Source organism: Pecten maximus, chromosome 5 (assembly GCF_902652985.1).
Source record: "Pecten maximus chromosome 5, xPecMax1.1, whole genome shotgun sequence".
NCBI lineage: Eukaryota > Metazoa > Mollusca > Bivalvia > Pectinida > Pectinidae > Pecten > Pecten maximus.
Genome location: NC_047019.1, coordinates 22580624 through 22722290, shown reverse-complemented (window position 1 = coordinate 22722290; position 141667 = coordinate 22580624). Strand labels below are relative to the sequence as shown.

The 141667-nt window shown below is 33.4% G+C and overlaps 8 protein-coding genes, 2 long non-coding RNA genes and 1 other non-coding gene across 14 annotated transcripts; 7 read left to right on the top strand and 4 right to left on the bottom strand.

Moving 5' to 3' along the window:
• The first annotated feature begins 10244 nt into the window (after positions 1-10244).
• On the top strand, positions 10245-12255 carry LOC117327539. The gene is made up of 3 exons (XM_033884589.1): positions 10245-10425; positions 10745-10979; positions 11144-12255. The coding sequence occupies exons 1-3, from the start codon at positions 10339-10341 to the stop codon at positions 11374-11376; spliced, it is 555 nt and encodes a 184-aa protein (XP_033740480.1). The 5' UTR covers positions 10245-10338; the 3' UTR covers positions 11377-12255.
• Positions 12256-21401: 9146 nt separating this feature from the next.
• LOC117328557 lies at positions 21402-22799 on the bottom strand. The gene is made up of 3 exons (XR_004532980.1): positions 22689-22799; positions 22211-22563; positions 21402-22042 (listed from the first exon to the last, which is right to left on the bottom strand). It is a non-coding gene; the product is annotated as an uncharacterized LOC117328557 (long non-coding RNA).
• Positions 22800-30445: 7646 nt separating this feature from the next.
• LOC117328556 lies at positions 30446-32031 on the bottom strand. Its single transcript, XR_004532979.1, has 3 exons — positions 31913-32031; positions 31365-31724; positions 30446-31192 (listed from the first exon to the last, which is right to left on the bottom strand). It is a non-coding gene; the product is annotated as an uncharacterized LOC117328556 (long non-coding RNA).
• A 10709-nt stretch (positions 32032-42740) lies between these two features.
• On the top strand, positions 42741-43293 carry LOC117326681. Its single transcript, XM_033883405.1, has 2 exons — positions 42741-42850; positions 42989-43293. Exons 1-2 carry the CDS (start codon positions 42770-42772, stop codon positions 43217-43219), a joined length of 312 nt encoding a protein of 103 aa, XP_033739296.1. The 5' UTR covers positions 42741-42769; the 3' UTR covers positions 43220-43293.
• A 4980-nt stretch (positions 43294-48273) lies between these two features.
• On the top strand, positions 48274-49261 carry LOC117327537. The gene is made up of 3 exons (XM_033884587.1): positions 48274-48412; positions 48701-48929; positions 49101-49261. Exons 1-3 carry the CDS (start codon positions 48332-48334, stop codon positions 49181-49183), a joined length of 393 nt encoding a protein of 130 aa, XP_033740478.1. The 5' UTR covers positions 48274-48331; the 3' UTR covers positions 49184-49261.
• A 6066-nt stretch (positions 49262-55327) lies between these two features.
• Positions 55328-56995, top strand: LOC117327536. Its single transcript, XM_033884586.1, has 3 exons — positions 55328-55558; positions 55807-56035; positions 56242-56995. Exons 1-3 carry the CDS (start codon positions 55478-55480, stop codon positions 56322-56324), a joined length of 393 nt encoding a protein of 130 aa, XP_033740477.1. The 5' UTR covers positions 55328-55477; the 3' UTR covers positions 56325-56995.
• A 10338-nt stretch (positions 56996-67333) lies between these two features.
• LOC117327535 lies at positions 67334-69110 on the top strand. The gene is made up of 3 exons (XM_033884585.1): positions 67334-67519; positions 67668-67923; positions 68135-69110. Exons 1-3 carry the CDS (start codon positions 67445-67447, stop codon positions 68365-68367), a joined length of 564 nt encoding a protein of 187 aa, XP_033740476.1. The 5' UTR covers positions 67334-67444; the 3' UTR covers positions 68368-69110.
• Positions 69111-81887: 12777 nt separating this feature from the next.
• Trnac-gca lies at positions 81888-81959 on the top strand. The gene has a single exon. It is a non-coding gene; the product is annotated as a tRNA-Cys (tRNA).
• A 3283-nt stretch (positions 81960-85242) lies between these two features.
• On the bottom strand, positions 85243-91218 carry LOC117327534 (U1 small nuclear ribonucleoprotein A-like). The gene is made up of 7 exons (XM_033884584.1): positions 91097-91218; positions 89712-89780; positions 89378-89550; positions 88763-88896; positions 88369-88436; positions 86710-86842; positions 85243-86259 (listed from the first exon to the last, which is right to left on the bottom strand). The coding sequence occupies exons 2-7, from the start codon at positions 89773-89775 to the stop codon at positions 86100-86102; spliced, it is 732 nt and encodes a 243-aa protein (XP_033740475.1). The 5' UTR covers positions 89776-89780; positions 91097-91218; the 3' UTR covers positions 85243-86099.
• Positions 91219-93638: 2420 nt separating this feature from the next.
• Positions 93639-104147, top strand: LOC117327533. Of its 4 annotated transcripts, none has more exons than XM_033884581.1 (2): positions 93639-93769; positions 102884-104147. In XM_033884581.1, the coding sequence occupies exon 2, from the start codon at positions 102961-102963 to the stop codon at positions 103945-103947; it is 987 nt and encodes a 328-aa protein (XP_033740472.1). In that variant the 5' UTR covers positions 93639-93769; positions 102884-102960; the 3' UTR covers positions 103948-104147. The 4 variants fall into 4 exon arrangements, with proteins under 4 accessions (XP_033740472.1, XP_033740474.1, XP_033740473.1 ...); XM_033884583.1 differs by lacking the exon at positions 93639-93769 and adding an exon at positions 98615-99025; XM_033884582.1 differs by lacking the exon at positions 93639-93769 and adding an exon at positions 98615-99076.
• A 301-nt stretch (positions 104148-104448) lies between these two features.
• Positions 104449-120054, bottom strand: LOC117327532 (43 kDa receptor-associated protein of the synapse-like). The gene is made up of 6 exons (XM_033884579.1): positions 118884-120054; positions 111189-111287; positions 109974-110096; positions 107146-107199; positions 105951-106150; positions 104449-105830 (listed from the first exon to the last, which is right to left on the bottom strand). The coding sequence occupies exons 1-6, from the start codon at positions 119655-119657 to the stop codon at positions 105725-105727; spliced, it is 1356 nt and encodes a 451-aa protein (XP_033740470.1). The 5' UTR covers positions 119658-120054; the 3' UTR covers positions 104449-105724.
• Between the last annotated feature and the right edge of the window lie 21613 nt (positions 120055-141667).

Below are 141667 nucleotides of genomic sequence, written 5' to 3'. Positions count from 1 at the left end.
ATTTTAGTGACGACATATAGCAGTTTACAATTTTTGTTTCTCATAAATGGCCCTCGAAATTTGCAATGTTGAAATTGACATTATTTACCTATTGATTTACTGCACGTTTTGATTCCAAACTTTGTTGACAACTATTGCCCATTTCATCTACAGTATTCACTTTATACTGAGATTGCATTTTTTTCGAAAGTATAATTGAACGCTCATTTAACACTAAATAATTAAAAACCTATCGGAATGGATTTGTCTGTATTTTTGCAAACACAGAATCCCTGGTTGAATATGAGGTATGCGTAGATGTAGATGATTGAGGCTCTTGATTTGATGTTGAAAAGTAAGCTTTGTTTTGTTTATATTTTGAGGCTTTGTTCATTGAAGTTTTTACTTCAATATTAACAGTTAACAAATTAATTGATAAGGTGCCTTATTTTAGGCCCTATTATATGATAGGAGCTGTTTTATAACATTGTCATACTTTCTTTTGTCTTAACGCATGTGGCAAATAAAGTGAGATTTTTTTTTCAAAAAAAGCAGAAGCATTGAAATATTGGATATTGATACCGTGCAAGGACGAGGAGGACTTTTATTATCCAAGCTTCAAAATTCTTACACTTAAATTCAAATTAAGGTATTGAAGACATATGTTAATTTTGTTAAGATATATTTGCTTTTGTCCCTTGTAAAGAATCTAATTATATAAAGGTGTTAAGCGGTTAAATGACGTCAGCTGCGAACTTCGACTTACTTTTTATTTAATTGCTCATAATTATCTTAATGTCATCAGTGGCAAGAGCAGAAAAGGTTCACAAATCCATTTGGTATGACATTTGTGTATGACTGATTCTATTATGATTAAGTACTTACTTTAACATGTTCTGTACCTGTATCAAGGTCGCACGAAATACATACGCAAGTAGATCCGGGTGGGTAACACTTTCCTCAGTACACTAGTCAAGGTAGACTTGTATTAGGGAAATCATGTACCTGAAATAGATCCTATCGGAAACAGCTGTAACGCTCTTATAATTTGTTTACATATTAGTTATTTATTACATCCGTATTTAAATGAATGTTTATACTATTTATATATATTTGACATCCGTTTGGAGTAAACTTAAGGTAAATCATGAAATGTTATCCGTAATGGCTGTATAGAGCTGGACAGACTCGACATTGTGTAATTTTATGTTCATATGTCAACACTGAAATTGGCATCACTGATATTTACAGCTAAGTAAACCGTATATGTATCGTTTATACTAAAATACAATACCATGGAGCAGGTACAACTGTAGATAACTTTACACTGGTCTAGGTACATAAGTATGATGTCACTGTGGATAATAGCCAATGGTTTAATAGTTTTCAGTTTAAGAAAACTGATATTAAAATAGATTTTCAACTCAAAATAAGGATGACAAAAGCAAATGGAGGTGGCACAATCTGGTTCAATTCATAACATAACGTTATATCACGCTGCAGACATATGCACAAATATAACATGGTCGATTTCTCAGGATAGCATGCTGATTGTATGATAAAAAGAGAATCTTACATAAGTGGTTATGTAAAATGGGATCAATCAAATTCGTTCAAAAAATTTACATGTCAATAGTCTTCGACTTAACATGGCCACACATGGAAGATTTCGTTTATCACGTAACTCAAAATTATAAGAATACAAGTGAATACATTCAAATTAGTTTCTATACAAGACAGGCCAATTTTGAATTGGACGGTATGTTTTTCACTACAGAGATAACCATGTTGTAATTGTGACGCTACAACAGTGTTGTTTCATATGTGTCGTGTGATATCTTTGACATAGCCTGTATCATGGTAAAACAAACCTGTTGTACATTTGGTCTTGCCTCTTCATTTTAAAACAATAACAGTTTTGAATTGAATTATTAAATGTATAACATATGAAAATAATAAAGTTTTACCGAAGTACCAAAACAACCGTTGCCCTACTAATGTAGTATCTGTCAACTTTATATACTTTAAACTTTTCAAATAGGGAAATGGGAAATTCTGATGAAGTACTGATGGAATAGAAACAAAAAATAACTTTTCTTACTAACTGTTGAAAATGATAAAGTAAACAAAGTCATTTGGCGAATTTCATACTCTTTTATCAAACAAAACGAGAAAAGATATATATAGATTCACACATTGGCAGAAATCGATCATATGCTCATACAACACGATATCGTAGTTGAGTAAATAATCAACCATAAAATTAAATTTTAAATACCATATCTGATATCACGTGTTTACATTTGTTCTAGACCTGAATGAATCTTGTTTTTAAGGTTTGGTCAGTTCTATAGTCTGTTTCTTTACAGGGTGTGTCAACTAACGACAAGATCTGCGATTACTCCACATCAATACCTAATCAATATAGAGGCTTGGTCTTGTCTGTCCTGTTAAAAACATATTAGATTCGTCTGGGCTGATAAGGGTAAGTCCTACTTATCCTGGTATAATCATTCCTATTGCCGTCATGTCGATAACTTACGTAATTTCCGGGCACTTCATATTGATTCTGTGTAAATCTCCTCATACAACTATATATAAAACTGCTTTGAGCCTTTTTCATTCATTATTTTTTTTGTAGTTCTCATTACCTTTTCACCGTCATATCACGTGCCGAACGTTCATGTGATATACTGCTGTCATACATGTACATGAGCGTCGTCCGTATGATATATGATATACCCCGATATTTCCAGGTCGGGAATTTTATCTTTTTACTGACTGAAAAGAACAAATTACAAACACATATATTAACTCATTCATGAATGCAATAAAAGATATTTTGTTATGTTACAATCAGCAAAAGTACAACATACAATTGTGACTGGGAATGGGTATTGTAAAGTTGATACTTAACATTAGTTAAATAATAATGAGGTACCATTCTAATGCCTTTATACCTTTTAACAATTACAATGAATGCTATCATCATTTGCTCTGGTTTGAAATATCATGGACCCTACCAACGACTTGATCAAGTATGATGTCATTTCAACATAACAATTCAGCTTGAGGCTGATCTTATAGGAAAACAATTGCCAAGTGATTTCAAATCTCAGTATATTTACTGCCTTGTTCTCTATGTAATTGTCCATTATGTCCATAACCCTGAACAAGAAGTATGAGAAAAGCAAACATTCTATAGGTATGGTAGATACGGAAGTCTTGTGTTTAGGCATACCATATCGTAATCCATAACACTACCGATGATAGTCTGGTGATGATCTGGTTGTCATGTTAGCTCGTTATGAGGAACTGTTGATTACATTGCACTATGTTTGTTTACTTGTTCCCGTACTGGATGACCCTCTTTACCATGTTTGTTGTCTGGCGGCGGTATTACCGAACCTATATGCTAATTTACAACATATCTATAAGAGTGTGTGTACTGGCTTGGTTCAGGGTTTGGTTTACAATGAGCGACGTTGTACTCCACTCGCACATTAAACCACAGGCCCATATTCTAGTGGAAGGTACCAAACTAGACTTTCACCGAGTCTACATGTCTGAGTGGTAACTGAATTTGTAATTGAGGCTGTAAATGCTATATATTTTAATCATATTTACTTCACTTCTAACTCTGATTAAATAATTTCCTCTTCTAGACTTCCAGTTACCATGTTGGGCGTTACCTCGTCGTATAAAGTTGATAAAACTAAAAGGGAATACTTTCGGACTTTCTCTTCTGTATAACATGGGAGAGGAATGAAAAAAATAATTATAATGTCCTTTTTTTGTATGTTATGTAACTGAGCAAATAGTGCGCCTGGCCATTTACACAGTTTGGTAGCAGAGGCTTATACTTCCATCTTCTTTTTTTTATTAAGTCCCTGTCAGAATTAATTTCACTGATAACGCTATGTTTAAGCTATGGGAAATCTGGATATGGTGTTATTGATCTTAGTAATTAAAGTTTTAATCTACACATGAGGTGGCTTATCATCCATCATTATTACCTTTATTTCTATATGTATTGAGCAATGAATATTACCATGCAATTAAGTCCATGTGCGGTTAAGAGTGATATTTTGGTAACTAATTGAGAATAAATCAGCTTTATTTAATAAAAATAGGACGTTCAAACACGCAATCATTATATGTCAATAGGAACAAAACATGACAGGTTTACATTGCCGATCGATTATTTAAAACTAATAATATGCAGCACAAATGGAATTAATAACACTTTATTTCAGTTTGCATAATGCCAAATCAGTTGTAAATTGCATGCTGTTGTTGATATAATTGAAAATATATGCAGATTTTTTCCCCAACGTCCTGCCGACAACTAGCGTCATTTTAGTACAAGTGAATATTATCATAATTTGTATGCGTTGTCAAATACATTAATGGTCAAGATATTTTTAAACTCTTCAGAAAGTACTTTTTAAAAATATATTTTGTCAAAAACTGTTGAAAAGTACACCTTTATAACTTCGAGGATATAAAAGGTTCTTCACATTTAACACGGGGCCTGGTAGTACTCCAATATCAAAATTGAGACACGAAAGAATGTGTAAAATAAAGATGTTCATATATAATAATGATCTATGGATACACCCATACTAGCATTAAAGTCCCATATATTGAAAAGGCTGTTTACTAGTGAAAAACAAAATTTGATAAAGATAAACATCTATTTGATATAATTTAGCTATCATTCTGTCAATGCTAATGAGACGAGCCGTTATTCATATACTACAACTACTGTGAATCAAAACACCTGCTGATCAATATATGTTTTATAAAAGGGACATCGGTCACCGAGAGGTGAAGTGACAAATGACCCCTTACTTCAATAGGTAAACAAATGGATACACATACAGATAAACACTTTTAATCCAGGATATGTAAAACTAGGCTTAAACGGTATTAACCCGAGATATAGAATCAGATAGAACAGGGAAATAAATATAAAACAGGCAGCTGTAAATTCAAATGACAACAGAAGAATAATATAAAAAGAGTAAATTACATCATAAGTATTATAGTGATAAGAGCTAACCTGCCAAGAGCACCTTATTTGGGTCCAGATTTCGTTAGAAGGAAGAGTACTAGAGTAGAGGGTGCGGGTGTCAATGAATGACGGTACTTACTTACATAATGCGTTCTTCGCTTCCTGTTTGGTTTTATGGTATCGACTATGAGGTATATTAGTCTCTCGGTCATTCAAATTACTCAATATCTACAACGGGTAACCAAGCATGTTTATGTCAGTAAAAACAGTTAAAAATCAGGATGAGTTTAGAACCTTAAAACCTTAAATATTATAGTATGTTGTGTTAGCTTTACGCTTATTGAAAAGCATCTAGTTATACAGTCACTAGACCCATACTTCCATAAAGAAAAAAAAGTAAAAGGCCATAGCCGCATCGAACCAACTAAAAGTACGGACCAGGTAGGACAACAATAAAGTGGGTATTAAACCAAATACATAATCAATATCTGATGCCAATGTTGCATTTGATGTAGACTGTCTACCTTTCTAATCCGCCTTCGACTTCGAATAAGCATTTCTATGTTTTGTTGTTTCAGTATTTCCTTTATTTTGTACTTTTGGGTGTTAGTATGTCATTCCACATTGGTGGGTAAAACATTGAACAAGAAAGCAATGCAAAGAAATGATACGATGTAAAGATGAAATAAAAGGCATAATGGATACCTTAATAATCCAGTAAGATTATGCTGCTTGCGTCATCATATTTCCTATGAAAGACAAGAACACAGTTTATTACTGTAAGATTATCCCGTTACCAACGATCGTCTGACTTTTTGTATGTTACGATATGTACTCAATGGTTTCGGAACAGTTATCGTTTTAAATGCCAATACTGTCACTATTAAATCATAGCAGTAATGAGTACTTATGAAAATGATCAAATCGAATTAAATGAAACGAAACTTATAACTACACATGAGTAAAGCTCGTATCGACATATTTGAATAACTACCCCGTAATGTGATTACTAACTAGATGAGTACTTATTGCTCCACATTATAAATGGCGTTTAACGCATATTTATTTTATAGATTGAATTAACATTATGTAAACAGGTGGATGGGATGTATTTTCGCACGAACTGGTGTTTGGAAATCCTAATTATATTCAACTAACATTTTATATACGTCATATTTATGCTCATTTCAACATGGGAAGTTAAAAGCTAATGCTATTTTTCTCGTTAAGTTATTATTGTTATCCTAGGTCATGCGTGTGATATATGTACATTTCCATATACGTTAATGTAACACGGAGAGTATCGTAACACATGTTGATGTCTCCTACTGTTTACAATGACAGCGGTGTATATCATTTATAAAGAGTACATTTTAAATCAAAACAACTTGTTTCTAATGTTGTTATGTTAGTGATACATATATGTGATTTATTAACTTTTTTTTTTGTAATTAAGACATTTTTTTAATGTTATTTCTCGGAAATAATTTATTTACTGTTGACAATGTATAGGAACAAAAACATCAACATTTGTCCGTATCATACATTCTCGAACAAAGTTAGTATTCGATGTTACAAAAATATTAACAAGCAAACCATCAAGCCTTCAGCTTAGAAATATTGTATAGCGAATTATCATCGAGACATTTTTATTTTCGGGCTTATCGCACTATATCCGATTCGAGACATGATTACAAGCATGAGTTAATTAAGGTTGACATGTGATATAGACATACATAAGTTCTTTTAATATCGTAACCCAGTAAAATGTTCATAACGGGTAGTTTCGAACGGAACAATAGTGTAGCAAGATAATTACGTCATTTAGTCATGTTTGTGTCATAATAAGCCTGAACACACCAATGCTTGACCACATCACATTGCAATGCAGTGAAACATATTTTCTTGATAGTAGCAAAATAAGTGTACGCAAATACACGGTAACAGTACAGCAACTTTCAGATTGATATGATGACAGAAAGTAGGATTATTTGAAAAAAAAATCATTCAACCAGATATATGACTGAGAGACACAATATTCGATGTCATATGGTCTGGGGATTCTACTTCTAAAATCATTCTAAATCATTGGAAATCATGCATTAGTCTCTAATCCTTGTGAGGACACATGTTTGTTTTGCCCCACGTGGTGACGCAATGGTATGAGGAGAGAATCAGCACACGTATGTGGATTATAATACCGGCCATCTGAGATATTGTTTAATACTTTGGCTAGATAAATCATATTCCATAAAACGCATGTGGCCCTCCATGTGAGTGTGGGGATATAAGGTTTCCTCACACCTAGCTTGAAACGTGTGATTTAACCATTGTCAAGAAAATCTATATCATTAATGTGAACAAGTTCGTCTCACCTTTGTATAGGGACACTCAGTGCTCACTTTGTCTTTGATAGCAGTGAATCTCTCCTATAGCTTTTAATATTACCCGTGAGGAGAAATCACTTGATTTGTCCTATTATATGTCAGCAAACAGAGAATACCGTGTTCTTGTTTTAAAATGACATAGTCTATCCTCTCATTTATAAAAAAAAATGTTTGATGAGATTTCTTCCAGAGTAATAAACTCACCTAAGCCCGTTATTACAACCAAGTGCAGCTAATAAATGAACATATCTTTCAAAAATGAAACACCCGATGCCATAATTGAAAAAAAAATTGAACATGATTTACAAATGTACGAGAATTAGGTATCATATTTTTAAAAAGAAAACAACTACATACATAATTGTATAATGACAGGAAATGGGCACTAATTCCCGACCCCAATGCATAATAGATACATGTATACATTGATTGTGTACAGGGAATTATTATCGACAGTCTCTCTACACGTTACAGATGTAAAATAACATAAAAGACAGAATTGATCCTGGTCAATGCCATAATTTATTTGAAAATGATCTGCGTCGATACATTTTAATCCCTTTTGTTTATTGTCGAATTAAACAAGTAAATGCTCCTGAAACCACAGCCGGAAGTTGGTTCCGGTGATAGTATTTTTCTTTCCTTATCATGATTCCATGTCAATGTATATGACGCAAACACATGTCATATAGACCATAAGAAAGGAAGGTAATTATCTTCTGAAGAAAAAGGTTTTTTTAACTGAACAGTCAAAGGCTTTGGTTTATATTAGTGTGGTTGTATAATGCGACCTAGTGTAGGTCGGCTTTATGAGTTAATTAATCACTTTGAATAATTACCATTTCAAGATGTTCCCTAGGATGTGCCTCGTGTTGCATGTGACTAAATATCGTGAACAGTATGCTAATTACGGGAATACATTAATATGTTTTATATACGTGATGTAATAATACAGATGTATTACTGAATCCCCCGCATTAGCAAGCCGTCACGTGTATTGGACCTGGAATAAACGCCATTATCCGGAAATCCCAGATTTTTTATTTAATATTTTTTCATTTGTTTTACGTAATGCATATATTAATTAATAAATATTCACATATTTTATTGGACGTAGTATATAAATAATACACGTTTTACCGAAAATGTTTATACGAAACCATGCTGAGAAATCACGAAAAACGTGCTTCAGCTTGCATTATATCATTTCCTGAATACATGTTCACATTTGATACATTCAAACCTAATGTACTCTTTTCCAAAGCACGTATTATCGTTACAATAGTTGAACCTTACGTATATAGGATATGACTACACACAATATCTGGTATCAGATGCATGTTAGGAGTATCTTTAGAAATGGTTTTAGAAATATATAGGGAAAACTCTGTATAATGAATGTCAAACGTGCATCAGAAAGCTGTTTTGCCCTTTGATAATACTACAGTGTTGTTGGTGGTCACACGATTAGGCACCCAGAAAGGATAACCATAATGTAAGAATATAAATGAAAGGTACACTACCCAATAACTGAAGTAAATCTAAATATAACATAAAAAGACGAATGTATATACTGAAACCGATGACACAGACATTTAAAGTTTTTCAAAATATGGAAATTTCAAGATATCGTCGTTCTTATTAATGTTGATGAGTAATCGATGTTTCCGCCTAGCTAAACTAACCGCTCTGTATATTCATTGTTATGTACAAGCATGGTAATAAAATATGCATTCGATACCCTTTTAGACTATATGAAAAGCATATCACAAACAGTCAAATTAATTATATTCATTGCAATTGATCAGCTACCGCCAAAGGCAGCTTAGACAAATATTGAAAACGTATGCAAATAAAACCATAATCGGAAGACCAAAGAGAATAAAACCATAATCGGAAGACCAAAGAGAATAAAACCATAATCGGAAGACCAAAGAGAATCAATAAGATATTAGAATAATCGCAAAAGAAAAACAAATGTTCCAGATTTTGATTTTCTATTAATGTCAAGTTAATGCAAAATGTCAATCAATTGACAAGATAATATGCATATGCATTGTCTCATTTTTTTGCGTATTTAAACACTATAACACCAAGGCATCGCAGAGACAATGTTTTTCTTATATACGATCAATTATAAGACATTCAATTGATTAATTTATGGAGTACAGGCACTTTTCCCTTTTCAGACTTGTTTTGGTCGATTGCAACACATTTGAACCCTATTAAGACTGGCGAGTCCTCGGAGGAGGAATTGTATTGGGTATTTTTATTTTTATACATTATCATCCATATACGGTATCCCCATTATAAATTTAATGTTTAAATCTGGTACTTGTTTGAGTGTCTAGTTCAATTGTTTCAAAATCTTCGAACACAGCCAGTTTTTGCTATAACATCGAAATAATGTATCCATCAATATGTTATAAGCTGAGGAGTTAGGGTGATTTTTATTTTCATATTTAATATGGAACATACCGGACATTTTTTATGCACAGTAGGAAAAATAATGTGGGCCAAATCCAGAAACAACTATAAAAAAATATCCGATTCGCAATGACACGAATAAATAGTCTTTGTAGGGAGTCAACATCTCAAACGCACAAAGTTCAAGGACCAAATAACCTGTGATAGGTGCTAGACCACAGCGAAGCCCAATTCGTACCGCCAAACTCCCTTTATTTTGTCACCCCCTGTATAAGACAGAATATATAACGGGACATGTATGAGAGAGAGCCTAACCCCAGCAGACAGCTTACCTGTTGTTACCTGGTACAAGTGTATTGTAGCTCACATAGTCGGATCACCAGGTGCTTTGTGAGGTGTTAACGTCCTGTGGTATATATAGGAGAGAAAGCACCAGGTATATCATCAGTTATAAGCGCGACACTTTACAGGTAACACGGACCTTATAATAGGTGTCATAGAGAGGGAAGGCAAACCTACAGGATTACAATGGAAACTTTAATGACATCACCTCCAGCCAGTAATACTGCTACTGATAGAATTAACACAGCGTTAGCAACACTCAGGAGTGAAATGGTATTTTTCATTTTCATTTATTATGTATTTAAAATAATTTTGTAATTTATAAAATTTTGAAATACACTTAACATCTTTATTAATGAAGAAGAAAATGGTTAATTTTAGTGTATGTCTATTTAATCCCTTTTAGTTTACATGTTGGAAGGAATACTTTTATTATTATTTGTTTTACATTCATAAATTCTAATAAAATACGTTCATTATACTCTTCATATTCATAGAACATGGTTTCAGATGAAAAGTTATCATTTTTTACTATTTAATTAATTGTTAAATTGTCTTGATACATTTTATATTAAATTTATCATCGTTCCAGGCTGACCTTCGTCAACAAGATGTGATGTTAATGAAACAGCTCATACACATCAACGACACAATCCAGAGTCTATCTAAGCGACGACCAAGTTCCCATAGACCACTGAAAAAGAAATTATCATTTGTTAATGGACGGAGAGAATTTGTTAACAGTGATGAATCGATTCCAGAAAATACCTCACACATCCAGCAAAAACGAATGACGTGGAGTTTCGGCGGATCCTTCGGTAGTATCGGTGAGTATAGAGATATAGATACTATACTTTAACTGTCGTTTGTTTTACAAAACTAACTAAAACGTTTTTAATCATAATAGCCTATATTGGAATATGTCGCACACACACTCACACACACAAACGAATATATAAATCTGACCGATACTTTGATTTTTTGTTTTTAGATTCATCCAGTTCGACCGAAGACATGGGATTTATGGATTCAGATAGTGATGATAGTCTTTATAGCACAGAGCAAAACCTCAGCGACTCTTTAACCTCTGTAACGTCGAGATCCTTGTTCATTGCAAAAATTCCAGAAACGGATGATCAATCATATGAAGAAATTTTCAGAAGAAATATCAAATTATGGAAATTTTCTAAGTCAGAAAGCTTTGAACATTCAGTTGTATCTTGAACATTGATGGAATCGATTGGATACCTTTCGTCGTGTTATGGAACATTAACATGTAATATATGAGCCTGACGCCAAAATCATGCTCAGACTTTAGTCCCGATGTTTACCACTTCTGTATTCAGGACTAACCCTGCAGCTTGAATTGTTCATGTTATTAAAATAGTGCAACAAGGATTTCACATCGTCTCCTGGATTCTCAAAATGACAGACTAAAGGAATCACAGAGCTTTATCCTCTGAAAAACCCGTTTACGTCACAGCAGATCCGTCTGAGGAGGTGTCTCCCACAGAACGTACAGCAATATCATATTTCCGCAATAACTGTCCAATACAGCTATCCTCAGTGTTGGTATTAGTACGGACAAATGGGAAGAATTTAGTGTGTTTTCTGAGTGATAGACGGTTACAAATGAACGTACATTGCATGTAAGAAACAGGAATAAGACTGTACACTAGACGTGATCTATCATATTATACGGTGCTAAGAGTCAATGGCAGCAATTGTCAACTTACTCTAAAACGTCAAACAAGTCTATACCATTATTGCTCATTGTTGCTATCAAGAGTGGGAGTGTGCGTAAGATAGACGGGAACGTGACGCCCCATAAGTAGTGTAGGTTTAATGTTGATCCATACAGTCATGCTGTTTATGTTAGAAAGTAAAACAAATGTTTGACGTCTATTATCGATCTGACGATAAGTATGAATGGATGGGATTTTCTGTTTGCTAAGCATTATTTTGTCGACAATTTGTTATCGTATGAATGTGTTTATACCATCAGAAGAATGTACTTGATTGTATATCCCTGGACGTATTTGAATGTTTAGAATGTGTTATCATACCGAATGAGATCAGAGCAAATAAAAAAGCCTAAACCAATTTCAAATATTTTTTATTATTGATTAATTCTATAAACAATATGGTCATGATAAATTGTACAACAAACAGCAATGTCAGATATCTAACATTTCTGACAGAGACTGTGCACTGGAAGTAAAGCATGGTTAATATTGTCGAGACACGGGCTTATCTATGGAAAGTAATTCGATTTCTCACTATGAAATGTTATCAGTCATTTTTGGAATAAAACATATACAATAGAATACAATGAATATTTGAATTCGGAATACACCAGTGAAGAATACACAAAGGTTAAATACATAATTTTATGTAAAGTTAGCTATTGTAAAGAATTGCATGTAAACGTTTCTTCAATAACTTACCTGTAACATAAAACAGAAACAAAAGCAAAGGAGTGTACAAACGACACATAATGGCAAGTTATACATATATTTATATTCTATTATCAAAAACCGAACTTTCAGAATATCAAACGTGCAAAATAAGCAATATAAATCTGTGAGGTACATTTCACTGAACTTAATAAGAACGACGAAAGAAAAAAATACGTGTACAGATAGACTTTTGAGACATTTTCATTCTGATAGGAAATCGATCAATAATCATTCACCAAATTGTTTATAGGTAGGTCTGTTAGTGACAGTACGTCCATGTTACGTAATAACACTTTGTACTTAAGGAGTGGCCAATGTTTGTTTTGCGTCCTCGCAACAGTTAAAGACATTACGAAGGTAGTGTCTAAAACTAAACACTCATATCATGGTGATACATTTAAAATCGGAACGCCCGCCCCGTCACAGGTATATACAACCAAGGTGATATAAATGAGTCTGAAGTGTTGCATTTAATAAAAGACGCTAAGTTTCGTATTTTTTGCGCTTGAAAGAATCAGACGCATTATTCATTATTCTTCAGGATATCGCATCATAGTTGGTTCAAGGACATTGTTTACAATATTCCAGAGTATCTTCATAAATTATTTGACCATGATCAACGCCATCAAATAAAACTATGCTTTGACTTTTAATTGAGCAAGTTTTGATATTTGTCGATGCTTGCTTGATACATAGAAAATAAAACTTATATTATAAGATAGGTGTTCAAACAAGATGTTATATATGAATTCGAATTTTAAATCCGTCTCAATACAAACTTTTATAACATAAAGCCATTATAAATCGGGACGATTCGAGAATTTAACACAATCACAATAGACAAATGCGTGATCACACCGAGGACATTACAACAAGATGTAACCAACCGATAAGAATACAGTTTGGTCTGAAAAGCCACATTTAGATGTAACGTACGCGTGGAGGTTCACACAAGGACATCCGGGTGATTCAATGACGCGATATCAATTGATAGAGAACAGCTAGACACGGTAGATGTAATCTAGTTCTGGGTAGTTAGATATTCTTTTTAAAATGACACTCGGGACACTTTACTGAACAAGATAGATTATTTGTGTTTTGACCTTTTAAACAGGAAACAGTAATAAAAACAGCATAAGTTATAGTAGAACGTATGTTTTGGAATTTTCTTAGACAGAACTCGTGGAGTATTTAAATAATTCCACGACCAGGCGTAACATCTCTACTAAGGAATAGTGCTCTATTAGTCGCGAGGCAGATCTTATTTTAGTTACACTTTTCCAACCAAATGAGTTTCACCTGTTAAATGCCTAGTGTTCGCCTCCCTGTTATATGCTAACTGTAAAGCTGATCTTCAAAACAAATTGTAACCAATATCTATCCCGATGAATAAGTATGCACATTGGCTCCAAGCTGATCTATCAGCCATGATAATATAATCTTCACCGATACAAATTACGATCAAAACTTAGCACTGATATTGACGTTGATGGGAGGGTGTGCATGGTGCACATGTTATGTAGAACAAGACATCAACTCATGGAAAATCATCCCATGCGTGAAATATATATGTATATTGAATTATAACATTAACAAGAGAAGAAAATAATAAAAACACGATCACATGTTTGTTTCGTTTTCCCATAAAACAAGACAAAAGCAGTAGAGGATACTTATCTATGAAAAAGTAAATTCCAACGGTAAGTTTAAACGCATAAAATGTCACTAAAACACTTAAATAATTTCTCACTCACCTGATCAACTGATACACATGACACTTATGACGTCAATCATGATTACGTCTCTGTAAAAATGCCTAATATAACATTTATGTACCTAACTTTTAACGGTTTTAGATGTTTATCTGGTGGTTGTACCAGGCAGTACAAACGTTATATTAAATCACATTTCCGATTACGTTAAATATATCTGCAAAAAAAAGAAAGGGGAATAAATTGTATATGTTTTTAAAAACCTAAGACATAATCATGTTGAAAACTGTAAAATGAAATTAAGAAGCGATAATTGTATTTTTGGTTGATTTTTAATTGATTAAAGTATATCGAGGATATGTATTAACACATAGTTTACAAGACAAGTGCAAAAACAATTCTGATCGGAACAAAAAGGTTTGATCAAAAAAAAAAAAAAAAAAAAATACTTATGTATCCGCGATAGAAGGGACAACTTTAAGAATTGACTACTGAATACATGGAAACCCTGTTTTTTAATGTACTACGTAATCGGAAATGGGATTTAATGTACAATGTTGTATGTAAAACCTAGACTAGTCGGTAAATACCCGTCTCATAATGTACGAGTCTTATCAGTGATAAGAACAAATACATCGTGTCATCAGCATTAAAAAAGGAGCTGGATGTTTATTGATGTTGTATTTATATCTGTTTGCTATCTCCTTAGTTTCCTTTGTTCATTATCAAGTGATATTTGTTTTTCGGTTTCCTGCTTATCAATGATGTGTTTTCCGATGAGTCATATAAACTTGTCGCGAGAACGTCTTGCTATCGTCTATATACAATCACCGAATACAATAAACCCCGGTCCTGCGTGGTTTTCCCCTGTAACATGTCAATTGTTGTTGCTGTGTAATGGAGTTAACGTCAATGCCTTTTCACTGCAGAAGCCACATTCATGATAACATAGTGTATGCTATTGTGCAGTAAACCTTTATAGCCTTGTAAAATATGTCCATGCAATGTTAAAATAACTTCCATTCCGTAATGACAGGTTTCTTTGTAAATTATGGTATTTATTCAAGGACGGTCTCAATTCGTTTATACCCTGACAGATGGCAATACATATTGAGCATGTCGCTGCAGGAGAGAATTTAGTTTAATTTATCAATTTATCATTTATTTACAGCCATTAACTACAAAAGATATGCCTGAAATCGATTACACTTGCAATAAAAATCCATTAAGGCTGCAACTTAATTTTTAACTTTTAATCATGATACAGTTCAATGCAGCAAGATTTCTGTTGATCATTTGATTCATTTGGCAATGTATCTAAGTAAACATTTAATGTGTTTCTATATTATATAAAAATCCGATAAATGAATAAATCAGTTTGCATAATATGTTAATTCCTTCCCACTAATGATTTGACTGAAAGCAACTCCAAAACATTATTTATTTGGTAATTTATTTGACTTTGATTTAGAAGGGCTCATTAAAAAAATAATAAAGACGCCAAACTCCGATCTATTGTGTCTGAATTTAATACAAGTTTCATGTATTATTATCAAAAAGGTTTATTACACATAAGTATAACACATACCTTTGAGCACTCTACCAATTAACATCTTGATTCAAATCAATGTTTATTTAGCAAGTTTATAAGATTTTTTTTACCGTGGAATTCCTTTAGAATTTCCATTTTGAATCATCATGGTGAGCCACCCAACAAATATGATGCAAATATAAATATAAAGTGAATAATATATAAAAAGTCAATAGTCAGAATTTCAATAAATGTGCCTTGCATTCATTATCACGTCAATGATGTACGCACAATTTATAATAGCATAGGGATGACATCCAGTAGGGAAATCACTGTGAAAAATGACACTTTTACAGAAATAAATCTTAATTATTAGTATCGAGGGATTTTGATAAAGTTACTTTTATCTTTTTCCTTGGAAAGAAAATTAAATATATTTTTATACATCTGATTCAGACATCGTCAAGAGATACCCACGGGCTTACTATATCTTACCGATATAATGCATTTGAATGATATGATATCTAGCCTTGTCTGTTCACATCGTTTTATTGTTCTTTAGCTGCTTGCAAAGGCCGTTCATATAAATAAAATGCATTTAAACATTGTCGCATTCGGCAGTGTATTTGCACAATAGACTTATCTGCATATCAAGCAGACTTATTTACATATCGATATATATTATGTCGACGGATTTATTTGGTTATATATAATAACGAGTTGAAACACTCAACTTGTGTCCTGTGCATTCTGGCAGGTTATATAACTTGAACGTGACAGGATAATAAGATAAGGTGTTTCTACTGTCGTATGTTGGTTTTACCAAACTTTTCTTGTCCTCGTTACACAATGCACACTTAAATGTTCACGGTCCTTAGATTTTTTTTTTTTAAATAAATATACTCCTACGCTACTACGATATTCATTTTCGGTTTTAAAAGGCAAACGATAAAGTCAATACAATACAAACATGATGATTAGAACTTGTCAATAACCCAACATCATTGTTATTCGATACATATTGATAAAAGATTTTGATAAAGGTACCATTATTCAGGAGCATAAGAGTACGTGTGTACTTATGGTGGGACAGGTGTGTTGATCAATTTACGGCGCCTATACAGACATATCCCGAAATGTACACAACAAGGTGGAATTGTTTGTGCACCCGTCCCACGGTCGACATCACCAGTCAGCTTACCCCCAGTCACGCTTGGTGTGTGATGGTTTACAATTGATGTAAACAGTAAACAAAGCTGGATACCAACAAGGGAACAACATTAATGATATGGTATCACATGCTAAAGTGTGATTATCACTGATAGCTGCTGGGAGGTCTTCAGAGTCTGAAATAATAAAAAAGACGCCAGTGTGAGGGATAAGTTAATGGGATATTTTATGGACTTCACGAATTTAATAATCATTTTTGATAACGAGTAGTCGTTCATAAATGTATTGCTTATCTACTTGATAGCTGTTTTTTCTGTTGTTGTTGTTGTTTCAATGAAATAAAAAAAAAAAACGCTATCAAATAGATAAGCAATACATTAATGAACGACTACTCGTTATCAATGATTGATTTTTAAATTCGTTAAGAGTGACGTTTCTATTTATTTACTTCTTAAAGTATATATATCATAATCAACTTAAAAATACCATGTTCAATTTCTCATTCAATAGTAGAATGCCGAAGAGTAAAAACAACTGTAAAGGGACATAACTCTTACAAAATACCTGGCTGCAAACGAATGACATGTGAATCATGTAAACAGATATATCATGATTAGTTCAGATAGATAAATTATTCTGAGCCTGAAACATGTTTTGGATATTCTATTCTAAGCAATTATTTACACAAATAAATAATGTCTGATATTTAACTGATAAAACAATTTTAACAGGCTTAAAAGAAGAAGAAGAAAAAACAACAACAAAAAACAATGGGATATGTTTAATTCGACAATGCTATCAATACTAATCTATATTACAATACCATCATACACATATTCATAATGTAATTGGATCCAACCATTTGATCAGGACAACATGACATCGATTGAAACGTCATATATGTTGTAACGATGATAAGTATAATCCAATATTATTAAAGTATATGTGTGTTTGTTGTCGTCGTCTTCGACGACGCAGTTGGTGGTGTTTACTAATCACTAAAAGAAAATATAACACATTTCTCTTTTTTTTTAATTTTTTATTATGTAAATAACATGTGTAAAATAAAAATAAAATATATAAAATATTTAAAAACACGAGTGACATTATTGTTTATTTAAAACATCACAGCTTACATTTGGATATATTCACATTAGTTCCCACTTGTGATAAAAATGTTTTATTCTCGATTCAATCGAACGTCTGAAGACACATTAGTATTCAGTATAAACTACAAGTACATTCTGCTCATCATTACTAGGCAACGTATTACAATAACGTTTCTTCATTTAACCCATACATATAGACTCCATAAATAAGAGACAGTTGCGCTTATTTAGGACATGGCAGTATCTGACAGACATAACGTATAAGTCAAATGACAGAAACACAATTTTCATTTCAGTCTCCTCATCACACCTTCAGACGGATATATTCTACAGATTGCCAATCGTTCCATGCAACTTTCAAGAAGGTCACAAAAAACATTTTTGAAAATAAAATATAAAATGTATGTGCTCTTTAGCTGTAGTGTTCAATAGAAATAAGTAATATACACACCCTTACATAAATAGTGAAAAGAAGACGCGTTATTGGGCATGTTTAAATCTGAAACATTGTTAAATCATATGTTTGTCGAGCTTACAAAACCATCGTCAAGTCCAATTTGGTCAGCTCGAAGGGTAAGTACTTCATAGGCTGCCTTCGCTATCAGTCTCCACATAACTTGTATCTTCTTTAAAAGGGGATTCATCTGAAAAGACACTGACTGTATTTTAAGGCTGAGTGTGAATTTAGTACTTATAGGAAAGTAATAAAAGTTGAGGCAAAGGAAAACTGATTCTATCAAACTGTTTACCTTCCTCACTGTATTCATTCTTCTGGTATTGATTCATTCATATCGATGAATTTTCGTCGCCGTGCTTTAACCACAAATGCCCCTTTCTTCAGCGATCTACTAGAAGTTTGCCTTCGTTTAGACAGTATTTTGATGTTGTCGTTGATACATATAAGTTGATTCATCAACTGTCCGTCCTGTTTTCTTAGGTCAAGCTAGAAATATAATAAAAGTAAATGTTAGGTTTTATGTTTAATGGTTGAGTTATTTTAAGATGAAGTATATAAGAAAATGAAATAGATCTAATATTAAATATTTTAGTGATACCGTTGTTATCTTTGAGAATACTTACCATTTCACTCCGTAATGTAGCAAAAGCATCATTTATTCTTTCAACCGAGGTACTCATAATTGAAGATGATATCGTCAAAGAATCCATTGTACATATAATTAACGCTTCAAATGAAGGTTTGTTGAAAAAGCTCAATTGTCAGGTGTCAGTTATACAAATGACAAGACTGATGTTTTGATTCGTTTATGTACCCACCGTCGCTCCCACGTGGTCCATTATGACACTTGTGGGTGGAGAAAAACCAATTACAAATACCTAGAAACAAAACAACTGTTAAAGGAACTATGTATCACCAGAAAGAGATTGTTTACATCTGATATAGATAACAATTGTTTGATCAGTGCTATATATTATTCCGACTTTGACCTAAGGTCATCATTAAACATTGCCGTAATGCAGCTTGCAATGTTCCGTAGGCGGATATAGCATAACATGCCAAAACTGTCTTAAATATGTAAGCAAATGAAAACACTGGTCAATGACGTCATTAATCAACCAATGAAAAAGAGTCTTATATGAGCCTCCGGTTGCACCTGCTTAGTATATACGCCTTAATTCAAGGCTTGTTTTGAAATACATAAACATTCTCAAACATTACTGGTTGGCTATCTTAATGGCCACGTTAATAAGAGAAGTTGCATTGAAAGAAGACTAGAAAACAATTAAACAAGATCTCGTCGACAGGACGGATTGTGTTGCCAACTGGATTTTTAAAATCTTTACCGTACACGTTATTTCCACTCAAACATTTTTTTTTCACAATAATGTTTGCCTTCACTGTTTATATCTCGTACGATTAAGGAAAACCCACACAGGCAGCACACATTTGTTAAACTATAAGTTTGTTGAAGTGTTTTCGGTGAGCAGGAGTGGGCAAAGCAATATTGTTTACCGTTGCTATCGACAGGAATACCTCGGGAATGTTACGTCAGTATTTATACTTATGAAGGATGCAATCAAGCGGAAAATTCCATAAGCGGCGCGCTGAATGGCTGAGCTAAAAGGTCATGCTGAGATGACCTCTAACGGGGTATTGTTAGATTTTGTATTGCAGTGTAACGTAAAGTATCATAGAGGAGCGGAAATTACAAGTCTAATTTTAATTAGATTGGTAACAACCTGTATATTAAGCATAGTTTTTATGTAAATATTCAAATATAGAATCCTTAAAGTAGTCCTACTGATGGGAATGCCAAGATGGAAATGGTCTTACAAACGGTAAATCTATACTGCTTTCCTCAGAACGAGTTATTGTCAAAGTCCACAGCCACGCATTACTAATAAACATGCTGGTTATAGGGTCGCCATCTTGTTTTCTTTCTTTCTTTCTTTTTCTTTCTTTCTTAAAAATCTTTGGAAGTATTTCTCTATTTGGTATATTTGTTTTTAACGCGACAGAACCTTATGAAGAAACTATAAGTATTTCATTTTAAATTTTGAACAACTGCAGGCGTAAAATGTGTGGCTGTTGATAACTTCATTTTCGCTTTCTGCTCTGTCTGTGAGCTAATGTTAAATGCATTTTAATATCGTTTGCTAACGACGTGATATATTTCCCCATTTCTGTTTACCGAAATATACATACGCACAAATATATTGTTAAAAGTTACCCACTTCAATATGACAAACTCATATAAAGGTACGAAAGCTTACAAATACAGCTTCGAGTCTTTTTGAGCTTTAAAAAGTTACTAATGCGTCTACATATATACCTTATCCAAACTATTTCTTTTTCATAAAAAGTAGTACTGTTACAATGTCAACGAATTCATATACCGTAATATTATTTTGTGTGTTGATGTACTGATAATTGTTCCAGCATTTTTTGTATCATTCTACCACTCTAAAGGTCTTCCTTTTAAAAGAAGGGGTCTTCTTTGATCTAAATCTTTGTCATCGCGGTTCTTTATTTACAATATATGGCTCTCTATGTCGGCCTGGTATTTCATCAACTGATAAAATAGGTTTATCTTCTTTAGACCTGAGCCATTGTTACAAAAATCGGTACCACGAACGTCTACTACTGTATATCTTTGTTGGGATATACACACAAACAGAAACAATAACGCATATTATGTAGTCCAGTTTGAACGATATCGTGAATAAGTTTTGGATGTACTTAATGTAACTATGACCTATTCACTTCATAAGACAATGGATCAAGTAATACAAATAAAACACATTATAGTAATAGTATGATATTTTATTATCATTACCCTTTCAAAAGAATTGCAACATGTCCTATTGCACATTGAATTTTCACCCATACATAGGATGATTTTCAAATCAGTTTTTAATCAAGATGAAAACTAATATCACATTATACCGTCATTAATGGTTGATGTATTGCACGCATTCGAAGAACACATGATGAGTGTCTGGCAAATTTGGGTGAAAGTTTGTTAAGTGTTTGATTTGTATACACTGTCTTTTTGCCATTCCGACACTATACCCGCGTACAATATACCAGGAGTCACTATTATAGCTACCTCATATCAATATCAAATCCTTTCCGCGCACATTTCTAACGTCACTTTTGCACTATCCAATTGCATTCATTCAAAGTAAAGTCTTCTCTTCCTTTATAACCGATTGTTGGAGGTTGTGAATAAAGTTTTTAAATGAAGACCTGATACACAATGAACACAATGGTTTGAGTCCAGAAAGTGTTTTGATAGTCTCGGAAACACAGGATTCTGTGATGTTTCTTTGTCTTGTGTGTGTCCATGTTTTCAGCAACACAAAACCAAAAGTGCAATGCTCAAATAACGTAGACACCATTACATCGTCACTGACTTCGAATTAAGGATTGAGCGAATTTGTAGGAATCTGAAACATTAAACACATACGAACATTACACATGTGAATTTTCGAATAATATATAATTCAACTCAACGCAAAAATAGTATCATAATATAGTGAGAACAATCTAGATAACCAAGCATTATCTTAAAAGAATCTTATCATGTTTTACTTCATTTAATTTCAACTATTTACCTTAAGTTGGGGTCATTTTGTTTCTGTCTACATGACAGTAGTGATTCCTCTATCTAGAGTGCAGAATCAATCTGATAGATTCATTTGAAATGCTGTTCCTCTATCCCATTTTCCTATTACAAGTCATTGTCGTTACTAGAAATGCTGGCGTCGCTATCGGAATCTGCAGAATTAGAATCCTCCTCTGGAATGGATTCATTCAGATTGACGAATTTCCGTCTTCCTTTAACCGAAGAAATTTTCTTTTTCATCGGTCTCCCTGGATTCGTTCTCCGTTTAGCCAGTGTCTTGATATTATCGTTGATACAAATGAGCTGATTCATCAACTGGACATCTTGTTGTCGGAGGTCAAGCTGAAAAGACAAACATACATTATATTCAATATTACCTACTAGAATACATATATCAGGAGCATCAATTTGATTACTTCAATAATTTACAGATATCATGTATGTATATATATATATGTTATATTTACCATTTCACTCCTCAGAGTTGCCAGCGCATTGTTAATCCGATCTGTTGTATTTCCCGTCATTAGAGATTCCATTTTACTTGGTGTATCGTAATAAATGTAGTCAAAGTTTACATTAATATCATGCACCGGCAGTATCAGAACTAATCTAATTCCTGTCTTGAATCCTTTATATACCCCTCTACATATTTCTACGTGGGGAAGCTATATGTTTGTGTGGGGTTAAAGACAGATAACAACACCTGGCGAACATGCTGTGGTACCACCAGGGAGGTATCGGTTACACCTGTCTCACAGGTTACCTGTATATCAAGTAAACGCAATAAAGGTATAATGTTACATGCTAATTGATTAGATGGTGTTTGATAAATTCTGAGAGATCCAAAAGGGGCGTGGGGTTCTACCACATGGCATATTCCTGTAGTTTTATCAGTTGAAATTTAAAACCAAAACAATGGTTTGAACCAGACGTCTGGAAGCCGTTTCACACCTCTATACACAATCTTTGTTTTTTTTTTATCTCGCTTTTGTTATCTACTCAGTAAAGATTAACCCCACGACAAAGATCATGAACTGCAAAATGTATTTTCATCCTTGACAGTCAAATAGTTCAGATTCCTACCTATGCATGAAACATGACAATAGCTAGATAGTGTCCTTAGAAGAACATTTAATGCGTTTACATTTCCCTGCTCACCCCATTTAAAGCTTTCTTCATTAGATATATTTGTAGAATTAAATACAAGCAGGCCGAAAGTGCATATGTATATCATTTGAAGATATTTAAGCCGATGGAAATCGAACACAGTATGCATTATCGATAATAAAGTATAATTTCGTCTGTTTCGTCTTGAATCCGTAATAAATGTATATGTAGATTTACATAAAAAGGGAAATGTGATCACGAACCCAAAAGATCTCTGATTTTATTTCTGATAACAAATAACTAATATCTTATTGACCTAACGAGTTCTTTATTTTAGATGATATGAATTTTGATATAACAAAACATATAATGGTCATCATGACGCGAAAGGAAAATAGATATTATGCGATAGAATGAGAGTGATCTTTGGTCAGTTTTATTTAACATTTTTATGTTACTATTTTGAATGTTTTTTGGTATTATAACATTAATATTGATTCTGAATTACGTTCCTATTGAAATTATGCCATTGAAGGCAGTTAAAACGCGAACAATTAAACTATTTGTTGGAATAGTGGATGCTAAAGGGTAATTAGTTTCACCAATCTATTTATTGTTTGCAATACATCAAAAAAGATGCATTACTGTATCATTAATACATTGTATTAGTAATATCACTGAAAACTAAATCCATCCAGGCAGTCTGCAAGTTAATAGCGACATATATAGTATACAAGTGCTACAGGAACCATTGTTATTACCATGTCATAAATATATGTGTTATTTGAGCCAGCGTTCATTATTCTTAATATAGCCATCTATAGTTGCGATACTGTGATATACGGTGAAGGGGTCGGCTGTCGGCCAGAGGTACGCGTCATTATTAATCATTATACATAATAACTAATATCATAAGAAGTATCACATTTCTATGAGGAAGACACCCTGCTGAGTTAATCCTGAACAATAAAATTATTACTTTATTACTCTACTTAGACCGAAACAAGGCCAACACACAATCACTGTGTGAAATGGAAATAGATAACTGCCAAAATTGTAAGTGTAAGAAAAAAATATATGTCGATAAAACAATGTTTTCCGTCTGTTCTTATTGATAATCAATATCATTAGAAACATTGCTGGTTCTTGACATTAATAAAAACATAAACAAATGTGAAAAAAAAATAATTAAAAAACGAAATGAAAACAAAAAATCATTGGTGTAAGTCATGGTGAAGTGGCAAAGCAAATGCAAAATACATTACAAAGTTTGTATTGAGATAAATTTAGCATAACAAGAATGCAAAATAAATTGAATGATACTTAATATATTCAAAATAGCATCAGTTACAAAATCCGGAAAAAGCTATGTGATAATCTAAATATTAATGATTATTTTTAATCTTAATTCATATTTTACAAAATAGCATTCATTTTCGTCTTTCAAATTCTTCCTGATAAAGAAATGAAGCGCAAACAGATAACATGTATCCTTGACATATGACAAATGTCCTTCAGACTTGTAGTCATTACGTGAATTAAAGAAAAGTTCTATCAGAAGTCAGTTTGGATGTGATTTCCTGCAATATCGATAAGTTCAGAAAAAAATAATGAGAAAGAAATCTCACGCATTCCATTGATCAAATCTTCGTTAACAACAGAGTATTCCTGATAGAAAATACCTGATTGTATATGCATATGTACATCATGGTCCTAAGGTTACCCTCTATCACTACAGTAATGTAGGTAGGATCCTTACATTGGTTGATGAAGCATAACATGTCAAACGATAATACTATAAAAAGTACCAATAGGTAAATTAAGTCCTGTTTCTATCTAAATATCTTAATATAGAATTTATAATGTTGTCCAACTGATAGGAATCGCCAAGATGATAAATGTCGGAGTAAATGGTCGAGTAGAAAACATATGTTGGTGTTACTGCCTACAGTAAAACATTGATAACAGACACACCTGAATAGTGATCGTCTTGATATCTTAATCAGTAGAAAATCAAGAATTAAGCATTTTACATGTTATGCATGATTGAACACGAGACCACAAAAAATGGCAGTGCGAATAAATGACGAATATAAAATTATAATGATTACTTTAACTTTGAGATTTCTATAGTTGTTGAAAATCCCTCTCTCTCTCTCTCTCTCTCTCTTTTAGCTAATGGTTATTGTATTTCTATAATTGTCCTCCAGCTTCGTGATATATTTCTTTGTTTTTATTTATCGAAAATGCAAACGCATTTATATATTGTAAAAATGTTACTTTCAATATTTAGCGTTCATATATATTTACCAAAGCTGTGAATACCATTTTGTATGTTGACAGGTTACCATTAAGTCTGTATGCGTTTATCTAATGCGTAAAATGTAGCACTGTTACATTATCAACGAAATCATACACCGTAGCAATCTTTTGTGTCCTGGTATAGTAATAATTGTTCCAGTGTTTTATCATTCTATAACGAAATAGATCTTCCTCTTAAAGTACCAGGTCTCTTGTTGAATTACATCTTTGCCATCATGGTTCTTTGTTGACAATGTATGTTTGTCTACTTCGACCTAGTAATCCATCAACTGATAAGTACAAAGAATGTGTACTGTTATATATCTTTATAAAGATATTTTCACAAACAGAAATAATTATGCACAATATACAGACCAGTTTGTAGGATATCGCGTCTGACTTCCGATTGCAAAAAAATGCACTTAACATTACACAATATTGATATGTAATTTGAGTAGCTATTTCTATTCATTACATGTTTAAGACGATGCATACAGTAAAATAAATAAAGCATAGTCATATGTAAGTTTATATATATATATATATATATATTCTCGCTTTCAAAACAATTGCAACAAGCCCTACTTTACATTAAATGTGGTACCTTACATACACACTCACTCACTCACTCACTCACTCAGACATGCCAACTCATACATGTTCCATAGTACTGACATCAGTTAATATTTAAGATAACAATTCACATCATATTATTCTTCCATTTATTGTTGACATATGCACGCGTTCAAAGAACACATTATGAGTATTTTCAGATTTTAGTGAACGTACATTAAGAGAGGATATTGTTAACGATGCCATTTTCGCCATTCTGGCACTATTCACGGTACACTATACCAACGTTACTGTTATAAATACCTCAAATCAATATCATGTCCTGTATTGCAAACATACATGTAGCTTTCAAGCAAGTTTGTACTTTAAACTTATCCAATGAACATTATTCAAAGCAAAATACTATCTGCCGTTAAAACGTCTTTCGAACTGCGTATGTTTGTCAGTAACATTACTGAATCAAACGCTGCCATGGAACATAGTAAAGTTCAGGCAAGGGAATTAAGTTTCGGAATTCTCTGTAGCCAGTGAAACTGAAGGGAACTTCCTTTTACAGAAGAAGCTTTCTATTTCGTCGGTCTCCCTAGCTTCGTCCTACGTTAAGCCATCATCTTGATATTACATGTATCTTTGATTCACATTAGCTGATTCATCGACTGGACATCTTGTTGTCGGAAGTCACGCTGGAAAGACAAATATTTTATTATCATTTTCCGAAGTGTAAACATACATGTATATTATTACACATAAAGTGGCAAATTTCGAATTATCAAAATTGTAGTACTCTAATATTTTATGACACGTAATGTATATACATAACTTATATTCACCATTTCACTCCTCAGTAGTGCCAGCGCATAGTTAATCCGATCAGTTGTCGTAATTCCCGTCATTACGGCTTTCATTTTTACTTGTACTAATAAATATCAACGCTTAGACGAAGTAATCATGCAGTGTCAGAATAAGAATTAATCTAATTCGTGGTGTGAATCCTTTATATACCCGTCCATATTCCCTTCGTGGGGTAATTATACACCTGTTTGTGATAATATCAAGTAAAAACCACATGATAAACACGTTTTGGTACCACCAGGAAGGTATCGGTTACACCTGTCTCACAAGTCACCTGTCCCTCAGGTAAATGCAATGCAGGTATAACTACATTTTAATTGACTCGATGGTACTTGATAAATTCTGCTCGATCCACAAAGGGCGTGAAGGGTCTTCCGCGTGGCATATTCCTGTAGTTGTATCAATTGATATGTAAATAAAAAACAAAACATATTTGAACCTCACGTCTTAAAGCTGTTTTAACACTTCATATGCTTGACATCTATCATGTAATACACAAAATCTGTTTTCTATTTTTTTTCTTTCGCCTTTGTTATCTTTTCAATTAGGATGAACCCCACAAAAAAAAGCATCAGTTGCAGAATTAGTTTTCATCAAATACTCATATTCCTACCTTTAATGCATGGACAAATAATAATAGATACGTTTATATTGTTCCTGTTCACCCCAATCGAAGCTTTCATTATTGGATCAATTTGTAGGGTAGTTTAATCACACACGAAGGAAGGGAAAATATGTATCATTTGAAAACATGTAAGCCGATGAAAATCAAGCACGGTAGGTATTTACAATACCACAAATGCTACAGCATCATTTCAAGTACCCAAATGAACCCTGATTTTTTACTATTATAACAAGAGCAATATTTTATTGACATCATTTTTTTTTCTAAAGGGATGTTATGGATTTTGATAAAACAAAAATATATAATGGTCACGATTACGCGGATGGGAAAAACGTGTTATGCGATATCATGAGTGTGATCACTTCGTTCGTTTTATCTAACTTTGTTGAAGTAATTAATTTGAATGTTGTTGTAATTACTCACAGGAATATTGATTCTGAGTTACGTTCCTACTGAAAACATTTTATTGATAGTAATTATACTGTTGATGAATGCGGTCAACTTTTCCTCTGTATCAATAATAAATGCATATCTATGTCATCAATACTTTGTATTAACTATATCATTGAAAACAGCCCTGACAGTCTGCAAAACCAACAGAGACACCATACGCCACACACTCACCTTGCACGTTCCATTTGCATAGATGTTATGATCTATGTGCATATATAAACTGGTTAGAAACAATATTTGTGTATCTGATCTTAATATTGTTCTTTTAATGGCAGACATAAAACGGACCGAACCATTATGACATTGAACACGTAACTATATATACTTTTATTCATTGCTTGTTGCAGAACTGCTGAAGTAAGATCACTTCTTAACTAGCGTTATTTATATACTCAAAATATATTTTTGGATTACTTGAATTACATTAGAACTTTGACGATATCAAAATCTTCACGTAGTATGTTAATATGTGTGTTATTTGATCCCGGGGTTCTTTACTTTTAATATAGCCATCTAAGATTGCGATACTTTAGTATACGACAAAGAGGTCGGCTGTCAGCCAGAGGAATGCGTCATTATCAACCAATATGCTTAATAATTAATATTTTTAGAAGTATCATATTTCTACATGGAAGACACCCCGCTGAGTTAATTCAATTGAATAAGATTATTACGTGTTTGCATTGATAATTAGACCGAAACAATGTCAATATCGACGTTACTCAATCATTGTTTTTCATCTGGTCTGTTATACGTGATTGATATTAATTGTAATTTGAATAATCAAAATAGGAAGGAAAAAAAATAGCCATAACAGGAGGAAATAGATATAGGATCAGTAATCACAGGTTTCTTTCAATAATACCAAAACAGTCAAAATAGCATAAGTAAGAAACTCCGGAAAAAATATATGTCGATGATTGTCAAAATAACATTTACTTTTTTTACAGGAAAAGTGTGCAATAGAGCGAAATTCTCCCTGATAACATGAGACACAAACAGATAATATTTACATATGATTAATATCATTCAGGCTGCAAAAATCAAAGAAGATTTCTACTTGGCGTCAGTTGGGATGTGATTTTGATTTTCTACCATAACGAGTAATTAAAAAATGTGAGATGAAAACCTTACGCATAACGTTGCTCAAATGTTCATTTACAAAAGAGTATTCCTAATGAATCATACCTGATCATATCTGTAGTTCAATTGACCTAAGGTCACCTATTCATATTGCGATATTGCAGGTCGGAACGTGATGTTGTTGAATTATAACATGCCAAAACGGCATGAAGCTAGTACGCAAAAGTTAAGTCTTGTTTCTATGTAAATATCTTAAAATAACATTCGTTTTATAGTCCTACTCATAGGAATTGCCAAGATGAGTAAAATGTTGGAATAAATGGTCGAGTAGAAAATGCATGTTGGTGTTACTGCCTACAAAAAACCCATTACTAATAGTGGTCGCTTTGTGGTGTTGTAATCAGTTGAAAATCAAGAATTAAACTGTTTGCATGATAAGCATATTGAAACAAGATAACACAACTGACTCTATGGAATTATTGTGATTTCTATGGCTGCCGTTTTTCGTTTTCTACTTTTCCTGTCAGCTTATTGTTATGCCATTGTTATAATCAAATCTCAAAGTTATAACATGTAATTGATTGTTTTTATTTATCTCGAGTATATGCCCTTCAATATATCGTAAAAGATACCTTCAATATTTAAAGTTCACATGTTAATACCAAATCCGTGAAATACCGTTTTGTGTGGTTCAAATGTTAACAGTTTACCAATACGACCGCGTCCATATCACTTTTGCGTATATAGTAGCACTGTTACATTACTAACAAATTCATATACCGTAACATTTGTGTGTGTGCTGAAATAGCTATAATTGAATGAGTTATTTTATTATTCTATAACTTTTTAGATCTTCCTAAAGTACAAGGTCAGTTTTGAACTACCTCTGTACCATCATTTTTTGTTGGCAATATATGTTTGTCTACTTCGACTTAGTATTCCATGAACTGATAAAATAGTTTGTAACATTTTGAAACCTAAACTATTATCACAACTATCAGTACCACTAGCCTGTGTGGTGCTGTATGTTCGTATATATAAACATAAACTGTACTTTTATATGCAAAATGTACAGTAGTACACATACCAGTTTGCATGATATTATTCTGGATCCTGATAGAAATATTTCACTGAACTTTAAATGCTTCTTTATTTAACTATGACCTACTCACTACATGTACAAAAGACGATGCATGAAGTAAATCAAATATCACTCATCAGTAATTAGTAAGTTTTTATTTTCCAGATTTTAAAATAATTGCAACATTTCCTATTGCACATGGAATTTACAACTATATATACACAGACATTCAGACATACTCATTCAGTCGGACATTCACACTCAGTCTGACATACTTAAGTCTGACATACACACTCATACATATAATAACTCATGCATTTGTCATAATATTGACATCAATTAACATTCAAGGTAAAACCTCACATTATATCATACTTCTGTTTATGGTTGATATATTGCACCCGTTGAACACATAATAACACTCTGGCAAAATAAGTGACAGAGCGTTAAGGAACAAAGTTGTATATGCGGCTTGTTTTGCCATTCCGACGCTATTCCCTAGTAAAATATCAATGTCACTGATACATCTTCTTCAAATTAGTACCAGATACTCTTAAGCACACATATAGGAATCTTTTTAGGAAGTTTGGAAACTCTTAAATTATCCAATAAGCACCATTCAAAGGAAAGTCTGTTTTTTCATTAAAACGTCTTTCGGATTGTGTTATTGTGCCAGTTAAGTTTCGAAATAAAAACATGCTGCTGATCAAAGTATCTGGGTCCAGAAAGTGTTTTGAGCGTCACTGAATCACGCGATTTCGTAATTTCCTTATGTCACATACGTGTTCAAGTTCTCAGCAAAAAAACACCCTATGGTACGTGCTCGAACAGACACCTTTACATCGTCATGGGTTAGTCTCCGTAGTGGGCAGATCAGTAAAACTTGGGGCTATCTGAAAAGACAAATACATTCGAACATTACGTATGTGAACATTTGAATGTTATATGATTATCTACTCGATACAGAAAAACAATTTCTATATATTCTGAAATCAATCTAAACAACCGAGCGTTATTTAATAACCATTTAGTCATTTTTTTCGGAATGTTATTTTAAATATTTACCTTAAATTGCTAAACTTTTGTTTCTGTCTACATGGCGGTAGTGATCCCTCTTTCTAGAGTGCAGAATCAATATTCCAGTTGATGGATTCATTTGAAATGCTGTTCCTCTATCCCAGTTTCCTATTACAAGTCATTGTCGTTACTAGAAATGCTGGCGTCGCTATCGGAATCTGCAGAGCTAGAATCCTCCTCTGGAATGGATTCGTTCAGATTGACGAATTTCCGTCTTCCTTTAACCAAAGAAACTTTCTTTCTCATTGGTCTCCCTTGGTTCGTCCTCCGTTTAACCAGCGTCTTGATATTATCATTGATACATATGAGTTGATTCATTAACTGGACATCTTGTTGTCGGAGGTCAAGCTGGAAAGATAAACATGTATTATTATCAAAAATTTTCAACTAGAAAACATATTTTATAGGAGGTCATGTAGGTACCTTTTAAATCATATTAGATTAGTTTGGATCATTAAAATGCTTGACAATTTCTAATTTATGCATATAGATATATATATATATATATATATACAAAATGTAGACATTATATTTACCATTTCGCTCCTCAATGTTGCCAGCGCATTGTTAATCCTATCTGTTGGCGTATTTCCGGTTATAACGGCTTCCATTTCTACTTGATTTAGTGTAATTATGTTGTCAATATCCAGACAGAGTATCGTACAGTATCAGTATAAGAACTAATCATATTCCTGTCTTGAATCCCTTATATACCCTCTACATATTCCTACGTGGGGAAGCTATACGTTTGTGTGGGGTTAATGACAGGTAACAGCACCTGGTGAACACGCTGTGGTACCACCAGGGAGGTATCGGTTACACCTGTCTCACAGGTTACCTGTATATCAAGTAAACGCAATACAGGTGTAATGTTACATGCTAATTGACTAGATGGTGTTTGATAAATTTTGTGCGATCGGAAAAGGGGCGTGGAGGTTCTCCCGTGTGGCAAATTCTTGAAGCCGTTGAAATATAAAACCAAGCAAATGTTTGTACCACACGTCTGGGAGCTGTTTTCACACCTCCTATTCTTGACATCAATCCTATAATACACACAATGTGATTTGTAAACCCGCCTTTGTTATCGATGTGGTTAATATTAACACCACGAGGAACATTATTTGAAAAATCAGTTTTCATCCGTGACATTTAATTAGCTCAAATACCTACCTTTATTGCATGTACAATTGACAATATTTGGCCATCACAGTATAACTTGTAAATAGGTTTGAATTCTACCTGCTTACCCCACCTTAGCTTTTATTATTAGATACACGTATATCGAAGGAATGATTGAATGACACTCGTAAGAAACATATATATATAATTTTAAGTAAAAGAAATAGATGACAATCAAAGACATTATGTACGATGGCCGACAGCGGCCGCCAAATACCAACAACAGAGTAATAGGTTTGTGTACATGTACATTTTCTACACGTACAGTACAACTACTCAATATTGCAAAATGCGTACATGTACATTTTGCAACTTGTCATGTACAGTACAACTACTCAATATTGCATAATGCGTGCATGTACATTTTGCAACTTGTCATGTACAGTACAACTACTCAATATTGCATAATGCGTACATGTACATTTTGCAACTTGTCATGTACAGTACAACTACCTAATATCCATTAACATTCCTAACATTCGAATCCAACATTCCACGATTTGACGGTATGAAATTGAGGTTACTTGGTGTAGGAGGATACGTGTTACATAGGGTAGAGCACGTGGTGACAAACTTATATTCCGAATGCCTTTTAGTCCGAAGACTCAATAGTTCGAAGACCCAACAGTCCAAAGGCTCGATAGTCCGAAGGCCCGCTAGTCCGTAATAGGTAAATATACTAATACACGTTGTGCAGTAATGTTGATATTTAGTTTTATATTAGCATTACTCAAAATTTTTACTAAATCTTTTTTTAACCCTATTGTGAAAAATAAGAAATTAAAGGTAAAGACAGATTCAAAATCAAATGGTTCAAAAGAAACTTTCACAGATAAAGATTTGGAGCGAAAAAATCAACAGAAATAAACAATGAAAGAACATGCGTGGCATGCACAGAAAAAGTTCTTGGAGCGTAAACACAAATATTTTGAGCTTTTTACAGTTCTCGGACTTGATAGATTTCTACATACCTAACAAACTATCGTGAATCAGAAACTGAAAGAAAATGTGTATTGATGAGAGTATACGGGGAATTCCCAAAAATAATAACTGTGGCTGCCGGGCCAAGTTTCTCTGAAAATTAGTCCCTGAATGCAACGGCGGATTTTACAGTCCATACAAAATGGCGGAACACCGAAAGCGTGGACCTGGGAAAACGCAGACAGATTTCTGCCAAAAGTGAGTGGAATCGGCAAAACCCGAGTACTTCCTTAGAAAAGGAAATGATTCGTTGGAACTTAGCGAGAAAAGAAAAAGGGAATAGACTCGAATTCCAATTTTGCCGGACGTCTATTGGATTGCTGATTAGCTTTTGAACATTGTCAACTTTACCGGTCACATGGTTCACGTATGCTCGACATGTAAACAACGACCATGTATGTAGTTTATGTTCAGAACACGTTGGTAAAGCCTCGTTCTCGGCTCCGTGACAAATCTCGCGATAAATATAAATGCGGAGAACGTGAGTGAGCATCTTGGATTTCCACTAATACATGTGTGCAACTAGAATTTAAGGAACAACACAACATCAGCATCACTAATTAATTCACCGCATCTTAACAAAAAAATGGCCCTATAACTGACCACCATCATCAACATGTGAATACAAGGAATGACAACTCTTGGTAGACATTGAATATACAAAATCTAAAAGATGATAGAAAATGTGGTTATTTTGCTTAAATATCAATGTTCATATATTCACGAAGTGCTCATTTGGAGGTCTTTTTTTAGCAGAAAACACTAAAATTGCATTGACCAGTCCATTCAAAATGGCGTCGTATTGTGAAGCGTAACGTTGCAAGGACACGACGTCAAAGATTATGCTACTGATCCCCATGCTTTTTGGCAAAAATGTTTTGTTTTTGTTTTGTTTTTTGTTGTTTTTTTTTATATTGAATGGGAAACCATTCATACATGTACATGTATATAACCATTTATCCACATTACAATATTACATATTTTCGGACTATCGGACCTTCGGACAATTGGGCCTTATGACCGATGGGCCTTCGGATTATCGAGCCTTCGGACTGTTGTGCCTTTGGACTAAAAGGCATTCGGAATATAAGTTTGTCACCACGTGCTCTACCCTATGTAACACGTATCCTCCTACACCAAGTAACCTCAATTTCATACTGTCAAATCGTGGAATGTTGGATTCGAATGTTAGGAATATTAATGGATATTAGGTAGTTGTACTGTACATGACAAGTTGCAAAATGTACATGTACGCATTATGCAATATTGAGTAGTTGTACTGTACATGACAAGTTGCAAAATGTACATGTACGCATTTTGCAATATTAAGTAGTTGTACTGTACGTGTAGAAAATGTACATGTACACAAATCTATTACTCTGAAGTTGTTATTTGGCGGCCGCTATCTACGGAAGAGCATTAGGGCCATGAAGCAAAAAAAATAAATTCATCTTTTCGTGTTAATAACTCGAAATTTCGACTTACTAACTCGAAATTTCGAGATAATAACTCGAAATTTCGACTTAATAACTCGAAATTTCGAGATAATAACTCGAAATTTCGACTTACTAACTCGAAATTTCGACTTAGTAACTCGAAATTTCGAGATAATAACTCGAAATTTCGACTTAATAACTCGAAATTTCGACTTAATAACTCGAAATTTCGACTTAGTAACTCGAAATTTCGAGATAATAACTCGAAATTTCGACTTAATAACTCGAAATTTCGACTTACTAACTCGAAATTTCGACATAATAACTCGAAATTTCGTGATAATAACTCGAAATTTCGAGATAATAACTCGAAATTTCGACTTAATAACCAAAAGTAAAATTAGTTTGCTTTCGTGAGATCCCCCTTTAAGTGAATATGATAGATTGTGTTGAATATACTTATGATTAACATAGAAACACAAATGATGAATAAAGACACTAAATCTAGTGCATTACCGATCTCCATAACTAAAATTATTATCTCGAAATTTCGAGTTATTAAGTCGAAATTTCGAGATAATAACTCGAAATTTCGAGTTATTAAGTCGAAATTTAGTAAGTTTGCTTAATGGCCCTAATGCTCTTCCGTATATATACCACTATAACGCTAATGGAGAATGAAGCATTTTGCAAAACTAAGAGCATATTTATTATATATTCAACTGTTTATATATATATATTGCTTATTGAAGGATTACTGAATGTAAGTGACAGTAAGAAAACTTATGTTAGCTATTTTGATATACACGTTATTACATATGCTTTTATTTATAACTAGGTGAAGGACTAATGAAAGTAAGACAGCTTCATTACTAGCATTATTGCAATACATAAAAAAAACTTTCGGATTATTTCAATAACCTAAGCAATATTTTACAATATTGAGATCTACGCGGGATACATCGAAACATGTATTTGGTCCCGCGTTAATTATTCTTAATATAGCTATTTATGATTACGATACTTTAGTATACGACGAAGGGGTCGGCTGTCAGCCAGAGGTATGCGTCATTATTAACCAATATGCTTAATAATTGATATATTAAGAAGTATCACATTTCCATGTGGAAGACACCCTGCTGAGCTAATCAAGAAACGATAAATTATTCCATGTTGGTAGTGCAAATCATACCGAAACAACGTCATTACATAATCAAAGTGAAAAGCAAATCATTATACAAAATTTCGACTTTTCGATAGTAAAAAGTACAATACCGTTATAAAGCCTTGCACTCCGCCTTTTCTGATTTTACTTATGGAAGTTCATCAACAATCTATTATTCCAGATACAACCTTGAATCACTAAATTAAAAACTAAAATAATGAAGTATTGAAAACTAGATTATCGGTTTGTCAGGATGATAATTTTCCTAACCAAACTTCTTTCTTCTGGATTCGCATATGTTTTGCTCTTGGTGACACTAACTTTAATATGTAACGGGAATAAAAGTGATAAAGGCAGTCTCATAATAATCCTTCGTACATTCTTGGCATTCCAAAACTGGTTTATATGTACTTTCTCATATTAACATTTTCATCTTTTGCCTTATATTCAACTTTAGCGTAACAGGTAGTAAAAGTGGTATAGATTCAGTAAGTACAGATGTCATTAAAAACGGTTATAGTTGGTTATTTTGGATGATTGTTTTTAATGGGTTTTTTTTTTTTTTTTTTTTAATATTTCATTTTTTTCAGAAACTGCAATATCTGTAAACTCCTCCTGATAGCATAATGAAATGCCAGCAAATAAATGAACTGACACATGCTTTAAGCTAATAAAAATGTCATCAAGGCTGTAAGCAATTACATTGATAATATAGTAATTCAATTTAGCGTCAGTTTGGATGACATTTCGATTTTCCGCATCACCGAGTTGTTCCACAATGAATACTTTAATGAGTATGAAAGCTTACACATTCCGTTGGACAATGGTCCAAATAAGAATGTTCCTAATAAAACCTTATTATATATCTATCAATAGAATAATCATAGCAAATTAGTGAAGTATTGATATTGGTGGTCTGTGTGAGAGGGTACTTTACTACCGTATTCTTCGCTATGAACAATTGCTGCCAGGACCTCTGGATAGAAACGAATACTCCATGTCAGTATCCGACCCACTTAGTTATTAATTTCAGTATTCCTCACACGTATATTTCAACCCTCGTAGGAAACCTTAATATAGAATGACCAGGAATAAAAACCTTATCATTCGCCATCTACATAATTAATAAAACAATACTATAGAGGTTTTGTCACTGTTTGAAACACTGTGCCAGGTGTAAATGATATGTCCCTGGTGGTAATTGGCTAATACAACAGGTGCTTTGTGTGTTCAATACTGAACCACCCGCGGTCTTTCGTAGACCCACCTAAGGGTGGTACACAAGTATAAATAGGAGTGAAAATAGAACCTGCTCATTTCTTCTTCAAACGCTGATTAGTGTGTAACAATTAAGGGTAGCAAGAACTATTGAAAAGTAGTATCAACAAAGATTAGACATGGAATCTGTAGCATCTAACAGTACCGCCACTGAAAGGATAAATAGTGCTCTTGCTGCACTCAGAAGTGATATGGTAAGGATTATATAATGCATAAGCTTAATCACTAATTTCTTTTCCGCATTGTCTTAAATTAGCAATTTTCAACGATTATCTCTGATAATTTGTTTTTAGTTTCAAATACGAACTTTAAATAAAATCTGATTGAATGTTAATTTGTTTTATTGCAGCTTGACCTGAGACAACAAGATGTCCAGTTGATGCAGCAGCTCATTTGTATTAACGACAACATCAAGGCCCTGACCAAACGAAGACCTAACTCCGGCAGGCAACGCAAAACGAAATACTCTTCGCTCAACGGGCGACGGCAGTTTATCAATCAGAATGAATCGATTCCAGAAGAAGATTTGAGTTCTGCAGATTCCGATAGTGATGAAAGTCTCTCTGGTATAGAAAATTAATCTAACAGGACCCAAAAATAGAACCATTGGTGCGAGTACTGGAGAAGAAATATGGTTGGACACATATCGCATAGGCTAATATTGCCGGTTCTAAAACCATGCATTTTGTCTCGCTACACTGACAATCAAATGCGATCCAAATATGGACATATACTTCTGGACATTCTTTTACTATAGAAAAACATAAAATTAACAAGAAGAGATTCGAAGACATCGAATGCTTTAAAGAGAATGTGGGCATTACTTGAAATCATTGGATCTAAAATGCCCAGCATCAAACGCTTGCAGTTTCCTGTACATTCAATAGTGAAAATGACGTTTCTTTCAAAAGGACCTTTGCTCATGCCTGCCATACTTTATATTACTGTGTTCAATAGTATGAATGAATCAACTGATATGTAAGAAAGAAGTATATGCTTATACTGATGAATGTGAATGTAGACCAGTTGCGCGAAAAGCTGTCAATTTAAATGTGTGCTTTTAAGAATGAGATCATATCCTGGAAAAATTTAAGAAAAAAAAAGTTTACTGTCACCAGATTGTCGAACTTATTCTGTAGTCATGCTTGATTCAATGGTCAATGTAAATGAGTAACTCCATACCTATATTGATGTGTATCTCAACTTATTACGTGCGTTTCTGGTTGTTTACAGCTACATGGATGTTTGAGTTGTTGTTAAGTCATATACGATTAAATGGCTGATGTAATTGTGTGGCTGTATGCTTACATTGGTGTGTATGTAACATTATCACGTTGGCAGTCAGATGGATACATGTGTTCAATTGTCTGGATGTTTACTGTTAAGCGCCGATTTGAGTTAGGGAAATTGCAATATTTATTACTATGTTATAGAATTTGAAAAATAAAAATTGAATGAAATATTATTGCTCTTGTTATTAATTCTGATTGGATGAACAATGAATTTGTTCGGTGACAAAAAGCCAAGCACACTTTATCGACTGTATCATAAACAAACTAACTGTAGTGACATCAAGCGAATTCGATTGATGATTTGATCCTGTTGATTTCAAATATATCTCGGTACCTATCCTAGATGTTTGAATGTACTATCTATTTATATTTCAAATTTAGATGTTCTGCAGGTTGTATTAGAAATGCGATACGTTTTATACGTTATGACACACAAACAGATAATCAGATATGACACTGTCAGCTATTAACGAGTATGTTTGGTTATCTAATCTCAGATTCGTCCAAAAAGTATTAAGCATGTTATTTATCAGAGAAAAAACTCGCAGAATCTGTCATGTTATTCGTTGTGTTTATCATTCGTAAATTAGTTGGATCTGGTGCATACATCACATTTGATAATACGGTCATATATACACTTTCAGACAGCATTACATATAAATATACAAATAGTTTATCATTGTTAATTCTATTTAAATCAGACACGTCGATGGTTCACGTCAAAAATCTTTTAATCTATGTCTGGTATCACTAGAAAGTATACTCGCCATGTACATCTTTGCAACTTCTAGGAGGGGCCGCGGTGGCCGAGTGGTTAAGGTGTCCCGACACTTTAACACTAGCCCTCCACCTCTGGGTTACGATTTCGAAACCTACGTGGGGCAGTTGCCAGGTGCTGACCATAGGCCGGTGGGGTTTTTTTCCGGGTTCTCCGGCTTTCCTCCACCTCCAAAACCTGGCACGTCCTTAAATGACCCTGGCTGTTAATAGGACGTTAAACAAAAAGAAACAAAGAAACAAACAAACAAACAAGCAACCTCTAGGTATTTATATAAGAGCCAAACGTATTACTCTGATGAACAATGTTAAGTATGTAATCAGTGAAAATATGTGTCAATACATCGGCCTTGAATTCTTCTACTTGTAAGTATAAACTTAAAAGCGTTTGCTGTCCCAAGGTTTAAAAGAATACCACCAACGTAAAATATTATTCATCATTGCGGGGAACATATCAATTACCGTACGAATGTAATAATATAGATACGTTATCAATCACCATCTAAACAATTAATGCCCAAAAATATCTATGCCTTGGCACTGTAGAAAACATTGTGTACATGTGCCAAATGTAACCGATCTCTCCACATAGGTACTTGGCTAAACTAACAGAAGCTTTGTGTGTTTCTAAAAGAAGACACCCGCGGATTCACGTAGCTCCACGTGAGGTTGGAGGACTAGTATATATAGGAATGAATCAAGGCTTTGATCATTTCTTACTCAGACACTGACTAACTTGTTACAACAAACACGGGAATGAACATGGAATCTGTACCATCCAACAGTACCGCCACAGACAGGATAAATAGTGCGCTTGCAACACTTAAGAGTGATATGGTACGTAATAAAAAAAAAATGTATACAATTATTGATTACTAATCAATGACTATGGTATGCTCTATAAGTGAGGTATATTTCAGTCCTGTACCTTTGTGAATGATAAAAAAATCTAATAAATTGTTCACTTTTATCATTACAGCTTGACCTGAGACAACAAGATGTCCAGTTGATGCAGCAGCTTATTTGTATTAACGACAACATCAAGGCACTGACCAAACGAAGACCTAACTCCGGCAGGCAACGGAGGACTAAATACTCTTCGCTCAACGGGCGACGGAAGTTTATTAATCAGAATGAATCGATTCCAGAAGAAGATTTGAGTTCTGCAGATTCCGATAGTGATGAAAGTATCTCTGGTATAGAAAATTAATCTTATGTTAGATAACAGTTACAGATAAACTGAAGACTTAACAGACAGGACCTAAATATAGAACCATTGGTGCGAGTATTGGGGAAGAAATATTGTTGGACACATATCGCATAGGCTGATATTGCCGGTTCCATGCATTTTGTCTCGCTACACTGACAATTAAATGCGATCTAAATATGGACATATACTTTTGGACATTCTTTTACTATAGAAAAAACATAAATTTTACAAGAAGAGATTCGAAGACATCAAATGCTTTAAAGAGAATGTGGACATTACTTGAAATCAGTGGATCTAAAATGCCCAGCATCAAACGCTTAAAGTTTCCTGTACATTCAATAGTGAAAATGACGTTTCTTTAAAAGGGACATTTGCTCATGCCTGCCATACTTTATATTACTGTGTTCAATAGTATGAATGAATCAACTGATACGTAAAAAAGAAGTATATGTTTATACTGATGAGTGTGAATGTAGACCAATTGCGTGAAAAGCTGTCAATTTAAATGTGTGGTTTTAAGAAAGAGATTATATCCTTGACAATTCTAGAAAAAAATGTTTACTGTCACCAAAAGGTCGAAGTTATTCTGTAGTCATACTTGATTCAATGGTTAATGTAAATGAGTAACCCCATACTTATATTGATGTGTATTTCAACTTATTACGTTGGTAGCAAAATACATGTAGACACGTGCGTTTCTGGTTGTTTACAGCTACTGTACATGGATGTTTTAGTTGTTGTTAAGTCATATAAGATTAAATGGCTGACGTAATTGTGTGACTGTATACTATATTGGTGTGTATGTAACATTATCACGTTGGTAGTCAGATGGATAAATGTGTTCAATTGTCTGGTTTGTTTACTGTTAAGTGTCGTTTTGAGTTGGGAAACTTGCAATATTTATTATTATGTTAAAGAATTTGAAAATAAAAATTGAATGAGATATTATTGCTCGTGTTATCAATTCTGATTGGATGAACAATGAATTTGTTTGGTGACCAGAAGCCAAACACACTTTATCGATTGTATCATAAACAAACTTACTGTAATGACATCAAGCGAATTCGATTGATGATTTGATCCTGTTGATTTCAAATATATCTCGGTACCTATCCTAGATGTATGAATGTACTATCTATTTATATTTCCAATTTAAATGTTGTACAGGTTGGATTAGAAATGCGATACGTTTTATACGTTATGACACAAAAAACAGATAATCAGTTATGACACTGTCAGTTATTAACGAGTATGTTTGGTTATCTAATCTCAGATTCGTCCAAAAAGTAGCATGTAATTTATCAAAGAAAGAACTCGCAGAATCTTTCACGTTATTCATTGTGTTTATCATTCGTAAATTAGTTAGATCTGGTGCATACATCACATTTGATAATACGGTCATATATACACTTACAGACAGCATTACATATAAATATAGAAATAGTTTATCATTGTTAATTCTATTTAAATCAGAAAATGATATACTGTTTCCAGACACGTCGATGGTTCACGTCAAAAATATTTTATTCTATGTCTGGTATCACTGGGAAATATATTCACCATGTGCATCTTTGCAATCTCTAGGTATTTATAAAGAGCAAAACGTATTACTCTGATGGACAACGTTAAGTATGTAATCAGTGAAAATATGTGTCAATACATCGGCCTTGAATTCTTCTCCTTGTAAGTATAAAACTTAAAAGCACTTGCTGTCACAAGGTTTAAAAGCATACCACCAACGTAAACATATTATTTATCATTGCGGGGAACATATCAATTACCATAAGAATGAAATAATATAGATAGGTTATCTATCACCATCTAAACAATTAATGCCCAAAAATATCTATGCCTTGGCACTGTAGAAAACATTGTGTACATGTGCCAAATGTAACCGATCTCTCCACATAGGTACTTGGCTAAACTAACAGAAGCTTTGTGTGTTTCTAAAAGAAGACACCCGCGGATTCACGTAGCTTCACGTGAGGTTGGAGGACTAGTATATATAGGAATGAATCAAGGCTTTGATCATTTTTTACTCAGACACTGACTAACTTGTTACAACAAACACAGGAATGAACATGGAATCTGTACCATCCAACAGTACCGCCACAGACAGGATAAATAGTGCGCTTGCAACACTTAAGAGTGATATGGTAAGTAATAAAAAACTGTATACAATTATTGATTACTATCAATGACTATGTTATGCTCTATAAGTGAGGTATATTTCAGTCCTGTACCTTTTTGAATGATCAAAAAATCTAATAAATTGTTCACTTTTATCATTACAGCTTGACCTGAGACAACAAGATGTCCAGTTGATGCAGCAGCTTATTTGTATTAACGACAACATCAAGGCACTGACCAAACGAAGACCTAATTCAGGCAGACAACGCATAACGAAACAATCCTTGCTCAACGGGCGACGGAAGTTTATTAATCAGAATGAATCGATTCCAGAAGAAGATTCTAGTTCTGCAGATTCGGACAGTGACGAAAGTTTGTCTGGTATTGAAAATTAATCCATACAGTGTTTACAAAACTGTTTCCGAGTTATTGAACTTTAAACAAATAGGAAAACTTGTGCTAAAAACAAGCAATGATGACGATAAGAAACATTATTAGATCTTATTCCATGTATCAACAACGTCAATCCTACAACGTTCCTTTTTATACTGCGGAGCCAGATGAACTGAACTGTGATCTAAATTTGGACAGACATTTTTGTCAATCTATAGATACGTGTGAAGAAACCCGAGTTTATACGAAGATATTCAAAGACTTCATATGTCAATCCAATAATAAGGACATTGCTTTACTTTCGTTAATCCAAAGAGAACGTGTATACTGATTCGTACCCTGATACTTAACTCAAGAAGGAAAAACAAAGTTTTAACAATTCTTTCATTGATTAGCTCAAAACTGCCATTTTGTATTAATGTGTTCAAATAATATGAATATATGCATGTGGTTTTCGAATATTAGTGTAACTCGAAATTAAAAGAAAATTTGAAGGTTGTAAATGAGGCATTAATATATCCCATGTTGACGAGTGTGTTGGTATTCCACATAAGACAAATTAGGCAGATCAAGTGTCTGTTTTGAAAATATGAGTTTGAGTCTAGACAAGCGATTGAATAAATGATCGTATGTCAGTGAGTTGTTGTAAGCCTAGCTTTTTGCATATGTAAATTTATGAATGTTCAATTTTTCTCGAGAGAGAGAGAGAGAGAGAGAGAGAGAGAGAGAGAATTTGGGAAGTTGCAATATGTTTTACAACGTTATATATTGAAATAAACAAAAGTGATCAGAATATTGTTGTTTTTGTTTTCTATTGATGACGAATGTTCATTGAATTGTTCTCGGTTCATACATTAAGCAGAATTCATCAATTCGATAAGAAACAATTTAAAGGAGGCAACAGCAAAAATGTCGTTTCTCTATTTGTCATGCAAAATTAAAAGGTATCTATCCTTATTGTACGTGTGATGCAAAACTTCGTCACAGTTAATCTGCTTAAGATCAACAACTTAAAAATCTGGTTCTTTTTTAAAGGTAGTTAGGTTGAAAGAAAAAAAGACCAGCGAATTGGGACACATATATGAAAATGTTCATGTGATACAGTCTTTTCCCTATATGTCCTTAGTGCGCCAAATATACTAATATAATGCTTCAACAAAAGACAGTTTCAAAACTGTTCACGGTTTGGTCTGTGTTTAAAGGATTAAGACGGAACATGTTTTTGATATAATAACTATATACCCTGAACAGTAAAGTAAAATACCAGATAGACAACCTACTGACCATTCATTTTGCAGGTAAAACCATGTCGTATTTATACTTCAAAAACGTTGTCAAAATAGAACTTGTAATATGATATAGTTTGCTTCATTTTGTTGGTTTACATTCATGTATATATGAATTGAATCTATGAATATATGTATATTAAAAACAAGTTGTTGACAATATTGATCAAAAGCCTAACTTATTGTATGTTGGTATATTGACCCTGCATATTCTGCAGGTGAATACAGAAATGTTGCCGGTACTTCCCCTAAACACGTATTGTGAACGTATACTGCGTGGGGAGCATATCATTTACTGTAGGAATGCATTAATTGTGACCTTATCAAACACCATCCAAACAATTAAGCACCAAATACATGCTCTGTGGCTATATGTTATATAGTCAAAATGTAATTGATATACTTGGCTTCTACGATAGGTGTTCTGTGTGTTAAAATGCTACACCACCCGTGGATTTTTCGTAGCCAAACGTAATGGTGGAGTTGGCATATAAAGAAAAGAGAAAATATATCTGATCATTTTATTCACAGACATTGACCAGGTTGTTACAAAACCGTCTAGAATTCACCAGCCATGGCATCCGAACGAATGATATCAAGCACTACCGCAGCTGAAAGGATAAATGGTGCTCTTGCTACACTCAGGAGTGATATGGTAAATTTCATCTAATTCATACGCTTAACGATATGTTATTGTATATATTATGTACCATCTACGTGGTCTACTAAAATAGCATAACCAATGTTGTTCAACTGTAATATAACGTTCACTTTTATCATTGCAGCTTGACCTGGGACAACAAGATGCCCAGTTGATGCAGCAGCTTATTTGTATCAACGACAACATCAAGACAATGACAAAACGAAAACCTAACTCCGGCAGATAAGATTTTCCACACAGGCTATTTTACCCATGTCAATTGTCGTTTTCCCAAAAAGAGCGTATGTGTTTTATGAAATTTGAAATCAGATCAAAAGGTATGGGATTGAGTTACTAAAAGCTTGCATTGATGTAAATGTGAAATAATAAATGAATAGAGATGTGTATGATCCTATGTCCAGTTGACATGAATGTGTATTGTTAACGCATGTGTATTGAGTGCGGTGATTGGGATAGTTGCAATATTTATTACCATGTTAAGGATATCATTAAAATAAAGAAAAATGTTACCAGAAAAACGTTAATGTTCTTGTTTTCTATTTGCTATGGATATCTCTTGAATTGTTTGTAAATCAGCATGTTTCATCAAACACATCATAGATATTAAGTGAAACGGCACCAATTACATCGGATCAACTAAAATCAAAGTATCTCTTCATGGTTACCATCCTCTCTGTCTGCGTATCGAGCTTTGCATTACATACTTAAAAGAGTATTACAGTTTAACTTTAACCACAATGGTGTCAAAATAAAACAAAATAGTCAAGATATTGTTAGATACAATACATTACATATTGTTTTGTATTTGAATTTGTCTAATAACAGTATCCTGTCAGTGGTTGCCTTGTTTGATAACATAGATGCATACTCAATGTTTTTTGGCTGATCAATCTTATAAACACTCTTTTGTAATAAATGAGCAGGCTTTTGTTTTCATTCCTATTTATTACAACCCTCTATCCATAAGCAAGCCTGCGTAAAATACGATATTGTATGATCCACATGCCTAAGTAGAGAGATCAGTTACATCTGGCACATTGACAATATATGGCTATTGTTTATGTATACATTGTTAGGATAGTGTTTGACTAGGTATCTACATTTGTTCATGAAATGTGTGCTTTAAATATGTCAAGAATCCATATATCGATTTAAGTATCGAAACTGCTACACACTATCTTACATTCTTAAACATTTCTGTTTTGTATTGAAGTATAAATATATGTTATCCTAGACAAATAAATAAACCAAAGGACAGCGGAATTAGACATCATCATCGTATGGTTAAGATGATTTCAATGTGAATTTCGCGTATATTTTGTTAAGTTTCCACAAAATCCGGTACACTAGATAAATACACGTACTGGATATTACGAAAAGGTTAAACATATTGAATAAAATTCCATCTTAAATTACCAACGGGATAAACACAATAACATTTAATACTTCTAACATTTTTAGGTACAATAGTATATTTACATTTCTAGGACGAATGAGTGATATAATATGCCACAAATGATATTGTAGTTGACATGTGATGATTTTTATTCAATTGGCGTTCTTAACATTAATTATTATCTATGATGTGTTGCAGGGTATATTTAGATATATGAGTAAATGTTTCTAAAATTCCAATAAAAATAAAGACACTGAATTTGGGACCATGTACGCCATCCTATACCATTTCAACAGTGTAACACACACATATACACATACATGTATACATGTATATCCTTGCTGAACTGCAAAGGAATATGCTTAAGATTGACATACAACGGGGGGGAAAATCAACAACATCATGCAGAATCATTTCAAAATTTTCAACATATCCCTTACAAATAATATCATGAAATGTGTCAATTGTTGAACAAAAATCTAGGCTAAGCAACTTGGCCTAGCTATGGTGAAACCTGACTTATGTACATAGTAGTTTACCCCCAGCTTGTACCATTGCGATAGAACAGTTTAACTTGTCAAAGGTGGAAATGTTATAGTGGTACAGGGTGTGTGAGCCGATCTAAATAACGTTGATATTTTAGCGGTATTGGTTTCGATAAGGTAACGGTATATCTAGCTACAAAATACATTGATTATACACAACGTTTATAAGGTCACGTACGAAATGCTTTTACACAAAGACTCAGGCTTGTATCTGTCCGCCATACAAAACGTATGAAATATGCGACTCTTTTTCTCTTTACCATAATGGGTCGTGTGTTAGCCAAAATGAAATTATTTACTTTGTAAACACAATTGATTTTAAGATGAAATCGGAAATAGTCCTGCCGCAAAAAGACTATCTTTCGTGCTATATTACTTATACATATCTACTCAAATCCCGAGCTGCATTGTTAAAAGCCGGGTACATAGTATATATGGTCCGCATAATTCCCTAACTAAAAAGCTACTGTATATTTATATAAACCTCAAAATACAGTCGCACGAAGGTAGAACCAAATATCCTTTCATCGCCATTCAGTTTTTTGTTTTTTGTTATTTTTGTTTTGTTTTTATTTTTTTAACACAATATCAATACTAATTTGAATTCATTGAACGTATCCAGTAGAATGTTAATGCAAAGATATCTCTAATATGTATACGGATGAACACAATTTCAATGGATTAACTAACGGAAAGAAAGAATAAATACAAGAAACAATACCCAAGCGATATTCAGAAAATGTGCTAATAATAGAAGCCTATTGAACTCAGCTGATTTCAAACAAATATTTCTGAAACATCAGGACTTTCTATCTCTAAGTAAGTTTGTGATCTTAAAAATGTCAAAAAGCAATATATGTATGTAGTATCAATTTGCTTGACATCTGCCACACCTCATATCAAGAAAATGTCATTCCTGTTCTCAGTCCAGGTATTCCTGTTGCCTGTTTGCTATGCGGGAGAACATATGTAGTAAAATGTCTGAAGTATGAGAACCATATCAAACACCATCTACGGAATATAATCCCGCACCCGATTAGCAGCTACACCGACACACACAAGGTGTAACCGATCGGTCTCCAGTGGCATAGGATCACGTGGTCAGTCCGTCAGTTACCCGTGACAAAGGGGTAGTATATAAAGACTTAATAACGCTAGCCATATCACTTCTCGCCTAGACACTAAATACACGGAACAACTTGTTCTATAACACTAAACTAATCACCATGGAATCCGCCCAGACAACTTCCAACACCGCCGCATCCGACAGGATAAACAGCGCTCTAGCAACTCTCAGGAGTGAAATGGTACGTAAGGCGTCTTATTTGTACAGCTAGATTACATTGATTTTATTTTTTTAATTAGCAATAAAGGTTTGTTCAAAAAAGTTTCTATCATAAGTAAACTATATTCTGATATACAATAATCGCTATATGTTTATCAATACGCTTACTGATATTCATGATTTTCGATATTGAAATATCTATTTAAAAGGTTTTACATGGCATGATATTCTTATTTCTATAGCCCAAAATAGTATTAACATACTATGACTTTTCATCAATAGTTAAACAGTATTGTTTTGATAATTACAGCTAGATCTTAGACAACAAGATGTGCAGTTGATGAAACAGTTACTGTCAATCAATGACAACATCAAAACGCTGTCCAAACGGAAACGAAGCTCTAGTACACCATTAAGAAAGAAACTCGCCCTGATCAACGGCCGAATGACATTCGTGAATATTGACGAGCCCATCTCTAACAGACAAACTCAAAGCTTTATGTCCAGAGGTAGAACCGGATCTCTCTCTAGCATTGAAGGTAATTATGTTTTTATTTCAAATGATGAAATAGCAATAGAAATCTTCCAAAATATGCACCAAAAATCACATGTAAATATAATGTAAAAATAATACGATTTTTTTTTCGAATTCCAATTATTGCTATCAGTTGCGAATTTAACTAATTGTACATTAATTAATATTGTTTCAGATACATCCAGCTCCACGGAAGACTTGAGTTCAATTGATTCTGACAGTGACGAGAGCTTATGTGGAACCATACATAGCCATTAGGAGGGAATCGTGCTTTAATCCGTATCCAAGATCAGGAAACACGAATTGATACTGACCGAAATAACAACAACAAAAACTTAAAACGTATGAAAGCTACAAAGAAATATTAATGTGTTAGATGATGTTGAAATTACGATAAATATGGAGGAGATGGACTAAGCTTCAACGTATTAACGAACAATCCATGATGTGACGTGATGAATGACCTATGTCTCTATTGAAAAAAGAGATAGTTGAACTCTGCCAAATGACTGTGTTCCACAAGTGTTTATGAACATTCCGAACAAGACAAATGAGTATATATTTATATATTCCGCTAATAACAATTGACGAAGGGCCTTGCCCATAGAAAACATGACGCAAAGGTATATGAAGAGATGATTTATAATTGCAATAAGTTTTACATGATTTATTTTAAATTTCAGACTATCGATTAGCCGCAATCGATTATGGATTTAATATACACAGTATGAATGAGTTTAATTGTACATATCACGACACAGGTGTGTAGATTCGCACGAAGGTTGAAAAGTATGTGAGTGTGTAATGTATTGAATCATTATATTATTGTTATTGACAACAGTCGAACTGACTGGCGTAAAGCTGTTAATTATTTTTTAAATGTTATTGGGATAATAAAAATAAATCTCAACTAAGACAAGGATTTTATTATTTTTGCAACAAGTTGTAGTGTTTTACCGATCATATATTCAAGCCATAAAGTTCTCTGGTGCTTAAAGCTTTGCATTAAAGTATGACTGTGCCTATTGCGTTTTCTGTACATTTGTGTATTATAAATGTATATATATTTCTATTAATTAGGGGGATTATCTGACCAAATGTCATTATCCGATAAATTTTAATCGTGCGAAAAAATGTGAAGTTACAGTATATGGAAAAACTTAATTTACAAAGTTATGTAATCCTCAGTGACGAGCTCTTAAACCTGAATTATTCACTACTATATATATATGGAGTTGATTATCAACACTGCAGAAGAAATATTGTAAATTGTTCGATTAAAATCATCGGATACAACATAAGAAATGATACACTATTAAGTAATTTAATTCAACGCAATACGCAATATCGAATACTCGAGTGTTATAGTGTTTTTAATCTCTTGATTGTATGCATATTCAGATTGACAACCATTTCACAAGATTGTTTAACATCTGGGTTATAGATGTGCAAGGCAACGTAAAAACCTGCATTGCATACTAAACAGAGAATTCATAATTAATAGGATTAATAACAAACGTATCGTATATTGCAGGTGAAAGATGACGCATTATTCCCGGTTTTATTGGATTAGAAGACTTATTGTATTTCCTGTTGGTTTAATAAATCCAAATTATTAACTTGTTTTATTTCATATTACGTTTACATGTATGGTTTAATTGAATTATACAAAACTGCTTGCAAGCTACTCTTTGTCTTAATAGAACTCAAAAATGTTGGTGGTTCTAACAGCATTCGTTAAGTAAACTACATGGAAGCAAGTGTTATAAAGATTATATTCGAATGTTTTAAGCAATTGTAACTCAGTATACAATGATATAAGCGTACAGGTACTTTGATCACAATGAGAAAAAATGCTGACAATGATCTGTTTTACCTATTAAGGTTATCTGATGCTGTTAAGTATGTTCACATGAGAGATGAACATCACGGGGTCTGTTTTGGAACAATGGACTTATGTCTCTATTATCCGAGAGACAATGTTCGATGACAACCGATGATCCAACACTTGTGTCAGATAGTAATCGGCATGCGTAGCTTTGTGTATAAAAAGGAACAAAGTATGCGGATATTTAAAAACAAGACAATCTCAACAAATATAGAGATATTTCAATAGTTGTTTTTTCTCGTCTTCAAACTCGTGCGTTTATTCGCGAACGTATTCAACCATTACATACATAATGGTGATACAAAATACAATCTATCAATTATGTTATACAATTTGAAAAATCCCTGTATTAGCAAACACTGATGATAAGAATGTGTCATTTGTATATATATACCTTATAATATGAAATTCGATAATTATTGATGAGCTTTCTATAAAATTTTCGCTTAAAGCAAATACTAGATATCGATATAAATAAATATCTTTACCGCATGAAATAGGTACAGGTATGTAAAGAATATTCAAATGTTTACATCTATGATGTAATATTTGAAGCATTTTATTGAATAACTCTCTCTAGGTAAATATATACAATGTGATGATGACACGCTAGACATTGTAATCACACATTGTAATAGAGCATTGTTCGTCCTATCATAAGTTCTATGAAAAGAAATTTTATCATTGTATTCCAGCATGTCCTTGATGGCTTATTATAATCCTAATATTTTCATAAATAGTCATTTACATTATGATCAATATATATAAATGTATATATCTATAATTCAAAGAGCAATCAAAAGCAAATTGCTACTTAACACTTATGTAGGTGTGCGATAAAGTGGATTTAACTGGGATAATCACTTATTAAAATCAATATTTAGGTGTTTATTTAAATCTTTATGGTCTACCAGCAGTGTTTTTGTACACATAAGCAGTAACAGTAAGTAAAAAACTATACACGTTTCAAATTATATGTATAGCAGTGATTCATGTGGTATAACGGTGTTTGATATGGGATAATGTCGAAACATACGTTTTATAACGAATTGGCATGTGCTGCATGGGTAGTTTAAAGAACTAATTCCAAATACATAACATGGTGTTGAAATATAAGATTTGAGTGAGCACTTTTGATTTTTTACTAATGTTTTGATAAAGAAAGTAAGTTTTATCATTTTGTCCACGTAAATCGAAAATTATTGTTCACAAAAGATTTTAGATAAAGTGAAAGTTTAAGTATTATTTCAAATGTATGAATACAATAAATATTGATCAGCATAAGTTGTCAAACATTTGAGAAAAGCTAAATCAAACAACCTACAATGCACTACCTTTAAATCTTTTGCCTCAGTTTTTACCAAATTATCAACTACAATTTTGAACCCGCACCGTAAAGTACACAGTAGCATTGGTGTTGACAGACGAACGACTGTGAACTAACGTAATCAAACTATGCCGATCAAAACGTGTACTTTAATAACAATAAAGATCAATAATAACAATGTTCTTCAGTACCTACAAGGATTATCTGATGTTGATAGTAATGTTCAGTAAGATGTACAGCACTGACTTGATTGAGAACAATTGCCCCACGTCTTCTTTGTTCAGCTGTCTTTGTGTGATGACAAGTTATGATCCAACACTTTATTTAACACAAACAGTATACAAATGTAAAGTACAAAGTATACTGTGGATTTAAGGTAAAGCAACGTAAATACAATTGTGTTATTTAGAGATATGTATTTCAATTCGATGTGGAATCTCACGTACCTCATCACAACATATAAAATATTTGATATTGTTTAATTTCGAATAAATAGAATACCTCTAATAGACAAGCAGACAGGTGGTATATACAAATATGTACATACGCTACAAAACTCCTTTGCTTTCTGTTTTGATGATACAATTTTTTAATCAATCATTTTATATTTTCAACTTTTAAGTAAATAGTATTTTATCTCAGTTTAATTATGCTATATTATTGCAATTGCAGTCACTTCCAATAGTCATAAAGCTTGATATTAAAACTTAATTATCAATAATTATTCTACGAATCTTTGATAGAGATGAGAGAAGATAATACTCAAACAATCTGTCAGCATGAAATATGAATTTTAGAGAAAGAGAGATGTATATTACATTATACAATAATAAAAGGCGTTCCAGATGTGTAAGTGATGCATATGAATTGCTCTTTACTATCGCTCTAAAGTGAGGAGAAAATAGTGCAAACTCATTCCTGTCAAATGAAACATAATGTTGTTCGGTCCATTATAACGTGCTTAATAGGAAAGTTTTTGTCATTTTACTAATTTCGTATAGAAAAATTCGCCTTATGAGCAATTCAGATAAAAATAATCGGCATATCTTATATACATGTCAATGCAACCTTGAAAAATATCAATGTGTCATTCGATGGAATTTCCATACAATACTTTTAAGGGCGGCAGCTACACAAAAAGTGACACACAACATGCAACTCGTGATTAATAAATAACTAATATTCCCTCATGACAGCATTTACTATCAATATTGATGATGCATCGTTTTTCTATTTGTTATAATCATCCATCACTCATGATGACAATTTATTATTTATAACAAGCTTTATTGCATTTTTGCCAGTGAAATATAGAAATTTATTAGACTAATAAAACTTATATTTTCACTGCAGTGATGAGCAGTGAAAAAGAAAAAGATTGTCAGTAAAATCATAATTTTGTAGTGAAAATATATTTGGCATAAAATATAAGTTTCCATTTTTTTACCACTCAGAGCGGGCCCTTTGGATTCACTCGTTGGAAACTTGCGTTTTCAGGGAAGCGGAGATAAATAGACATGTTTTAGATTTGTGTATTTCTGACAAAACACTCACTTGACGTTAGCTTTTCATGCACAGATTCTTCGATAACAGCATAAACGCTTACATTGCGTTGATCAGTCCTTTCAAAATGGCGCCGTCAAGTTGAGGTGGAGTAACGTCACAAAGAGATGACGTCATTACAGATTCCCGCAATTTTTGACACTAGTAATTTTTCGATGTTTTTAATTTTGTTTTTGAGTATATGCAATGCAATAAAAAGAAAATTGAATGGTTTCCCATTAAATATAACATATATTTCACTCGTATGAAATATATGTTATATTAAACGGGAAACCATTCAATATCCTCTATTTATCATCGAGTTATCTACATTGTAACTCATGGCATTTGTATATATGCATTGATAATTACCGGCTTCGGTTTGTAATTTTCATATAAAAGAATTAAAAAATATTCCTTTACTTATAGAATTAAGTTTCATTTATTGATGTTGATCTAAGGAATTAAGTACGATAAACACTGATGGAATTCCTAAAGTTTCATTTTTTTTCTTTTTTATTTATGAAACACAATTTCATCTCAGATTTATTCCAGGATATGTTATGCTATGTAAATCTAACAAAACTTACGCATTCATTCAGATGTATCACCGTCTAAGGGTACATATACAAGAATTTTGACACAGGGATGTGCTCGACTCTTGTACTTTAAAACACAATTACATTCAATTTGAACATCGTAGAAGTTATCGTGTTTATTGCAGATAAGCTTAAGTGTATTGTGATGTATGTACTATTACTTATCAACAGAGTTCTATCTATACAACTTTGTTAAACAATGGTACACTATACACACGAACGTCTTCGTTCTACAAAATAAATACATAGATTTCATTCTAACGGAACATTGTGACGATTTGACTTTTTGTCTTCTCATATGAATTGGTATTATATAGTGCGTGGTGGTGTGAAACAGTCAGGGCTTGTTAAGTACATTACATATTCACACCGAAAAAGATAAAGATACCAGTACATGTATATTCAATATACTTACTGTAATCCTACAAACCTCACACATTTCCTTTGTATAAAATATAAATGTTCACTAAAACTACCAAAGAAAAATATTCTTATGATCTCTGCACTAAAACTCGATATCCCCCCCTCCCTTTTCATGTCTGCTTTTTCATGGTTACGAATATCGTATTAATACGAATATCATAAGATATCCGAAGCGACACTTCTAAAGAGTTGCAAAGCAGATGTGTCAACTGTCCGTATCGAGTAGTGCAATTTCGAATTTTCATTATGAGAAATGAATTATTAAACTCGAATTTAGGTTAATGATCATTATAATGCAAATAGTTTTTTTCGTTATTATTACTTTTGTGAAAAGTCTTTTCGTTCTGAAAAATGTATATCTTTGAGACTTTAAATAGGAGTTTCTGCTTCATTAATGAAACTACTAAAAAACGTACATTGTCAAACGTCGATAGGAGGGCGGTTTAATCTCATATGCCTCATACCTCGCTAGATTTGTATGTGGTAGAACCAGCGGTTTATAGTAAATATATCAAACACCATCTCATGGCCTGAATTTGAATCACTTAACACATGCCTTATACGTCATACGGGTAAATGATATCTCTCCGGTGGCGTGTGTCCTCGGTCCAGGTGCTCTGTGGTTTGGTATTCATTCGTCCGCAGTGATTCTACTACCCCATACAGACACGAGGAGCTGGTATATAAATGAATGACAATCCCAGTCTGATCAGTTCTCGCCTAGACATCACAGAATACGAATCAGATAGTTTTCAAACAGTCAGGATATTATCATGGAATCTGCACAGACAGCCTTTAACATCGCCACTACCGACAGAATCACCAGCGCTCTTGCAACACTCAGAAGCGAAATGGTAATTATTTTTTTTCATATATTCATGAAATAAAAGTATTTTATTTGTAGTTGCATCATTAAAATGTTTCTAATTCTTTGTCTTCAGCATAAAATAATGACTGATGTCTACAGCAAAATATTTGTTTGAAATGTTAACAGGGGATGGGGAGTAAATATAGTCAAGTTGTATATTAAGCATGCGATTATGGACGAGAGATCGTGATCAGAATGTACTCAATTATCATTTCAATATTTTATCAATTGAAGCTTGACCTGAGACAACAAGATGTCCAGTTGATGAAGCAGCTTATGAACATTAACAACAACATCCAAACACTGACCAAACGGCACAAGAATTCTGAAAAACCTCTCAGGAAGAAACTGGCTCTGGTCAACGGGCGCATGAGTTTTGTGAATATTGATGAGTCCATCTCCAAACGAAAGAATCAGTTTAGCATATCTAGACACCTCAGTGGATCCTTCTCCAGCATTGAAGGTAATTTGTGTAACTGTTTATTAAGAGTTATATCAATTTACTTAAAATATTATCATCTAGAATGACATATCTACTCCATAAACGCATCAATCAAATTAACTTATAAATATGTGACAAAATTGAATACATGTTGATTGATTATTTCTTGATCAAATACAAATACACTATGGTATCAATAATTATTTTTGCTATTGTTAATTTTGCAGGATCATCAAGCTCAACAGAGGATTTGAGTTCGCTGGACTCCGACAGTGATGACAGTTTGTTTGGAAATACGCATAACCATTGATAATGGCTCTTATCAAAGATTGGACCCACAACACCAATGCTCGAAAATGGAACAACGTGTAACACTGAACTTATTTGTTCCCAAAATGTATAGATGTGTCTACCGGAATGAACAGGATGAAGTCAAATTATTCAACACAGACATCTTCTGTGAAGCTTCCTGCGATATACAATCTACACAATGAACAATTCGCAGTTCATCTTGTAACAAAAGATGCTATGTAAATTATGATTGTCCAAAAACTGCCTGGTGAGGACAACATTTTGCCGAACTCTGCCAAAAGTTTACTTGTGTTCCATGGTGAATATATGTGCATGAATGCGCTCTCAGAGAAAATGACATTATATTATCATATTCATTTAGTTGATACCAAGTTGAAGACAAGTGTTGGCGTTAGCAAACACGGTACATGAGGGTAGCGAAACAGGGAATGTACGTTTTGACATTCGATTTCACATTGTTGACGCTAAAGATGATACATAGTGTATGAATACATTAACTATTGTGAATCTGACATATGTGGTAAAACACATGGGAATGGTTAAGTATATTAATGTATACATATTGGACTTTTTATATGTACTTGTTATAGACAACAGTCCTCGCGACTGAAAGAATATTGTTACTTGTTATATTTGTTACGAAGATAATAAAAGATACTGAAAAATGTATATTTTCCTTTTCTGATATATGAAATAGAGCTAACAATGACTTTTTAAAACTAGTTTGGATCAGAATGGACTTTCCTTTCTCCTTGACCACACACTGTAAATCCTGAGGAAGTATTCGTCCTCGTAACCTTTATTCACTAAGTAGCCATTTACACTTATAGTAAATCATTTAAGTGTAAATTAACCAATAGAAAATTCAACTAGACATGCATACACATGTCTGCTTCTAATTTGGTTTAAATTCTAAGGGCAAAATTGAATTAAGGGTTTGACTTAAACATCTGCATCTAATAAGACAATTTGACTAAGTAAGAAACAAGCTGAATGGCAATTGTGCTAATGAGACTGCAGAGAAACGTTAAATATTGCCTTGATAATTCACGGTAAAATATATCCATGCTCTCATAAATATAATCAAAATTTGACTGTTATCTGATACAATATGAAATGACAATATGAAATTACGATATATATACATGTATCTACATGCACATTTGCATAATGTTCATCTCAATTATAAATACTATTCCAATCCATATATGATTGATATCTGATAATAATCTAATATTTATACGATATACATCCATGGACTTAGTATCCACACTAAGCCTTAATGATGATTTTAATACACAGTATATTAAACGCATAGTAGCTACGATATTTCTTCATCAAAACATTGTCTGTTTTAACATAACTTTATAATATTTAATGAAAAAACGTATAAAACTTTCTTTTGTCCTGCATACCACGCGATAATTATGAGATTTGTATGGTTAAAATCGGAAGGTAATTATAATAATATGTTGGTGGAAAACAACTATTACTATCTTATTAATTACGATTATAACAGTGAAAAAAACACAAATGTTCACTTAATTGATTTGGTTCGTATCCATGATATATATTTTTTTTTCACGTGAATAACGCATGGCTTTAAAATGAAAACATTAGTTTGGCTGTAATGCAAAGCATCGCATAACAAAATAGTCATAAGAGCAAAGGGACATTTCGTATTGTAATGTATACTATCACTGTGATAGATTATATTGGCATTATTTAGCAACTTGTCTCCATAATGAAAGTCATCATTGTTCAAACTATAGTAACAAAAGATTACCGTCACTGGAGTTGAACAGTAGCAATATAACAATAGCAATCAAATTTGTCCTGAGTTAACTCTTCTGCCGCTCGATATGTTTACAGATGGTCGGTGTTCAGAGTTATTCGGAAAGTCTTTGGGTGTCCTGATAAAAGACACGATATGGTAAATATGCTGTCAATGGGCAATCAGGAGATACGCATTGACTTTTTGTAATGTATTGCATATAAAGTAGTTTTCGATCAATATGATATCATTCGACTAATAGAAGTGTGAATAAAATGTATTCGCATTGAATTAAGTAGTATATCTTGGTGACTAAGGTTAACAAAACTTTAAAACAATCCAAATTTCTGATTAACGATATCAAGTGTTGTGCAAATTATCAATGGCATTACGGACTATGAGTACTGTTCTTACATCAGAACAATAGATCACGAGTATATCGTACATGTACTTTAAACACAAAGAAATGATATCTTTTCTGCGTTTTTTTTTACAACACGATGTGTACTTCGTATTTGATGTTGATCTCTACGTCTTTTGACGGAGACAGGTTGGCTTTGCTAAAACAATGCGGAATCATTTGACGTCAACATAATCAGTCTCACGACGAAGCCTGATGACATTATCTTATTTGACACTTTGTGTGGACTATCAATCATCTCTCGCCACCCCATATGTAAAGTACACCTGGAATATTTCGAGATTAACCGAACAACGTAATGCTAGGTGTGCTTCTGGTATTTTATGAGTCCGTGAAGTTACCTGTAGCTTTTCACCGGTGTTATTGATTTACTTATTACAGAAAAATATATTGTATGTTTCAAAAATTGTATATTCATATATATATTTATTTCCAAGTTTTGCATTTTAAGTAATTATTTCCTTGTTGAAATACAGCGTACAAACATATTCTTTCAACGAAGCTGATTGATTATCAATGATTGGTCATTAATGGAATCAACTGTCAAATGCCGCAGTATATTTCAAGTATCTGAATTGACTAAATGCATTTTGTGAAAAGATTATTTGCTTTCTTGGCGGCTTTGGTAAAGGCATACGATATTTTGACGAAATTTAATTAGGTCATTTCATTGTTTTATATCAATAGCTGACCACCCCTTATAAGGAATTACACCATTTGATGATGAAGAGACTTGTTGCTTGTGAATCGATTACAGAAAAAAATATAATCACTTTTCGTCCCCATGCAATCGGGCTAATTAAAACGCACATTATATATTTCATTTTAATGGATTTTTGTATGTGTACAATTAAGGGCACACAATGATTCATTGTTAAATACACGCTTACGAAAGTGGAGGTAGCTTTTTAATCATAGATATGTCAAATTGTAAAAAAAATAGTCGGTGTATTTGGTGCAAACAATTCAATGAAACTCTCCCCTGCTGCGGTAAGCTGTCAGTCATACAGTTTTCATATGTATTACACCATTGCATGCTAACAATGACGATCATTATGCGTAGTCAGCTGTATATTATAGAAGGACATTGTGATTGATGAGTTTATATTACGCAATACGTATGTTCTGAAATAATGTTACTGTAGTACATATTTGATTTATTTTACTTTCTGAAAAGAATTGGGTTCGACAATGCTTTTTATTACAAATAATGACATCTTTACAGGAAGATCACTGACATTTTCCCGACAGGCTGCTAACTGCTGCTATTATTAATTTGGAACTAATCAACTAACAAATAGACAAAGTATTAAAACGCTTGCTGACATTTCCGGTGTTGAGTTTGGTTAAATAAAACATGCATTTCAGATTTCGGTCATGTAGTTCTTTACAACAAAGAAAACATATTTTGGAAAGTTTCGTTTTGTTCCTCTATCATAATGATCACACTGGTTACCAAATAATACAATGGACGTTTTGATTATGATTTCCGTTATTATCAATATCATGTAAATGCAAATTCTGAATTGAATTACTCCAAAATATTAAAGAATGACGTTTATAGGTTCTATTTTGAAAGTACTCTTAACATCTTAATCTTGCTTGCAGGAAAGCATGTGGTCGGTTTTGTATCTCTTTATTTAGAAAGGACATGGTAAACAAGACTATTTCATATAATTACGAAGAAAAGTAAATTTTGTTCTATTCCTCTTTAAGATGTTCTTGCTATGTAGTCCAATTAAATACAATATATTATAAAAAAATACTTCAGGTGTCGCAATATCGATCTACAGTTTCCCAGAGACTATTAAAAATGTACCTTCTTTCCCATGTATAGACTGGTGAGATAATCCTGTAATAGCAATATGTATTGTTATAAACAAAACAGGGTTTGTATGAGGTATCAACAGTGTCAATATTTACATTTGTGCATATGCTAATTTGCAAACCGCCATTAGAATACACAAAAAGTGACACATATTAATTCTCGGTTATGTAAATGTCTCGTTTGCGGATGAATTAACGATTGTATTGTACAATTGAATCAACACCTACACACACACAAAATAATTATAACCAGTGCAGGATGTGGTCAGATTTGTTTAGATATAAATGGAAATATCAACCTAATTAGGCAACAACGTCAATTAGGTTGTACAAATCATTTTTTACTATCACCATAGGCCCCGGAAAGACAAAACAACCGTATAATGCAGCTAATTTATTTCAACTTAATTGTACATTTGTATCTTACTCTCAACATGTACTGAAAATGTGCTAATATTACTAATATTGTTTGTCTTTTGTAGATAGAATATGTCTATTCTTAGCATTACTGTTGTTGCTTTATTTTGTTTGTTGTAGGAAATATTAGTTTTGTAACAGGGGGTACTAGTCTTTCTGATGAATGATATCAATAAAACAATCATGCAAGTTATTTCAAAATTTTGAGTGAGAGGTTGATATCAAAATAAAACTATATTTCAGAATCTTAGCGATATTATAATGCTTGTTAACTCTTATCTCGTGGGAAATGTATAAGCTATGTATTGCTATAAGGAACTGATATGTGCGTCATACAAAGAAGATGTGATTTGCGATAATTGGTTTTTAGCTCGAATCAGAAAGCGTTTGATTAGATTTCGAGGATTGACAGTGCCCACGGTAACACGTGTGGCTCATCCTTTACTTTTATCGGAAGGTAATAGACAGTTTTGTACATTCACATGTATAATATATTCATATATGCTGTACAACGTTCGTCATGAAACACGAACCATAGAGTTGTGTTTCATATCAACAGTAAAACATAAAAAAATCATTGCAATTTGGGGATTTTTATTCAAAGAAAATTTTAAAATGTCTCTTATCTCGTGACATATCAATTTGATTTAAATAAGCTACATATATTATTTGAGGGTTTATTTTTTATATTAATAACACGGTATTGAAAAATAAATTGAATGGCTGGTTGGTTTTAGTTTTATGTCCTATGGACACGCTAGTTGAGATATGAACAAGCCACAAAATGTTTATATGTTGTAATAAATGTCTGTTGTAATTGATAGGTAGAACGAACACTGTTCCTCTTTTTGTGTATAGTTATAATTTAGCTCATCCTATCTAGAAAAGTTAATTTATTTGATGGCTTCTGAAGAATAATGTGCAATAACGCACAATAAAATTAAATAATGCTTCATATTTCAAACCTGTTTTAATATGATAAAAAGGCATAAAACACCATGATAAATGAAAGGAACGCATTTTGACAGATATGCAATGTTGGATACTTTAAACCTGTTTCAATATGATATGATGGAATAAAAACCTTAATGAAACAATGGGAAATGCTACACTCCTTGGATGTTCCATTAGTTTTCCTAACAGCGTCAGTCTGATAACTGGATTAGCCTGCAGCGCATGTCCACACCGACCTGACCCCTATAGCTCTGATACTGATCTTGATTCTTACTTTAAATTGTTGACTTTAAACCAATACATATCGCCTTGGCCCCGGGTTAATGTGTATTCAGTGTATCAGCAGATGACCTCAACTGTCACTTTTATATATTTACATTTCAATTAGATAACTGGAAGTGTTCTCGCCTCAAGAGCTCTTTGTAGAGATTTCTTCATTTTCTCACCAGGTGAACCGTTATACGTCCGGGATTGCGGTTTTGTCGTGTGCCCTATTCCCTAGTACGTAACTACACAATATAGCACTTGAGTGGGTTATTTGTATGTTTCATGAAAGATAATATTGTTGATGTCACAAATATAACAAAGACTAGACAGAAAATACGACCGAGAAGGGGTCGTCAAGTACATCACAAATAGCCTGTTCTATCGTAAGAAAAACTGTTATATTGCATCGACTACGTCTACCGAGTATATCAATATACAGAGTTTAACAAGCCACTTAAAATATTGACAGATATATCAATTATATAATATTATGTCAAACAGCTTTGGCAATACAGCAAATAAAAGTAACATGAGCAATCGATCATTGATATGCATACTCAGTATGAATATATACATGCATTATATTCATTAAGTCACATTAATCACATCTGCCAGTCCACTTTTTCTATCCCTGTTTCCGTATCGCCATGAGATATTAACCAAGCTAATCGTTTTTAATGTCTCCAATGAACGCTTTATATCTAACTTGTTTCCGTCTCCAATAATTCTAATTGGCCTAATAAAGTGAAAATATATCTTAATATTTCCGTTTACTTCATTACGTAGAAAGTGTTTCATAGTCAACTTTTCAGTTAAAAATCTGTCTTGGGTTGTGTTATCATTTTCTAATGTAAACAGTGTATATTTACAAACAATAATAATATCATTTTGCAAAGCTACTTCGAAATGTAGCCTTTTGAAATTCCGTAGTCACCGAAAGTTTTATCGCAGAAGAAGGCCAGTGAGACATGTTGATTTTGTACACATTCAATAATTAAACTTATAGTTTAGTGCTATGCTTTTTGTTTCTAAATCATGTGGACTTGAACAAGACTATGATCACGCCATCCCTGTTTTCGTCTGTACTAGACGCATACCCGACAACGTGCGAGGTCGTCTGGTCATCACCCGAGGTGTAGGGAAAACCCAGCTAGATAATACACTGTTGATACCGAGGGCATCACGTATCTACACGCCCTCTAGTCAGAAAGGGAACATCAACGCGCATTTATACACCAAACTGATAGCAACCGGAAGTTCACTCACTAATCCAAATGTTTGCTTATTAGCCATCGAAACACCGGGGGAAGTTAGTCTGTACTTAAACAAGGCTATATTTCTGAAGTAAATTGATATGGTAAAAGTCGTCCATAGAAACGGTTGAACGCTGAAGAAATTGAAGTCTTGTTTTTGTTTTTCTAATTTTTATTTTGGAAAGTCGTGTCTTGCAATATCGATAGAAGCATTTAAAACATAATAGATAAACAGTGCTTTCTTTCCTCAAATTCTATCTAACAGATACGCTAGTTAAATATAAACTCCTCGTAGTTTAAAAGCATACTTAGCTACAATGAGTCACATCAGGGATAATAATTTGTGGGTTTTAAAACAAATTACGACTTTTTTATGTATTTATGGTGTATATTTGTCCTGTTATATTTGGAGTTCGAGTGACATTTTCCTGACCTGTCTTAAGAGCTCAGCATTACATAACAGAAATTCTACAATACAAACAAGACATATCGACAAAGGTGTATCTTGCAATACCCATCCATACCAAATAGAATCACTATCTATTTCAACACTTTTACTAATATACATTTGTCGATCACTGATTAATGTTTATTCATGCATGCGTACATAACTCGTTTTAAAACATCAGCTTCGGTGATATTATATTGGAAATCTTTATTTTTGATGATTGAGTCGATTGTTTAAACAACCCCAAGGAAAGAACTTCATCAAATATAGCTCGCCTGTAATTTGCAAACAGGAATCGGCGATCAAATCCGATATTATTATTTTAACGTATCTATTATAAAAACTGAAATCGTGACTTTTATGTCAAGATTCGTCTGCACCACTTCAGGAATCGATAAAGAGTTGATATGGCAGTACCGTTTAAATATAACACGAGTCAGTGTAGAAGTCGTACTAAGTGTTTGCCTACTCCCCAGCAGCGGGATCGTCCCGCCAGGAAGCCACACCAGTACAACAGAATACATATCCCCTAGACGGTCAAACAGTAGGATAATGCATGTCTAACTTTACACTGCCAGTATATTACATGTACCTGCTGAGTATTGTATTTCTACCTACTTGGAACAAACGACATGTCAAGTTGGTATGTTTCTTGTTAGTTTTATACCTTGAAAAATGTACAACAGACATACATGCAAAGAGTATATAAATATGATTTAAGTAACGGGTTGATCATATCCAAAATAATAAATAAGAATATACTTCTTGATAAACCAACCGCATATGGTTATCTAATGTAATAAGATATGTATCTCTGATACGAAAATACATACATTTAACTGATGTAATAAGTTCTAGAGCCAATATTAACCTCTCAACTGATTATATATGTTCCAAAGACAATATTAACGATTAGTTTAATCTATTGAAGTTATTCATCAAAATAATGTTATTCTTCCTAATATAAAATACTGAACATTTTCGGATAAATTCAAAACGCAATATTACTGGACCAGTCTCGCCGTAGTGACCAGGAACAGGTGTCAGTGTATCAAATTCGATATACCCATATTTAATAAATATATGATAAACCGCAAAATGGTATTGCTTTATAATATGGTTTTAATTAAATACATGAATGTTATAAAATCATGTTCATGTGCTTGGGTGATAAAATGATTTTTTTTAAGTTCTTGACGTTGTTTTACAATTTTCAACATGACCATATGCCACTTTTTGCAAACAGATATCCATAATAAAATCATGACAGGTAAATGCATGTAATTTATCGTTATGAAATTAATAACACGGGCTGGTATTTTAAACACATAAGAGCTTAAAATAATTTACCTAAACGATTTCAAATGGGTGCTATTGTGACACCAGTAAAATTGTTTTTCTATATAAGTTCATTAATTATCTGTATAGAGGAATGCTCTATAAAACATGGTCAGAAGAACACGTGAGCTGTACACGTCTGTAGGAGGACCATTAGTCAGTGAAATATTATACTACCAGTAGGTCGGCCGAACGCCAATTTAGTATTTTGATACTCGTTGACACAGGAATGATGTGACTATATTTGTAGTTAATTAAGGCCTAATTAGACCTAATTAGGAACACTAGAAAATCAGCATAGTTTTATATGTCAAGGTTATACCGCTAGGGTAGAGACGATATGAGATAGAAAGTCTGGGGCTAATAAAACCAAGACTTACTAGAAGCAAGGAATATTAATTTTCCCATGTACTTGTGAAAACAAAAGGTCGACATTGAAATTAAAAATCAAAAAACAAAAAGTGCAATATTCTGACCATTACCAAAGACAACCAAACATGCATTCGATAAAACACAAAATTTGAATGCGGGGACAGGGAAGTTTGTTGATTGTAATCGGAAATTCCAGTGGCATAAGTTGGCAAAATGTTCTGTTACTGGACAAAATATAAATGCATCAACATTCCAAACATAGATGCTAAGGTTGTTATCCGTGTATATCTTCACATAGGGATTTACCACATTAAAAGTACAAGTTCGTTAAGATAACATATCAACGCAGCATTGTTTTTCCTGCCTTCAGTATCACTCGATGTCAACAACAAGGCACCTGTTTGATGTATAGGAAATCTTTGTGTGACAACTTACAAACAAAGACATAACATTTTTAATAGAAATTACAAGCCGGAGCTTTAGAATTTTGGTTTAAATGAGTTAACTCCGTCACCTTCATCTTCAACATCCTGAAGAAAATGATTCATCATAAAGACATACTCTTTTCATGGAGATTTCCTATCATTAGGAAAACATAGAAAATATTACCTACTCCTTTAGTCAAAATTAATCCCAACCTTATGTGTAAATATATCTTTAGGATAATGCTGAAAAAAAAATCTCTTCATATCCCTTGCACTACACGTCTACTGCAATGGATAAGTTGTCATCCCATAATTATTACACTGAAGAAAATTAAAATACAATAGTAGAATCCATACACTTGTGTAAAGTAATACACCAATTTTACCAAATGTCATTACAGAAACATTATTTTCGATATATGTTCAATGCCTATATGCGAGTACTGTAGTTGCTCAACATCAGTTTAAATGTGTAGATTAGTGTTAACATTTATGACATTTGAATTAAGTATTTATTTTCGTTATATTGCGAATGCTATAAAATATATCAACATTAAATTGTGGTACATAGCTTTTTTTTATTACTTAAGATTCTTAACTCCATTTATTTCAATGCAATTAGTATCGCATTCATTTGTAGCGTGCAGTTCAGATAGCTATTATTTCTGACACAACAGGTAGTTAAACATTCCTTTTTATTAACATCTTAAAACCCTAGGTAAAAGTGGCGTGATGTTGTTAGTCTTATCTCCAGCCAATGATCTTAGCGGTTGACAGTTGACAGTATGACTTCTAAGCCTATAAAGTGGTTGGGTATTACTAAGAATCCTTGACCTTTTAAGATGGATTCCGTTCATTGTATTTGAAATGGTGTATTTAGTTAAAATCCTTAATGATATCAATGGTTGATACTCATGTCAAACACACTCAGATAGCAATTTGAGTGACACATAATAGGACCCCCAATGGGAAAAAAGGAATTGGCTATAAATACAATAGTTGAGTTCTTACAGTCACCAGGTTATATATATACATGTATTTGAAACAATAAGATGTAAAATGATAACTATGGCCACCAGGTTCGTTTTACGCGAAGGGGTGTAACATTGCAATAATAATCGTTTAATATACTTCATTGATGATTGTGTAAAATATATGGAAATAAAGATTTAAAACAGAAGATATAGATCACCACTACAAAGTATCCATTTGTTACCTGATGGAGTTATATATCTTACACCAACGAGGTATGAGGGGGGGGGGGGGGGGGGGGGGGGGGGACTATGCCATGCAGGAGGGGACCAATGGAATATGATGAATACCGTATCACATCTAATCTTAATGCTAAAACACACCTCCCGCACAATTACCTGACACAGACTTTACCTGTTACAGGTGTAACGGATCCCACTCCGATGGTACATATTTTCTACACCAGGTGTTTTGTAAAGAAATGTGTACTCAACCGACAAATTTATACACACACAATGGCGTTAAGGAAGCCATTCATGGTAATAGCGTATAAATAGGAGTGAAAACACCAGTTAGACTAGCTATTTTTGAGACAGCTACCTGTATACTTGGACAAGACGTTATATACTTTGGATTGCTATCAATCTACAATGGCATCTGTTATGATATCAGCATCCGGCACAGACAGAATCAATGACGCATTAGCAACTCTTAAAAGGGAAATGGTAAGTTTTAGAATCCTTGGTTACAGATATTTTAATTTATATCATCTTTTGAATATCTTAGATGCGGTGAAACAATATTTTCTTATGAAATTCATATCTATTTGAAATATATATGTATATATTAATATATTTCATTTTTACAACATAGATGGACTTGCGACAACAGGATGTGCACCTGATGAAGCAGCTAATTGGTATAAATGACACGATACAGAAACTATCTAAACAAAGACCTGGGTCATATGGTCCACTTAGGAAGAAATTCGCAATAGTAAACGGTCGACGAACATTTGTTAACAACAACGAATCAATTCCTGAAGAGCCGCCTCTTGTTCGCCAACAAAGTGTACCAAACTACTGTAATATGAACAGGAGCCAAAGTGGATCTCTCTCCAGCATTGAAGGTAAATTGTAAAACACTACTTTTATCATGATTTCAGTTTAAAATAAAGATTACATACTCGTGTTATTTCTTTATATTAATCAAATATCATATAGTAATGTAGCTTTGAAATAAAATACGAAGTTTCCTACTTCTCCATTACAATACAGATAATGTATAAAAACATATTTCACTCCAAAATACTCAATCATAAATTATTCTTCTCATTCCAGACACATCCAGTTCTATGGAAGATCTCAGCACTGCTGATTCAGATAGTGATGACAGCTTATTTGGGTCTGAGCAAAACCTCAGCGAATCGTTCTCGTCAACCACCTCCCGATCACGGTCAGTAGCGAACACCTCTGCTCACGTTACTAAGGAGTCTGACCTGGAGTACTGTTCATACGAGCAAATCCTTAGAAGGAATATCAAGCTGTGGAAGTTCTCTCGGACTCAGCATTAATATACTAGTCTATTTATTATTCTTATTTCGCAAACAATCAAACGGTCATTCAGCATGTTTTGTGCTTCTATATGTGTTCAGACGTCTCAAAATGGACAAGCAGTAAAATTTGCTATGTGAAGAAGTAGGAGTATCCAATCTCCAGTGATGAATTTTCGATATTTGTCAACTTTTTGACAAGTTGCATTGTACAAAGGCTTGAGAATGGGAAAGAGACATTTCACATCGGGTGCTATATCTACTGAACAAAAGACAATGACGCCAGAGTTTGGAAACCTTAAACCTGTTTTACATAAGGTGAAAAGAACCTGTAGGAATTGAATAATGACCAAATACATTTGTCTTTCATGAACTTATTGAATATTTGCTCAGTCTGCCTAAACTGTTATTGTGTTCTTCTATAAATTGCTATATGCTGCGCTTGAAAAAGTATGATAGAGAGTGTAAATGTAAATGAAATTGAATATCTGTGTGTATGTGTTTCTTTGTTAGGTGTGATTCTAACGACAAGACATGGTCAGTTCATGTCTTTGATAAATGTTCCACAGGCTTTACTGTATTAGTTTTTTACAAATCTAAATTATGTAGACTTTCGACCAATTAGTGGTCGATAAACTAGGTACGAATGTGTAAGTAAGCGTATGAACTACCTGACTATTATTATACATAAAATGTTCAACATGTGCATATATTCTTAAACTGAAAATAAAAACGAAACTAAAAAAAAACTGTTGTTGTCTTCGTTCAAATCACTGTTCTGTATTTATATAAGCCCGCGAAGTTACATGTAAGACTGTTTCTAACGACTCAATGGAGATAAAAGGGTTTTAAATCAATTATCATGATATTACGGATAGATAGCACGCCAACTAAATTAATCGAAAAACTAAGTTAAGAAAGGATTAAAGAATTACAAATTAATTAAAGAAACACCTGGCAATTTAGCGGTATATATGAACAATGTTCTATACACTTAAGACGATTTGTAATGTATTCTTCTGATGGCATGGGAAACTTCTGCTACAACAATGTATGTGGAATCCACCAGGGCAACATACCCACTAGTGATTTAGCCTGCAGCTTGACATATAATCATAACGGCAATACTTAACTGACACCTTCCTAGAATGATTAGTAAGCTTAATATTATTTTGAAATAAATTAACATAAACATTTTCTCATTTATAACTATTATCGTGTATTATATACGTCTAATTGATTTATGATAAATTATGCTAGGAATCTACGTCACAATGTTGAAGCAATTATAGCAAATGATATATAGACTAAGTGTATCAATATAGAAGATGATAAGAATTCTTGTAAAGCTGACAAAGCTTGTTGTAAATGGCTACTTTAGAATTATAGCTTCACTTCACTAATAATCTACCGTACATACATTGGTGGTGTGGTACTCGAGTAATCGCCTATTATACAACGATAAAAGTGGTGAGAATATACTTAACTACCCAGGTACATGGGTCCAGTTTGTTGAAACAATGACCAGTCGCAAAAAGATTTAAATCACGTCGTCTGAATCAGTCTGAGAATTTTTACATACTTACCAGGTACATTATATGAGTCAACATTTACATCGTAGGCGTGGGTATATAAAAGACTTAGCGTTATATCATTCTTACATTGTAACATACATATTTATGGGTGTTTACCTGTAAATATCCACAATAATTTGATTCATGTGGTAAGAAAGGACATGTACATGAAATAATATTTGTAAAACCTAAACAGAAGGCATGGTCAGATGTCAGACTGATTAGCCATAGAAACTGACATTTTACGGAGTAAATTGAACGGAATTGTTTCATTTCAAAAGGAAAATGAATCCTTTGTGAAAATCGCATAGTCTTTGAGTAAGAATAAATATGTGTGAAAATACACAAGGGTACAACTGGTTTATTGTACGATTGTGAGTGTGACGCATTCCATATTCTTTGTACACATTTGTTATTATCCTGACAAGTAATCTATTCAATACCACTTGACACTTTAATAGACCAGGCAAAAGAGTAAGACATTTAAATTTCATACATGTAATCCGTAAATATAACAAATGACTAATGCACCAACGTCTTTACCACCGGCAAAGTTTATAACAAAGAACAACACATAACTCCATCATACATTCCCCTTATATCCGTCATAATCTACATTGTACAATTTGTCATAATTAAAGCGATTGAAATATTTAACAGTGAACTTAATTATCTATTAATCAAAGAAAGCTTTTAACGATAATACCTTCCAATGCTCAATGCATTTCTTTTGATATTTTCTTGCTAGCATTTATACACACCTCCCATGTTAGGGCAAATGTGTTTTTCCTTACGTCACGGTTGCGTGTTTGACGCTGTAGATATGCCACCCGGAGTTTTGAATAATTAATTACTATGCATTAACACGGAATAAACGAAGCCACACACCAAGCATAATGTATATATATATATTAATTGATATTTCCACAGCTGATGCCAAGTAAATAATTAGCCTCATAAGTATAGTATTGTAGTTACATTGACCAAAAAATTCTGCACAAATATATTGAATATATGAATTTATCCTAGTTAGACTAATTATTCTTTTATTACATTTTTGTTTGTACATTCATCGGTATGTTGTGTTTTAATGCATTGTCAAGTAAAATGAAGGACTCATGAAATACAAGTACATGTATTTCAACAGGCGGTAAATATTTTCAACATGGATGCTGCATTAGCCTGCTGAATGTTCAACATTTCGTTTTCAGTAATAGTTGTTCATGTAGTTTATATTAATGTCAAAAATGAAAGGATTAAGCCGCAAAAGATTCATAGGCGAACACGTGTTTCTTACAAAAATGCAGGTGAAGCATGTACTGGGTTCGGTGGTATGGATAACACATAGTTAGCAAAGTTATTAATAATGAACTGTTAATCAAAAGTTCAACGTATGGTATAAATAAGTTAGATATGAGAATAGCATAATGTTGTCGTCTGACGTAAATCCAATCTGAATTAAGATATACTCATTAAACTAATTTGCAATGAATTAAGACGGAAACAGTTTATCGAATATATCGATAATGATTGATACAAGTGCATACAAATCTGACGTGTTTGATATTGATTGCATATGCTGGATCCTTATGGCATGCATTTAATTACTTTTTCACATTAAAGTTGTCATGCTTGAAGTGATGATAACAAAGTGTTTGCTAAATAGGTGAGAAAAGATAAATCAAAGTAAGGTAAATTGATATGCAATATGATTTCACAAATGCTGTGTACAATATATCACTTTTTGTAATAATTAAAGTTACCATGCATTTCTGTGTTTTTGGTACAATCCTTCAAAACGTTTCATTGTAGTATGGTATTCAAACACTTATTTATGATATATATCTACACCTAAAGATGTAAACAAGATTTTCAACAGTTTCCATTGAAACAGGCGAATAAAATTAACAATGAATTTGTCAGCTGAATATGTATTGTGTATTATATGTAGTGATTCGAGTTTTATTTACAGCTGCTACTGCACATGTATTATACGTAGACAAAAAGAGCATTTTACACAAATTGTGTTTGAGTTTTTAATTCCATGCGCAAACAGAGCTTCACAGCATTGAGGTGGATTAGGCCAGTGGTTTTTAAACGAACACTAATGTTTGTTAATTATTTCTTATCACAATGCAGGGAAGGCAAAAATAAAAGCACGACATAATTCAAGTTTCTGATTTATTTATATATATATAATGATTTATTTTTGATTTGAAAGATAGAAAGAAAAGTCTTACTTTTGGAGGGTGGTAATGGCGTAAAGTATGTAACTTTTTTTTAAAGATTAAACAACTGTTTATTCTTATTTCTCCACAGAACATAATTACTCTTTTTCGGCGATGTAACATCTATTTGTCATGGTTTAATACATATGAATAATGACACGGTTCAGAATATACACAGATACTTAAGGTGTTTTGAAAATCCAGTTATTAAAAATTATAGAGTTTATAGTTTTGGGTCTTTTGTACGTATAACTTTCCATCCAGATTTTGATATTTCTTTTTATCTGTTTTGAGTTCAGTCGCCTCCTTCGGCCCTATACTAAACAGCAGCATGAAGCAGTTAAATTCAGTTAAGCTTTACTGGATCTAACTCTCAATTTATTTTGAAAGGTGTTGATCTCCTGTGTCTTTTGTACAATATTTAAATTCAGTATCAGTACATCACTTCCATTTTGTTCGTGCATGTCTCATCTCGGGACTCTTTTTCGCTTATAATACTTTTAATAATAATGATAAGAATGTTCTAGTTAACATATATATATATATATATATATATATAGCTAGCAATCAGTCACTCCTGGTCAGTCCACTCTGAATAAATACGAAGTTCGAGACGTTGACTCTATCTATGGCATTTGAAATATACTTTATACTTTATACATTTGTTATCTCATTGTGCTCAACTTACAATACGCCCTGATCAAACTAGATATATAAGTGAGCTTGTAGTAGATGGCCATATGTTAAAGTGTAACCCTACCCAGACAGGGCAGATATAGTGTAACCCAATACTGGCTCAATCCATACACAGGGCAGGGTAGGTAACTCTATCTCTCTTTGAGGAAAGAACTCTTTCAATTAAGAAAAGTAAAAATGTAAAGATAGCAAAAATCAGTAAATAATTCTGAGATTGTTAAGCAATGAAATAAAGAATGGTATTCGTATTTAATGAATCTATTTGTTGAATATATAATGCAATTAACGGTTTTTAGTAGATTAATTATGTACATGAAATGATGTTCAAATATACTGGAATTATAAATCTATCGATGATCAGGCTGCCAAAATCTACATTGTTCTATTTTTTTCCTTTTTCGTTTTTAATTTCAAATCAGATACCAAAGAATCAAAATGACCAAAAAGTGAAGTACTTTTATAAACATAAACGAAAAAAATCCAACAGACAAATGATACGTCAATTCAAATTTCCACACGATTTGGACGTTAATCTGTATGCTGATATTTATAGTTGATTTTGGAACATTATTTATATTCACGATAAATTTGTAGTTTTTGATATGGTGGTGATATTTTGGAATTATATTTCGCGATGTGTCCTAAACAGTTTTCTAAATTCCAATATTTCGTTGTAATGTATGTAGGGACTTACCACACGAATAACATATATCATAACGGCTTTACAACTATTCGAAGATTAACAAATACAATATTCTTGAATTTATAAAATATTCCATTGCCTGTAGAGTAAACTTACTAGGGATCAATCGCAAACAAACATATCTGATGTGATGAATCTAATTTTAAATGTGCTGTCTCATTTGTAAATCATTATGTATTACTTTGTCACCTTATTGACATGAAGGACAAATGTCTACATATTATATTACCATTGCTATACTGACGTTTATAAATCGCTATGTAATACACCTGTATATTTTATATCCCCTACCATCGCTACACAGGTGGTACATCATAATACAAATTCTGCGGTGTAAATGAGGTGAAAAGGTGTCGATCTTCTGTATTGCCATCAAGGAGATTAGATATGATGTTTTTTAATTGATCTGTTTGTGTTGGAAACTCATGAAGTCAACGTTGAAATTCGACCAGAGTTATATGGCACCTAATATGGACATCCTATATAGACCTTGTACCTCCTGCATTTTTACAATATATAAGGACGTAATTCTATCTCATTATGACGTCAGATACCCTGCATGTACATCGCTCGAACGGTTAATATACACAAAGGATGGATCAGTGTTAGAGCATTACAACAGAAATATGTAATATATGTTTCTGATTACAATAAATCAAGAAATGAAATACTATAATTTATTGAGTACACGCATTTTGTATCAATATATACATATTTTATTTGTGTGATTTAAATCACTTACAGTCAATGATAAAAAGTATAAAAAAAAAACCAAAATGATATGTAAATCCATTCAATTTTAATTGTTCCGAATAGACAGAACAAAATGAAAACATGCCACCACATTAAACCTAACATATGACGAATATTATACATTGATTTAACAACATGAATTAACTGCTATTAACGAAAAACCTAGAGATAGTCATCTGTTACTATGTTAACATACTGAGGAAGGGAGGGTTAGATGTAACCCTATATTGGCCTCGTACTTAGACAGGGCATGGCAGGTAATACTATACCCGTTTGACGCCTGAGGTTTGGATCAGGTGGATGCACACGATAAATGCCGTATAGACAATTATCTAAATTGAGACATTTTAGTACGTAAATAGAATGAGTCGCTATGAAAATCCAGGTGTTATTTTATTTATAGCGTACTCCGGATATATGTTTGTAGAAAAAAATGCGCGGTGTGTTTTAATGAACGCATGCCTAAAACATTTCGAATTGCTTAATTTCGAAATGCCGGTTCCCGAACTTATTTGTATATTCCGTTAATTTGTTTTTTGTCAACCTAATCTGAGCATAAATCCACTTTTTATTTTAAATAGATATACTTTGTGAGCTACAGTGTTGTCCAGGCAAGGGCAATAGTCTCGCTACAAAACGTACCCGTTATACAATGCACTTGTAATGGAGATTTAAGATTGATTGGTTTGATCGTCATCATTATTTTTATTTAGCATAACAATAATGTCTACAAATAATGAAGACTTTGAATGGCCATGTTAATGTGTCCCCCCATTGTTAGACAATCTCAGGAAACATTTTCAATGAAATCAATATAGGCAAAAGAGAGACCAAAAGAAGTATACACCTAATAATAAAAAAAATAATAAAGTGTACATTTACGTACATGCTGGTTAGTTTATAACATCTGCCTCGAAATAATATAAAATGCTCTACATTATATGAACAATATTTATATACAACTGTATTTATTTCGTATGTACATAAGGTTGAACCGTGCCTACACAAGTACAAGTTTTAGACGTTTTTCTCGGTGCAAATTAAGTTCAGTGTTTAGCAGTAAGACAACATTTCTTATCTGAATTTGAGATTGATTTGCTTGTCACAGCTTATATTTTATCTATTTTCATTAAGAGTCCAAGAAGACCACATTAGCTGAAGCTGAAGGACGTGAGAAGCTCTGATATCTAATTCAAGAACATATAAATTCATATCTCGTTGGTTTTCCGGATAATTAATTATTGAGTGGTCTATCAGATGTGAGCCATCTGATTATGATAAATTGTCTGTTTATATCTGTCAGTTTGTCAAATAATTGACAGAGAGACAAATATCATTGTTATCAAGGGTGTATATACAAAATAAAACGCTGAGTAATACATCTGTATCTCTAATCAAACTGTAACAAACGGAACAAAACAAAGTCGGTGTTACTGAAGTGAAACGGTATTGATAAAGTAGGTTTTTGTCTATCAGATTAAATTCCGACACAGTTAATACATAAGTATCGATATTAGATGTATCAACTTTTGAAACTTAGTCCAGGTTTAGATGGATACGTTATGTGGGTCAGATATACATCCATCATTGTAACAGTGTGTAGGAATGTAAATCTACCTTGTCATGACGTTTACTACAATAGTTGTACTGTCATAACCACTTAACTCACCACAAACATATTTTATATTGTTTCCTTTTCCCTAATAGTTCCTCTATTATGATTAAATTGCTTCAATATCATTAACGCATGTTCAACTATTTTGCTGTATCATACAGAAGTTGAACAATACATGTTTAGCTTTTTACAATGCATCACAATGGGGACTAACCCTACACACCATATACCCGATCTGTTTAAAATTCATTCACTCCTCATTAAGATAGTTAATTTTAGCGTCTTCATATAAGCTGTGTTTGAAAAAACAAGCACACAAAATACTGGATTTCAGCCCATCCTTCAGAAATCACGGATGCCACATCTTACTTTTAATTTTTATCAGTTAGGGCAGCAATCTTTACAATCAACATCGATAACACATACATTGTTGCTATGTGTCATATTTGATACAAGCAATGAAAAATAAAGACGTGTCTTTAGGAAATAAAATCAAAGATAGATATAAAAACATCGTTCGCATTATGCTACCAAAACAATGACCAATTCCAAGCAGTGAAACTAGATAATACCAAACGGTATATGTTGTTTATAGACACAATCAGACAGGACGGGTATTGAAATCATATATTGCTCCAAATTCAATTATTCTATTTCCTTTGATCTAATTACCAATTAGTTAAAGGCAAATATAATACAAAAAGGGGAGGGTTGCGACACAGTATACAGAGAGTTAGATGCATGCACTTAGCATTTTTCAATATCTTCAGCGATAAAGTTTTGAATGATAAATGTAATCAAGCCATCATCATCATCATCAAAACATAACGAACACAAATATTAACACAATACAAGATTACAAAAGGAGCGATATCAGCATAGACAACACCCTGACATGACTGCGAATTAAACTTATATCAGTATTTGTAATCCATCATTACAGTAACATTGTTTTCTGTTTATTTGCATTCGTTATGTATTTTCCTGATTTCTTTTTTTCTCTAACTTCTTAACTTTTGATATTCGATAGATTCAAAACCCCGGAGACAGATGACCTATACCATTTTTTATAAATCATTTTTTTCTTTAATTTTGAGTGCCTAGGATATGTAGATAAAAAGTGAAAACCGTTTTTAATTCAATTTTGGTCACAGTTTTTAAAGTATCTACTACATATGCTTGTTAAAGGTAAGGTATATTGCTCTGTCTCTGTATGACGCTGATATCGGCTGTGATATACAACTCACTTATTTTAGTATTTGAAATTAAGATCTCTGTAACTCATGATTTTATAGTAACATCGTACTAAACACCGCTCACCTTCAACATACATCTTACTGTTACCTGGACCGTTTACCTTGCCGATTCCTACCTGTGAACCTTATTGACGAAATACTTTATAACGAGGTTGTAATTGTACGTATACACGTATTGTTTTGACAGCTTTACATACAGAGCACAGGTCTACGTACATATCCTGCAAAACATAAACAATGCAGAATTATAAATTGATTAAGTATATTGAATGATAACGTTATCTGCATTTCTCATAAGGTTTTGCAACAAGATACAGAATATGTGTTGTATATGTGTGTCGTATATGTGCAACAGCAAATATTATTTTTGTGACAAACATGGGTAGGTTAACCTATTAAACAACAACTAAAATTCACGGAATATCACCGCATGCAATATCAAAGTATTAGAATATAGTGTCAAACACAGATCACAGTTAGTATATCTAAGAAGTCTACAAAGCCGTATCAAAACAGCATGTATGACAAAACAAATGAAGACACTACGAAAGTTTAGTGATGAATATCAAACAAAGATAAACATTGATCTCGAAAGGCACATTTCCAAAATATATTGAAAGCCAACATATAGTATATTCAAAAGAGAAAGCTAAATATATAAGTCATTTTGTGATTATTAGAATAGTAAGTTCAGTATGCCCATAGTAAAAGAATGGTATACTTATGAGAACGGTCTGCATCTTACCTATCCATCCTGCTGAATTCGTTATACTTTAGTACAACAATATCAATGTCAAATTATCATCCAATGATATATACTAAAAAATACTTTATGAACACAATTAGATGAAAAGAGGCAAAGGTGTAAATTTTTAATTGTAATTGTACTCGCAGTAAGTATGAATTGCAGTAATGATTAGGATGACCTGACTAGATATACAATGTGGACCTATCCGTGAGATGGATAATACCAAAGGACATCTATTGCACTGTAATTACATATTCAGACAGGAAGGATATTGTAATTCTATACCGTAATCTCACAGGTAGGATCGGTAAGGCTATCTATGTATGACGTACAAATGTAGGATGTGATAGATTCACAAAAAATAGACTAATTAGTTGATAATTGTGATACTGAATTGAAGAATACCGTCAAATACGTCAGTGAAACGTTAAGTACACTGTACTATACAGTTAAGTCTGTGATTCCGGATATTGTTATTGCAGAAAACCGTGTATTTGGTGTTTTCCGTATGGAATAATTGGGTATTTCCGGATGAGAAAATTTAAGAAGAATATATTTCATGTATAATTTTCTGAATGTCTAGTCCAGTCCACAAATGATTTAATTATTTATAACACTTTTACATTGTGCACGTTAAACCACGTACATAAATGTACACAGTTTAAACGTCAATACAATCACTATACTGTCTGCCATATGTTTATAGAACAATAGTTTTGTGTTATTTCTATGTCTGTTTTTGTTTATACTGTCTCCTAGAGTGTTTTTTTTTATGTTCAGTATACCGTCTTTGTCTGGTAACGAACATTTCTATACCACAACACCGTCGTAGTAACCTCGGCCGACACAGCAAAAACTTTCGTCTTGAATGATAAAAATATTGAAATGGAAGCTATGACTTTTATCCATTATCCAGCTTTTATCAAATTGATCAAATTGTTGATTTGTGCAAATATCTCTTCTATATATTAGATAATGCAAAACCAATCTGTCATTGATAATTGCACATCTAATAAAGGTATATAACACGGTTTAGGTACATAAACGAATAAAGATGTATATTTAATCATTTATGTTTTATGGGAGAAGACGGATTATTATAAGTTTTAAACTTGTGTCTGATCCCATTGGTAAATTTGCAAATAAAATATGTTTAAATCAAACATCAATGTTTATGCAATTACTGAGTCAAAGTGACATTTACAACACTATATGAGTGATGTATGGTTCAGAGGATAACAGACTGACAATTATTTATTTCACAGATAGATTGGGTTTTGCCTAATGATACAAAAAGTAAGAAAATACACATAATGTGTTTTGTTCACAGACATGTCTGTGTGTTTTTATCATTGTTTATTGTATTTTTTTTTCAATATTTTAACCTTTTTTCTTTGTGGTTTGAGACGAGTTTTAGTGACGACATGTTGTGATGAATGCTAACGTGGATCAGTGATTTATTGAGGTAGGTTGTGAAAAATATGTACATGCATGTATGTAGATATGATGACATTTAAAGACAGTATTTATTTGAAATGCGCTGACAATAAATGCAAAAGATACGACAACACTTAAAACCGAAAACCTGGGTGTAGGCTGACTTGCATATCTGTTACTGTTATTTCAGAACAGGTCTGGAGTTATTTATGTACATAATGTATAATCAAAGTACTGTATTTTACTTGAGCTTCCATACTATCAGACATATGGTAAGATGCAGAAATAAACTTAAATTGTAAAGGAAATAGTTTGCCTCCGACCATAAAGTGAACGTTACTTTCTATATAATGAAACTGCTGATAGACAGAAATCTTAATTTTGAAATATACAAATTTGGCTATCATAAATCGGGATATTTGACGTGGTGAAAATTTTGTGGTTTTTAGTCAAAATGGGTTGGTGTTATTTTAGTTGGTTTAAATTTGGCCCTTCCATCGTCCTTGTGTCAAATCTTGGCGTTTCCATCACACTGGTGTCAAATATTGTCTTTAAAATGGTCTCAGGCGTAGAGTGCTTGCCGGCATATTTACCCCATTCAGATTCCCCTTGGAGAAGATACTTTGTCACACCTGCATACATGCTTCAATTCGTCATTGCTCATGTCCACTGTACGTTTGTCAACTAACCTTCATGTATTAAAATATCGTTTGCAATGTTTGGTTTATTATACGCAGTTATTGATTTTGAAGCCATGTCTAGGTTAACGTCCACTCGGAAATATACAAGTACTAAATCACGTACAATTAACCAATATTTCCCTTCTAAGCCAATAAGGGAACTCTGAGTTATAATTATTTATCGATAGCTAACTGCCACAGGCAATCTTTCCTAGACTATCTTTGGGTATATTTGAAATGGTGACCATTTTACACAAATTCTAGTTTTATTTCAGAAAATTAAATGGAACTACATGTATAAGTTGTGTTCGATATATAACAGGATATTTATGCCAGTTGATTAAAGTATGGAAAATGTTTTAATGCGATCTGCTGTGACAATTTGCTATCAATATCAAGGTTAAGTGATTATTAGTAGGGGTAAGGTTGACTCGGACAGTTAAACAAAGACAGTGAAAGATATTTAAAAAATGGAGAACAAAAGATATTCTTGTCACGGGCCACATAACCACAGAATACTTAACAAATGTTTTCTGAAATGATAAGTCAATTTTGTGGTAAATATGATTTAAATACCGTGTTCATCTCGTACTGTAAAACGTGTGTTTAAAAACGATTTTTCTTTAATTTCCAGTCCAAAACAGAAAGAGGAGGAGGTTAGGAGGAAGAGGTGGCAGCTGTGTGGTTGCAAAGCTGTCAATTTCTGTTGATCCAAATGCATTTTGAAGTTCCCTTTGTATGATAGGAGCTATGCAGTGCCTTCTAAGTAGTGATTAATTGGTTGAATTAATCATATCCTGATCTGTTCGATTGCATATATTTCCATCGTACAAAATTAGCATTCCCGGACGTTATAAAACTATTTCGCTGTAAGGGGATTACCCTGCGAGTCTTACCTTGATACTGAAGTGCTCGTTAATAGGTATTTTTATTATAGAAAATTAACACTTTCCGGACGTTATAAAAGTATTGTATCATGCGGGTAATTAATATACAGAGCTGGTTGGTTAATTACAATTTCATTGAAGTACCAAATTTACATTTCCTTGCAGATCTACAAAATGTCATATGAAACTAGTGTGCCTCGCTAAAATTCCTGTAAGTTATTCGACACACCCACACCTTAACGATGATCGAACAGTGTGGTTTTAATTAAGACTGTATATCGAAAGCTCGGCATTTTTATCAGTTAATAGATTTTGAAACTAGTGGCAAAGGGCAATCAACTGCACATATTTACCATGCCATATATCTTTAATAGAAAAAAAAACGGAAACTACTGTTGGAAATTTGAACTGTTTAGTAGACAACACAAATAAAGCAAAATAATCGTGCAATCTGTATCATTCTCCATCTTATTAAATGTGTTTGTTTTCAAATTGGAAACCAATGGTTTTACTTTTGTAATGCTTTCGTAGTAGACCAGAAAATGTTGGTAAAGATCTTCTATGTCCATATATGATAATAGGTTTAAGTACGTACATTATGCCCGTGTAGAATAGATCACACGATGACATGAAGCCATTGGAACACCAGTAAATCTCTGGTTTTCAACCCAGGAAAGCATATTTTTATCTTTATCATTTGATTGTATACTGCTCTATTCCTCACACTTAGCAGTCGAAGGGAGACAACTCCTATTGAACGAAGTAGTCACACCCATTTTATTTACATATTGCCACGTCAGCAGCTTCTGTGATTTGTTGTTTATCTCTAAGCTACACGATACAGTTGTATTACAGTATTATTAACTGTTACAGAATATTTGTATTTTTGTTCCGGGATTTCATATAAAATATACAACAGTTTAAAAGATATTTGTACAAATCTCAGCTACTACTAATCATTGAAGGGGATATAGCTCAGTGGTAGAGCATTCGACTGCAGATCGAGAGGTCCCTGGTTCGAACCCGGGTGTCCCCTCATTTTTTTCATTTTATAAATCAATGTCAGATATCATTAAATATAAATTACGCGATAACAATATCCTTCCGTTTTCTTGCAAGACAAACAAAGATGTTCAGCTATGGCAAGCGGAAGTGGAAAATTTTTTTTCCATTTACGGATATCAATAAATTGACATATGGATATCAATAATTATGATTTTTATTTCCACAATTCATTTATGGAAATCAATGAATAATTATTGATATCCATCAATGAATTATGGAATTCCATAATTCGTTTCATGGACATCAATAAATACCTTATTTTATAAAATCAACAAGCATTCTGTGAGTATTGCTAAACTAATACAAGTCCCCTACCGGCGCCCTCAAGTTAAAAGTTTAGCCAAATTTAAGTAAACAAGTTTAGCCAAAACTGAAACATGATCATTTTATGAAAATAAGTTCATTCCAAACAATGTGTAAATTCAACTCTTTTGGTTTGAATAAACAATGTTTCCTGTCCCTAAAAGATATTCAGGTATTCTTTTGGTATGCCTACTGTACAGAGTAAAAGACTCTTTACGTGAATTTAAAGTGAAAAAACCTCGATGATTCGAACTTCGTTGATTCGAATTTCTCGCTGTATCGAACTTTTTGCTTGGTCCCGAATTTTCTCACTATATAACACTACTAACGAAACTATGTATGATTCGAATTTTTATAAATCGAAGTTTTCGATGTATCGAACTTTTTTCATGACCCGTTAGCTATGATATTATAGGTAATTGACATCTCATGATTCGAACAAAAAATTTACCTGTACTGACCAGTGGACAGGTGTTTGTCGTGACCCCTGCGGCAAGATTTCACACCTCTCCCCCAAATGCCCTGACTGACAAGAGGGATAACGATAGCGTGTGTTGTCACTCCCGGTCATGGGGTTTTAATAATCAGACCAAATTGATAGATAAAAAGTGTATTTAGAAGCCATGACATTTAATCACTGCGGTAAAACATTTCGGTAGTCGTCTCTGATAATCTCCGCCGCCATTGAAATCAGCGGTCGGTGAGTAAATTTTACGGAACTGTAAAACAACCGGACCAATTTTAAACACAAACAATTAGCGATGGCTTCACTCATATTCAAAGTGTCACGTTTCAAACTTATGCATAAATATCCAAGTAAATCGATTATTTGTCATTCAATCATGCATTCTCCAACCGATCGGCATTCTGTATTTTATATGCACATAACGTAAACGCACGTGTCTTTAGCAGAAAAGCCTGACTTACGTAAGTGTGCATTGTACTTCTTTTGCTTTATCTGTTAAACGCGAACTGTATAAGTGTTTTGTAACCGATACATATTTTGTTTAATTAATAAAATGCTTAGGTATAATTAATGAAAAGAATTTTTATTTTGTTGTGTTTGAGGTATAAATTAACTAAAGTTTTCGATGTGAGCCTGACAGGCGACGATCAACACGAAGACACTGAGGACATGTAACGTTAACAGATATGGTCATTATCAAGAAAACATCGATCTATTGTCAACCATGAATAATTCGAACTCCCGCTGTATCGACGTTTTTCTGTTAGTCCCTTGAACTTCGAAACATCGAAGTTTGACTGTATATAATAACAGCCTTGGATTGAAATATAAACATGATTCTGCATAGCACAGCATAGTAGTACACTGATTTTATTCCAAAACTTTAACCTCAAAAATACAGAGAAAACAGTTAAGTCCATAACATGGAAAAAAAAAAAAAAAAAAAAATTCATTTTTAACTGTACAAAATAATGCCACACACACAAAGAACCTCTATGCAAAGAATCAGCACCCTTATACCATTATTAAATGAATAGTGTGCCATTATAAAACTTGAACCAAAACTGTAACCTGAAGAATACAGAGAAAAAAGTTCAGTTCATAATATGCCAAAAATTTCAAAAAAAAAAGAAAATATTTTTTCATTTTTAACTGTACAAAAGTAAAGCCACACACCCAAAGAACTTCTATGCAAAGAATCAGCATCCTTATACCATTATTAAGTGAATGGTGTGCCAAAACTTTAACCGGACGGACAGACTGAGGGACGAATGCAGGCAAAACCTAGTCCCCCCGGTTTCACCGATAGGGGAATAATAAATAGGCACATTTGTTAATATCAATAAATGATTTATTGAAATTACAATTTTAACTGATGATATCAGAAAATAAGTTTGATTTTTGGATATCAATAAATGAATTTGCAATATCAATAATTAATTTATTGATTTCCATTAATCGGTGCCCCCTTGTGGATAACTAGAGGTTTTCCGAATTCGAAGGGTTTTTTATGTAGTGGTAATCGGTCCCCTTATTTGAAAAAAAAAATCTTTTATGCACTTACTACTGCATCATAGTGAAAATGAACATGGCCAAAGCCCAATTGCTATCTTTCAGCTATCAATAAGAAACTGATATAAGCAGATATGACCTTAATGGCCTCATATTCAAACAGGAGAAATGTTGGGTTCTTGTCCAGGGTATCTTTGTAGGATGAATTTTTTTTTACTAAAAATAAAAATGATGTATATTTCTTCCTCAGATACTTGTCTTTATCCCTTGCTCTGGATATACAGATCTTATCAAGACAATTGGAATATATTTGGACAAAACAGACGACTACACCTGCCACACTCATGACGATGCAAGAGAATGGTTTTAATGAAGACAAAAGGAATTGCATAGACAGCAAAACTTTAAAATTGAGCCATTCTAATTTGGTGTAGTACAATGTCTTAAGGGAACATTTATCAGCCCAGATATTGAATGGTCAGGTTATTTCTTTCTGAAATAAATCAATGGCAAACAACAGCTTTCAATTTTGCCTAAAATAGACATAGAGCGAAATTGTTTAAGTTAAAACCTTGATAGACTGTCAACCCTGGTAGGTGGACATGCATTGTTCTGCAATAGCTAGTTTGACATCTTAAAACTTTGTAAATGAAGGGAGACAATCTCGTTATTTTAAGTCAATGCTGTACTCGAGAACTTGAGATTGTGACATTTTTTGCATAAGAATAAATTAAGAAGTATATGTAATAAAGTTAGAAAGTTATGGTTTACAAAAGCAAATTGATTCTTACTTAGACCTCCAAAATAAGACTAGTACTACATATATTACTGCAGTGCTACTCCTATAAAGTTATCAACAATGAAACATATAATGTAGATAAAGTCTGAAAGATTGGCCACCTGATAAAAAGTAACACAAATCAAACCACACTTCTTCACTGTGATGGACTATTAAAGAAACACAACAAAGTCCTTTTATGTTTTACATTTATTTAGCAGACTTGTGATCCTCAGATGTCTGTACATTACAAGACAGCCCCGACATGAGTGCAAGGCCAGGAATATCTGGTAATGTCCAAAACAACGCGACCACCAAATACAACAATAGTACCAGCTTGGTGCAATGCCGGAATTCAACAAAAAGTACAGCCTGTGTGCAATGCTGTAAAGTGACAGTGAAACCTGTGTAGCTGGGACATCCAAACCACAATGCTTCTTATTGAAGTAGGGCAACATACAGCCAAATGATGTTAACTGCATTCTCTGGTCTTGTGGCCCCCTAATGTGAAGTATATTATTTCTAAATTAAGTTTTTCATAATATACCAAAACCCATTAATGGACATGTCTGACAACAGCTTACAGGTTTCACTATCGAAAACAAATTGGATCCAATACAATTGGAAACAACCAGCCAAGTGCAATGCTGGATTGAAGAGAAAATCGATGAATAAATTTACGATGATATTTGAGAGATGTACAAAAAGGATGATAACAGACAGTATTTAAGTTTTAAACTTAATCTCATGAATTTTTTTTTATACAAACCTTAAAAATATGTTTTTGCCGTTAATCAAATGTGAAGCACAGGTTACCCAGTACATAGATATTAATAACTCTATAGTTGAAAGTATTAAGATATTATGTGTTTATACCAATGTGTTAAAAATCAAAATTTCTTTTCACAGAGAAAATAAATCATGATCTTATAGATTTATCTTAATTTGTTCCTTCCTCCAGATCTTTCTAATACTACATTCACAACTCACAATCTAACACATTCATGCACACACAACAAACATTCAAACAATTGCACCAATTTGAACATTGTCTATTTCTTTGCAAATGAGATTTTCATGGCATTGCTTGGTGTGATTTTGAAGCCTTGAAGTGCATCCTTTGCAGCAGCTGATTGAACCTCATTTTCAAATTCAACAAAAGCAATGTCATGTCGACCGGGCACCAAACGCACTTCCTTGAATCCTGGAAATCTGCAAAGAGGAATGAAATCATTTAGCATGGTAGTAATCTAATAGTAAAAATCAATAATGATTTATCTTGTCTAGACTGTTTTATTTCGGTACAAGTTGTTAAAAGAATAACAAATATTATAACAGAACTGAGGAGATTTATGATATTTTAAGGAAACATATATAAAAACAGTTTTACAGGTAAACATTCAAACTTACTTTACCTGTGTCAGTGAACATACATTTTTTTTAATTGTATACCTTACCATAATGATTTATATGCTATATGTCTAAAAAGACCTTGTTTATTTTATATGCTGTTAATTTTATAAAGAGGACATCTGTCTTATTATTGTTTTGTGATACCATATCAGCTTATCATAATAATAAATTTTAATCCATGAAATAAAGTATAAGTCAAACTTTCCAGTTTAATGTTTGATACCTGAAAACTATGTATTAATAACTTACTGGTTGAACAACATAGACAACATCATTTCGTTTGTTTCCTCTGGTAGGTTTGTCAAGAACAGAATCTGGTTGGGTGGTTGTTCTGGTATAGCTGTGGGAGCTGGGGCGGCAGCTGTGGGAGGGGCTGCTGCAGCTGTAAACAGAGAGACCGTCGGTAAACAAACAAAACGTAAACAAAACTTAGACTGATTTCTTGTTAATCAAAATTATTCTTATTTGGTGAAGTGAAAGTCCAAGTACAGAAAATCATATCGAAAATCAAAGTATATAAGAAAATCAGATGAACCATTTAATAATGTAATTCGAGTCTTGATAGAGTAGACTTTATGATGCCTCGTTTTCCGCCGTGTTGTCTCCAATATTAACCATTTAATAATCTTATCACATTTATCAAATAAACCTGCTGTGCTCACGCTATCGATCGCATTTGGCGCATTTCACGAAATGTAATCACTAATTGCGAAAATATAATTAAGTATTTTCGCAACTTTTGCGAAACTGTTTTTAACCTAAGACATACTATAGACTGCATAAATATCCCTCTGTCTTAAATCTTTAATTCAACCACTTACATTTTCACTAATTACGATGTCATTGCATCTAACTTATCCTATGATCGAACTACATGATTAGCACATGTCATGTATGTTACGGAAACGGAAGTACTTAAATAAATCTGAATCATTTGAGCGTTTGTTTGATGGGCAATGCTTTGTAAAGCGTTTAGATAACTTGGGCAAAAACATGGCAGCTGTGACCCCATGGCAGACGAATGTTCTGCCTGTGCCGCAAGCTTACGTTGCTCTAAAAACAAAATGACAATTGTCTGTTCAATGTTATTTCAACTTTCATTAATTGTATGTACAATATTATTTAGTATTTAACAAGTATGTATCATTCGATGTCTTGTATCACGAACATATTACATAAGGTACAATTCACGGTAAACTCCACGTTGCGACAGGGCTGCAAAATTATTTGTTCAGGGTGATTTATGTATGAAGCATCTATTTGGAAATGCATCTGTTTTGAAATGCTGCGAATAGGTTATGCAGCAGATATTCTCCAAATCCAATTACTTATAATTATCACCAATATGATCTAAAGGAATAGGAACAGTCGATTCAATTTTCGCAAAAAAAAAAAAAAAAAAAAAAGAAGAAGTCCCGGAATGATAAGATTAAAACATCAGTTGTGGTTTGAAAATCAAGTTTGAAAATAACATTATTTCAGTGTAATCTCAAGTGTGTTCTTTTTCAATATGAAAATAATAGCCGCTAAAACACAACTGTTTTGGTATGATACAATGCTTTTTTAGTTGGTTGAATATTTTTTGTTTACGCTGAGGTAAAACATAATATTTGGCAGTATTTTGTAATTTATAAATTCTTAAATAATGAACACTTTTAATGCCTGCCTTTACTAATAAAATAGTCTAACACATTGTATTAATATATATATATCAAACAAATATGCGTGTGCTATATTTAGTTATTAAATTCTAAGCAATAACATTGTCTTGCTAAAACCATTTCTTATTTGCTAAAGAGAAAAAAGGTATTTTAGCAACTTTTGCTAAAGGATTTTTATGCCTAGAGTAAGCAGAGACCTGGCCAATTCTACGGTAACACAGAATCAAATCTATCATTAAATTCTTACCTGGTTGTACTTGTGGAGCCATCTGTGCAACAGGTTGTACTTGAGCCATAACAGGGGCAGCAGCTTGTCTATCAAAACACAGAAAACATGTATGTTAATCCAGTACCATACACACTAACAAACTCTGAAGTTTCTGTTGACAAGTACTAATGAATCTTAAGGAAATGGTCTTCAGCAAAGGAAATTCAATAACACATTAATGTAGGTAGTAATCATAATAAGAACTACTACAAAGTTATCAGATTGTACCAACACTAAATATGAAAGAGAAAATTTCAAAATCAATTATTTTCTCTTTAAATGCAAAATAAAATTCAAGGTCAATTTACAACTTAAATCTTTATCAACATGATTTCAACAAAAAAAGGAAAACCACAAATTTATGAAAGCTTACTTTTGAGCAGCACTCTTTTTCTTGGATTTCTTTGCTACATCACCTTCTTCTTCCTTCTTTCTTTTGGGGCGCTCAACAAACGTGCCCTTTATTTTAGCAATGATGTCGGAGTCCTTCTTAGAATATTGAATCCTCTGCAAGAAAATATAAATATTTTATCAACTGTTAACACACTGTCTGACATTTGTTTTCTTTAGAAAGCTTGTGATTTTTTCCTTCTCTACAAACAAGTGTAAAATTTAAACCGTACATTGCAAATAGATTATGTTTAAATACAGACCAGCAGTAACTTATCAAAACAATATTCAATTAAATGTACTATGTATATTGTAAATATCCAGTAGCTTTTTAATTTGTGATGTTCTACTTTGCATAATACATCTTAGGTAGCAAACCAAAAACAAGTGTGCCCGTTTACCAGCATTCTTAGTTGTTTCAGAAACTTAAGATTTCTTTCAAAACAATTCCAATAACACAGTTAATGAACACTTTTGTACCATTGCTACAGTAATCACTGTTTGTCATACCACCTAGCTTAAAGCGTCGAACAGTCTTAACGACACCACCAAGCTATCAGAGCACCGGGCAGTACAACCATATCATCATAAATTTTACCATTGGTTTGTCATAGAAAGGGAATCCCTGCATTGATCTTATAGCATTGGTGGCACTGCTTATATCCTTAAATATAACAAACGCTTGTCCTCGCATCTTCAGTGTCTTCATGGCTACAATATCCAGGATTTGTCCAAACTGGGAGAAAATAGCATAGAGGGATTTCTTCAGGTCTGAAAAAATTGTAAAATAAAGTATAAATAGTGAATGACCAAATACACTACTTTTAGTTAAAATCATACATGTATACAAAACATAATTTACTTTGTTTATCAAGGAACTGCAGATTTCTAGGCAATTAAACAATCAGCATAACTTCCTTTTTGATACTTACCATCTTTCTTGATTTTTTCATTCAGATTGTTGATGTAAATGGTTTGATTTGGCCGGATATCCATTTCCTCTAAAATGAATAAAAAAAACAAAATGTATTAATCCATAGCTATGATCAATTTGGTGATCATGGTTTTAACTTTCAAATATAGTACACTACTAGTCTATGCTGTCAAAATAGGACTAGGGATTTGATTGAACAATATTTTATATTTTAACTAATCAAAATGTTTATTGTATGCCATGTCAGTGCCTTTTCTGAGGGCTTTTTAATTTGGGGCCGTTTATGGGCCCCATTGATTCCCAATTGAAATCATTTCATATTTAAGCCATATTCCCAAAAATTTGCAGTTTACTCAATGAAAAATCTTTCCCAATTCACCAATTTTCTTCCCAAAATGAGACAAAAAGTCCCATCCTAAACCAGTGAGAAAAAGCCCTGCATGTGCATTTTGTTGAAAACTCAACTTTTTATAGAATATTCTAAATCTGCCATTATAAGAACAAGTTATATAGACGGATATATCGATATCATAATTGAACGTGCAATAAGCAACAGTAATCATAGGCACTGCTGCAGTTCTCATAGGCATGTCTAGTCTTATATTAAAAATAGCCAGAAATACCAATATATGTCAATATATATATGTAACCCTGGTAAATACTTGCCGCAATAAACCGCTCGGCTAGAGAGATCTCTTTAGCTCGATCGGTTGAGGGTAAGACTAGTAATTATAAGCCAGAGGTACCGGGTTCGATCCCTAGCGGAGGCAGTGATTTAAATTTAATTAATCCTGCGCTCTGTTGCATATAGGTATTTTTGGTTATTTTTTAATACAATACTTACTGACTATACATGCCCCTGTGGGCTAAGTAGTAAGTTTCGGCAGAGACGTGTATATCACCCGTCTCTGATTTCTGGATTTTGAGCAGCATGTTACATCAGTTAACAACCACAACACTATGAATAGATTTACATCGATAATCCCAATTTTTATAAAGGTTTCAGAATGTATATGAATATTTGATTTTATAGTGTTTTGGTTGTTAAATGATGTCATAGGTTACTAAAAATCCCGAAACCCAGCCGCAGCTCCCCCACTCCTTCGTTTATTTATAGCCAATTGTACTAGTGAAGGATACTTAACTATGTTGAAAATAAGCTAGCTACAGAAAAAGTGCCCATCTGAAAATGTAGCTATAGACTAAGTGTCTATATCAGTATATGTACATGTCGTCGTGATTAGCCTATGTGAAAAGGATGTGTGTTTGGGGGGGGGGGGGGGGGGGTGCTTTGTCTTAGCTGGCGACTATTATGTTTGTAATCTTATCAGAAGTATATCATCAGGTTTTTACAATATGACACAACAGTTCCGATTAACAAACCTGTTTAAAGCGAAGTCCTGAACGTAACCGCAGCCGTGCTGTGTGCACAAAAAAGAAAACAGTCAAAAAACCGGTGTTGGGCACGCACGTTGGACGACGTTTGCCGGAAGTTGAAGATGGGCGCGCAAGTCGTATTGAGTCAACACTATTATGAGAAACATACATCCGGAAAATACAACATTTATATATATTTTGTTATTAAAATTTTCTAAATTTTCGTTTAAAAAGGAAATTAAAATACAAACCATCAATTTCAAAAGTATTTCTGATTTTCATTCTGACGGTTCAAGCATTGAATGCAATCACCTGAACCGGATCGGGAATCGAACGCAGGACCTCCGAACGGGCTATACTGTAGCCTACCTGTTACAAAAAGTAGCCTAACACAAGGGGTGTACCAGACCACCGATTCGAGATTTATTCATCAAAATGTATTAAAATACATGAAAGATACAGGTATGAAAACACAATTTAAACGGCTCGACACATTGTACCAACAAGAGCCTGGCAAAATGAAATGAAAAAACTGTAGGCCTAACTCTAAGTTTTCTTCAATGGCACAGATTATTCATATCTTTTTGTATATAAGTTTTATTAGTTTTTGCATTTTTGCTAGTGAAATATATAGAATGGTTTCCCGTTTAATATAACATATATTTCACGAGTATGACAGAATATCCGACAGAATATCGATATTGACAATGTAAGTACAGATAATTCGTCACTGGAAAGGCGTTATTTTTAAAATGAAAAGTCATTTAAAAGTTAAAATAGACAACTGATTATTTTGCAGGCCCCACATCAATATACATGACGATTGGATTATCCAGTAGTCAGACATTCCGGGATATTAATTGGCAGACTATGTGATAACAGCTTTATCTAGGAGTCATTTGTGATATGTTTCTGTACCGTGGCTGTTTTCGGCCGCTTTTTGGTTAAAATAAAGATATAAAAGTGACTGACTCATTTCAACTCTGCTTTCACATTTTTCTGTACCGTACTAGAGTCTAGGTACAAAAAGATGTGAGAAAACTGTTCCATGAAAAAAAGTGTTACAGTTTTTTCATTTCATTTTGCCGGGCTCTTGTCGGCCATCGTAACTTTGTATTTTGTTATTGAAATAATAATTACATGTTGATAGTCCCAAAGAGTTTTACGTGGACGATACCATATGTTAATACAGCTTGTCATTTTATATTCTAACAGCGATTTTCTAACCGTGCTCTACTGTCTGACAAGGGAGGTAACTCGAAGTACCTTAAACAGTTCATAAGGAAACGGACAGTGTATTATCAGAGACCTATATACTAATATTTAGTATATATAGGTCTCTGGTATTATTGAGATGACAAGCATGTACGTGTCCCCACATTATACATGAACTAGTCTCTCAGACACTCATAACAAAATATGTGAAGTGTCAAATTGTATTATGTGGCAAAGTAACAGTATATTACTAAATTAGGAAAAATCACCTTTACGAACCAAATCAAATCTGCACATGGCTTTGATTGATGTTTTCATTTAATTCATATTGCAAAAGTAGCTTTAGATTAAAGCTGAAATAGAATGTAGGACCATCTACAATAAATTTTAGCAACAACGTTTTTATTTACTTTGTGACACAAACTCTGTCTATGAATGCTGAAGTATGTTCTGCACTGGTAATGCTCGAAGAATGTTGACACCGTATTTATTAAAACTTCAAACCGTATACACTGTATTTATGTCATAAATGAAGTTATATAGGAATGATTGATAACAATATTAATCAATGCTTTCAGTAGAACGCATTTGCACATGTACTTTATAAATCCAGCAAAAGCCCAAGAGGATAACCGAATGCACATACATATATATACTGGAATCTAAAATGATTGATAGTATTTTAATATGAATTTGCATTAGAATTGCCCCACACAAGTCACAAGAGCGCGAGCTGAATGTTTGCCCATCACGTAATCATTCACCTGTAGTCTGGCGACGATGTGGGTTTAAGCGACATTTTGCGGTTTAAATTTCACCCGTTTGATAAAATACCCCCGCTGTTATAATCTTGACGTAAAGTACACGGTGACTTGTTCAAATCTATTTCACAATGAAATCCAGGAGACGATACAAAAGTATTTCAATGTTTGATATAAAAAAGAATGCCTGGTTTTATTTGTTTTTCACTGTAACATAGAACCGAGATAATGTTTGAATTGTACATAGAGTTCCGCTTTGTTTTACATCTGTAGAGGGCACATTTGTCTGTCGTAAGAATTTAATCAAAAAACCTGACAAAAGACAGACATATAGTTCACCGTCAATTAAACTATACGAGAGCTGTTAGGTTTGTATGGAAACAGCAGGGCTTGGCTTGTTTAATATGCGTAATGCGGTGTCAAAGTAAACGTTATGACTAGTGTAGAATTATATGTATAAGAAACGTAAGTGAATTACGTCGAACCCGTCAACTTAGCCTTATTCAGCCATAAATCGGATTTCAATCTTAGGATTGAATTGATTAAACATGTAGAGGGCAATGCCGACTCAGACATGCGAGTTTGGCACATATTTATATATTGAAGTGCGTTCTTTTGACAACCACACCAAAGCTTGTTGAGTGGCAGTGGGAAGTGAAGAAGGTGTTGTGCTGGGACGAGTTTTTGTCTCGAACGAAATCAGGTATGTTATTTTCTCTCCATCAGAAATCGATAAAGTTATGTTGTTTCATTGAAATGTACATACTTGTATATAAACCATGTATTTTCAATATGTAGGCTTTTTCTTATATGACATCTATAATCAAGACTTTATATATATATATACTTACTACGATATAACGAGCAGAGAATGCCTATCAATATCATCTTTCATGTATTAACAGATAATTTTGAATTTATTCTGTATAAGAGTTTAATGTTTAAATGACATTGTACATTAAAAATCGGCGTCATTGCTATCTTTTAGAGAGAAAAAAACCCATTTAAATCCATACCGGATATAACACATGTATCATAAAATCTTCTAGCTTATATCAAACATCTATCGGTGTATCAGAAGGACGTCATTTGTGTTTTTGTCAACCGTCATTGTTCCGTTTTTGGTCACCAATAAAATAATGTCATACAGGGATATAAGATTCAAAATGGCTATAAACCCCAATTCCGTTGTATCAGGAAGACAAATCCTTAAAAGAAAACCCAGTTGCCTGCTACGATGACTTCTATGGATTCATATAAAAGAGCATTATACTTAAATCGTTGTTAGCTTAATCATAAATCAGATATCACTTTCAGCCTATCTAAAGTCAGTAATTAAGTTTCATAGATTTGGACTGAACTTTACTCTGGGTAATACATATATATGCAAGGCTCGTCATACTTAGACTGACTGTATATCACATACATGTACCTAATGGAGTTAAAATGTATTCATTTATACCGAGCTAATTAAATATTGTTTAGCTAATAATTATTTTGATCGACCTTTCATAAACAACGCTGCTTTATTTGCCCTATTTTTATAGAATAGAGGCGACTTTGATTAGAAAAAAAATATATATGTGGATTTGTTTAAGAACAAACTTGTCCGAAATTATTTTCTTAGCTTAACCTTAAAACAGAAGAAAGTGAAAGTGCTGCCATGATATCTACCGCTATGGAACCATAGAGGTGCCAGCTTCATTTCCAGTGTCAATCCACAGGCGTCTGCTTCTGGTTAGTATTTACAGAAGAATATCAACATAGTAGGAGTATGGACTTATATTTTTTTCTATAAATACTGATCAGACGCAGACTCCTGTAGGCTATCCTTGTTTTTCAGTTCCGCATTTTGCTGAAATGTAAACAATGCATACATTTAGTAATTATATTTCTGCTTTCCTACAGTAGTTGTTTACTTAGAAAAGAAGCCAAATAGCCGAATTATGACTTGGCATCAGTCAAGTATTGTCGTCACGATAATAATAACAAAATCCTATTAGTTTAAAAAAAAAAATGCCGTAATCGCAGATTGATTACTTTTGTTTCGACCGGGAAATCTTAACAGAAATTGAGGACATGTCCGATTACTTACATCTAAGTAATTTTTATAATCATACTTTGGGCATGTTTCCACTCGACACTATTAGATCTCCTTAAGGCCATTAAACACTTGTGACATATTACAACTGACAAGAAAATTAACACGTAAATATATAGTTTGAGACCGTCCTCCTATAACGTAGAAACAACCTTCCGGGACGCCTGGTCTTGCTCGCCGTGTACTTTTCGAGGACATCAAGCTACATTGATATGTATTTCATATTCGTATTTATCCTCGTTTTATCGATAAAAGTTAGAATTACGGTTTTATTATCGGTATTTTTCGTTGTTTTGGTTCGATATCCCCTCACAATGACAAATGCTACAATCCCTCGCAGACCTGTAAATGGTTAATATGGTGTTATATCGACCATGACTCAGTGCCTGAGCTGTTAGTGTTGAGTTGACTACAACAATATGATTTATTATAGATTCCTATGAGATTAGGAAGTTTAGGAAGGTTTAATCTACTGACGTGTGTAGACATAAGACAGATTACTTAGCACACATTAATGATTTACACACTTGCTCTTAGATTAAAAGTTCATATAACTAAACAAAATATTATACGATAATCTTTCATATGTTATAACCACACAGAATACAACAACTCTCTATTTGCCAGGTTTTGATATCCCTTAAATGCTTTAGCCATTTAGAGGTGACTTCATCAATGTTCTTTACATCTAATTTTACACGGTACTAAAACAGCGGGTTTTTTTTGTATTTGACACACAAACAGAACAAATAAAGAAGAGTGTTACCTGTTGTAGACAGTATGGGTACTTAGCCGGTATATCGCGGCTATATTTCAGCTTTTATTACGATTCTCTGCGATGATTATAAATCACCATCGGGTTATATATCACAGAAAACAAATAGGATAGATACAGATCTGTATACAGTATTTAAATCAAGTAATACAACATACGTACCGGGGATAGTCTATTATCGTACAGAGTTGTCTGTGTCGGCGTACAAAGCACATATACCCTGTGTTTTAAATTTAGCCAGGCATCTCAAGGTTTAACTTTTTTTTAAGTTTAAAAAATTATGAAACAAAATCAGGATAAAGAAATCAATTCCGTCAACGAATGTCGTAATTTGAATTGTCGAAAGAAATTTTGTCGATTTTACCTGTCAAAATATTGGTTATTTGGAAGTCATAACTTACATTTTGTCCATTGCTATCATTCCGGACAAACATGCGATCTAAATATGTCTGGGTTGTTATTGTTCGATTGTAAACAATTTCATTTTAAAAGCATGAAATGGCATTAAAAGACCGCATGTGGTGTGTATCGTAATAAGTGTATGTAGATGTACTGAAAGGAATTGATAAATATTGTCTCATTGTTAATTGAACCCATTCTTTAAATAAACAGCTTTATTATAGATAAATGTATGAAAAATAACAGTCCAATTTCAAACCCTTTACCTCTTTTAGCTCTGATACAACAATACAATCTATTGATTAATCGGATACTTTGTAATCAAATATGGAGTGGGTAAATACAATTCAGATTGACAAACATATATGGTAAATGTTTGACTCAATACTATGTCAATATGTTGATTTTATTTCGGCCGCAATCTTTCAATAGATTGTTGGCCGTGGTGTATTGGCCTTTGTTTACATTTGCCATCACTCAGGCGTCGGAAAGGAAATCAATCAGACTAGCATTTTTCTTCATACCTAGTACCCTATTTAACAAACTATTACCTACTTATATGTAGCTATATACCTATAACAGTTTCTTTGATTTAAAAGAAAATAGGTGGGAAAACGTTTTTATAACGAGCATTCTGGATTGGAGCTTCTGTTGGCTTCCCTTTATGAGATGTTCAGTAAACTATTATTAAAACCTATTGTTCTGGGTATACAGTTGTATATCCAGGTGGGTTTTGGGACAACAAAGGTATTTATATGTATAACTGACAACACTTTGATCAATAGTATATCGTCTGTCTGCAGAACCATGGCCATGTGCTAACTGTCACTGGCTGTCATAAAGACCGCTATACATACTAATCATCATTAGCTCTTTGAAACGAAAATTGAAATTTTGAAATTGAATATTTTGGAAAGTTATCACAGAAACTTTATCAATTTTATTAGAGAACAACTACTTTAATTCCCACGATGTTTATTATTTGTTTTCACTTTTATACATATGAAAAATACTAAGCGCAATGGTTACCCTATCGTGTTTGTAAGTTATGATGTCGGTGATAAATGGATCCCAGAGGCTATTGTGTGGTTATCGGAATGTGAGAACATCCTATTGTGGGTACAGAATGTTGTAGATATATATAAGATAGCATTCAAGATAAATTAAATGTCTTTTTCAATAACAACTACCTTACAATCCATACATTTATCATTCGCTGTGGTGGCGGGATATGATATGACATGGGGTGTTGAGACTTGTGAAGTGTATATTTTTGCTTTGAGGATACTTATTTACGATTCAAATCATTTCTATAAAGATAGTAAAATCACTATGTTCTCACATTAAACTTTGATGATAATCTGTTTAGCCTCTTGTTCTCGCTTTTAAACTTATTTGCTTTTTGGTCGATATCTGCATATATTTACATAATGAAGTTACACAAGTGCTTATACTGTTGAATTAAATTCATAAATCTATGTAATGCTATTTATTTAAGGCATTCGTACGAGTGACACTTATCCATTAATATTATGTATAATGAAGGTTGAAATTTTTATCACGGATTTGATCGGGCTTTCGTCTCTTTTCTCAAAATAGTCGTTATCAAAACACGCAACTAATTAGACGTAGTCGCGGGGATTTATATACATTCAAAAGTCTAGGTGTGTTAAAACATCACAATAATAATCTAATCAAATAAACAATTTGCACTTTATACATGCATATATAAATATGTAATGCTAAGCATTTTTTGCATTTTTATGGGTGACAATTACATGCTATGAGGCGTAAGAAGTGATTATAATAATTAACGATGTGTATGGGATGACAAACTCGCCCAATAACGTTTTGGGTGAATTGAGTAAGTTACTGACATTTGTTTGTACATAATACAGACATATTCAAGAAATATGCTTCTGTACATGATATATGGAGATATTAGGAAATGTTATTTGTTAGACACATTTGATTCTCCCGACTTCCCATCTGGAATTTTTGGCCATACGAACCACACACTAGAAAAAGTAAACTTCTATAGGATTGATTTTTATATTCACGATTCTGCTCTTTTAAAGGTGATATTCACCTCTGCGGGATTTGTACATTCCTTACAGAAACTGTCTATAATATACTATTCTCCTGAGTGGCATCCGTGTCGTATCTCTGTACCCTATTGTCTCCCAGGACTCCAACAAGCCCGGGATATCTTAGTTACCCTAGAGTGTCGTAAATGTTTATGGATAGGAAATAGAAGGAATAGCTGATGTATCGTACTACAGAACTTATCGACGAAATTTATTGGTACAGATAGACTTCACGAGAAAAAAGTATATTGACCGGGATATTTATTTTCGGAAGAGATTAGGATCTGAGTACCGTTTTGTGTGACATTAAGTTGAAATTTATTATGAGACAAGAGCAAGTTCGTGTTCGATAAAAGTCCACTTAAAAGTTTACTCGCGCACTTGCAAACATCACCCAGTGTACCTATGGTAAAGTCGACCACACTGATACGAGTGGATGATAGGTTATTCATATTTAATAGCTTACAGTAACCTAACACATGTGAAGTGGTCCTACCATTGGACACGGTAGTCCTGTCTGCCTTATCGCCACTACGACACTTGGCCGTAGCTGGCTCGTGTGGAGACAGACTACGGATACAGGTGATATATAAACAGGTGTGTGCTTGTGTGTGGAGACATAGGTACAGGTATACACTATGGTAACAGGTAGGCATGCCACAGTAGAGTGAAGGTGTTGTATCACACGTGTATACTACAGCGGCAATATAGTGATTATCCATTGTATTTCAGTCGGCAGCTACTCCAACTTTGGATAGGTCTATTGTATGCAGGTAAGATTTATATACAGTATAGCTCATACCAGCTTTACACGTTTTCGATTTGTACAATATGTATGAAGCATGTAGGTTCTAGCATTGATGTAAAGAGGTTCGTTGTGTGCAATTCAACCTTATATGCAAACGCATTTCCATATTCCGTCTTCGATCTTGAATAATTACACACGCATTATTTTCAGATACTTTTAATAAGAACACCACATTATTATGAAATGTTCTTTTCTTTCATTTTTTTTTATTTAGGAATTGATAAACACATTTCGATTATAAACAGGTAAACCGAGTGGTACTCATGGTTCACATGTCTGAAAACCTCAAACCTGTATTATATTTAAATAAATCTTGGTGAAATTACTTAACCGTCATATTAAATTCTTTCTAGGTACATATACCGGATCTATTAATTTCCATTAAACGATCGATGTAGGGGTAGAACTTTAATTACCTACATATTTATTACTTTTTTTAATTTGTTCTGTAATAACCAAACACACATGTTACTTTATGAGCACATCGAATGGTGGTGAACCAAGAGTTATTTTTCCGCAAGAGCGCTAAATTTTAATTAACTTATTCGATTTTCTGCTACCTGGATCAAAGTAAAATTCTTGTAATGCTGTTAGCTAAGATGGAACAACTACCATCTTATTTAGACCTACAGCCTAATGAATCAATGCTAGGCGAAGCTCTATAAATACTGTATCAGTACTGAGTTACAAGGGATCAACATGAAGAACAAAAAAACTATTCAAACTAGAAAAGTACATATGGAAGTAGTGAGTTTCATTGATTTCACAATGTCCACAAATACGTCGTATACCGTATATAGACGGCTAGCTATCAATTGTATAAATCGTACACCCGGGAACGAGATTAAGTGTTTCACGTGTATCAAACGTAAACAGCAGGTAAAGTCAATTAGTAAGCCCAGGTAACATTGATTTACCTTTGTTCGAGTGTCGATTTTCTGTTTTAGACGCGTTTCTTCATCTTTTTTCAAATACATTTGATGAATGTTTAGTCTCTATTGAAATACCTTATCACTGATCAGATGAAATGCAACGCATTTCCATACAACAGACGCCGTGCTAAATCAATTGACCTAGCATACATTAGTATAAGGCTGTAAAGTGTGAAATTGATTGATGTGAATGACGTAATTTTTCATCTGTCAGAAAAGTAAATACTTCATAATATCATTAAAAACTCGTTTTCGTTTTTACTTATACGTCTTAATATATTTCTTTGAAATGTGGAATTTGATCCTGCATTGTTTATCAGTGGTTGCTATGTTACTCTTGTGATTTGGTGACAGGGTCTGTCTATCGCGATACCGTACAAGCCAATATCTATATTTTTTATTAGATTATTTCTTCGTTCAATATTTATTATTGATACAGCTACCCTTTACCTATGTGATCAATCACGATAAAGTTGATCACGTGATCACCACATGTTTGTAAACCTAACAATGATATTATTTACGCCTTTTCCTTGTACTGATCAAATAGTAATATATAACTAACCTAGAACATGCCTATCATGACGTTATTGCAAACGCATATCCAAATAATCCAATAGGTATTTTGATATAAGTCTTGTTATAAACCTGGGCCTTACGTGAATAATGCAAATGAGGAAAATAGTGTGCTTATGTTGCTTCTTAATTAATTCCATGTTTTTGTCACCAATATGTATTGCATTATAGTTATGCAAGTTATGATAGTAAATAGTATCTGCGAGGATTTGTTCTTACACTATAACAAGATCTATTATCACATATAACTGATTTGAAATACACGTACGAAGAAATTAACTGAATGTACGTATACATGGTAATTTTCTGTCAACTTCACTTTTAAATAGACCCATATAAAATAATGCAAAATAACTTATTCAAAGTACATTTATAAAATCGAAGAATGTATCCCCTTCTTCAAATTCCTGGCGTAATATCCTTATAAAGGTACTAGGTAGTTGAACAAAGAAACATATAAGTGTACAAATGGATTTTCTCGACGATCTGAATATATATACAACATGGCTTATCATCATAACTTTATGTTAAAGAAAGGCTTGTCTTGCATGTTTATGAAGTCTTCAATACACGAGTTCACAGTGAAAAAGAGATTAACAACACCCGTTTTATCCATTTCTATCTATAAAAGCTAATGTAGCATGTAATCTGTACTACAGGTATCACGGCTATCCATCACTGGTATCAATATTCCCTTGTAGTCGTTAATGGGATTTTTAAAACCAGCATTCATCGGGTAACAGTGGGACTCGATCCATTTAAATCCCCCAGAGATGGAAGGTGAGGCAGTGGAATTGTATCCTTATTTTCTTATCGGGTTTTATGAGGTCTAAAATAATCCGTCTATCATAAAATCGCTATATCTTAGTTTGAAACGATGTAATAATATCCGGAACATGAATTAGCCATAAATTGACAAAGTTCTGTGTTCAATCCGGCTATCGAAATCTTTCCTTAATACAAAAAGGGAAAGAAAGGAGAAACACCAATATATAAACTAACTGTAAGCCTATATTTGGTGGTATCCCATTTAGTGCTAGCTCCTTTGCTATGAAAACATTCCGCTAAATTGTCAATCCAGTATTTCATTTTCTAGGATAAATGTTGTGAATGCGCCATTTCATCAACACGCTTGTATTTGAGTTCGCCAGATAAATACGTTTACAATATTTTCATAAGAATATGGATCTATATACTGCTTCTAATTATATCCAATAAAATCAATGTTGTTTTACAGGTTAATAAATAACACATCTTCTATTGTTATACCATTCTCACGTTTATCTGGTAATAACGATTATTTCATTTCCCGAATCGATGCAAAAACCATTTGAAATTCCAATTTTATATTCGATACAAAAACTGCTCTAATCACCTGCCTTCGTATTCATTCGTTAGGTCTATTGAGCCACATTTTCCGCTCGAGCTGACTAATGACGGATGGCTATACAATGTATAAGGCTACTTTTTGCGGTTGGATAACAAGAAATGGTTGAAATACAATGAAGACTTGTCATTATGCTGGCGAATCAATACTGTTACCTTACGTAACTAATGTACTGTGTTTGGAAGTTATTACAAAGCAGTAAATAACTTAATCCTATTATATATTGCACATTGTAAAGCAGGGCAATTTTAGCTTTCTTTTGTATTAATAAACAAAACGTAGCCTTGCATAATGATGCCAACATCGCAAAAACAAGCTAGCTTTATAAATGATATGATAAAACATATATATTGTATGATTTCATTTAATTGCTTATTCTATTGTTCTAACTAGATAATTCTTCATGTTGTAAAGTCGATAGCAATATTGGTGATATGTTTTGCCAAAGCTCAAGGACCCGGTTGTATAGATTATTTATAAGGATGCATTTCACGTGGCATACTAGTGTAAAAATACAGTATTATAAATAATTTACTTATAAACAAACTCGCTCTCTAACTGAAAACAATTGTAGTGCACTGTACTGGACTGATCGCCGGCGCCCTGGAAGATGAACTAGAAAGACCATCTAGGGATTGGAAATCTTATAAAATTCGAATTTGTTTGTGATTAGCGTTCAGCAGTCTTCTTTAATAATTACACATTTTAACTAATCATATTTGCTATATTATCCCTGTTTATATATATTTCAGATAGCTTGCTGATTGGTTATGAGATCCTTATTCTATCTGTGTGATCTCTGATGACTTGAGAATAATCCAACGACACTATGTCTGCGTTAGAACACCCTAGTTATAACTCCTCAAGGGTACAGAGAGCATACCGAATCAACAATATAGAGAATGCAAAATTGCATGGACGTCTTAATCTTCTGGATAAAGAGAGGAAGCGCCAAATTCAGGTCACAAACCAGGATATCAGACTGATATCGGTGACCTTGGACTACATCAACGCCTGTAGTGGTCAGAGTCCAGAAGGACTTGGTCCAGACTCTGAAGAGGAATATGAGAAACCAGAAGGTGCACCTTGTTTTTTGTACGGTGAAAGAATCGTTAGTCGCAAAAGACGTAGGTTCCAACGTCCACAATCAGCTGCAGAGCGTTCTCGTGTCAAACCGTTGGTTTTATCAGACCTTAGCGAAAAAGCAAGTGAAGTGTCGTCCTCAACACGTCCACAAAGTAGTCCCGCTAAGGCGAGGACATTTATCACGTCGCTTAGAGGAGACGGTGATTTTGATGAGGTCCCCAGCATACCTGGCGACGACAATGAGTCGTGGACGTCATGTAGTCGTGCATCGACCCCAAGGTCAAACCACACATGGATGACAGACACTTCAGCTATAACTAAAAAACTGCTCCGCGCAAACATAAATGCGGAACGTCATCCAATGGCAAGGAGAGAAAGCGTACGACAACATGAAATAGGTCAATTTAACAGTCAACACGTGTTCGATAAGAAAGCTATTGCTCGCAAAATGTACTCTGTACATAAAAAACCGTCAAGAGATCCGAATGACAAAACGGCACCCACCTTTGCAAGTACGGCAATAAACAAAAATGCTGGAATAATGGACATTCTAAATCAACGACGTCCAACTCTATCAGCGAATGAATGGAAATCTCACCTTTCTCAGTCAAGGAGTCCTATGACAATTGCAGATCAAAGAAAACATGTGATGGACATTAAAATGGGCATTAATGAGGATAGAAGAGATAGAATAAACAGTAAAGTTAAAACTTTTATGAGTGAGTCGTAATGGTGCTGGACAATTTTATAAAACTTCTAAAACTGTCGGCCACAATTGCCATAAAAGAGTGCTCAAACGCAATATGTCTCAAATCATTTTTCTTATATTATCTTCATTCTATGCAAACGTATACTTGTTTGACGGAATGTTAAGTATATATCATGTTGGATGTCAATGCAGAATCATTAAATTATTTATATATTTTCTTATGTTGTGTTTTGTGAAAACTGTTTTGTTTAACCAAGAACTTAATTATACACATTTAAATAGGCAACCTAGCAACCAAATGAAAATTTAAAAAAAAAAAGACATCTAATTGTTTCATTTTCTTACCCTCTAAGACTACTGAATGTATTGAAATTTTGTGACTGAAGTCAACGGCGAAATGTTAAAAAAGATTGTTTTGAGAAAAGTGTCCAAATATGCCCAATAGTCATCAAGCAAAGCAATTTCAATTAGGACCAAATGGCCAAGGAATTGACAAATTAAGATAAACAACATAAGCGGCAATTGAAAATAATGTATTTTTATTATACCATTTTACATAAAATATACATTTCAACATTGATTTATCATATATATAATACATTTCTTTGATTCATGTAAGAGTAATTTCTTAGACATTAATAGGTCTTCACAAAACATCGGGAATACATGACAACGTCAACTGTGGGAACACTGAGATTCGTCAGTATGGAATGTTTTACACCAATCGTTCTATATATATATATACACTGTATATCTGTACATGGATACATTATAGGTATATTGTTGATTTTCGTATGTGTAAGTGTTGATATCGGTGATTTTGCATCAATTTACAGCAAATATATAATCCTGTATACCTATAATTACTTTGGTACACTGTATTCATGCCAAAGTCATCAAAATAATGTATTTGCAGCAGACATACTTTTTTTTGACGAAAATACGACAGTTATTTGAATTAAATGTGCGTGCTAAATGAATGAGGTAATATACGGAAATCAGGTGTTGGTCCTTCAGATTAGTATTCAAAATAATTCGTATTAGAAAGAACAATGCCATTTAGTTATTCTACTGTAAGTTTGTTACATTATCTATTATCCTTGTCGATGGCGCTATATTTATTATTCATCTTTTACTTCGTGACGAGATATTCATTTCAGACATGTAAATGAAAAATGTATATATATAATACATGTAGACTTGTTACCTTTCACATGCTATGAATTGGAACTACTGTGATAGAAATAATCTATAATTCATAGCAGTCTGCTAGAAAATTTGCACTTGTGACATGGGTTTGTGTATTATAAAAATATGTAACCGACACTCGTTGGAGGACCTCTCTATGTGCCAAATTCAACGGGAATTCATTAGAGATTCTACAGATGATTAGAATCAATGCACCTATAATTTTTTTCCTGTCATTTTTCAATAATAATTCGACTTGATAATAATCTAAAATATGTTATTGCTGATGCTCGAACATTATCAAGCATTATCATATACACATTCGAGTATGTTGTATGATATGGCTACGTGAAAATATTTGTAATTTTGAATATATTTCTTTATAGATAAGGATAGTCTATTGAGATAAATTTGTAATCACAACAGATAATCTATAGAAAACTATTTTCTACAGATCGCATGCAATAGTCATGTTCACTATACTTATTCATTTATACATATGAAAAAATATATAATTTATTCAGTAATTTTCCATTGGATAAAATAGGGTCCAGTAATGAAATACTGTTCAGGCGATATCTGTCTGTATACAACTATGGAAACATATCCACTATAACTCCAATATAGGATTACCCGAAGATTTGACACGACATGATGGACAAGGTCGCCGTGTGCCTTTCCTTCCCCAGGTGTAGCGCGCCAGGTGGGGTCCACACCTGAAATAAAATTAAAATTCAGATTCAGATTTCTCATAATTGAAACTCATATGAGGATCTGACTGTGCATTTATATTTGTACAAGTAATCCATGTATTTATGTGCATATCACAGGTTTACCTGTTATGAATCAAATGGCCGCATGGCAAGGGATATAACTCTTCCGGTATTTGACCCATTGTCTCGCCACATACACCACAGAAAAGTTCCATATTCCCTGCTAGGGTTCTTGTGGCGCTGTGGTAAGTGTTGGCCATAGCTGTATTTCCATCTTCGCTGTAGAGATTGGCTAGCGCAACGCTACACTGCATGGTCCCAAACTGTAACACATAGTCGCATTTATCAAAACTATCAACGGCACAGCTTGACAAAACGAACTTCTCAGTCATATCTCATAGACTTCGTCCTCAATCGAAAATAGTGATTTTGTATGCTTAATGCTGTATAACATGAAATGTTCGTGGATACTTTATTTCATTGATTCTAGCTATCAAAACAGTTTCGTGGTATCGTAGATTACCGTATAAAACATGTTGCTTTCTAGTCTTACAACTCAATAAGTATTCTTGTGTGTATGCTTATATGCTTATGCTTTTATCAAAACAAAATGCAGGTTAAAACCCCTTACATAACCAGGAAGTGAAATCTGCTGCTCCTGTCATATTTATCATGATGGTATGCACCACAATTCAACCCAACATATTCAAGGACGCACATGTATTCCGTGAAGTATATTTTCCATGAAGATTAAGCAAGTAAACGCATGATTATGTGATTATGTCTTTATATTGTTTTTTCATGTATTTGGATTTCCCTAAGTCTGCTTTTAACGAAGATATCCCGGTTCTATAAAGTATTGTATCGTTTTCGTTGCCCTAAATCCACGCTTTTCACTCGCTTTAATGTACTGAATGAAACTAGTGACATTTGAAGAGCTTTTGAACTTAACAACTTATATATGCTGCATTAAATAAACTTAAAATGTGTCCCAGTTAGAAATTTTAAATCCAAATTTGGTCAATAAATTCAGAATAAATGCGATTGCTTATTTGCATATCAATGAGTCGCAATCAAGCCATTCGATTGAACATATCAATTGATAAATGAGATGAAACATTATTTAATCTATGGATAATGTCAGGGAAATGTGAAAGCCAGCTGAAATATTAGTTAATCTTAGAGCAGTGTAAATACAAACATTCACAGCTACGTTATCGTGGTGGAAGAAGAAAGTGTGAATAATAATTCTATACCTCAGGTCACCTGTTAGATTGATTTTCAATTATCACTAATCTCGGGTGATTGGTGTCCTTACCTTGTTCCCGATAGATTCTGATAGGTCCAAAGCTCGCTGGTAGAGTTCCAAGGCCTGGTCAGATAAAAACCAATTCATTCTATTAACTTTAAAATGCCATCGACGTAAGTCTAATCAATCAATTCAAGCTGATGATATGACGCACCTGTTGACCATGGCACAAGAATCAGACGCCAAGTTCATAATGTTCCGGGACACATATGGAACGAACTGTTTATCGTTAAGCTATATATATACATATATAATTCATATGTTTCATGTCATAAAATCATCAAAATACTTCCTTAAACACATTTTCTTTAAGCAGTCATTAAGTAATAAAAGTACGTCAGCGCGTAAGGATATTTAGATATAACATATCAGAGTTAACCACCCTTAGAAAGTATGATACAAAGGTATCAATGGCATACCTACATTGTACAGAGAAGACATTTTTATACTACCATAGCACTGACGTCATAGTGTTTGGCGACAAGGGAGAGGTATACCAACATCTTATTGAGGGGACAGGGTTAGTGCCAGCGAAGAGTTATACAAACATTGTACTGACGTAATAGTGTTTAGTGTCAATTGAGAGGTACAACATCATTGTAATGACGTCATAGTGTCAATGAAGAGGTATACATACATTGTAAAGACGTCATAGTGTTAACTGTCAATGGTGAGGTATGCCATTCATAGTAATGGCGTCATAGTGTTAACTGTCAATGGAGAGGTATACTTACATTGTAATGACGTCATAGTGTTAACTGTCAATGAAGAGGTGTGCCATCATTGTAATGACGTCATAGTGTTAACTGTCGATTGAGAAATATACCATCAGTGCACTGTCGTGATAGTGTTTAATGTCAGTTGATAGGTATACCAACCTTGTACTGTCGTGATAGTGTTTAGTGTCAGTTGATAGGTATACCAACCTTGTACTGACGTGATAGTGTTAGTGTCAGTTGATAGGTATACCAACCTTGTACTGACGTGATAGTGTTGAGTGTCAGTTGATAGGTATACCAACCTTGTACTGTCGTGATATTGTTTAGTGTCAGTTGATAGGTATACCAACCTTGTACGATCGTGATAGTGTTAGTGTCAGTTGATAGGTATACCAACCTTGTACTGTCGTGATAGTGTTAGTGTCAGTTGATAGGTATACCAACCTTGTACTGTCGTGATAGTGTTTAGTGTCAGTTGATAGGTATACCAACCTTGTACGATCGTGATAGTGTTAGTGTCAGTTGATAGGTATACCAACCTTGTACTGTCGTGATAGTGTTAGTGTCAGTTGATAGGTATACCAACCTTGTACTGTCGTGATAGTGTTAGTGTCAGTTGATAGGTATACCAACCTTGTACTGTCGTGATAGTGTTAGTGTCAGTTGATAGGTATACCAACCTTGTACTGTCGTGATAGTGTTTAGTGTCAGTTGATAGGTATACCAACCTTGTACTGTCGTGATAGTGTTAGTGTCAGTTTATAGGTATACCAACCTTGTACTGTCGTGATAGTGTTAGTGTCAGTTGATAGGTATACCAACCTTGTACTGTCGTGATAGTGTTTAGTGTCAGTTGATAGGTATACCATTAGTGTACTGTCGTGATAGTGTTAGTGTCAGTTGATAGGTATACCAACCTTGTACTGTCGTGATAGTGTTAGTGTCAGTTGATAGGTATACCTACCTTGTACTGTCGTGATAGTGTTAGTGTCAGTTGATAGGTATACCAACCTTGTACTGTCGTGGTATTGTTTAGTGTCAGTTGATAGGTATGCAATCATTGAACTGACGTGATAGTGTTGAGTGTCAGTTGATCGGTATACCAACCTTGTACTGTCGTGATGGTGTTTAATGTCAATTGAGAGGTATATCGTCTTTTTGCTGACGTATTTATGTTCAGTGTCTTTTGCTGACGCATTTATGTTTAGTGCCAATAAAGTATGTAGCTGGTAAGTGTTGTAACATTGTACTAGCGAAATTGTGCCGTGCGTCATAAGAATCTGATAAGATATGGAGTCAGGAAGTGTTAGATTAATGCACTTTGCCATCGATATTAAATGCCAATTAATCAAATGCCACACACAGTTGATGGTGTGTACACATATGATGTAAACCTGCTATGTACTTTCCACGTGATGCACATGTGTCAATTTAAGAGCTACTATCGTGTTTAATATTGGTCACATAGGTGACAACGAAACAACCCAGAGCCGATGACGTATTTGGAGGTTGTCGAAACAGCTAAACACTGTAAGAGATATAAGTTATGGCTACAACCATCAATGAGATTGCTGCTTACGCAGCAGTTAGCAGAAGACGTTCACGCTTCCGAAGCACCTGGTGTTTTTCCAAGGTTTATTCTGCAGTGAAGGAAAATAGATGTATTTTAGAATCCTGGCACGTGCGTCAATTCGACTGACCTACTTCCAAATGAAACAACGTTTCAAAGGCAAACATATTTATATTTGTTGCAGGATAAATAGATTACGTGGTCAGTATCTTTCAATAAACAGTGTTTTGGCTCGGAACAGAAAGACAAAAGTTGCTTGCCAGTTCAAGGCTCGGCACTTTTGTCTTTCTATACCCTCGCCAAAGTTCATCTTATATTTTAAGACACTAACCATGTATTGTCTCTATTGCTCGTAGTTTACCTTCGTTTTGTATATTTTGTTCTAATATCGATATTATCTGTTGTTATATATTGAATCAGAAAATACCCCTTTTCAATCCTTATTTTAATTGACCTACAAGTGCATGTTTCCGAAACGACACTGACCTAAACGTTCCTTACTTCATTTGATATGACCTGGACCTTTTGAACTATGACATTATACTAACCTGTTGAGTATCGCCGGATAAAATGGTCGACTTGGCCATTCCACGTAACGCCTCCATCTGGCCGTACCTGTCCCCAATCTCCGTGTAAATCGAGTACGCCGACTCGTAACGGGGGTTTGCTCGCTGAAAAAATTATTAAAACTATCAATTGGTTCTCCTTAGTCGGTTTGGTAACTACAGAGTGTCATCTTATTGCATTGTATTCCTAATAAAGCCCTTTAATGGTTTTTGTTAGACCTATCGGTTAGCAAACAATGGTTACTCCTCTACGTATTTCCACCTACAGGTACAGGATTCACTCATTTTCTAGCAAAAAAAAACTTCTTAGATACTTTTTTCAAGAGGGAGAATAACCGTACGTAGCTTTGAAGGTAAAAATAGCATGTACTAAGACGACCGACTAGCGAATGATTCCTTGAAATTGTACAATGGCGAGCCTAGCAAACAGTATAAACAACATTTTCTTTTAAGCTAAAACATTTTTTATACATGTATATATTTCCACTTAACTATGTTTTTTGTTAGGAAATCCTTTGGTCGAATTTGATTTAGTATATTTTATAGCATTTCCTTCATATTATATTGATCGTATTTCTTTTCAAACAACGATGGGGAAAGTAATCGTTAGCTGACCGATCTCAAGGCAGGTTAGAGATTCCAGAAGTAATTACAAAACATTCCTAGCAAATTGGCAAAAGAAGGAGAATACACATGATAGATTTGCAGTTTTCTACACTAAAAGACATCAAAAGTAACGACCTCCCTTTCTAGATAGAGTAATTTTCCCACCGGTTTGTTTCACACGTTATATAGGCTTTCTAATATCCAAACCGTCCCTTGGCGCAATTAATGATAGTCTGGATCATAAAACCGTTCTTTCATTAAGATTTTGATAAGCCATCCCCCGCCCAATACAGTGTGTTAGGGTATAGATACGGCGGATACATCGCTGGCAAGGGACGTGCGATATGTAAGTTATTTCTCTTGGCTAAATCTATTAAGGTCTATTTATTTTACGTAAAGTGGCTCTGTGGATGGGAAGGATAAAAATAGAATTGTTTGAATTTAAAGTATATGTACGTTTATAAACAAACTACATGTTTAAATAGCTTTAGGATTACCCCAGTTGAACTCATCTCGATGTTCGTGACTGCTTTAGATATAAATTGTTTAGATTACTCCGCGTGTGATGTTTACCAGAGGGATTTTTTTTACCTCCGTATCCTTCCGCATTCGATGAATCTCGGCGAATGTTAATAGACATTTTGCTTGAACTGGACGATCCTTACACTGCATGGCCATCTTCAAGGCGTCCTGGAGGATAAAACAGTCAGGGTAAAGAGTGCTATACAACAATCGTGACATTTAAAACGTCTATCAGTTATGTAATAAGTAGACAGGTATATCCCCCATAACTGTTACAAGTTTCGCTAATATGTTATTTCATTGGAGAGGACTTTTATATTCTCGTTCAATTAAATACAAATAAAATGAAGAAAATTATGAAAATACTGGTAATTTTTACACACTTTGTTAAAATGATTTTATTTTGAAAATCTCATCATAGGATTGCTAGTTCCGCATCAGTATTATAACAAAATACAAATTGTATGACAATTTATATCATGAGGTTGATATTTGACAGAATTACGCAAAACCGTATTACTTATATGAGGGTGGAATGAGGGTTAGCTTTAAAATAGCTTGATTTTAAGATTTAGTGCTGGATGCGTTAAAACAAAATGGCGATGATGAAAAAACAGCCAATCTGGGGTCCCCAACGTTTTACAAAGGCCCCATAAAGGGACATAACCTAAACAGAATAAAATTATAAAAGAAAATGAATGTGTTACAGCATAAAATCAGCTATTTGCATAGCTTGCATTTATTTTCTGTAAATGCATGCACTTGGTTAGTTTCATATGCTGCGTGATGATACAGTTCTAAAACATATAAAAGTTCATAATTTTAGTGAAAAAACACTTCAATGAAGATGTGATAAAATATTATCCTGATCTATTGGCGTTTTGTCATTACCACTTACGATCTGTGATTAATTCCGGTATATAAGATAAAGGCTGTTTTTTCTATGCTTCAAGCTAAACATCAGAGACTTGCCCACATGTTATTGATTTAGACTACAGGGCGTGTTATAATATAAAATTACATAACATCAGACAAGTTGTCACGATCCGCATATCTGTATATATATATAGATGCTGATACAGGGAGAATGCCTGGCGTGTGATCGTGTCATGTATAGCACTATGACACAAACACACGTTCTACGCTTTTATCGTCACCGTGAATTCTCATAATTTTCATGATTCATTAAATGTTTGAAAGATAGTTTTAATAAATTTGTCTATAACCACAATTCTCATGCTGTGTTATTTCTATTGCCTTTTCAGTAAGTCAGCTATATCTACGGTACCAAGACATCATATTATGAAGTTATCAAATTAATCTATTTCCCTTCATGATTTCATTGCGGAAATATATCTTTTTTTTTATTTGTTTTTACGAGAGTTTGATAACGTTTACATTAAAATTCGAAACAAAATAATTCCAACTAAATCATTTAATTTTACTGTGATCTTATTCAATGACATCTTAAACAGCAAGACAACTATTCCCCATATTTATATTAGTGTATGGAATGTTTAATGAAACATTTAGAGTATTTAAAATGTTTAGAAAGTTGTTTTTGGCTTAAACGTATTTTATTTAAAAAGTATCAAGCGGATTAATCACAGGCTTCCCAAACATAAAAGTTAAATTTAGATGGACAAAGTAAAAAGATGGGTTTATAACATATAGCTGACAGTGTAGGTGGATTTGAACACATAAATAAGTATGGATACACGCAGAGAGTTGGCAGTAATAGGGATAGATAGAACATCAGTAAAACCATTTTTGATTATCCTGCGGAGTTCTGAGCAGCTTGAACAATTAGTGAGTTTCAATCCATGCTTAGCGTAATGTCACCTTTAAGAGGTATATCTAATGAGATAACTCGCTCTACATCGACAGCGTGTGTTCTGAGAATAGTTACAGGGTATAAGATAATGGATCTTCACATGGCAGCCCACCAGTACACCAAGTTACAGGAAGTTTACGAGGATCAATAACATAAAATAGATAATTTTCTTTAAGCATTCACATTTTGCCAGAGTTCGATAGCAATGAGTGGAAAATACGAACATAAATTGAAGTTGATTGTAACTACATATAAAACGGTTGGTATTCAGATATCTCCACTTATCATGTGTTAATACATTGTATATCATATCTTATGCGATGCAATATCACTTTAATTATGCAAAAAGCTTGTTGAAGCTGAAGATATTAAAACATAAATTAAAAAGCAAAAACAAACGAAAATACAGAATTTTATTTATGACGGCTTATTATAAGATGATATAGTAAAACTACGAGCTGGGCCTAACTATGAAACGGTTTGTATAGTGTTATATCCGTCAGGGTTTATATGTTAATGTCTCAAATACTGTTATTTAAGGAAGTTTGTTAATTCAAACAGAAATAATAAGAACATTTGTATCTTTTGTAAATTAAACATTTCTACTCGAGTGAAGTGTACTTATCTCCGCTATTTAGGGGTGTTTCTGATTATAGCAGCCCATTCTTAGCGCCTAGTCATACCACAGAGCTCTATTACCACCGCTGACATTTCGTGTTCGGGCGCGTATATATTTACATCACAGAAGAACTGTTCAGATTCCATCCATACATTACAGAGTATCATTGGTCTTACTGTTCCTTCGTCAGCGTAGATTCCAGATGATAAGTATAGTTATTATGCGGCATGACGCTTAATAATGTCAAATGTGAAGTGTACACTTTCACTTTCAATACGAATGGTGGCATTGTATTATGAAACTTGTTGACAACGGTATGCATCGAGTTCTGAAATACTTCATCACTAACCAACGAGATAAAACGTTTTGAAAGCATTAACCAGAAGGGCAACATAAAAAAAACTGTTTTTTAAACTGTTTAATACCTAGCTACGTGTATATAAAAAGAGACGGAGTGATCAGAGATTAATTTTAAAAAACACATTTAATAAATAAGGTTTCTTAAATAAGTTTCATTTGAGAGGAAACGAGTCAGACGAGTTTTATAAAGTTTAAAACAAGGTCATAAACATATACTTTTATCACATAACTCACAAAACCTACGGATTGACATATTTGCCAACGTGTGGCGGGGTTAATCAAATGGAGAAAGCCATTTCGTTGCGCCACAATTCATAACGTTACGTCATTGTCAATATGACGTCACCATCGATAAATCATTGACTGGTTCAGCCAATGAAATTCGTTCTAGGATATATAGCACCAGTAACATATGCAAAATATTACAAGGGCGAATTCACTGGATAACAGGACGATTATGATAAATGTAAATGCGTTATGATTATTGTTGCATTTTAGGTTTATGCAACGGAAATAGTAAGCTTATACAGATACATTTACATTGTCAATATTATACTCTATATCTTTCATCCGAATCATTTTGATATGACGAAAGCAAATTCCAGGGATGTTTTTGGTCTACATATAACAGTGATGAACGACCATTACTTGACATCTGCAATTTCACTTATACTGTATAGCCTGTGCTCTCTTCTTGAGCTTTCACTAAGATGATAAGCTCAAGTGCCTTTTTACCAAGAACCAACATAAGAAAAAACGTTATGTGCAATTTCACGCGTAAAGACCTATGGCTCTAGACAGGGCGTGGCCTTTAGCCCAGTAATGGCCCTCATCGCTCACGCTTCTGCTCCTGTAGATTCAGACACCTGAGAATGTATGATTACGTCACACTCTACATACCGTGCCCAGAACGGATTAATAAAGAGTGCTTAGAATATGTATCCGCTCGTTACCACCCGTTTTTTGGCATCAGTAGTATTTTAATGAAGCAATATCAATTATTTAAAGTTATTTAATTTCCTTGCATTTTGCCTTTTATTGCATTATTAGTTATGTATGCGCAATGTATTCTGTAACTTTAGTTATCTTGAATAATGACATGAGTTATAAACTTGGATATTAACCTATAACTTACAGGCAATATCTTAGATGCGTAAACGAATGAGTACAGATCATCAGTTATCACCAGTAAGATAAAATATACCACAATGACATACATTTCTGTAAAAAACTATATCAAAGTTTGTTATAAGCATGTTCAAGAACGGAAGAGGTTTAAAACAATTGAACCATTAAAAGTAAGATATCGGGGGAAACTTAAACAACAATTAGACGAAGCTAGAAATATATTGTGTCCTAACAGACCAGAGAGCCCGTATGTTAAACTAACTCGTTTAGCATGTAGTGATAGGTAACAAGTAGGTAATAATGCAATAATAGTCAAGTAAGTTAACCAGTTAACATGTAGTAAAATAAGAAGACTAACCAGTTATCATGAAATAATAACTTTTAAAAAAGCTAACCAGTTACCATGTAAGAATAGTTAACCAAGCTAACCAGTTATTATGTAAGAATAGTTAAGCAAGGTAACCAGTTATTATGTAAGAATAGTTAAGCAAGGTAACCAGTTATCATTTAAGAATAGTTAAGCAAGGTAACCAGTTATCATTTAAGAATATTTAAGCAAGCTAACCAGTTATCATGTAGTAATACTAGTAGTTAAGCAAGACAACCAGTTGTCTTGGGAAAATAGTTAAGCAAGCCTACAAATCATCATGAAGTAAATGTTAAGAAAGACAATAAATTATCATGTAGTAAAAGTTAAGCAAGCTTACGAAGTATTATGTAGTAAGAGTGAAGCAAACTAGCCAGTTATCAGGTAGTTATAGTAAAATAAGGTAACCAGCTACCATGTAGTAAGATTTGAGCAAGCTAATCGACTATCATGTATTAGCCGGCCTATATCCCATGTGAAATAAGCAAAACTGTTTATTACGTTGTTCAAAAAGTAAAATAACCCATGTATTTAGGCCAAGATAAGGTTTTTCACCGTTTCACCGACTGAGACATATATGTATGAAGGATGATAACTGGATAGTTTGATGCTTTGACAATTAAGATGATTCGCCTAACTGTATAATGTGGGATATTTATGACCTATCTAAATTAAGTTTGGACATCTTGTCAGTGAAATGTCGGTTCATTTAATGATATATTTTATTTCCGATATCAATGCGTTCTGTGCCGACGTGAATGCAGTGGTTTGAGTCATTGGCAGTGTCAGTGACATTGTGAATGGACTGACTACCAACCACTGGATATAGTCCAGCTAATGTTGTACACTTGATTGTCCAGATAAATCCATGAAACAAAATTTATATCACTCAACCATATCTATAATGTTGATATTCTAGAGAGAAGTGCAAGTCTAGAAGATGCCGTATTGTACAATGGTTTTATAGATAAAAAAAAAACTATTAATAAATGGAGTTGTTCACATACAGCATGTTCAAAATTCCACACACTAAATCAAGGCAGATCCTGAGAATATAGAGTACAATGCATTTAAAAGACTAGGCTTCTATCTCTTCTCAGTTCTTGGGTAGATTCGACGGCGTGATTATGTACTTGTATCAAAATAAAACCGTTTCTGATTATTATTCTTAAGTCATTAAGGTAAATGTAATGAAACTATCTGGCAGGCTTCATACGTACATATGCAAGTGTCCTTAGCTAGTCAAATGACGAAATGCGACGTTCTCGCATGAGCAGCCCCGGTATCCGGCGGTGTAACAGACAGTTGTATCAACTCGTATACATGATTGTATTCCAAAATGTCTCTTCTTTGTCTTGCGTTTCAAGGAACAAGTCCATAGGAAAGTGAACTAATTATATACTAAAACAATGTTCTTGCTTCGCAATGCATCATATTCCCTTACGACCATCCCTTGAACTTAACCAAACCAATCTTATTCAACTTTCTAAGGAATTAGCTGAACAACGAAGTTATTATGGACTTAAAACAATGTCAGGAAAACAAATAAAATGAAGGAACCGGGAGTAGATAATGAGTGAGTAAAAACTGTCACAAAGTACTATGCTAATAGATGTATTGGAATTTTAGGGGAAATATCAACTCAATTTTTAAATTGTTCTTGCACGAGATATTTATTTGCGAACACGTTATATTTCTTTCCAGCTGACAATACTGATATCTGTGACACCTCTATTGTACTTATCTCAGTTGACCAAACTAATTAAATGCTGTTCCCTTCTAATTGAACGACAAGCCTCGTGTAAAATAGACATTTGCCCTTCATGTATTTCAAATTTTGAATGTAGGTCAAATAAACATTGGTGAAATTCTCTGAGTAAATGTAAGATATTCTTGATAAGGCAGGAGGCATTGATTACAAGTAACAGCAGGAGGTTCCCTAACGTTTACTGTATATATATCACACTCCCCCTCCACACACATGTACCATCTTAAACATTCAGTTGTGATTTTTTTTGTTATCATTATTATTCTGTTTACGTTCTCGTACACCCATTGTTCAACATAGTGGTACACAATGAAATTATGGAAAACACGTGCATAGTTTATATAGTCTGAAAATTGATATAAAGTACATCCTGTATTTACTGGATACTCTCTAATGAAACAAAACTTCACAGATGCACACATTGTATATGTGATGTACAATTGTCTAATCTGAACCTCAATCATTGGTTCTGGGGTTGAACGGTATTGCACGATTTCAATGTAAGCACGACTGTATAAATTATGAATGGTTGATGCCATAAACAAAGGTATAAGTTTTAAGCTCCTAATTATATAAATATTTCTTAATGTCATAGAACCAGAAAACGGTAGAAATATCTGTGGATTGAACATCTACATGTAGTTAACACGGACGTTGAGGTGATAGCGTAATCACCGTACCTAGTGGTCACATACGCACACCATTTTCTATAACGCATGCAAGCGGTCGCGAAAATTAAACATCCTGCAGTATATAAATATGATAATCCATTTTAGATAGCCAAACATTTATTTCTCCTATATTTTCGATTTTATTCATAACAATGTATGCTTTCATTAAACTGTGCTATCTGAACTATTATTTGTTTTACGTTGTTTTTTTCGTAATTCTGACTTAAGAGGTTTTATTGGGCATCGACAATGTACGAGTCGCTAGTTGTGTTCCAAAACATTTCTCCGTTTTTGTACCTTACTGACCAACTTTCTGCTCCTAGAGATTTATAGGTGGGAAATAACAAACCCAATAATAGCTGAGACTTTATCACGGAGAAGTATCTGTATCCTGTACTGACGATAACTGTCGTGAACCGGGCAGATAAACACGGGGCTATTTGATAAAGTATCTTAGGGATTGTTAAACGGTTACCATGTCTGTTTAGCATTGTGTGAAGATTTTGTAGTTATGGAGTAACATTAAGATATAAACACCATGACATAAATCTAGTGATATGTATACAATCATTAGATAAAACACAGCTTGTAGGGTTATATTGCGTACTTAAGATCGGGGATGCTTTCGTTTTCGTTCTTGTCTTCATGACGCAGAAGGAAATTCACATCTCATTCCTGTATTTTATATAAGTATGTTTTAAGACCGAATTACTTAATAATCATTAATGGCATGATCATTTCTATTTTGCTTCTGATATGTAAAGATATTTAATCATTTATAAGTTAAATACTTCTAATAAGGGTAACTGTCATCACATACTCCAATACTTTCTTGTAAGAAGTAATGTACCTGAACTGATAAAGATAATATTTTCCTTCAATTAATATTTGAGGAGATAAAAAGAAAACGGTCATCTGTGGCATTATTAAAAACAAAATATAAGCAGCTATGAATCTTGCATACAATATACATATGTATATAATAACATCTATGTATATATAACGGTCATGACTTACCTCACAGGATTCCATGGCGTCATTTTGTCTCCCCTTGCGGAAGTAGGGGACAGCCAGACATACTTCTAGGAGGCGCTGGTATTGGTCCAGATTGTCTGTTTCGCTCTGTCCGTGTAAAGTATCCAGGGCACGTTCAAAGTAATATAGAGCTGTATCATAGTCCCTCAGAGTTGTGAACACTATTCCGAAACTTGCGTTAGCCAATATATCTAAACGCTTGTCTTTGGTCTGTCGTGCGATTGCCAAACTAAGATCTATGTTTTTGCAGCAATTACAAAAATCACTCAATCCAAAATAAGCGTTCCCTAAACATAAATGAGAATAACCAAGTATTTTGGAACGCTTGGAATTGATTGTTATGCTCTCCTTACAAAATAAAACAGCTTTATCAAACAGCGAAAGGCGCTCATTCCCACGTGCAAGGTTAAAAAATGCTTCAGCTTTCATACAAGAATCTTTCAAACTATTGGCTATGTCAATTTGATGATCAGCATATCGTAATATATCCCGATATTTTCCGGTATCGTAATAAATTGTACATAAGTATCCGTATACAACAAATTTGTCCGGTGACTTTTCTTCTGTTTTATGCGTTCTTTTTAGAACATTAAGGAATTCCAAAGCAGCCTCATCAAACCGCTGTTCTTTATAATGTTCTAGTCCCTTTTCCACGCCTTTTTTCCCGACTTTTTGTCCCATCCTTAGATAATAAACTTCCTCCTCAAAAACGCACCAACATGAACCTGGAAGTGAAATGAACGAACTGTCTCCCATTTATCGAATAGCTCTCATTCTACAAAATAATAATATTCCTTTTCTTTCCCTCTGCAGAGTTGCTCAGTAACCGCCATCTTGTGTCACTGAAACAGATCAGTTTAAATTTTTGGCTTTAACTTCGTCAAATTCTTTAGCCAAATCCTTGCCAATCTGGCGTACCATGCATGCACACACGTGTACTACACTATGCACGTTCAATACTGCAACGGCTGCTTAGCCTGCTAACTATATATAATGCTCGGCTCCAGTGAGAAGTTTCTTGATGGCAGCTGCCCTCGGAATGCCTATCATCTTTGACATTATAGTTTAAACAATTCCAATACACCGCGATCAATTAACTCTCCAAAGCCGGGCAGGAGGTCGTAACCGGTATGTGAAAACCATCCACGCTCCATTCACGCGCTTGGTTTAGCACTAGCTTCCGAGTACACAAAATTGCATACTGGCACATCTGGACAAACTAGGTCTATACTGGAGTGTAGCATTCCGCTCTTCTCTTGTTTACAAACACTAATAACTTCTTCAAAAGCTTCGGCTACCGAGATCGTTCTTGATTCTGAGGCTGACCATGGCTAATTGATACAAACAACCCGCCAAAGCGTCCTTTTAGTCATTTGTAAAGGAATTATCATCTGCTAGAAGAAAACCGTTAAAAAGAATTCTTTGTTTGAGAATGAACTTTAACGGCTGTCTGAATCTTTCAAAAACCACGATTTATAAAGCTTACGAAAGCTCGAATTACCAGTCGTAGGGCACCTGTCAGTATCTCTCTAGACATAGCTGCTACATTGTACTTGTTGCCATTATGAACAGGAATCTGCCAAGTTGTAGAACGATATGATACATCGTATAGTTGACACTAATATCTTATTGTAATGCCAGGCCAAAAATACAACCCGGTGCCCCAAAAATAAATCCCCTGCCATGTTTGACACACATAAAATTTCGACACGTTGCACTAATAGCGCCCAGTCAAGGCAGTGCCAAAACCCGCGTCAAAAACTAGACTGCTGAATATATGTAATTTAGTACACAAAACATGTAATTACGAATGTAATGGATTAAGCAATAACGAGAAACTTTGGGGTACAATGTAGTAATGTTTTCAGCTTGTTTTACTGTTTGGTTATCTATTGTATACAATTTCCTTTTTGTTTTATCATCAAACCATATCAGAAAATTAGCAAAGTACACATTGAGTAGGTGACATGTACAATGTATATATGTATTTGTTGTCTATAAATTGACGGGTTGTATTTCAATTATTCTCCTTAACAATGATATATACATTTATATTCCAAAGTCAATATCTGTACACAGTACATATTTTTCATATTAATTATCAACGATTATAATATAATCAATGAGAACAATGGTTTTTGAATTATGCTATTATTAATATTAATGAAATCGTCCACAGGGCAAGCAGAAGGGGTATCGGAGCAGTCTTATTTAATGGTCTGTATACATCATAAATAAAATGATTACGATATTTAGCTGCATAGTTGAAATAGCAACATCACAGTTATCTAAAAACGGGCATGACGTTAAATTGTATCTTCAACGTCGTGTAATTGTATTTCATAAAGTAGATTGGAATAACCTGTGTTAATTCTCTTTGTTTACTATATGTATAAAACAACAATCCCTACAATATACAAAGTGAGATGTCTAATAGCTAAGGACAAAATTAGTAGTTGATTTTATATTCTGTATTTGATTAAGTAGAATATGTAAAGTTTGAAAACAATCCTAATTCATTGATGACGAGAATCAATCCAGCGATGAGATATAGACATTTCAAAGCAACTTATTAGCCACTGGTTATCCATTTAGTTACGGGGGCCAGCATTTAATTACAGGGGCCAGCATTTAATTACGGGGGTCAGCCATTATCCAATCAATTACGGGGGCCAGTCATTATCCACTCAATCATGAGGCCAGTCATTATCTACTCAATTACGGGGGCCAGCCATTATCTAATCAATTACAGAAGTCAGCCATTATATACTCAATTACAGGGGCCAGTCATTATATACTCAATTACAGGGGTCAGTCAGTATCTACTCAATTACGGGGGCCAGTCATTATCCACTCAATTACGGGGACCAGCCATTATCTAATCAATTACGGGAGTCAGCCATTATCTAATCAATTACGGGAGTCAGCCATTATCTAATCAATTACGGGAACCAGCCATTATCTAATCAATTACGGGGGCCAGCCATTATATACTCAATTGCAGGGGCCAGTCATTATCTATCCAATTACGGGGGCCAGCCAGTATCTACTCGATTACGGGAGCCTGTTTTATCCACTCAATTACGGGGGCCAGTCATTATCCACTCAATTACGGGGGCCAGCCATTATCTAATCAAAACGAGAGTCAGCCATTATCTTCTCAATTACGGGAGTCAGCCATTATCTAATCAATTGCAGGGGCCAGTCATTATCTAATCAATTACGGGGGTCAGCCATTATCTACTCAATTACGGGGGCCAGCCATTATCTACTCAATTGCAGGGGCCAGTCATTATATACTCAATTACGGGGGCCCGCCATTATCTACTCAATTACAGGGGCCAGTCATTATATACTCCATTGCGGGGGCCAGCCATTATCTACCCAATTACGGGGGCCAGCCATTATCTACCCAATTACGGGAACCAGCCATTATCCACTCAATTACGGGGGCCAGCCATTATCCGCTCAATTACAGAGGTCAGCCATTATCCGCTCGATTACAGAGGTCAGCCATTATCCACTAAATCACGGGGGCCAGCCATTATCCACTCAATAACGGGCCCAGCCATTATCCACTCAATAACGGGGGCCAGCCATTATCTACACAATTACGGGGGCCAGCCATTATCCGCTCAATTACAGAGGTCAGCCATTATCCACTCAATTACGGGGACCAGCCATTATCCGCTCAATTACAGAGGTCAGCCATTATCCATTCAATTACGGGGGCCAGCCATTATCCGCTTAACTACGGGGGCCAGTCATTATCCACACAATTACGGGGGCCAGCCAATATCCACTCAATTACGGGGGCCAGCCATTATCCGCTCAATTACAGAGGTCAGCCATTATCCACTCAATAACGGCGGCCAGCCATTATCCACTCAATACGGAGGCCAGCCATTATCCACTCAATTACAGAGGTCAGCCATTATCCACTCAATCACGGGGGCCAGCCATTATCTAATCAATTACAGAGGTCAGCAATTATCCACTCAATAACGGGGACCAGCCATTATCCACTCAATTACGGGGGTCAGCCATTATCCACTCAATTACGGGGGCCAGCCATTATCCGCTCAATTACAGAGGTCAGCCATTATCTACTCAATTACGGGGGCCAGCCATTATCTACTCAATTACGGGGGCCAGCCATTATCTAATCAATTACAGAGGTCAGCCATTATCCACTCAATAACGGGGATCAGCCATTATCCACTCAATAACGGGGGGGGGGGGGGGGACAGCCATTATCCGCTTAACTAAGGGGGCCATCCATTATCCGCTCAATAACGGGGGCCAGCCATTATCCGCTTAACTACGGGGGCCAGTCATTATCCACACAATTACGGGGGGCTAGCCAATATCCATTCAATGACGGGGGCCAGCCATTATCCGCTCAATTACAGGGGTCAGCCATTATCCACTCAATAACGGCCAGCCATTATCCACTCAATTACGGAGGCCAGCCATTATCCGCTCAATTACAGAGGTCAGTCATTATCCACTCAATCACGGGGGCCAGCCATTATCCACTCAATAACGGGGCCAGCCATTATCCACTCAATAACGGGATCCAGCCATTATCCACTCAATAAAGGGGGTCAGCCATTATCCACTCAATAACGGGTGGGGGGCAGCCATTAGCCACTCAATTACGGGGGCCAGTCAATATCCGCTCAACTACGTATACGGGGGCCAGCCATTATTCGCTCAATTACGGGGGCCAACCATTATCCACTCAATTACGGGGACAAGCCATTAGTAAAGTATTCTAATTACATTAATTGTTTCAGACAAAAATAATAATTTTGTAAAATATACTTAGGGGACACTTTTTAGTGTTATAGTTAGAATAATTTTAATTGTAATAATAGATATGATATATTAAGTTACTATTATCAAAAAAAAAGATATGTTCATTCATCTACATATGCTTATTATTATGTATATGATGGATAGTGTAAATAATAAGCATGAGAACTTCATAAATCCATCGAAATTAGCATGTCGTGTATTTTATCAGAAATTGTTTGTTTTGTGTTCGCTAGGTTGTCTCCCCGAAACATCTGGGACATCTAGAGGTAAGGTATCACTGTAGAAGTTGGTGACTACCTCACTGATTTTTGCCTAGAGTTTGCTCATGAATCATATTTATGATATAACGATGTATTCATTCCAAAAGAATTCCTATATCAACATGTATTTCATACAGTTCTAACGACCGACTATGATATTATAAAAGTAAATAGCGAATCTTAGTAATTACAGCTAAACAGCCCACACGAACTTTTCTTTCAAAGACGAGATACTGTAACTACGACAACAATAGCGAACTCCTAAAGGGATTCCGTAATCTGATTACATATACAAATGACGTGTTGGTGGCCCGTAAGGATTCCGTGACGTAAAGTTGGACAGTTATTCGTTATCCCAGGGTAACCTGTTTTGACGGATACATTGTACAATCGTGAATTTATCTGAAGAATTAATCTATAATTAAGTTTATTGCAAAACAGTACAGATTTGTACCAGATTCCGCTCCGTACTTCAGGTATATATAGATCATCGGTAAATATTCACAAGACGCAATGATTACGATGTCATACATTGCTATTGTATATTAATTTACCTTTTAACTTGTACAGCACTTTTGAAATATTTGTTGTGATAACGATGCGGTTATTAATTGGCTACTTCTGAGATACCATGTGGTTATTACGATGTACCATGTTACTTTTAGCAGAACTAATGGACGGAATAACGTTTAGATAACAAACGCTACTGAATTATATGTATCGTATTTATAACATCAGTGAAAAAAATGAATTAAACCACCACTTGACTTATATTGCTCATAACTGTACATTAAATATCTTATCTAAGGTCTATATTTATACGTGAATGTTTAAGTATGCATGGCTATTAATGCCAGTAATTATCCACACAATACATTATTAGCCTATTGTAGCGAGTATTAAACATATTTGTTAGACATACAAAGATGATAACAAGGGAAAACATGGAATCGTTTATACTATTTTATAAAAAAAAAAGTATACTGCATTCAAGGACTGATAAAGATAAATATCAAAGTAGTGTTTATTAAACATACAACGGTATACACCATGCCAAAATAGTGTCAATTTGGACAAGCTAAGGTTTACATTCGACCGTATCAGACAGATGAGCAGAATTGAGCAGAATATGTACAATACATTTACCACACAACGATATGCTGTCCTAAACATATGGTTTTCATTTTGTATACTATAATAAGAATGAAATAGTTGATTCATGGTGTATTAGACATGCTACGATTTATGTCATGTAAATCTATGTTAACAAACATCCAGCTGAAGGAGATTCTTGTTATACACTATATAATCACAAAGACGCTCCATTAATAGATTGCTACATAATAGCATTGTACATTACCATGGATGCTTAATGTTTTCCAAGAGTCGCTATTTTTGTTTTGACCAACACAAAGATCATTTGGATGTTTGTAGCTAATGGAACAATAAACCATCCACTCACTGATACCAGTCAATGTTGATAAAGTGCTTGTAAAACTCCAAATGCCTTGTGTATACTCATTACGTGGATCTAAGGTAACGAATAGCCGTACAACATGGGAAGGGCGCCGACAGATACTTAAAAACAAACCTGAAGAAAGCTCCTACTTTGTCCAGTCGTAAATCAAACGAAAATCATAACATGTCTTCACTTTCTCGTTGGTACTTAGACTTACGAAAACCATAACATCACGGCCGTTTGGCTTTCCGTGATACATAAAGCATGTATGAGAAGTAGAAATTGCCGACTGTACATACATGTATAGATCCCTTCATGAAGCCACCAACAATACCTCTTAACGCCAGACTCCGGGCTAGTCTTTAGTTTTAAAACACCGAGTAGGCACGGTTGTAACGTTCCCCATTGTAGGAATACACAGGAAAGGCATTTCATTATTCCATGAAAAAATATACATGTACTTATACAGGGGGGGTCGTAAAATCGGCGAAAGGATAGACTGCCCACCAGCTTCTTTGATTTTTTTTTAAATTTTCCCAGCTGAATTATGCTAGATTATCTCCCCTTAGTTTGAACTCGGACATACAGTATAACGGAGAGCAAAATAATAAAGTGCAATTTATTTTTTAGAGGCAGTGGACTATTCTAGAAAAAAGGACGACAGATTCGTTGTGTGATGTCAAAACTCCCAGTTATTTTGTTTATCGGAACAACAGTGCCGTCTATGTTACGTAAGGAATTGAACATAATCGTTGCTATACCTGTATTAGTGCTTAAACAAGACTAAATAATCAGCACAAAGCATTCGATTGAGATATCATTTATGTTGCAAAACATGCATTTTATAGTACTCAATACTCACATCGGAAACAGCAATATAAAATAGTTTCACAACTGTCCATTAAATGTTGCATGAAGAGATAAAATAAGAGGTAAGATAAGATATGCAAGTTGGACGTTTTAAACAGAAGGAATCTAAACCAACATGACATATACACTGTACTTGTATTAAATCTCGATAATCATGTTAAACATCCTAAGGATTTTTAGATTTTTTTTTCATCGGAATTTGTTGTAGTGACAGAATCACATAACGACGTGAATAACTGTTAGAGCTGTGTATATATTATCTTTACGGTTTTAAAACAAAGTACCTGTTGTGTTATGTATGTAATATTGTGTATCCACCATCACTTAATTCAGTAAAACAAACAAAATATCGCTAGATGTCTTTTCCACTTGATAATATCACAGCATGAAAATAAATAAATAAATATAATGAACAATATGAAATAAATAAATAAGAAATAAAATTTTGATCCTCCGGTCCAGTTTGACCAAAATGTGATGTTAGCCCCACATCAAACATGGAATAGTTCACAAACGCTGAATCGTTCTTAGAAAGGGGGTATTTTAAATTTTTGCTACATTTTTTTTCTCGTGTTTATCTTGTAGGTCTAGATCTGTCAAAACAAAACAAAGACAAATATTGTCGATCTGATATCTGTTCAGGTTAATTGAGATAGTATACATGAATTAATCGAAATTATGAAAAGGGGACTGGGAAATCACTGGAAAAGTGTGTGTGTGGGGGGGGGGGGGGGGGGGGGGGAGGAATACCACGTGTTCCGTAAGACTGGGCGTTTTTTGGGGGGGGGGAGGAATACCACGTGTTCCGTAAGACTGGGCGTTTTCTGCTCCATCAACCATGTTTATCTAATTATTTATTCATCTAGACCAAACAAAATAATGTCATCTTCTATTTAACTAATTGTTTCCCCTTTACAGATCGTGGTATATCACTGTATCAATTTCATTCAATTCTGACGCTGGAAAAACCAGCAGTGATCTTCTGCCTCTCTTAACCCTCTCTTTATCCGACTTTTTCTTTTTGGTTTTTACCTCACTACGAAAGTGTCTTCATATGATCTTAGAAACTTGAAGTCGATCAATACATGTACACATATATATGTAAAAGAAGCTATTAACATGTAATAAAATATGAAGAATGTCCTCTATAGCTGCATTTATTTGATTAGTCATGATCTTATTATTGTTTATTTTATTTTTAAAAGAAGGGAGGGGGGGGGGGGGGGGGCGAACATAATGAAAATTGTAATTATTGATAGTATCTTAGGTTTTGAACTATTATTGTTAAGTAATTCATGTAAAAACTCCAATCTTTCCTGGGCCGTGAATGTGTTTGATCCAGGGGATATAACTCTTGTAAAAATGTTTGTCCGATTTAGTATGTGAAACTATTCTTCGAAGAGGACCAAAATGCACTCATTTAAAGTTGTCATTTATATTGTAATCATGTGACCACAGCACTTTCATACACTATGTAAATCAGCAAAATAACAAATAACACGTTTATGATATATGTATTTCATTTGTATGACCTACATTTCAAACATCACGCGAAATAAATCATTCATTGGAATGTACTCTAATCAAAACAACTGTCATTAAGGTTCAGATAAAGGGGGGAATTTTTCTAAATAATACATTACAAATATTGTACCTTTTTTGTTTTAAATATGTCATATCATACATCAAATAGTAGGGAACTCTATAGATGTAATACACTGGTAACATTATGGATAGTTATAGTTTAACTATATGTGATATTTTTAGTGTAACAAATATTTTGAAAATAGAAATAAGAAATGGAAAAAAATATAGAAATAAAGAATGGTTTTAGCATCTGTAATAGATTCGAAAATACAATCCCGACATATAAATCCGGTACATATAGGGTCCTATCTCTTCTTTATTAGTCACATAAGCGCAGTTCAGATATATCAAAAATACAACACGGGAAAAATGATGAAAACGTACAACCTATTTATGGAATTACTTTTTTGAGGTATGTACTGTGGCCCATTCATTACAGGTACGGTTCTATGTCCACATAGTACTTTTCACATAAAAAACATATACAGATATAATGAATAAGTTACCCAAATCACTCTTTACTTTTAACTGGTTTGCAATGTCCATAAAGTAATGCAATTTTTTACATTATCGAAAATGATTCATTCTAAAAAAAAAGGTGATATTTTTCACTGGTGAAAAAGATCACTTTTTCTGATTTGACCAATCAGAACACTGCTTACAAACGACAACGGGGAAAATTAAGATTTGCATTATAGTTCTCAGTCACTTTATATGACGTCATAATGCCAGATAGAATACATAACGTCCCGATTTGGCGTATATATATGAGCCGTTGTCAGGGGACCGCAAGGAATTCCGAGGGATTGAGGTGTCTCTGTATATTTTGCTATAAAAGGCAATAAACAGAATATCTAACAGCATCTTCAGTAATGCTTAATATATTTCACTAGTGTGACTAATACTTTGATATATTTCACGAGTGCGCATATTGCGCACTCGTAAAAACTGTCAAAATATTAGCCACACTCGTGAAATATATTTGGTATTACTGAAAATGCTGTTAGATATCCTCTATATATTTCCAAGTTTTCATTCCCTCTATAACATAAATGTAGACATTATAAATTTTGAAGGTGGCTTGCCTGGAATTTGCCTATAGCAGGACCTTAAGAAATACTACAAAGGTCTCAATTAGATTTCAAATGAAATACTCAGGTTTTGTTTGTGACACGAATAGTCGGTAATTCAAAATGTTTAAGACGTAAGTGGTTATATTTTGTTAAATTTCAAAATGACTTTTTTAGATTAATATTCTTTTCATTCGAGGACCCCATTGGAAATAAGCTGCACTTCGGCTTCCATGGACAATCCTAGTTAAAGCCAAAATGTAAATTGTAATCAAAAATGATAAAGTACATTGTATGTATATGGCAAACTACCAAATGTGATAACACAACAACATTTATATCATACTATTTATTAATAATTTATCATTATTTATTAAGAAAATGTTGAATATATTGTGTAACCTTATGTGATACCATGTACTGTACCGATTGCCTTGCCTTAATGAATAGTATTTATTATTATATTCCAGTTCTCTAAAATCGTTTCAAGTTTTCTGGGGACTGTTTTCAATAATGCCCAATAAGTCATTTTTATATGTGATCGGTATCATCTTTTTCTAAACCATTTAGTGTTTGCAGCGTAATTAAAGCAATGGCTTGACAAACAATATTATTTTATCGTTAATTATATGCATGCTAGTAATTACTGGGAATTGACACTAAAACATTTTTGTACATTAGCTCCAGATATAGTCTATTGCAAGCGTTGCATAACAAGGCAAGACAAAATTTTGATAATGAGTCAGATATTTTAGTGTATACAAATAGCACCGATTGATTATAACAAAGGGATAATGAACCTAATCGTCTATACGTTTACATTTCGTTCGGCCCATTTTGGAATTCCTAAATTCGATTATGTATTTACACACTTTTGGCCACTTGAATCACTGAAAAGAAAAAGAGAGCTGTGTGACGCAGTTAAGTGTTCATGACTTGTGGTTGACCGTATGTATTATATAACTATATAATATACATGATATACATACAGTATAAATATTATAATGATACTGTATACTTAGTACTGTATAATGATACACTGTTTATATGTTAGAATGATATTAAATAGTAGTCTGATATGTACTCTATATATAATATAATAATTTCATACGTAGTCTAATACATGGTACTATACAATATATACGGTATGACGGTATACCTATGTATTGTCTCATTATAATGGCATCTCGTAATGATAATTTAACTGTGCCCTTATAACATAATTCTTACGAATATCCTGATAATGACTATAACGCCATTACTAGGTCGATACTACACCATTGTTTGGTTATTATTACGAGACAACGAGTCGTTATCAGGACATATCTACATACAAGAATTTAATTACGACATAATATTTCTTTTTTTCAGTGACCACAACAGGCTTCATGGTATATGTACATGATTATATTGAGGAAAACATGACACATCTTGTGATTCCATAATATTTTTGTACAAGAAGTTTGCGTTACCTCCCCTTATCAACACTGAACACTGAAAGTGATCGCCGTTGTCATCACGTATTTCCAGATGTACATGTACATGTAATATCGGATAGAAGAAAAAACAGAATGTGCAGTTTGTATCCAAAATGGGCAATGCTATCACTAAAAATATTACAACTTTCCTTTTATCACGGACCTTTCAGTTTATCAATCATGACCATGTTTCATAATCTTTACAAGAATTCTTTCAGCAATTTCTGAATGATTTTGCAAATTAAATACTTGAAATGAACAGATTTTGTAAATTAAATACTTGGGATATACAGCCTGCCAATAAGACAAGAACTTATAAGTATATCCCGCTAAAAGTTTATGTAAAGTTCTAATAAAATATCCAAGTTTTGTTGTAGTGGATATACACTTACTTTTCTCTTTTACAGGCTTTCATTAATTTTTATAGTATTTTATGAAAATGTGTTTAACGAGCATGTTTAAAGTACACATTCCTCTCAGCTTTATACATTTATATACATCAATTTAGATAGTACCAATGGTAGCTAACATCAATGTTACTTATCATCATTATCACTTAACACCATTGGTAGTTAGCATCAATATAACTTAGCATCAATGGAAGTTCATATCAATGTCAGTTAACATCAATGTTAGTTTACATCAATGTTACTTTACATCAATGTTAGTTTATATCAATGTTAGTTTACATCAATGTTAGTTTACATCAATGTTAGTTTACATCAATGTTAGTTTACATCAGTGTTAGTTTACATCAATGTTAGTTTACATCAATGTCAGTTTACATCAATGTTAGTTTACATCAGTGTTAGTTTACATCAGTGTCAGTTAACATTAATGTTAGTTTACATCAGTGTTAGTTTACATCAATGTTAGTTTACATCAGTGTCAGTTTACATCAATGTTAGTTTACATCAAAGTTAGTTAACATCAGTGTCAGTTAACATCAATGTTAGTTTACATCAATGTTAGTTTACATCAATGTCAGTTAACATCAATGTTAGTTTACATCAATGTTAGTTTACATCAATGTTAGTTTACATCAGTGTTAGTTTACATCAATGTTAGTTTACATCAATGTTAGTTTACATCAATGTTAGTTAACATCAATGTTAGTTTACATCAATGTTAGTTTGCATCATTGTTAGTTTACATCAATGTTAGTTAACATCAATGTTAGTTAACAGCAATGTTAGTTTACATCAATGTTAGTTAACATCAATGTTAGTTAACATCAATGTTAGTTTACATCAATGTTAGTTTACATCAATGTTAGTTAACATCAATGTTAGTTAACATCAATGTTAGTTAACATCAGTGTTAGTTTACATCAGTGTTAGTTTACATCAATGTTAGTTTACATCAATGTTAGTTTACATCAGTGTCAGTTAACATCAATGTTAGTTTACATCAATGTTAGTTAACATCAATGTTAGTTTACATCAGTGTTAGTTTACATCAATGTTAGTTAACATCAATGTTAGTTAACATCAGTGTTAGTTAGCATCAATGTTAGTTAACATCAGTGTTAGTTAACATCAATGTTAGTTTACATCCGTGTTAGTTTACATCAATGTTAGTTAACATCAATGTTAGTTAACATCAATGTCAGTTAACATCAATGTTAGTTTACATCAATGTCAGTTAACATCAATGTTAGTTTACATCAATGTTAGTTAACATCAATGTTAGTTTACATCAATGTCAGTTAACATCAATGTCAGTTAACATCAATGTTAGTTAACATCAATGTTAGTTAACATCAATGTTAGTTTACATCAATGTTAGTTAACATCAATGTTAGTTTACATCAATGTTAGTTTACATCAATGTCAGTTTACATCAATGTTAGTTTACATCAATGTTAGTTAACATCAATGTTAGTTAACATCAGTGTTAGTTTACATCAATGTTAGTTAACATCAATGTTAGTTTACATCAATGTCAGTTTACATCAATGTTAGTTTACATCAATGTTAGTTAACATCAATGTTAGTTAACATCAGTGTTAGTTTACATCAATGTTAGTTAACATCAATGTTAGTTTACATCAATGTTAGTTTACATTATTGTCAGTTTACATCAATGTTAGTTAACATCAGTGTTAGTTTACATCAGTGTCAGTTTACATCAATGTTAGTTAACATCAATGTTAGTTTACATCAACGTTAGTTTACATCAATGTTAGTTTACATCAATGTTAGTTAACATCAATGTTAGTTTACATCAATGTTAGTTAACATCAATGTTAGTTTACATCAATGTTAGTTTACATCAACGTTAGTTTACATCAACGTTAGTTTACATCAATGTTAGTTTACATCAATGTTAGTTAACATCAATGTTAGTTTACATCAATGTTAGTTTACATCAACGTTAGTTTACATCAACGTTAGTTTACATCAATGTTAGTTTGCATCAATGTTAGTTTACATCAATGTTAGTTTACATCAATGTTAGTTAACATCAATGTTAGTTAACATCAATGTTAGTTTACATCAATGTTAGTTTACATCAATGTTAGTTTACATCAGTGTTAGTTTACATCAGTGTTAGTTAACAGCAATGTTAGTTTACATCAATGTTAGTTTACATCAATGTTAGTTTACATCAATGTTAGTTAACAGCAATGTTAGTTTACATCAATGTTAGTTTACATCAATGTTAGTTTACATCAGTGTTAGTTTACATCAGTGTTAGTTAACAGCAATGTTAGTTAACAGCAATGTTAGTTTACATCAATGTTAGTTTACATCAATGTTAGTTTACATCAATGTTAGTTTACATCAGTGTTAGTTAACATCAGTGTCAGTTAACATCAATGTTAGTTAACATCAATGTTAGTTAACATCAATGTTAGTTTACATCAATGTTAGTTTACATCAGTGTCAGTTAACATCAATGTTAGTTAACATCAATGTTAGTTAACATCAATGTTAGTTTACATCAATGTTAGTTTACATCAGTGTTAGTTTACATCAGTGTTAGTTAACAGCAATGTTAGTTTACATCAATGTTAGTTTACATCAATGTTAGTTTATATCAACGTCAGTTAACATCAATGTCAGTTAACATCAATGTTAGTTTGCATCAGTGACAGTTTACATCAATGTTAGTTAACATAAATCTTAGTTTACATCAGTGTCAGTTAACATCAATGTTAGTTTACATCAGTGACAGTTAACGTCAATGTTAGTTTACATCAGTGACAGTTAACATCAATGTTAGTTAACATCAATGTTAGTTTACATCAGTGACAGTTAACATCAATGTTAGTTTACATCAGTGACAGTTAACATCAATGTTAGTTTACATCAGTGTCAGTTAACATCAATGTTAGTTAACATCAATGTTAGTTTACATCAGTGACAGTTAACATCAATGTTAGTTTACATCAATGTTAGTTTATATCAACGTCAGTTAACATCAATGTCAGTTAACATCAATGTTAGTTTACATCAATGTTAGTTAACATCAATGTTAGTTAACATCAATGTTAGTTTACATCAGTGACAGTTAACATCAATGTAAGTTTACATCAGTGTCAGTTAACATCAATGTTAGTTAACATCAATGTTAGTTAACATCAATGTTAGTTTACATCAATGTTAGTTAACATCAATGTTAGTTAACATCAATGTTAGTTTACATCAATGTTAGTTTATATCAACGTCAGTTAACATCAATGTTAGTTAACATCAATGTTAGTTAACATCAGTGTTAGTTTACATCAGTGTTAGTTTACATCAGTGTCAGTTAACATCAATGTTAGTTTACATCAGTGTTAGTTTACATCAGTGTCAGTTAACATCAATGTTAGTTAACATCAGTGTTAGTTTACATCAGTGTCAGTTAACATCAATGTTAGTTTACATCAGTGTTAGTTTACATCAATGTTAGTTAACATCAATGTTAGTTAACATCAATGTTAGTTAACATCAATGTCATTTAACATCAATGTTAGTTTACATCAATGTTAGTTTACATCAATGTTAGTTAACATCAATGTTAGTTTACATCAATGTTAGTTTACACCAGTGTCAGTTAACATCAATGTTAGTTTACATCAACGTTAGTTTACATCAATGTTAGTTTACATCAGTGTTAGTTTACATCAGTGTCAGTTAACATCAATGTTAGTTAACATCAGTGTTAGTTTACATCAGTGTCAGTTAACATCAATGTTAGTTTACATCAGTGTTAGTTTACATCAATGTTAGTTAACATCAATGTTAGTTAACATCAATGTTAGTTAACATCAGTGTCATTTAACATCAATGTTAGTTTACATCAATGTTAGTTAACATCAATGTTAGTTAACATCAATGTTAGTTTACATCAATGTTAGTTTACATCAGTGTCAGTTAACATCAGTGTTAGTTAACGTCAATGTTAGTTAACATCAATGTTAGTTAACATCAGTGACAGTTAACATCAATGTTAGTTTACATCAGTGTCAGTTAACATCAGTGTTAGTTAACGTCAATGTTAGTTAACATCAATGTTAGTTTACATCAATGTTAGTTTACATCAATGTTAGTTTACATCAATGTTAGTTTACATCAATGTTAGTTAACAGCAATGTTAGTTAACATCAATGTTAGTTAACATCAGTGTTAGTTTACATCAATGTTAGTTTATATCAATGTTAGTTAACATCAGTGACAGTTAACATCAATGTTAGTTTACATCAATGTTAGTTTACATCAATGTTAGTTTACATCAATGTTAGTTTACATCAGTGTTAGTTAACATCAATGTTAGTTAACATCAATGTTCATATTTTTCTCTAACAAGCAAACTATAAAACAAGTGATATGATATAATTTTAAAACGCAAGAAATGTTGTTCCTCCAGACATTCGTTTATACCATAGGCGGTAGCTCTTACTAAAAGCTCTTATCATAAACATTATTTAACAAATTTGCATTATAGGATTATCTATCTTGTTATTATAACATAATTGCATTTGAAACTAACACATTTAATTAATTCCTAATAACTAATTGACAATCTCGCAATTCCGAGACCTGATAAATATCCATGTAGATAGAGTCAATATTCTTAAAGAAAAGCATCTGATTTCCTTAATTGTTGTGTCTTGTCTATCAACTACAATTTCGTTTCTAAACATGAAATTTGATTTAATTGGTACAAATGCAGCAATCTATTACAAATCCTAAACATGGTATTTTGTAATCCTTTTTGTACGAAGAAATATAAACGTAACCATTATCACTCTAACAACATCCAGAATTATCTCCCTTTACACATTCGCAATAAGACAACCATAATATTTAAAGAATGTTTGTGATGATAACTCATGAAAAACAATTACAAATTGTCTTAAAAAATAAACAGCTTTTAAATCAATATAGAATAAACAACAATAAAACATGCTATTTTTGAGGAAAAAAACCGCATCGGTAATGCTCAAGTTTACACTTACAAGTAAGCATATTTTGTCCTAAATGTAATCTAAATTGTAAGATCTAACATGCAGAAAAGAAATTCAATAAAACTTTCACACAACTGTTAAAGACAATCACTTCCTCACTGTGGCCTTGAAGGGATGAGTGCTTGAAACGAACACAGCCATCTACTCCAGTGTTGAAGTGGGGTGTCTAAATACCAAACAGCGTAATATCTGTCGACATTCCGTTATAAATATATTACAAATGCTTCGACATTTTTCACTTGTCAACAAAAAATAAAACATTAGTGTAAGTAACATGCTATATAAATATGTAGATAACAATGTTTGAAGCTGTTTGATGTGTGTGTACTTTGCTATACACATTTCCCCCCAATGACTTATACTACGTGTATGTAATATGTAAGAGACACACGATACTAGAGCAATGTTTATTAATAAAAATATACAACATGGAATGCAATTTATGTAACATGAATGTTGATAAGTATTTCAAGCATGTTCAAAGCTTGTAAGGCTATTACTACATTGATTTCCAGGTAAATACTTGTATTGTATTGAAATTCAATTACAGTGCTACAAAGTATGTATTCGTTCTTGGAAATAAAACACTTTTTAAACTACATAAAAAATAATCAATGAATTTGAACTCTGTTCTTTCATTTAATTATTCGTGATAATTAGTTTCATTTAACTAGCGAATGAGGAACAGTCAATACGGACAGAATGAATGTCAGTTTGGTGTAGAATGTATCATGTGACTTACACAAGTTAGTGAAGAAACAGGAAGGAACTAGGCATAACACATTTTGATAATCGTGCATTGTGTAGTTGAAAGGAACTTTGCAAACATTTTCTTTTTCACATGAGAGAGTTACAGTTTTTTTTTTATATTTTGTAGTTTGTGAGAAAGTTACTTTAAATGAACTATACTGTTGTTATTGAATTGCCGAGATATAAGAACATCTACTTCTAATCGTGATGTTACACACACATCATTATCATACTACACGACATAAATTAACCAGATCATCTAAGGATTGTCCAAGTAATTCATAAACAACTTATCACAAGGTTTAATCAATATGATGATACCTCTCCCAGCTATTTAAAAAGAAATATATTTCGCGTGGGGCATATATCCATGTAAACACGCGAGGAGAGTCAATCAGGAATTTAAATTCTTCGCGATTATTTGTACGAAAATAACACTTTCTGATGGCGGTCAAGCTATCGGTTACCGATGTAGACATCTTACAGATTCTATGGCTCTAAAAGCTCATCATTCGCGAATTCAAAGTCATTTTTAGATCGGCGATCGAGAAATCATGTATTCGCGAATATGTCTGGAGAGGTAAGTTTGCGAAATAAAAGTATATTGTATTTGCGAAATTTAACTGATTCACAATAATTTCTGTCGACTTTCTGAATATGTAGGCCGCGATATTTATCTACATTTGAGTGTATGTTAATGAATCCGGCAGAGAAAGCTGATTGGTGTATAAGATTGCATGAATTCGTAGTTTAGATAGGCACGTGAAACAATAAACACAGGAAGGAGTACGTGCTAAAGGGGACAGTTTAGTTTATGTTTGTATGTAACTGAGTACCCTTATATTGCTCTGTGGAGTGCATGTATGATGCACAAAATAGTTTAATTCAAGGTTTTATAGGAATGATTACATTATGGTAGATATTTTCAGATTGAAATGTATACAATGTAAGATAAAAAAAAAGATGCTGTTTATTTATTTATTTATTTATTTATTTATTTCAGCAAATAAAGGGATACTCTGATCACATTAACATATATTTTTTGTATAGTTTTAAACGAATTCAACTTGAATTTTTTAATGGCGCCATATTTTCCTTATCTTGACGGCATAATCAAACCATTATGTACAAGAGAGTACGATAACATACATTTACATTCACAAACTAAGAACAAATCTAAAAAATTAAGTAACCCTCAGCAAATTGAGATACGGGCTCCCTTAACTTTTATTGTTATTCACATCAATATTTCATGTGACTTACACTATCTGCATGCATTATACATGTAATACTATATTTCATATCATTTACTTCATGCTAATCTTAGAAACATGCAAAAAGAATTATTCTAGTTAAAGTGAAATCGATCTTGAGACAGAGGTGTTTATCAACATACCGATAGGATTTTATTCACGTACACCATTGTTGACAAGATGGCTACGCGAAATCATTTATCCGCGAACTAGGTCCGACTCCGACTACCGCGAAATATTAGCCCAAGGAGCGTTTTTAATTTGCTGTGCCAGTCAGAAATCGATTGTGACGTGATAATATGGACAATGACATGTCGTCATGGGCTGTGAATGGCTCAACAACAAAAACATATCTCCGTATTGTTTAGCCATCCACATTTTGAAATTCGAAGTTTTTTTGTTTATTTTTTTAATTTGAAAGCCAATTGCAAGATTCGTTTAATAAAATATCATATGAAACGCAAACTAATTTAAGATCATATTCATGTATCCATCAAGGAAAGGAAAACAATGTTTTCGCGTTTTCTCCGGAATTTAACATCAAACAATTATATATAATGACGAGCCATGATATGTATTTCCATGTTAAAATATCAGGACTAATTTGCATGTAAATAATTCCGTCTAGCAGCATCAAGACAACATAATTGATAACAAAAGTACCGTGTCACGATAGAGAGGTATGTTTATCAATTATACTTATATAGACAACATAACAACAAAGATATATGCTGTTATCATCAGTTGTATCGCTACACACTAATTCATGTTAGTTAAACAAAGTTATCAATCAACTTATTACGCTAAACTATTGTTGTGTTTTTAATATTAGCACTTGGCAAGTACAAAGACGTTCATTTAAAATAATGTTTCTTTAAGTTTTAAGGCAATTTGTAGTTAGTATAACTAAATTTTGTAATGATTTTTTTGCCTTTCTCGGTAAGGTATAATCGCATTTTGTCGTAATATTGCATTCGAGTATATGTTCCGGTAGGGGAACCGACTAATATCATGTATAGCTTAAGTTCTTAGTTAAAACTCTTGAGAACGGCTTATGGTAATTACCTCCAGGGCGACTTGTTCCTTTTCCAGGACGACTGACGACTTACACATGAATTGATTCTATCGTTTTACGTGGAACATGTCCAACCCTTCTGACATGTAAACGCTTCCCATATCTACCACATATCACATAAAATCGAGACATTGCACTGAATGTCTGTCAATACTGTATATTTACTGTGGTCAGACAGTAGGTTTGAGTCAGTGCAAAAAAGGCAGGGCGATCAGGATGTAATGATATCTAATTATACTTATGATATTTATACGAAGCTTTGATATGAAGATTTGTGATGACGTTCACAACAAATACTTCGAATGTATTTCAATGTGCTCGATTTAAACATTTCTGTTTATTTGAAAGTGATTTAATGTCTTAGAGAGGCATAACATTTGTTCATCTAATTCTGTTGTTAAGGGCATAGGAACGAAAACAATTGTCGCATATCGATCGATTACCCTAGTCTATTTAGATATGTTTAGATATGTTAAATTCATGTTTACGATTTATAATCTGGACATTGTTTGATATATTTACAAGCAACAGGATGTTTAGATACAGTAAATAAACAAAGGGGCGTGTCGCTATGTTATTTATTTGATTTTAAGTCAGTTATTAACTGGGTAGTCTTTAATGTAATCAGCAGTTAACAAACAAACGAGTATATCGTTACATTTTTCATTGATTTACCAGTAGTATAAATCACTGATATAACATAATATAATGTCTGAATTTAATTTTTAAATTTTTGAAAAACATTAAATCATATTACGAGATGTACAGTTGGAACTTCAGAAACATAAATTGCGGTGATAAATGAGAAAATTAATGAATAAAATGTTACCATCGGCACACAAAGTTCGTTACACCGGACATGAATACTATGTGTTAAATGTATACTGTTGTCAGACTTTGTTCATTGTATTCGTTATGGATGTAAATAAATTTCCGCTCAAAGTCTAAATTTCGTGTCTCAGTTATAGCCTATTTCATTAGGTTTATGTTACACGTTACAAAAATAAAAAGTAAAGTTATGAGCTTCGAACGAACATGATTCATTTTGAAGTGAAACCATATTCGTACGACATGAAACACTTCAGTAGCGTTAGACATTGCCGTGTGAATTTTGGCGAACACTTCTTAAAACTCAGTTAGCCCACCTTCTGAAACTGCATATTAACGAGTTCAAAAACAGCAGCTCATTTTAAGAGGTATAAGAAAAGAATAGTTTAATAATTAACGTCTAATATTAGGTCTTACATCCTATAAATCAAGCATCATTATTCTTGCGTGCATTACGTTTGTTTTGATGTTTGTCACTACTCGAATACTCATTATCATGATCATCACGTAGATATGGCCCCTTTCTTACTCGGGAAGGTATGACCGTTATACAGTCATTTGGAGAAGTGGTCCAACCGTTCATCCTTCTATGTTATTGCATAACGCGATAGTCTTTTAGACTAGCTCAAAGGGAAGGGCTGTGATGTGTTTTTGCACCCAAAGAGAAATTTGACTTAAAACTATGTGTTTCTCTCCTGCACTTGAAAGTAGTGCTGGAAAGACAAAGTACTTAAAACTACATTAGGATTACAGTACATGCGTTCATAGTTGTCGGGCTAGGCATATTCCTTTAATTGGTATATAGAAATGCTGTAGCTAGCCTCCAAGTGTAACCATCTGGTTTACTAGACAACTTCGTATAACGTTGTTGAGATAAAAGATGCATTGGTCTTTCAACTGATAGTGAGATAGAATCATAGAAACTAGCACAAACGAGGCAGTTTTTGCTTTCGTGTGACCATTGCTACCTATACTGGATCATAAAACGAAGAAATTAAGTGTATTAGCCAGTATAAAGTGGTTATCGCCATGTAAAATTACGCCATTATAACCACGATATTGCTGGATGTGATTATAATAATAGCCGCCATGGGCACTGATGTTGTCCCGTTCCGGTATATGACACTTTACATAAGACGTTTGCGTTTCGTTTCTTTTTTCCACATCCTAGGATTGGACACTTACATAACACTGATTCGTTCCGTTTCTTTCCCTTTCTTTGATGTTTTGATTAGATAGCCTTAGTACCTCGGAGTCTGATTAGCATTACGTTGTTGTTATATCTGATAAATCTATTTGCCGTATCGTCAAGTTTCGATTAAGGTATTTGTTAAAACGTGTCTACGTTTTTGAACTGCTGCCCCTATTTCAATGAACTCATACATGTTTAAGTCGATTGTTTAGGGGAACAAGGACGTATCTCCAACATGGAGTGCTTAGAAGTAAAGGGCCGTATCTCAAATTTATCCATTTTTAGATTTTAATCAATTACAACTACGAGTGAGATTTTCTTATATAATTTGTACATTATATCAATTGAAATGGTCTAATTCTGTTAAAATACTGTGTGATTTAAAAGAATTAGACAATTTCCATTGATATAAAGAACATATTTTTTCTATATGCCACAGTTTGTTCTTTTCTTTTTGGGACGTGTTAACGATCATTTTCTTGTGCTAAATAATAATATCTTTGAAATGAAAATATCAAATCTGAAAGAAAGTGTGTCTAAAATTATTGATTATTAAAAAGGTTACGTAACATAGTACCGGAATTCTAACAACAGATGCTATTTGTGGAGCTTTCATTTATATCACTGCCTCTTCCATTGGTCCGAAATTGAAAAAAGCTTGCAAA

Bases quoted from the DNA above. Each gene is read 5' to 3' on its own strand.
- LOC117327539 (XM_033884589.1), top strand. From the start codon at position 10,339: ATGGAAACTTTAATGACATCACCTCCAGCCAGTAATACTGCTACTGAT. The intron at 10,426-10,744 runs GTATTTTTCATT...TCATCGTTCCAG, and splicing joins CAACACTCAGGAGTGAAATG to GCTGACCTTCGTCAACAAGA. The intron at 10,980-11,143 runs GTGAGTATAGAG...TTTTGTTTTTAG, and splicing joins CGGATCCTTCGGTAGTATCG to ATTCATCCAGTTCGACCGAA.
- LOC117327535 (XM_033884585.1), top strand. From the start codon at position 67,445: ATGGCATCTGTTATGATATCAGCATCCGGCACAGACAGAATCAATGAC. The intron at 67,520-67,667 runs GTAAGTTTTAGA...TTTACAACATAG, and splicing joins CAACTCTTAAAAGGGAAATG to ATGGACTTGCGACAACAGGA. The intron at 67,924-68,134 runs GTAAATTGTAAA...TTCTCATTCCAG, and splicing joins ATCTCTCTCCAGCATTGAAG to ACACATCCAGTTCTATGGAA.
- LOC117327532 (XM_033884579.1), bottom strand. From the start codon at position 119,657: ATGGGAGACAGTTCGTTCATTTCACTTCCAGGTTCATGTTGGTGCGTT. The intron at 111,288-118,883 runs GTAAGTCATGAC...TTTATCCTCCAG, and splicing joins ACGCCATGGAATCCTGTGAG to GACGCCTTGAAGATGGCCAT. The intron at 105,831-105,950 runs GTAAACCTGTGA...ATTTTATTTCAG, and splicing joins GGCCATTTGATTCATAACAG to GTGTGGACCCCACCTGGCGC.
- LOC117326681 (XM_033883405.1), top strand. From the start codon at position 42,770: ATGAACATGGAATCTGTACCATCCAACAGTACCGCCACAGACAGGATA. The intron at 42,851-42,988 runs GTAAGTAATAAA...TTATCATTACAG, and splicing joins CAACACTTAAGAGTGATATG to CTTGACCTGAGACAACAAGA.
- LOC117327533 (XM_033884581.1), top strand. From the start codon at position 102,961: ATGTCTGCGTTAGAACACCCTAGTTATAACTCCTCAAGGGTACAGAGA.
- LOC117327536 (XM_033884586.1), top strand. From the start codon at position 55,478: ATGGAATCTGCACAGACAGCCTTTAACATCGCCACTACCGACAGAATC. The intron at 55,559-55,806 runs GTAATTATTTTT...TATCAATTGAAG, and splicing joins CAACACTCAGAAGCGAAATG to CTTGACCTGAGACAACAAGA. The intron at 56,036-56,241 runs GTAATTTGTGTA...TTAATTTTGCAG, and splicing joins ATCCTTCTCCAGCATTGAAG to GATCATCAAGCTCAACAGAG.
- LOC117327537 (XM_033884587.1), top strand. From the start codon at position 48,332: ATGGAATCCGCCCAGACAACTTCCAACACCGCCGCATCCGACAGGATA. The intron at 48,413-48,700 runs GTACGTAAGGCG...TGATAATTACAG, and splicing joins CAACTCTCAGGAGTGAAATG to CTAGATCTTAGACAACAAGA. The intron at 48,930-49,100 runs GTAATTATGTTT...ATATTGTTTCAG, and splicing joins ATCTCTCTCTAGCATTGAAG to ATACATCCAGCTCCACGGAA.
- LOC117327534 (XM_033884584.1), bottom strand. From the start codon at position 89,775: ATGGATATCCGGCCAAATCAAACCATTTACATCAACAATCTGAATGAA. The intron at 89,551-89,711 runs GTAAGTATCAAA...CAATTTTTTCAG, and splicing joins TGAAAAAATCAAGAAAGATG to ACCTGAAGAAATCCCTCTAT. The intron at 88,897-89,377 runs GTAAAATTTATG...ATTTTCTTGCAG, and splicing joins CTTTCTATGACAAACCAATG to AGGATTCAATATTCTAAGAA.